Source organism: Suncus etruscus, chromosome 13 (assembly GCF_024139225.1).
Source record: "Suncus etruscus isolate mSunEtr1 chromosome 13, mSunEtr1.pri.cur, whole genome shotgun sequence".
NCBI classification, from domain to species: Eukaryota; Metazoa; Chordata; class Mammalia; order Eulipotyphla; family Soricidae; genus Suncus; species Suncus etruscus.
Window position 1 is genome coordinate 58,303,875 of NC_064860.1, and position 144,179 is coordinate 58,448,053.

The following is a 144,179-nucleotide window of genomic DNA, read 5'->3' on the forward strand; positions in this document are numbered from 1 at the left end:
TATTTTATTTATTCCTATTCATTTACCAAGCTAAGGTATCTCTATGATCAGAAATAGAGATACTCATGGTTTGGCATCTTATCAACTTAGAAAATAATTAAAAAAATCATAGAACTCAATTCAGGAAATTCAGCCTTTAAATTGCTACACATGTGAGCATACACACACACACACACACACACACACACACACACAGAATTGGATAACTGACTCTTGAAAATTTTCCTTGCATCTAAAATTATGAAACTGTAAGGAAAGTTAAACAAGTTAGAAGTTAGGCAGGACTTCTACTTAAAGTCTAGTAAAATTGATAAATAATAAAACTCACCACCACAATGTAGTTAATTTCAATACCAATAAGTATTTTCTTTCTTCTTTAATCAAATTTATAAGAAATTTAGAAAAGCCTTTCTTTGTTAATATTACTTACTTTTTTGGTTTTGGTTCACAATCAATTATGCTTAGGGCTAATTTATATTAGCTCAGAACTCAGAGTTCACTCCTACTTTTGCTTGGGGCCCCAAATGAAATGTTTTTATTCAAAGTAAGTGCATTACCCTCTGTACTATACTATTGTTCAGCCTGAAGATTTAAAAATTTTCACTAAAAATTAATTATTATTAATGAAATAAGTTTATTTGTTTTTTATTTTAAACACCATTACATATATTTGTTTCATTATCTCCTATTATACTACAAGCACATTTATAATATATATTTATTTTCTTATATTTTCCTCTTTCACTTCTTGATTTGCTAGAATTTATTAATATCATTTGACACCTAGACATTACAATGAATTAATAAACAATCTTATTTTACTTTTTGAGTATGTACAAACTCCCATTTTATGCTAGATGAGTGATTTCCATATTGCTAGAACATTTTCATTTTACAGTCTATCCTGTCCACTCAAATATTCCTTTTACTAGTTTTATTTTTTTAACTAAATGCCAAATAAATAAAATCGAGTGGAGGTAGTGGGCTGCCAGGTCTATGCCTACTGGTTCTGATGAGTGAATGTGGTACTACAAGTTCCTAGGGTCCAACACACACACACACACACACACACACACACACACACACACACTACATATGCCAGGGTATTTCACTCTTGAAATAGGTCTTACAATATTACACAACTTATTAATAAAGCATCAGTGACTCTAAGTAATTTTAATGGGATGGACAGTAGGTCATACTCAGTGGTATTGGGACAATGAAGTCACTGATTCTTCTCAGCAGACTACTCAGAGCACTGTCGTGTGGTATCTCACCAGTTCCAAATAATTATTTCTTTTCATGAAAAACTTCTAATGTTGTATTAAACTCAAACTCAAAATTTGTTTTTATTGAAGAATATTCCAAACGTCTTCAATGTGAAAAGATATGTAAATTTCCAAATATTAAAATTGTGGTATTTAGTAAAGTCACCAGAATTATTCTGAAAAATTAAAATCTGTCTACTCATCTACAACTTGCAATAAGATTACATTAAACCATTTTTATATTATTAACAACATATCAAAAATTTAATAATCAAGATATCAAATGCATTTTTATCCTGCCAGGCACAGGAACAAATATTGTGGAACAAACATGGAATTGAGAGAAGAGTTAATGTTTTATAAGGAGAGATTATGACACAGAACTAAAAACAAAATTAAAAGAGTATTTATTAGAAAAAATTAAACTACATATGTGATTTTTATTTTTCCCCTAAATTTATTGGACCTGCTTATGCACGTCACTAATTAGTTTTAGACCTTGTATTTAAATGAATAGCTTCATTACTCCTATATGTTAACAGTTGTCTCTTAAAATAATTATTATTTAGGTTTGTAAATTATTCATTAAATGTCTGCCAAATTACTTAAAAATCATAATAGACATTTAATGGGTGCTTTAAAACTGAAATAGAAATTACATTTGATTATAAGTAACTGTAGGTTTATAAAGCTATCATTATATGTCTATTAAGACCATTTAACTTAAGTGTTACGTAATTAGAGAAGAGCCAGGATTTTAATTGCACATTTGCAAACTGCTAGCTAGCTTTACTAAATATTCATTTTAGCCACTACTAAAAAGTGTGAGGTATGAAGATTTCATCTGTTTTCCTTAGGCATTTTTTTACTACACTCAGTGGGAATAAATTATCTAACAAATGTATGTCAAGTGCAATAAAGAGACCTTACACAAAAGGATTTATATCAAATATACATGTACAAAGATAGGATACATTTTACTTAACCATTCCCACAGCCCTTGATAAGCCAAGATACTCCCTTTTCCACCATTCTTGTTGCTGATTAGTATTGGTGCTGCAACCAAATAGTTGAGGTTGAAAATAATTAGGATCAAATTATGATTCAGCCCTTACTGTCTTGGTCCTAAAAGACATCCCAAGTTGCCAATAAAAAAGAACATAATTTCTCATTAATTACTTCACTAAGCAGTTGCTTGTTATCACAGAAGTTAAGTGGGGATTAAAAGAGAGTAAATTACACTTTTATGCTTTGAAGTGCCAACTCATCTCGAAGTCAAGTTTGGTACACAAAATGCAGAGACGCAAGATTGTAATTTGGTTGCAGGTTCAATTCAGTAGATAATAAAGTGCCTACGAAAGTAGGCTTTTAGAGGCACTAAAACTCCTTTAGAAAATGTATCCACTTTTAGTTCTTCAGTATATCTCCATTAGACACCTGAGGTTGCCTCTTGTAAACCTGAAGAAAGAAACATTTCGCTGAAAACATTTATATATCATTTCTTTTCTGAATGCTTTTCCCCCAGAAGCATTTGCATTTAAACAAGCTTTTGATTTCTTTGGAATCCATCTGCCTACACTTACCCTACTTTTTACCCCTGAATAAACATCTCTCGTGAAGTATGTTGCTGCTCCACTTTTTAATTTTGTCCAAATCCATTTAAAGACATCATCATATGAAGACAGTTTGACCCATTTAAATGACAATATGGCACTGAGAACTTTAGTTTCTTTACATATTCTTAGCTACCGAAGTTAATCTTCTGTGTGAGGAAGTAGAATTCATTACTTACTTCATATTTTCGAATTTATTTTAAGAAAACCAATCAAGGTGAAGAGATATTTGACCCAATAAAATAATAGTACTAAATTTTTATGACAATACATTGGATTTTCTTCATTTCGCCAGAATTCTCAAAATTCAATATAGGCTAGATTTAACAAGTCCCTTATTGCTATTTTTTAAATTTGTTTTGGGGGTTCTTTTCTAAATTGAATCAATCCAAGTAAAATAAGATTACATCCCATATCTTTTACTTCATCCAGACTCCCTTGTGTCATTTTTGTTGGATTCTCTTTGCCTTCATAAATGTCAGACTTAATGAAAGTAGAATGAACATTCTAGATCTTTTTGAATAAGATATTTTCTTAGGAAAATAATTGTATTTATTGTTGCTTATTATAGATAACTTAATAGTAAATATTTATATTTTTGCTTAAAATAGAAAAGTTAAACAGTCAACCTTACATAAGACTAGCTGATTGATTATTGGGGCCGGAGAGATACCACAGCAGTAGGGCATTTGCCTTGCAAGTGGCCGACCCAAGACATGTGTTGGTTCGAATCCTGGCATCCCATATAATCACCCAAGCCTGCCATAAGCACAGAGACAAGAGTAAGTAATCCCTGAGCTCCACAGGGTATGGCCCCAAAACCAAAACCAAAAAAAACAAAACAAAAAAACAAAGGCTAGCTGATTATGAAAAAAAACTTCTATCCACGGAAATATATTTACCGATTATCATTTTGATTACATTAGGGCTGCAAGTCACTTTTTGTAACCACACTATTAATCTTATTTATTTGCACATTGATACTTTTATTATTTTATTCTTTTTATACAACTATAGTCTCATTAACACCTGCCTTTAATGATCATTCCTGAATTCTGTGATATTCATAGAAGTAAATTAACAATGAAATAAGTTTCTTTGTACTTGTGTACCAATTCTCTGGAATGGAAAGAATTCTAGTAATATGTCCAGACATCTTTATGCTTTTATAAAACTGGTATTACTGAGACTTTTTGTTGTTATTGTTGTTGTTTTCACCTTTTTTTTTAAACTAAGGTACCAAGTGTGAATTAGGCTTTATTTCTCAGAAAACCTAGGGTTACCATTTGGCTATATGAAAATAAAATTCTAATTACACTCTCCAAGAGACTGGCATCAAAAAAATAGTCTAGTGCTAGATGCCAGGGCATACCTAAGCTTTTAGGGGGGCTCAGCCCACCAGATGTATCCTCAGATTTTCCTGGTGGGTGGAACTAATTTAACCCCCATGGGGTTCCTCAAAAAAGGCTCACTGTGGACACCTTTTTCCCCTGCATGGATGATTGATGAATTTCCAAAGAGACGCCTGGCATTACATTTTCAGCCAGTATTTGACTATCTCTCCTTTGTATATATCAGGCAAAATTATGGCCTCTATCAAATAATTTGGCTCAGAAATTCCAGCACCAAAGTTTATTTGAGAACCCCCTTTTCTGGATATAGCCAGCCCTAAAAGCAAAGATAATTTTTCTCTTTGCAACTGCAGTTTCTGGAAATCAGGGGCATAACCAGAATGCAGATCTTGACCCTCCTTTAGAAATAGGGAAGCTCATTCTTGGGGATTTGGTTCCTTCCTTCACTTAACCTCAAACTATAGAGTCCAGCCTAGATATATCAAGTTTCTAGATATTTCCTACTTCTTCCTAATCCTGATTTTGCATTTAAAGTAAGCTTGCACGGAGTTACCTTGAGTTGTGACCTTCTCTCTTGTAGCTTAAAATTTTTAGTCACACCCATAGTTTAGGTATTGTTATTGTTATGCTAGGCTTTGTGATTACAATTATTCTTCACCTGTAGCTAATTTTATCCCTATAAATATCCCTGCTCAAAAAATTAAACTTGTCGCACTCCTGCCAGAAATGTGTTGACCCCACATTCTCTGTGTGGTTTCATTAATTTCATATTTCATATTCGGCCGCTCATGTTACTCGTTTTCCTCTTGTGAAAGGATTATGACCCACAAGAATTGCTGAGACACAGCACATCTACAGCAGCTAGACATTTTTTAGTTTTCAGGAGACAGTCTCATAATTATGACAAATTAATACAATGTTTTTATAAAAAATTTTGAACAAAAATATGAGGACATCATTTACCTATAGATTGCTTCAGTTCTTGACGCATAGAAAAAATATATTAGCCCTGACCACTTTACCTCACAAGTCATGTATATTCTCTTCTAGAAATTCAGCATCTGTTTTACTATTGAAAGTAGGGTTTGACTGCATCTGAGATGGCTATATTTCACTTTCGCCTTTATCCAACTCATTAGAATTTGGTTTTGTGAATAAGTTTGACAGGCAATGTATTTTAAAGTTATAGGACATAATGAGTGAGAGGAGATATCTGTATAAAGTTAAATAGAATCTTTCTGCCCAGTGAGTTTTAGGAATGATTTCTTAGCTGTGAATGATATTTACTCCTATAATGATTCAAAGATATTCATTCTTTTTGAAGCAGTACATTGATATTCCTGGTGTTGAAAAACAAGCCAAAAAGGAAGGAATTAAAGATGAGATTAAATAGCTTAGAAACCTACTTTTTATTAAGTATTTTGAAACTTTTTCTTTATAGTAACACAGAGATAAGTAAATAAATAATTTTTAAAATGTGACTTATTATCTAGCAGGAGGTTAGCATATCACACAATTATATATGTATATACTTACATATATATATACAATATATTTTTCAAAATGAAGCATTACTACTTCTTAAGAGATTCTTTGGATTTTTACTGATTCCATAGAGCTTATTTTTAATTTTTTATCCATATACGCCATTATCCTGATTTAATGTCATGGAACTGTTTTTTTCCTGTTTGAACTTCATCGTAGTTTTTTAGAGAACTGAGCTGTTTTTGATGTTACTGTTGGGTGCTGAGGATAAGAGTGAAGCAATATTATTTCTCATATATACATTTTTAAATGCATGTACTTTTGGTCCAAATATGAATGACTTGCAAAACTATGGATTCTAAGGGCTAGAGTATTAGCATAGTGGATAGGAAATTTGTCTTGCAGGCAGCCATCCTGGAACAGACCTGTGTTCAATTCCCACATGTCCCTCTAAGCACCTGCTGCCAGTGTGGCCCCAAAATCTAAATAAAAAGTAATAAATTTAAAAAACTATGGACACTATATTACACTATATTGTGTACAGACCTGGGAGTTGATATGCTATTATATAATATTAAACTATGTTCAAAGCAGCTAACTAATCCTAGACAATTTTTAGTATTAATTTTTCTCTTCTAATAACTAAACAGATTGGAAAAGAGATTCAAATGACCCTTTTATCACTACCCTCCATTACTGGGTAATGTAATTTTTTAAGTTTTCATTGATTATTGTTGTCTTTAGTTTCAGCATTATTTTCATTGATAATTATTTTAATAGAACTGTATAATAATAAATTACATTTATAAAATAACTAGTAAAATTGAATACATTTTTATCCTCTTAGTCACTTGAATGTGATAGTTTTTGACAGGGCATTTAAGATTCCCTTTAAAGCACATTTGGGCTTGTCTTTAAAGTTTGAGATAGTAATATCAAATTTACAAAATTATTTCAAAGACAGTTCCCAAGAGTATTCTTTAATTCCTTTCTCTAAATTTTGCCCAGTTTTAGCATCTGATATAATAGATATTTATCAAACTAAGACATAAACACACAATAATATTGAAGAAGTCATAGATATTCAGATGTCACCATTTTCCCACTAACAAATACTAAGGCATTTATCAAAGACTCATGGATTAAGCAGTTTTCAGTGATTCCTGTTAAAAGATGCCACTTCCTGTCCTGCAGAAACCCTGTATACTGTTCAAAATATTTCTTTAAAGTTCTTACTCTCCCTCCCAAATACTAAATTTTGAAATACAAGAATGTGTAAATAACCCTTTATCAAATCATAGTATTGTTTTTTCCTGTCATCAGTATTTCTTTTTTCTCTTTATTAAACTAAACTTTTTTGTAGTAAACCCTATAAACTTTCTCCCTACTAGAGTTCCTCTTATTTCACCTGTATCCTAAACTCAAGAAAAATTCTCGATTATGTCATTTTTACCGTTACTTAGAAACTCAAAAGCCACAGTACAATATTCACAGAGTTTTAGTCACTTATTTCTCTCAGGATTATTGTGTTAATTTCATTGATGCAGAATGTCATAGAAACTTTTTACTTAAGTTTGTAATTGATTCAGGCAGGAATATAAATCTATTTCTTATTATCCTATCTTATCTACATGCAGAATACCATTACTTTTCAGTTGAGATTTATCTTATTACTTTAATATTCAATTGTATAAATATTTCAAAATATAAAAGTTAAAGTGCCTCTGAAAATCACAATGGAAGGTTCTTAGAGTTAGTATATAGAGTGAATTAAAGTTTCACAAAGATGTTTTTTAAGTTGAATACTGATTGTCACCACTTAAATATTTTAAGTAAGAATAACTATCAGATATAAAGAAGTATTTTTAATTATGATAACGATTATTCTAAAAGGATTTATTGAGGATTAAGTTATGTTAGCTCAATTTTGAGCAATACTTAATAGTAAACTAGAGAAATAAAATAAATCAATATATTAGAATGAGAACAGAGCCCTGGAGCAATAGTTCTGTGGGTAGAATAGACCCAGCTTCGATCTCCTAAACTCCATCTTGTCTGCCAAGTCCAACAAGGACTGATCCTTGAGCACACAGCTAAAAGTAAGTCCAGAGCACTGTCTGAGGTCCAAAAATAAACAACAAAACAAAACTCGTGTGACAAATAAGGTTCATATTACAATTATTGAATGTGACTCTCTGAAAGTAGTCTAATAAAATTACAATAAAATATCTAGAAAATTTTAGAAAAACAATGGTACATACATAAAAAATGAGTTCTTTAAAAATTAGTAGAGGATTTTGGAGCAACAGCACAGCTAGTAGGATATTGGCCTCACATGAGTCCTACCCAGCTCATATTCCTGGAATCCCATATGGTCTCCAGAGCCTGACAAGAGGAATTTTTGAGTTCAGAGCCAGAGAAACTCCTGATCACTGCCAGGTTTGTCCCCAAAACAACAACAAAAGCATAAAAAAGTCAATATAGAAGATAAATATAATATGGGACAAAAACATTTTTCTATTAATTTATTATTCCATTCCTTTCTTCTACATTGTGTTCAATATATTTGATTAAATTATGTTATACAAGAGTCCCTAAACTATAGTCAATCAAATGTCTTTCCATATTGTCTAATATACATATACTTTAAAAAGTTTCTTGGTTTTAGTTAAAGGTAGATGAAGTTTATTATTTACTATAATGAAAACATATATAAGTCCTACATTTTCATTAAATATGAGGAAAGGAGAATAAATATACATATATACTTTAATTTTTAAGGTATATGGGAATGTCCTATATTAAAGGATTCTGGAATTACCTACTTTAAATCCTAAAAAATGGTGAGATTCACAGCATAACATTTGGTACCCTGCGCACAACAAATTGATCCTTGAGCACATAGATAGGAGTAAATCCTGAGCATCATCAATATAGCACAATTGGACCCTAATGGGAAGAAAATTATTATATGGTATTGTTTTATATAACAAAAATGTAAATAAATAAACAAAATCATGGGATTGTCCCTAAGACAGAACTGCTGTAATTTACTAATTAAATCACAAAAATTTAATTATGAACTACTGTTTGAACATATGGACTACCACTTTAAGATTGCTTACAAATTAGCATTTATTTCTACTTAAAACTTATATTTTAGTGTTATTCAAGTGTTATTTATCATGATTTTAGTTTTTACAAATTGCTTGAAGGCTGTCTGTGATAAAACTAACTCGAAACAGTTTTATTTGAATTGACACAAGGGAGATTAGAATTGTACTTCTGTAATGAATTGTGAAATAATTCCTTTTAACATGTCAACTATTATTTTTAATACTACAATTTATCCATCAAACCAGATTATAAGTAGAAAAATAACTTTTGTAACTGTAAATTGGGGGTTGAATTTACATGATTTTGTTTTATTTATTTTCTTAGGGAACATTTTGATTTATTAAAATCACTGAAGCAAAACATGCAATTTTTTTTCATGCGCTTCATTCAAAGGCTCTCTGTTATGGATCACTTGAGTGTATGTGCACGCCTTATCCTCTTTTATTATGAGAAGAATGACAAGTATCTATAACAGTTTGTCCTCTTATACCATGTTATGGAATAGATGAATAGGAGGAATCTGGAATAGATAATTACAAATCTCTTTCATTGTTCAACTCTTCTGTCTTCCTCACTTTATTTTTAAATTCATTTTTATTTTTTTAGAATAGGAGCTATTTCTGGCTCTGCTCTCAGAAATCAATTCTGACAAGCACAGGGGACCATATGGGATGCCAGGGATTGAACCCGGATCCATCCTGGATGGATGCATCCATACTGCATGCAAGGCAAATGCCATAGAGCTATGATACCTTCAGGCCCCTACTTCCCTTTCTTTATGTGAATTTGAACTTTTAATTATTTTCTTCTATCCATTGTTGAATTTGTTGCTCTTTGTGTCCAAAACATTGTTTAGTACCTGAAGAGAAAATCAGTTGCTGTGTTAGAAGTTCTGTTTGAAATTTTTCCTTTACTATCTTTCTTTTTTTTTTTTTTGTGGTTTTTGGGTCACACCCGGCAGTGCTCAGGGGTTACTCCTGGCTCCATGCTCAGAAATTGCTCCTGGCAGGCACGGGGGACCATATGGGACGCTGGGATTCGAACCGATGACCTCTTGCATGAAAGGCAAACGCCTTACCTCCATGCTATCTCTCCAGCCCCACCTTTACTATCTTTCTAAATTGTAATCATTCTTGATGCTTTTGAATTCGAGTCATCAGACAACACTCCAGAGGCTCCTTTTAGAAGTCCCTTCTTCCCATATTTAGGTTTTTCTTGCTTAAGTGTTGAATTACATGAGGGGCTAAGCACATGTCTTGCATATTAGTTCTCTGGCACCACATATATTCCTTTAAGTATGGTCAATATGATTCCTGAGTATAGGCAAAAACTACTGGATGAAGCCCCAAAACAAGAAAAAAAAAAAGAATTGAAGTGTATGTTTTCCAAATGACTGTCATTCTCATCATACAAATAGATAATCCATTCATGCATTCCTTCTCTAATATTACTAAAGAAAGGTGCATTCTATTTATCCTGAGTTCTTTTACCTTGTCACATTTAAAAGTCTATTCTAGTAGAAAATACTGAAAATTTAGAAAGAACATAAATATGTAAATGTATACTTTGAAATTTTTTTTATGAATCTCACTTGCTTCAAGATTTCCCTTATATTGCACTTTAACTTGATTAAATCATTCAGAAATAGGGATAGGAGCAGTTGTGCAAGTGGTAAGGCCTAGGACAGACAATAGCTCGATCCCCCAGCATCCCATATGGTCCCCCAAGCCAGTTGCGATTTCTGAGCTCATAGCCAGGAGTAACCCATGAGCTTCACTGGGTGTGCCCCCAAACAAACAAACAAATAAACAAAAAAAACACACACAAAAAATAAATCATTCAGCAGTAATCTAATAAAAGGAATGATTAACTGAATCATAATGATAGTACTGTGGGTAGGAAAAATACCTGCTATGTGTTCAACATAGTTTCTATCATTGGAACCCCATATAATTCCCTAAAAACACCAGGAGAGATCCTTGAACATAAAAATGCAAGAGTAAGCATAAAGCACTGTGGGATACGACAAAAGTTCCCAATCTCAAAAAATGACAAACATTGTCAGCCTGGTTAAAATAATAACATTATTTTTGTGACCACATTGGTGAATAATAGTGTTAGTTCATTTTTAATGAGTTTGATTTTATTTTAGTCTAATAATGTCTTTTAAATTAGTAATTTCCACTGCACTTTCTTGAAAGTTTACATATAATTGTTAGTGACTCATTGACTTCAAAAGCTATTTCATTTCATTCTTAGCTTTCTTTGTGAGAATGTTTATAAATATTAACTCAATGTATTTAATAAATACGATGTTCATTATTTGTTTCAATTTGAGTGTCATTATCTTTTAATGGATATTTTCATTTTGTATAAATTGATAATGTATTGATATAAATTTTTGTTACATTTTGGACTTGTAATTAAATGCTTTCTTTTAATATTTACACTTGTTTTTGATCAACTTGAATACTTGAAAACTTATTTCAAGTATTCAATCTATTTTAATGGTGGGATGCCATAGTCAATGCTGCTGGCTCTGTGCTCAGGAATAACTTAACTTGTGGCAGCATTCAGGGAACCATACGGAATGCCAGGGATCAAACTGGAATTAGCATCAAGCAAAACAAATGACCTACAGTTTGCATCTGACCTCTTAAACTGTTGTTACATTTATCACACTTACTTTAAAAAAGACAAGTGTTTCTTTTATTTATTTTTATTAATTATCTGTTTTCTAATTAGATTTAGTGCTTACCATATTTTATTGTTTAGTTTAAACTTTATTGATTTCTTTAAATGTCTTAAGATTAAAAAAGTATTGATATTATATATACATGTTTTGGATTATAATACTACAATGCCATATATATGTAACCCAGAGCTATTTGAGATATAAAACATATTTATAATCATGTATACTTATTTAAAATATGTGATTACTTAATGCTTTATCATTTAAAGCATAGTATATTTAGAAGTCTTTTGTTTAATGCAATGTACTAACATGTATACTATTCTTTTTTCCTTATTAATTTCTTTGATTATTCATTTGTCAGGAAATATACTACATTTAATTATCTTCAATTTGTTGAGAATTATTTTATTTCCTGGGATGTTATCTAAATTTGTGTTTGTGTCATATGTGTTTCAAAGGGTTCTTATTTTATTTTTGCTAGACTAAGATGTTTTGTAAATATAAATTAGAAGATTTGACTAGAAAATACTTCCTAAGTTTTCTATATCAGTATATATGAGCTATTATTTATGGGAAAAAAATCATGTTCTTTCTTAATATCCTGTAAATACAGTTAAAAAAACTTTGAATTGTTTTTAGTAAATAACAAGTAAATACCAAATATTTAAGGCTATCTCTATTTTTTCCAAAATGTCACACATATATAAATATTTAGAAACAAAACCCATTTGGTATTGGGAGATGTTTTGTGCCTTTCAGATTCCCTTAAACAACAGGGCAAGAGGTTATTCTATCAAAAGTTAAATTGAGCAGGAAACAGAACATTCTATAGATATAAAATAATTTTTCTTAGCTCAATTTTTGCTGTGTCTCTGACCCTTAGTTATCTTCTATGCTTTCAATTTGACTTTGTTTTGGTACATTTTTTTCTCCCACCTTGCTCAAATTACTTCAGAAGTCTGACAGGAAAAATATACTATCAAAAGCAATGGTTGTTCAAAATGCTACTATATAAACTTAATCAGAGTTTGATAAATTATCTCAGATTCTGGTCATTTAAAGTAGATTCCAAGATTTTATTTCTATGACCAGTCACACCACATCATATTTCTACTTCTAAGTTGTTGGATGGGAAAATTGGAATAACTTCCAGCACTGATATTAGACAATGAGTAGGAAAGCAAATGACAAAAATAAAATATGAAAGTTATAGGGATCAACAAAAATCTAAATACAAAAGGTTGAAATCCTACTCTGTATATTATGGCTTTCTCTATAAAAAAAAAAGTTTCAGCAGGGGCCAGAGAGACAGCACAGCAGTAAAATGTTTGCCTTGCATGCAGCCAATCCAGGAAAGACTGTGGTCACCCATGCCTGCCAGGAGTGATCTCTGAGCACAGAACTAGGAATAACTCGAGTGCCGCCAGTGTGACCCAAAAGCAAACAAACAATAAGCTTCAACAGACCTCTTCCTTGTTCCAGGAACCAAAAACTGCAAACAACACTTAAATAATCTACTTTCTATTCAGAATTGTAACATATGACACTATTTCAACTTTTCTTATAATTAAGTAGTGCTTCATCATGTGTATCTAAAAAACCAATTTATTAATTTTTATTGTTTCTTTATGGGGAAGAAGGGAGTGAGAAGCCTCCGAAGCAGTGCCCCTAATTGTGTGTGTTATGGAGAATCATTCTTCTCTTATTCGTAAACCAGCCCTTGAGACTAAGTGGTAGTATGTGGCAAAGAAACTATACAAAGTGATTATCACATGATTTATACATTCTATTTTATCTTGCTGATCTTAGTGTAGCCGAATTAAGCTTTGAAATGGAAATGGAAAAACAGAAAGTGTGAGACCCACTAGTTGAAAAAACATGAATGAGTCAACATATCAGATCTGATTTTTGCTGACTCAGATAATGAAAAGCCAGAAGTAGGGATAGCCTTGCAATATGGCACCATATATTAGGAACATAAAGTTCAATTATGGTTGAGAATCTCAAATTTCTCATTCCAATCATCAGCCCTTTTTATAAGATTTTCCCATGTCTGTTCTTATTTACTCTATTCCTTAAATAAGGACAAACATGGGGAAAGTGTTTTTAAAGGAAGTTGAAGGACTTTCTATCGGTTTGTAAAAGATAAACTAGTCCAATGTTACTTATCATGCAACTTTTTTACTCTGGAATTGAGTCCTGCAAGGCAATTAGAGTTCTAATTTTCTGACTCAACAGAAGAGTGAATGTGGTTTCAGTGGAGATTAGAATTTTTCACAGGACCAAGTTGTGTTATCAGCATTGGTGTTCTGGCCTCGAAAAACAACTTATGGGGAAATATGTTATTTCTGTTCAGATCCATATGGATTCATTTCATTCTGTGGTTTCCTTCTTCTCAAGGAGAGGTAACAGGCCACAAGGAGCTGGCAGCAAGAGCACAGCTATGCAGATACCTTGACTACCCCCGTAGATTCCAGAGAGACTCAGTGGAGCCAAGCTGTTCCTAGACATCTGCCCTCAGAAAATAAAGATGATAAATAGATTCTGTTACAACCCATTTGCATTTGTGGTGATTTTTATAGCAAATATTATGTAACAAATCATATATAGAAGACTAACAAAGTCTGTACCTTAACCAACTTTTCTGCATGAGACAATGGTCACATGGGATATAAGAGTGAAGGAATCTTGTTTTTAAGCTATTCTCAATATTATTGAGCATCTGTATTTAGAAAACAATATCATTTCTGGAAGAGTTTGAGAAATTGAGATAATAAGAATATTTTTTACCAGTTTGATAAGATTCACTAGTGAAAATTACCTGGTTTCTGGGCTTTGTTTTAGAGTTACATTTCATTGTATTTTAGTTATTTAGTTAGTTTTTAGTTTTATGTTTTGTTTCTTTTGGGTCATGTCCAGCAGTGCTCAGAGGTTACCCTTGGCTTTGCACTCAGAAATTACTCCTGGCAGGTTTGGGGTACCATAGGATATGCTGGGGATCTAACCCAGGTTGACAGCCCTTCCTACTGTGCTATTGCTTAGCCCCAGTTCATTGGTATTTTAATGTCCTTGCTTATTATTGACTTACTCAGATTTTCTATTTTCTCCTCACTTAGTCTTGGGAGATTATTATATTTTATGAATGTGTCCATTGTTTCTAGGATTTGCATCATAAAGGCATGATCTTGTTAGTCCTCATTTCTTTTAATCGTTCTTGTCTATCAATTGCGATTTTTCTCCTTTTACTCCAGATAATAATTGTTAAATTGTTTTCTTTTCAACATATTTTTCTTTTATAAGTGAAACTGATACTGAATCTGAGTATAGTGGATAGAGTACTTGTCTTGAATGCAGCTGACCTGAGTTTGATCATGGAACCCAGCATGATCTCCAGAGCCCCACCAGGAGTGATTCCTGAAGGCAGAGTCATGACTCAGCCCATAGCACAACTGGGTTATTACTGTATTTTATCCCATAGCATCAGGTTTTATTTTTTTGTTCTCCTAGTTCTCTTAGGGGCACATTTAAATTGCTTATCTTGTATTTTGTTGTTGTTGTTGTTTAATGGTGGAGCTGGAGCAGAATAGTTAGTAATGTATTCACCATGGACATGGCTGACCTAGGTTCAATCTCTAGCACCCTCTATGGTCTTCAAAGCCCACCAGAAGTGATTCTTCAAAACAGAGTCAGGAGTATGCCCTAAGTATCACTGTGTATAGCAGCAAAACTTTCTACAAGTGTTTTCACAATATGTTTCTTATGTCCCCCATCTATTTTTTTTGTTTGTTTTTGGGTCACACCTTGCAATGCTCAGGGGTTATTCCTGGCTCTATGCTCAGAAATCACTCCTAGCAGGCTAGGGAGACCAAATGGGATGCCAGGATTCGAACCACCATCCTTCTGCATGCAAGGCAAATGCCCTATCTCCATGCTATCTTTTCTGCCCATGTCCCCCATCTTTTGATATTTCATGTCATCTTCATTTTCATTTGTTTTCAGGAAATTTTAATTCCCTCTTTTTTTTAATTCATTCAAAAGCTATTCAGCAACATTTGTTTAATCTCATATAGTTAAGATTTATCATCTTTCTTTTTTGTGTTGATTTGAAGTTTTGTAACAGTTACCCAAAAGAAAGATATAATTTCAAATTTTATGATTTTATTTAAATTTAATTTTATATTAACATAACCTATATTGGAGTATATTCAATATGCATTGGGGAAAAACATACTGGTAAGACTTTTGGGTAGAGGTGCAGATTAGAGCATAAATTTGTGTTAACTATCAAACAGTTCTGTTTCTTTAGACATCACTGAACAATATATTTGTAAAATGCTAAACAACAGAGATAGGTAAAGAAATAATCAAGATTGATCATCTTCTAATTCAATATTTAATTTCACAGTCTCATTACAATGAAGCTGGAGTTAACCCAAGAAGACTAAATTGATCTGGTACAGAAGAAACCATAGCTAAAATTGAATAAAGCACGTCTGTATTGCACAATCACCAAATTAATAAGTATGTAAATCAATTATGACAGAAAATATTTTACTTGAAAATTGACATAAAATTGTAGAACTCTGATTATTTAAAGCTCTGTACTATTTCTTTAACCCTAGATTTTATTAACATTTTATAGTTTATTTTATAAAGCTCAAGAATAATATCACCTGTTTGAGTCTTATCTGATATTATCTGTTTTACTTGCTCTTTATTATTCCCGAGTTTCTTCTTTCTATCTCCTTTCCTCCCTTTCTTTCCTTTGTTTTATCACCTTCCTTCATTTTTCATTTTTCTTCCTCTCTCTCCCTTTTCTTTTTCTTCCTTCTTTCCTTCTTTTCTTTCTTCTTCTCTTCCATTTCTCATTCCTTTTTTTCCCTCCTTCCCTTACTCAGAGGAAAGAAATAAGAACACCTCAAGTGAAATACTGCTTAAGTATATTTATATAAAAGCTCTACAATTTAATATCAATAAACAGTAATAATTTGCTAATTATATCCCATATTTGTGGGTGCACAGAATGACAATTGGCAGAAATGAAAAAAGTGCCAATAATTACATCACAAGGAAATTTGTAAAAGTGATAAGTGTTTGTGATATTATATATTCACTACCTTGATACTGTAAACTATTTCACATGAATAAATTCTAAATTCTGTAGACCATCTTTAAGTTAACATTTTAAATTTAAGTCACAGGAATAAGGTTTTATTTATTTTATTTATTTATTTTAACATTAAATTAACAGGAATAAGTTCTGTAGATCATCCTGAAATTAAAATTATTTATTTGCAATTTAGTTATGTCAGTTATTGCTGCAGTCCTTCTACAGCTAGTTCATGATGCCCAAAGATTGGTTCATGGAGTCAGCAAGGAAGACACATGGAGAGTCCAATTACAGAAATGACTCTCTTTTTTATTTCTCAAAGTGTCTATTTTTTGTATCATATATTTTGGCTTATAGTTTAGGTTTACATAATAAGGAGGAAGTAACACAGGAAACAATTGCCTTCGTTGGCCTGTCTCCCAGACTTAGCACAGACAGAATTGCTCAGTACATTTAAATTTAGTCAATAGGTTACAAGAACTTCTTGGAAAAAAGAGTAAGCATAGGTTTTACTTAATTCTAAGAAAATAATTTTCTGTTCTATACTTTGTGGTCTTCAATAGGTTCAGTCAGGGCTTTCATAATAATCCTTTGTTTCTTTCTCTTTAGTACTTCTTAAGCTAGCTTAGCTGGGTTTTATTTGCTTTGTGAAGCTGATCTTTTGTTCTTTATTCAATAAGCACCAGGAGGTCTTCCATATCTGATTCTCTATCATAATAACAAATCCTCAAATATTTCATGCCCATCGTTAATATTTATCCGTCATTGTCCACGTGGTCATAAGCTCCTGTGAACAGTATTGGATCATTGGATAACCTTTGCATGCTGTTCTCGTTTTTGGGTGGGTGCCAGACTTGACCTTTAATCACATGGGCAGGGCCATATTTGGTCATGACAGTTGGTGTAGTGGGCTTTCTTATCGGGGGATTTAGAAGGTTTTTTTTTTAAAGATCAGGTTTTCTCCTGGTAGTTAGGATTTCCAGAGTCTGATACTGCTGCTGGAATTTCCAAAGCCTGGTAAGGCTATTGAGTAAATTGCCTGTTCATATCTCTGTAGTTCATTCATAAACTTTCTAAGGGTCCATCTGGCTTAAAAACTTTTGTGAAAATCTTGGATGCAGAATTTCCCCTATTAGGTCCCTATTAGGATCTCCTAAGCCCAAACATACAAACCACATTCATAATGCAGGGTGTTATTATCCTAAATCTTAGAGATGGGGTGTGAGAGGCCATTGTCTTGTTCCGGGAAGGCACATTCTTTGAATGTCCTTCCACCCTGAGTGGACCTTATCACATAACAGGGCTGGAAGATGTGGCGAATTATCATTCAATGAAGTTAATATATAACTATATTAGTGAATTATGCTATCAGATATCAAAAGAAGAGTTCTTCTATGTCATTTTAAATGGGATATTAATAACAAATATATTTGCTTCCAGATGTCCTGACATCCATGCCATGAATGCAGAGGTGCCACCATGTTTGCCCCCAGGAACAGTTTTATACATTCATTTAACTGCAAAAAAAGAGGCAAACCAAGCTACAAAAATGTATCAGTTTCCTAGTTGATCACACTGAATTCCACTGGAAAAGAAGTAGGATTCAATTATATCATCTCTAAACCCTATAGGGTTCTATTTAGTTTAGAATTTACCAGTAATGTATTAAATTTGTTGTACCAAAGAGATATATGTAATTTGCCATTTTACATGGCAGTTCTAAAAGATTGAAAAGTCATTTGTTATGTTTTTAATTTCAGAAACAACTAAGGTAGACATATATACTGATGTATGTAGTTCAACCATTTTAAACTGCAAGAGAATTCCTGTTAAGTATTATATTTCTAAGGTTTGCATTTTATCAGTTTTGTAGATTTATCACTGAAAATTTTACCTTCTCTTCCACAAATTAATAGAAATATGTTCACTCCTTTATAGTGATGCTCTTCAGAGACTTGCCAAAGAATAAAATGATGACTCAAAATAGCATAAACAAGGCCTGGAGCAAGAGTAAAACAAGTAGGCAATTGACCTTATACCTTAATTCCCAGCACACATACTGTGTCCCCAAGTACTTTCAGGAGTAATCACAGATCACAGATCAACAGAAATCCCTAAGTATCTCCGGAAGTGGATCAAAACCAAAATTAATAAATAAAATTATTCTGTAAAATATCATAAATTATTGAGAAAAATTTACTCCAATGTTTAATGCATTATATTAAACTAAACAAATTTTGTTTTTCCTTTTTGGAGTTAGGGTTTAGGTCACACATAAATTTATTCAGGTCTTAGGTCTGTGCTATTGACCATGTGAGAACCATATGAGATGCCCATTATGAACTAAGGTTGGCCACATGAAAGCCAAGCAATTTACCCCATACTATATTTTTGATACATACTTTATTTTAAAAATAGAAAAGAGTATTTTTCATTTGTTATGAAGTAAAAGTGGATCGAACTTCCTGCTTTGCTAATTAAATATTTTAGCCACACCGAATATTCACCACACTGAAGATCTTATTGCCTAGTATAAGTTCTTGTCTTATACCCATATTATTTTATGAAGAAATTATATGAGGACTGCATAATTTCACATTGTTCCACCTAATTCTTTTTATGTGATCTCTGAGGTTTTATCAGTAGCAAATTATTACCACTAGAAAGAACTGGTATCACTAGCATACCCCAAATTCACATTATTAAACTCCAACATGGTTTAATGTTACTATTATTTATTCTACTATCTTTGTAAGATGCTGGAGTTTTTGAAATATATTCATCTTTTGATTGCTTATTGAATCCCTGTGGTGTTTTTGACTTCATGGCCTGTATACTCATGCAATTGCTTCCAGTGGTTTACACTGAATTTAAAATTACTTCAGAGAAAATCATATATTCTTGAATGGCTAAACAGTTATATCTAATTTCATAGCTTAACATAAAAATTAATAGAACATATACATGCTCACTCCTAATGTAGAGAGTATTAGCCAAAAATACAGCTTAAGTGTTGGTAGTCTTTTATGTTAATATCACATTGCAATTCACTTCATCTCACACAGGTAGGAAAGCCATTAAGGCTGTCGAATCTCTCACAAGATATCATTCCATTTATGTCAATCATTTCATAGGACTTTTTATCAAAGAGATGACCTCTATTAGCTATCCCACTTCTATGAGTTGAAAGTTCAATATAGGCTTAAAAACAGATAATGGAACTATTCGAGAGTTCTTAGGTGCTAAACTGTTTTTAATGGTTTTTATATTATGTTTTAAAACTTGACTTGATTTAAGTTTAGCACAGCACTGTGTGGAAGAAATAGAAAGATAGTAAACTTTCTAGAAAAATGAAGCAGGATCACTAGCAATGTTGAAGATTCAGAAAATGTTATAGTTCTCAGATATGCAATAACAAATATATTTATTATTATATAAATGCACATTTAGCTATTGGTAGTGAAAAGGAAAAAGATAAAATTTTTTATCATGGATATAGGAGAAAGGGGAAAGAATAAAGGGAATCCAGATCATAAAAGAAACACAACTTTGTGCATTTATCCATAGTACTTTCACAAGTACTATTCCTGTATTGTTATTTTCTAGTCAAACAGTATCTCCTCATAATTTTATATATAGAAAGAAAAATTATCATTCAACCTTTATCTACCTAAAAGATGATTAACCTTAAACACACAATTATTTTCTCTGCATAGAGTTTCTTCAAATATTCCAACATTGATTGAACTTTTATTGAAAAGACAATGCACATGTGTGTTGGTATCATAGTATAATTCAATGTTCAGGTACTTGCACACATCCATTAGTACTCTTTGACGCTACTTGTCATATGTGTACAAAATTTCCATGTATTAATTTAATTACTGGCTCCATGAAAACAATTCTTTCCTGGCAATTATATATGCCTGTGGATCAATATACAATAGAAAAAATAAGGAAATATTTTCAATTTTCTGGTATAAAAATCTTTGCAACTAATAGTTATTCAATTTAACATAAAAAGAGTCAAAAGAAATATATGACCAACAGTTCCAGTTAAAAATTATATATAGAAAACAAGCTTTGCATTTTAGATAATTTTTATATATTTTAAAATGATACTTTCTTGATTTTTCCCAATCATTTAAATATAGAAAAAATATAGTATTAGGGTTATAGATTCAATGGAACAATAATTCATCAATGCATCAAAGTCACTAATGTGCAAGGGTTTGAAAACTGCTAAGAAATAAATCTGTATATGCATCAGAGATTCACTTTATATTAAAACTAAAAAAATGGTTTGAAGATTTTTTAATCTTTGATTTATGAAGTAGGATCACCTATATGTCCTGGCTCATGAATTTTGAAGTATTCAGCATGAATTTTACCATTTAAGAACTCTCAGGTTGTATATAGCAAAGTTTCAAGTCTCAGTTTCTTCTGACATAAAAGGCAGCTTAATATTATAATATTAAATTATACTATAATTCAATTTCTCTGATAATCAGTAATGTATTAACAAAGCACTTGGATCTGGGTATCTGAAATTTAATTAAAAAATGAATAAACATTATTTTTTAAAACTTAACAGTAATTTATTTTCTATAAGACTCAAACAGGATCACAAGGAACTGATTATTTTATCTGTTGTGGTCAAAGTGATAGTAAAATTGAAAAAGGCACTTGCCTTGCACACTGCCACCCTGGGTTCTATCTCTGGAACCCCATGATTCCCAGAGCCTTGCCAATGTGATCCCTGAGCACAGAGTCAGAAAGAAACCTGAGCATCATTGACTGTGTATGGCTCAAAAACAAAACAAAGAAACAAAAAAGAGTAATGATAAGAAATTATTTTCTTAAATTTACACATCACATTAATCCACAGTGATCAATAAAAACTTTTGATCTTAGGTTTTCTTGAAATATTCAGCTGTCATCAAATCTAAGATATCCTTGGCTTAATTTAATTCCAGAAAATTACTTTGTTTTGTTTTATTTTATCTTGAGACATGTGGCTCTTCATTGGATAAAAGTTCATAGCTCTGTTAAATTTATTTTAGGTTGGAAAAAGTAGAAATACATTTGGTCTTGTTAAAGATGCTTAATTTTTTTATTTTAATTCTCATTATTAAATACAATAAAACAAGAACTTTTAAAGGATGCTTTTGTTTTCCATTAAAATGTAAATCATAATATAGAGAAAGTAATTAAATGATAAATTAAAACCTCTTTGAAGTTATTGTGATTAACTAATACTTTATTTAGAGAAATGTCACCTCAAAGTATTTTCTTTGTATGTTGTGTGAGGTAAGACTCTCGTAATAAGAGTATGAAGGAAAACTCTCCTAATAAATTTTAATTAAGGCGCAACACTTGGAAGTTAACAAAAGTATTTGGCAAAGTTAACTTTATAACTTGTAATGCTAATATATATTCCCTGGATCATACATATATGTCTGGAACCAGATATCAATTTATAAAATAAATAAAATATATCTGTTATAAGTAAAATAAAACAAACCCTTCAAGGGAAATATCATGCTGCATTTAAAGTTATATAGAGTCTCCTGACTATATATACTGTTGAATAATTAAATGTTAGAAATGAAGTCAACAGGGGCCGGGCGGTGGCGCTCGTGGTAAGGTGCCTGCCTTACCTGCGCTAGCCTAGGAGATGGACCGCGGTTCGATCCCCCGGCGTCCCATATGGTCCCCCAAGCCAGGAGCGACTTCTGAGCGCATAGCCAGGAGTAACCCCTGAGCGTCACCGGGTATGGCCCAAAAACCAAAAAAAAAAAAAAAAAAAAAAAAAAAAAAAAAAAAAAAAAAAAAAAAAAAAAGAAATGAAGTCAACAGACATGACATAAAATTTTTGATATTACTATTTAAGACATAACCATGTATGATATTTACTCAGTTGTGCCAAAATACAAAACGGGGATATCTGACACAGTAATCCTACTAAAGAGGTAGGAAAAATAAGTTTGTATCTATAGTTCATTCTGCATAACTATATCATATTTTATAAATAGAGCATAGACGAATCAACTTGTATAGAACACAATTTTTTAACATAATTTTTATTTTGATCATAGTGGCTTACATATTGTTGACAATAATATTTTAGGTACATATTTACATAAAATCAAAGGGGATTCCCATCACCGGTTTGTCTTCCCTACTCCTCCGTTTTTGTCCTACCACCCATATCCTCTTCCCTCACCCCTAGGGCTGCTAGGATATGTGGTCCCCTCTGTACCTATCCTATTACTTCGTAGTCTTACACCTGTTTGGTCCTGATGCCTCCTTTATTTCCCCCTCCAGTTGGGAGGCAGGAGTAGGTAGTTCAGGTTATGTGGTTTCGTTTGAAGAGGAGAAAAGTGATAAACTGGGGTAAAAGTCTAATACGCCGGAAATAAGCAAAATTCTTCTAGAGGCTCTCGTCATCGGTTTGAGAGACGAAGGAGAAAAAGAAGGTGAAACACTCCACCCCTACGAAATGAAGTGTCAATTATCTATTAAGAGTTCCTTTTTTTTTTTTTTTTTTTTTTTTTTTGGTTTTTGGGCCACACCCAGTAACGCTCAGGGGTTACTCCTGGCTATGTGCTCAGAAGTTGCTCCTGGCTTGGGGGACCATATGGGACACCGGGGGATCGAACCGCGGTCCGTCCAAGGTTAGCGCAGGCAAGGCAGGCACCTTACCTTTAGCGCCACCGCCTGGCCCCAACAAAAACGCTAAGCACCACCAAAACAGAACAAAACCAACAAATAAACAACCAAAAAAACGCCGTGGTCTTGAGATAGGCACCATGGCATAGCACATGAAGAGGGAAAAGAAGGGGCCAGAGAGATAACATGGAGGCAAGGCGTCTGCCTTTCATGCAGGAGGTCATCGGCCCGAATCTTGGTGCCCCACATGGTCCCTCGTGCCCGCCAGGAGCAATCTCTGAGCCCGGAGCCAGGCATAATCCCCGAGCACTGCCTGGTGCCTCCCAAAAATCTGAAAGAAAGAAAAAAAAAAAAAAGATAAATGGGGCAATAATTTCAATAACCACACTAAAACAAAGAAATCGACCAAAAATAGATAGGTAAATAAAATAATAAGAGTAGTACATGAAGATAAAAGGTAATATATGAAAAATAAACAAGATTTTTCCCCCTGCCCAGGCACAGTAAATATTGGGGTCATTCAAAAAGGGATTTACCTGGCCTAAGATGTATGGGGTTTCTCCGCCCTTGGAGTATATTGTCATGGGATCAACTATAGACTCTGTTCATGATCCTTTATTCTCCCGGTGGTCCATTTGTGATGTTTGGGAGGCTTCTGGTCCTTCCTGGGTGATATAGTGAGTCCTCTGTATCTAGCGATCTCAGTATTGGCACAGTTACAGGGGTGGGACTTATGATGAAGTCAGTCTTAGTGGTTGTAGAAGTTCTGTTCCGTCAGTATCATTTTAGTCCATCTTCTGTGGTTGGTGGTCTTGGTCTTGGCACTAAATCTGGGATGGCACCTAGGATAATGCCTTTTCTTGTGTTTCCAGAAGCCCCATTCCGTTACAATGGTCTCTGCCAGACCTTTGGAACTGGGATCATGGTTGTTGTGCAGGTCATAGCTCAAACCCTAGGTTAGGGCTTTCTTATTGGTCCCAAGATATATACAGTCTGGTCATGGTTCTAGCAGCCAGTCCTCTGCAAATCGCATTCTTGGTTTTTGGACCTACCAGCGGGTGACAAGTCTTCTGATTTCCCCAAATGTAAGGTAGTCTTTTGCACCTCTTTGGTCCTTTAAATACTCCGTTAATTTTCTGGTCCACATATACATATGTGAGCACATACATTTTTAATCCTATCTTTTTTTTTAATCTTTTTTGGGTATGTGACCTGTTTTTGTTTTCCTCTCTGTCCACCCCCAAATGCACCAACAATATAACGTAGCACCATTTCTCCCTGCAAAGGCACACTAAAAAAAGGGGGAAATCTCTCACATAAAAAAGAGCTCTTATCTACTAGAGATAGAAACTCATAGTTGTTTACAATACAGGGATAACTCCTACCTTGAAAATATGTCATGTGGAATCAACTTAGACTTCAGGAGATTAGATCCCATCCATCGAACCTTGAACCCTGGATCCCAGTCACAGAAATGGCACAGTCCTGCACAACAGCTGCAAGTAACAAACCCCATCCAGGACAAACTTATTACTGCTGGAACACCAACGAGTGCCAGCTCTAATACGATATCCTGACAACGAGGAAAAGGGGAACAACTTGACTTAAGAGCAGATTATCCTGCCCTTTCAGCCACCGAAAAGAACACAATTTTTTAAAAGACAGTATAATGGGTTCATATATTTTTTCAAAAACACTATTTTTGAATGATCTGTGCACCTAGTCTTTAACAATTTTTGTAATAATAGATAAATCTCTCTCTAAAGAAGTGTCTGAGATCTAGGACTCCCACAAATGAACAGAATTAGAATAAAACCTATGAGTACTGGGTATGTATAAGCCATTATTTCACTAAAAAGAAAATAGAAATACTGAGAAGAAAGTCAACAGTATTAAAGAAATAACATATGGTGAATGATAGAATTATGACTAAATGTTAGAACTCATGATTTTAACCCATATAAGTTTTCTTCTAAAAAATATTCTACTTAGGGAAAATAAATGTAATATGTGTTCCCAGTAGAAGTCACAATAATATCCACAGCATATTGTTAGGTTTAGAAAAATAATAAGTAATGAGGGAGTTGGGAAAGGTAATATTTGCCAGAGTTAGTCTCACTGCTACTGTAAATCACAGTCAGAAAACACAGATTTCTATAGCAAGATATTTTTAAAATTCATGAAAATGTATCACATATATATAGGTAATGAATTTGTTCTCTGGATTTTCCAGACGTGAAATGTTTTTATGATATTACATTGTATAAAAATGATGATACAAAATGGTTCATAAATTGGCCCAATTTATACATAGAGTTTTGTAATTTCCAAAATATAACCAATATTCTTGAGTTAATTACTCTGTTAATGCAGAAGTTTCTTAAGATCTATGCATTGGTATGGATAACAGGATTTGGTCAGATCAATAGCTACTGAAAACTAGTGACTTTTCTCTATCTTTAATTGTTTGTGCTTACTTGTTTGAGAATTGGGATTTGTTCTCAATAATTTACAGAGGGTCATCTTTTCCACAAAATCAATGCCAAGGAATAAGTTAAAAAGGCTTTCATCTGAGCTAGAGATTCAGGTCAAGCATCTCATAGGAATCATTAAAAACAGGAACTTGAATATGGTTTAAGTTCACATAAGTTCTCCAGAGAAAAGTACAGTGTTGTGATTACAAGCCAAGAGATAAAAAGAAGTTACATAAAGTAATATATATGTATATATATATATATATAGCTGCAATGTTTTTCATGCTAGCAGACTACATGGTAATGGATTTGTAAAGCATCATGTTAAATACAAGCTTCAATTCTTATTCAAGAAGGTTTTTTTTTTTCGGTTTGTTGTTTGTTTTTTGTTTATATATGAAAGACATTGATATTGAGGCTGGTTTTTTTTAATTCATGAGTATTCCAGTGGCTATGCTCTGCTTTTTAATTGTATTTTAACAATGTATATCTGGAAATGTGACAAACAAATTAGTAGAGTCTCTTGGTCACTTTTTTGATGATGAAGATATAATAACTGCATCAGAGCCATAAAAGTTAACACTTACGTTACCATGCTACATAAATGACTATGGCTATATATGCATAAATATAAAGATATATTATTCATTTTTAAAACATAAGAACAAGTTGAAATAGCATATACTAATATTAAATTAGGAAAATATATATCAAGAAATATAGCTTTTTCCATATTAGATTGGTCATGACAAATATATACTACAAATATATATACTCCTTCCTATAAATCAGCTTTTAAGTCCTAGTTTCTAAGTCCATACTCATACTTTCTTTTTTTCTTATCTTGCTGCATTTCTTTCCATCTTCTCTTTATTTAATTCTTTTTTTAATTTTTATTATGACCAATGTGAATTACAAGTCTTTCACAGTTAAATTTAATGTACATAGTAACAGTGAAATAGGGCCATTTCAACCACCAGTGTTGTCCTCCCTCCACCCCTGCTCCCAGCATGCACCCATTTCCCCTACCTTGCCCCCCAGACAGCTAGTATAAATGGTCCCCTTTTTGTACAGCTTGTTTTAGATTGGGTATTGATTCTGTTGTTGCTGACTACGGGTTTGGTTTTTAAGTCTGATATATTTTTTAATATTTTTTTTATTTTTACCACAATAGATTAAAAATCTTTCACAGTAATATTTTAGGTACATAGTGACATTGAATCAGGGGCATTCTCACCATCAATGTTGTCCTCTCTCCTCCCCTGTTCCCAGCATGCATCCCATGTCTCCCTACTTTGTCCCCGGGGCTGCTAATATAAGTGGTCTAGCTTGCTGTAGACTGGATATCGAATGTGTTAACATTGGCTTTGATTTGGTGTTTAAGTCTGCTTGTTTTTTATTTCTACTCGATGTTCATACGACTCTTTAGTCTTGGTACGCTCCATTTTTCTTTTCCAATTTGTGAGGTAGAACAAGATAGTTTAAGTTATGTGGTTCTTTTAAAAGGAAAGAAAAAAAGGTGGGGGCAACAATCGAATAAGTAAAAAATGGGAGGGGTCCTTCTAAAGGCTATAAATATCAATTTAAGAGAATAAAAGGAAAAAGGAAGAAAAACCAAACAAGAATACAAAAAAAAGATCAAACAAAAAAAAAACCTGAAAAGCACCACAGCAATAAAGACAAAACCAAGTTCAAGAAGTTTGAATCAATTTTGAGTCAAGTAGTAGAACAATAAATAAAGGGAGTCTTTGTTTTTTTTTAGAATTTGAGAAGTAAATAAAAAATTAAAAAATATTTTATTATAACATGATTAATCAAACTGTTCATTGGTTTTTAAATATAAAACTTACTTTATAGAATATAGTAAATTATACAGTGTTTGTTCAGCTACCCTTTTTAGAAGTAAGATGTAGTTTTCACTAGAGTGTAGGAAACTTTTGAAGACTCTAAAATACTTTAAAAAGTCAAGGGGCCAGGGTGGTAGCACAGTGGTAGGGTGTTTGCCTTGATGTGGTTGACCCAGGACAGATGCCGTTTGATCCTCAGCATCTCTTATGGTCCCCAGAACCAGGAGTTATTTCTAAGTACAAAGCCAGAAGTAACTCCTGAGCACTGCCAGGGGTAACTCAATGACTCAAAAACAAAAACAAAAAAAGTCAAGCAAAGAGCAGTTGTATAGAATTATAAAAGGCATAGTGTTTGCCTTGTATAGTTGATCCCTAGCAACCCATTTTTTCTCTCAAGTTTCACCGGGGTGTTCCCTCAACAACGGCTAGAAGGAAACACTAAACATCTCCATGAGTAGCCCTCAAAAAAAAGAAAGAAAAGGATAAAAAGGAAATAAAAAGGAAAGGAAAGAAAAAAAAACATAAATAAACATGCCACTAACTGAAGATAAACAGTTTCCTAATTTATGCAATCCCAGATAAGACCCTGGAAAGTACCATTTTTAATAAGTGAAGACTATAGCAGATTTTAAACAATGCTGTTAAAATAAGCAACAGAGCACTTTAATATATATCAAAGTAACAACAGAGTTTGAAGTTTCAGATAACAACTAATAAAACATATCAGAAATGGGACAGATGAAAGGGGAGGAATCTTTTCCCTTACACACAGTTTACCTGGTTTCATCCCCACCAGACTAATACTAATATACAGAGTTAGAAATAAGCCCAGAACAACTATTGGAGTGAGTCACCAAGTCAAAATAAATAAATTTCATAAAAATAAATAAGGAAATCAATATAATGCAGAGAAACCCCAACAGGTATTTCTTGCAAGAAACTTCAAAATTAATTGAAAAGAAGGAAATCTAAAAACCTCATAGTTAGCTATGGATATTCTTTAGTACCAAAATGATAGTATAGTTGAAATAGTGCTTGCCTTGTATGTAGCTGACCTGGGTCCCCAAAATTCCACAGAAGCAATCCCTGAACACTGAGCCAGGAACAAACTCTGAGCACAGTCATGTGTAGTCCAAAATAAAACAAACAAAAATACTATATTAAAAAAAGCTCTGCATTTCAATTCTGTTTGTGAAACTTGAAATATTTAATTAGTTCATAACAGTTCTAAATATGTCAATACTATAAACCCGGATATGTGTGAAGTGAGTGTATCTCTGTTTAATATGTAAAGTTGTGAGAAGATGAGTATGATATACTTAGTTTACTGGTTAACTTAAAAAACACATTCTATAGAGAGCAGTAAGTAGCAGCAAGCCATAGCTTGAATTTAATGCCTTTTACCAAAATGATCAAAATAGAAAATAATAGAAAAAGAGAACAAAACATCTATTTGGAAAATTAAAGCATCTATAGTACCAATTGTAGGTGTAGTGGGTTTAGTGCTGACCCCCACAAAAAGATAATCTATAGAGTTTGCAAGTGTAGCCTTATTTTGCACTCTCTTATAAAGATCTTGCAATGATGTTATACTGGATTAAGCACTAACTCTTAGTGCCCCTAGTAGAGACATACACAGAGATACACAAAGAGAGGATAATAGTAAGTGAAGAAAAAGTAGAAATAGGATATATGCACTCAAGTCTATATCAAACTCATTAAAAACATAATAAAATAAAATAAGAAAGTCTATAGCCCTGAAGTAGTGCAAAGATATGAGAAATTAATTCTTTTGAGATACAAATCATGATCTACTTGGAGATTTCAAAACAGAGACACCACCAGAGAAGAATGAAACCCTAATAAATGAAGAATCTACAAGAACTCTAAATATCCTGATAAGATGAGAAAAAGATAAAAAAGAACCCAAGACTTTTCCTGTGACAATGTCCACATTATCTTTTTGTTTGTTGTTTGTGGGTTTGTTGGTTTGTTTGGTTGGCTTTTGGACCACACATGCCTACACTTAGGGGCTTCTCCTGGCAGGCTCAGAGAACCATATGGGATGCTGGGACTCAAACTCAGGTCTATCCCAGGTCAGCTGCACGCAAGGCAAACACCCTACCACCGGGCCCCTCCACATTAACTTTTAAGTATGCAGAGAACTCCAGATCATGTTAATTGAGAGAAATTGTGTAGAACCTCCAAAACGCTCTGCTTTTTCTACTGTGGAGAAATTAATATTCCTTCTTGACTACATCTCTCTCTTTTTTCCCTCCTATTTATCAAAATAAATTTATAAAACTCACTTTATTTAAAAAAAAAGCTGTAAGGAAAAGAAAATGAATCTTTCTTGGACTTAAAGATGGGAGAGAATAAATTTCCTTCGCTCAGGCTAATGAGTCTGCTTTCATTTGTTGAGGCAACCACAGGAAACTAAAACAGTAACAAGAATAAAGAAATAGTACTTTAAAAGAAGCATTAAAACATAAATACTTTATCATGCAAGTACAGTTAACCAATGATATATCAAAACCATTAGGAGTCATAAGAGATGCAAAGATAATTAGCTTCTATGAATTTGTGATCATGGTTACTTGAAAGAAATGAGATATTTTTTCCCCAATTTATTTTTCTTTTTTTTGCCTTCTACAAACTAAAACATATTTAGTAATAGAGATACTCATTATTGAAATAAAACTGTGTAACTTCTAAAGATCCTTTTGGGAAAGAAAGTGGCTAGATACTTTGCCTGGCACAGTACAAATTGAACTAATAAAAAGCAAGCAAGAGATGGGGAGGCATATAATTTTTGTTAATATTTCTATGCATAAGTATTCATATAAAAATGAAACAAGAAGGTAGCAAGACATAAAGGCTTATGAACCATGTTAATAAAGGAAAAGTGATTTGGGTTTAAAGAGATAGTAAACTGGAATGAGATGGTTAGGGAATGTATCAAGAAAACTAAAGAATGATGTGAACCATTTTGCTAAGGTTTATTTATAAAAGATCATCTTAATTCTATTTGTCCTTAGTGATTAATTTTTTTCCTGGTGCAGAAGCAGTGGACATATTAAAAAAAATTTGTGCTGCTTTTATAAGGAAAAATGCCACTTTATTATTATTTTTTAGTCAGAAAAAGGAAGAATATAAAAAAAGAAAAAGAAAAAGGAAGAATAGAGAAGTCTTCCTATTACAGATATGTTGTTTTCAAAATAAAGTGGATTATCTTTTCTTGGCATACTGAAGATCATTCAATAATAAATAATTATCTTACACAAAGATTGTGGCTTATAACTAAAATAATAAAGCATAGAAACATGAAAAGACTTGCTATCGCAATTTATGAGATTGGTATTCTCATTTATCTAATAGTAAAACTAAAATTGCAACAATTTCCCAAAAGTGTAAGTTCACAATAGTGTTTAAAGGAAGAGAATACCCACAACCTCACACTTGTTTGAATCTTATCATCCTAGTTACTATTCTGTTGCCTTGTAGCTGATTTCACATTTACATAGCCCATTATGACACTAAAAGAAATAAATCTGGCAAAAGAAAGTCATTTACATTTTCATTGTGCTCTTATCATATTTAGTTCACATTTATTGCCTTATGCACTCAACTATAATTTTTGTTGTTACAAGGTTTAAACGCCAGCAACCAGATAAGTGATAAACAAGTTGGCATAAGATTATCATTTCCTCTAGAAAGATATTCCTTAAAAATAGTCCCTCGATCTTTAGGCAGCAGATGGTACCTAATAAGTTAAACTATATGGCAGTCATAATTGAGCGATGATTAAATTTTAAATCAAATCATGTTCTCAGAAGTATCTTGCTATCTCCTTTTATTTGCTAATTGCACATTGAATGGTTGAAGTCTTAGAAGTAATCAATGTAATTCCATGTGTCTACATTCAGTAAGAACTTTTCATTTAAGCTTTTGCACATAATCAGCCAGGCAGAATTAGAAAATTCTGTTTATTATTTAATTTACCATTTTAAAATACGTCAATGTTTAATAAAAAGTCAAGCACTGAATTAAATGAAAGGGATACATAATATATGATTCCTGCAAGGAGCACCTCACCCAGGGTTATGGTGCTTGCATTGCATATGATCAATTCTGTTTCAATAACTGTAACTGAAGATGGTCCCTTAGCACTTCTAGGAGTCATTTGTGAGTGCAGAGGCAGGAGAAACTCTGAGCAATACTATGTGTGGCCTAAATCCCTTCCCTCCTAAAAAGAAATACCTATTAACACTTTTGAACTAGAAAAATATCTCTGGTATAGGTACTTCAGAACAAAATAAACACCATAAAAAAAGGAGTCAACATATGTTTTGAAATAATTCAGAGATTACTCATAAGAGGTAAATAAGATATTTGAGATTGACCAAATAAGCACAGGTAATTAAGATAAAAGATAAAAGATAAATCTGTTAGTTTTCCTGCTTAGCAGTAATTCACCACATATTTCAAAATTACAATGAGGTGAGGATGTGGAGTTTGTTTTCACGTACTACTGAAGGGACTGTGAAGCAGTATGATTACATTGTGAAACGGTAATAAAGCCAGGGCCTGAGCAATAGCATGGAGGTAAGGCATTTGAAAAATGAGGTGGTTCCCTGCATCCCATATGGTCCCCTTAGCCTGCCCAGGGCGATTTCTGAGAGTCAGGAGTAGCCCTGAACACTGCCGGGTGTGACCAAAAACCAAAAAGAAAAATAAAAGTTAATAAAGTCATAAAATGTTAAGTGTCTACCTTTAATATTATCTAGCCACTGAACTTGATATTTTCCCCCTAAAGAAAGAAAACATGATAAAATAAAGGTTTATAAAGAAAAACTTATTTGTAAATCTTTAAAACTAGAAACCATTCATTTTAATTAACAAATAAATAGATAAAGTCTAGAATATCTGTATAGATAAAAATAAAAAAAGCTCAGTACTAAAACTAAAATGTATTCTCTAATAAAACTAAAGTCAAGATATAGTAGAACCCTAGTAGGATGTAAGTAGGACAAGTAGGATAGAAGATAAATTAATAAGAACCTTTATTTTTTTTTCATAAGCACAACCTGCATTTATACTGGCATAACAACCATTGAAGAAGACCCAAGAATTTTTGAGAATTAGCAACTTATAAACAGCAGAAACCAAGAAAGGAGTGAGTAATTCCTAAGATATGGTCTGTCTGAAATAGCATTGAGATATCAGGACCAAAGGTTTTAGAAAAATGTCAGTAGCATGGGAAAATTTTTTCCCCAATTAGGTGCTTCAGTCAAGGTGGAAACTTCCACCCAAGAGGAACTTGACCTGTCCATCTTTCCTAGTATCCTTAGAAGCAAATATTGAAGAATTGAAGCACACTTCATTGAAGAGCTTGATGTGTTGAAACGAAATTACCCATATTAGGCACTAGAAAGGTAGGTAAATTCTTCTAGCTGTCTTCTTTTTCTTTTTCTCTATATCATGGTACACACCTCTAAGCAGACTGAAATAATATAAGGAGGCAGAATTTAAGATCAACTAACATCTCTTATTGACCGTGAGGAGATATAAAAACTTCTAGACATAATCCCTACTTCAAAGTAAAACAACTCACAGTAAGCTGTTGGTACTTGGGTTTTGTGAAAAATAAAACAGTTTCGGGAAATTCTTGAGAGTTGCCAGATAGTGCATCTTTCTTTGAAGTTTTCCCCACATGGGATTATATGAACCTCTGTCCACAGGACTTGTTGGGCAGTCTGGATAGACACAGTCCTGAGCTGTCCAGGACTTATTCCTAAGTGCCAGTAAGGAGTGTGGGTAGCATTGCCCGCGTATGGTCACAAAACATAACTGAAGAGCAAGACAGTAGTGAAGGAATCACTTAAAATCTGAAGCACAAACCTGGAAAGAGCCTTTGGTTGATATTGACTGTAGATTCCTCTTTCTATAAGCTATAGATCTAGGAAAAATTTATGCTTTTTTATATTTATTTTTGGGGAGCAGGGGAGCACACCCGGCAGAGCTCAGAAATCACTCCTGGCAGGCTCAGGGGACTATATTGGATGCCAGGGATCAAATCCTGGTCTGTCCTGGATTGGCCGCATTAAAGGTAAACATCCTACCACTGTGCTATCACTCTGGTCCCCCTAGTGCTCTTTAAATATTAGTAAACAATTTCATGAATTTCTGGTACCCCGGACACTCCTAACCCACTATTGCCGTGGATGGGTTTATCATTCACAACTTAATGACACCAGTCATTTTCCAGGGTGATACATTTGTACAATAGAAAAAAAACAAACAAACAAACAAAAAAAAGAAACCAGTATCTAAGGCCCATACCATCGGCCTGGACTCTTTAATTTTTAATTGTAATTTAAGAATGATACATTAGGACTGGAAATGAAACTAAGATGAATCCATGCAAATAAAGATAATAAACCAGTGAAGCCCAATGAAGCAGCAATGGAATTGAATCCAATTAATGGATCAAGGCAAAAAAAAAATCCTAATGTAATGAAATAAAACAAATTACCTAGATTTCAAATAAAAATATTTACTTATTGATGCCTGTAAATAATAATGAAATAAATCACTACCATATTTGAAATTTAATTTAAATATTATAATTTTAGAGATTGGAAGTGAGATATTTCCAGGTGTACATTACAAATACTATATTTGAACTAAAATCATATACTAGAAGGGCACATCAGAAGACTGGCTGAAGCAAAGGACTTGATCAGTGAATTTAGAATGAATTTAAGACTACCAATAGTAAGACAAAATGTACTAAAAATAGGATACAAATAAGACTTCTAGGACATCAAGATCAGTTTTAGTCTGAAGCTAGAAAAGTAAGATTATATATAGAAATATATATATATTCAAAATTATATTTGAAGAAATAATAACTAACAAATTCCCCAATTAAGTGACAATATTTAGCATAACTTTATAATAAAGAACTAATAAAATCAGGATAAAAGGAGCATACTTCAATATATAAAAGTCACTTATTATAGGCACAGAGAAGATGTAATCATAGTAGCTAAAATCATTTCCTCTAAAATAAAATATGAGACAAAATTGCCTTCTCTTTAGGGGTGGAGAGAGCACAATAGGTAGAATACTGTCTTGCACACTACCAACTTTGTTTCAATACCCAACAACCTGTATATTCCACAAAAATAAAATACCTAGTGCAAAACCAAATGTGAAACTTAAATACTGATAAATGTGGCCCCAAAATATAAAAATGACCCAATAAAAATTAAATTGTCTTCTCTCATTATTACTATAAAAATAGTACTGAAAATTTTAATCTAAACTAAAAGCAAGAAAAATAACTCAAAAAAAAAAAAAAAAGGCAAGAGGGGCCAGAAAGATAGCATAGCAGTAGGCCATTTGCCTTACATGTGGAAGACCCAAGACAGACCCAAGTTCGATAAATAACTTCCCATATGGTCCCCCTTAGCCTGTCAGGGGAGATTTCTGAACACTGAGCCAGGAGTAACCCCTGAGCACAGTGGGGTGTGGTCCAAATAAAGAAACAAACACAAAAAGAAGCAAGAATATTAGGAATATTACTATTACTATATAATATTACTATCTACATGTATTGAAACCATATATATTGCACTTTAGTAACTATCATAAACAATATTTGGTGCACTAATTGCAAACTACAACATAAACATTCAAAATATCTTAAGCACTTATATGCAAATAATGGACTAGAAAAGAAAGAAATTATAAAAACAATATCATTTATAATTTCATCAAAAACAATAAACCTAAAGAGGTGAGAGGCCTTCATAATAAAAAATATGATGTTTTGTGAAAATAAATAGAAAAAAACGAAGAAATATATCTATGCATTCCTTGTTCACTATTAAAATGATCGTCTTACCCAAAGCCATATCATATATAAAGATAAATGTATATGAATATATACAATGCAAAATACTATATGTTGAATATGAATACAAAATATTTTAAAATACATTTCTTAAAACTCTAGCGATATTTTTCAGTGAAATTGTATAAGCACTACCTAAAATTTTTATGAAACCACCTGAATTTCCAGCAGACTACAGCAAAAAATCATAATAAAACAGTATATTATTAGAATAGAATAAATTAAATTAAAGAACAATGAAAAAATCAACACATAAACGTATTTAATCTTCTATAATAAACCAAGAACATAAAATGGAGAAAGGAAAGGCAACAATGAATGGTGTTTGGAAACAAACAAATGCAAAATAATGAAGCAACTGCTATCTTTCTCAATCCAAAATTTTATCGGAAATTTGATTAAATACTTAGTTTAAGTATAAAACAGTGAAACAGAAAGATAGTACAGTGTGTAGGGCACTTGCCTTAAATACAGGCTATCCAAATGATATCCTTAGAAAGAGTTATACTTTCTCAGAAATTATTCATAAACACAGACCAGGAATAATCTTTGAGTACAGCCTCAGTGATAGCTTTGGACACTAAATTCTAATTTAACAAAAATGTTATGTAGATAGAAATGTTTTTATAAAAGAAACAAAATAATCTATCTTCATAAAGAAAAAAATATATGAAAATTTTTTGTGGAAGCATATATCTGACAAGATACAGATATCCACAATATATTTTTGTTTATGATTTTAAGCCACACCTCGTGACTTTCAGGGATTACTCCTGACTATGCAATCAGAAATATATCATGTCAAAGAAATAGTACAGCAAGGAATGAACTTGCCTTGTACAAGCTTGATTAGGGTTCATAACAAGGCACTACAAGTAGCCCCCCAAGAACTATCAGAAGTAATCCCTTAGCACAGTTAGGTATACCTTACCCCCTCCCCAAAAGAAACTTTATAATACTCAACAATATCATAAAAAGCAGAGCTCACATTTAAAATTTTAAAGGGTACAAAAATCAATACAATTTTAATGTTAAAAGATGCACAAAATAGAAAAAATATAAAAATCATACTTAATTATTATCTCAAAAATACATATTAAAAGACAATAAAACATTTCATACCAGTGAAAATAGTTTATATCAAAGGATTAGTAACAATAGTATTGGGAAGCATTTGAAGGAAAAAGAATGTAGTCTCTTTGGAAAATAGTCTGGAGATTACTAAAATATTGAAAATTAAAATGATGTAAAATTCAACCATTCTACTTACAAGTATTTATTAAATATAGACACTGAATCAAAATTTTCTGTAAAAAATAAATAAAAATAAAAATAAAAATTTTCTGTGCATTCCTTTATTCATTGCAAAGCTATATACAAGAGTCAAGACCTAAAAACAACCCATATCCAACTACAGATAACTTAAAAAAGTTGTGTTATAAATAAATGTTTAGCTATACATATATATTAAATAATTATACATTGGAAGTATAATATTTCTTTAGTGGTGACAATATAATGGAACTAGAGAACATTGTGATAAAAGGAAGTGAGTCAAAAAGAGAAAAACAAATGCCAGATAGTTTCACTCTGTTCCAGAGCAAAGCAAAAAACACACAGAAGTAAGAATTCTTTGTTTCCTGACATAGAGTAATACTTTTAGTGCAGGAATTTATAAGAAGCAAATGATGGAAGTGGTCCAAAAGATTGCCAATGCTTTTTGTACTTTGTTGATCATCATGAAATGGTTACATAAATTTGAAAAGGAATGGACCTGCATGTATAAAACAGTCCTGTAAACCAGTGTTGTCCTTATACAAAAAAGAAAAAAATATTAAAACACATTTCAACTTGAATGAATCTCAAAATAAAGGTACTAAATCAAAGAAGTCAGAACAAATAGTACATTTTGTATGATTCCATTTATGCAGAATTATAAACACCTCAAGCTAATCTATTTGGACGGAAAGCAGATTAGTTTTTACCTCTCAATGATATGGGAACTGACAAAAAGGGGTTGACGAAATGGATTACAAAGAGGCACTAAAAGTCTTTCGGGAATAATGAATGTGTTTTCTATTTGATTATTATGATAAATTCATAGTCATACATATCTGTCAACTATAACCAAGATTTGCTCTTTAGATGTTTGCAGTTAATTGTATATAAAGTAGATCTCAATAAGTCTTCAAAACAGATAATTAAAATTTGACATAAGAGAAATGCCCATATCCATATCCTCAGTTGTATATTTACATTTTTATATTGTGGGGAGTTGGGTCATAACAAGTTGTGCGATGGACTTGGCTTAGCATCAGGGATCAGTCTGCACTCCTAGTTCTACACTCACTCCTAGAAGGCTGGGGAACCATGTGGGATGTCAGGAATGAAATCCAGGTTGGCTGAGTGCAGGACAAGTGTCATGCCAACTGTTCTTCATCAATATAATATTTATTATATTATAACATATATAATATAAAAAGTGCTAGTGCTGAAAATAATTAAGCAAAATCAACATAGAAACGAAGACTGATCATACAGAAAACAAAAGAAATTAAGAAAAATTCTAAAATACAGAAGAGGGGTCAAGAGTATGAATCAAGTGATAAAGCACATACATTAGAATTAGAGTCCCTGCATTTTTTTGTTTTTGTTTTTGAGCCACACCCAGTGATGTTCCTTACTATGCACTCAGAAATAGCTCCTGGCTTGAAGACCATATGGGATGCCAGGGAATCAAACCATGGTCTGTCTTAGGTTAGAACATGCAAGGCAAACTCCCTATGGCTTGCACCACTACTCAGGCCCCTAGGGTCCCTGCTTTTAATCCCTGACATTATATGTTACCCTGGGAACATTGGATGTGGCATTCCTACTGCAGTAGAAACAATAACAACAATGACAAAATATGCAAATTAAGATAAAATAAGAGAAATTGTTAAAAGCTTATTAGATGAAAATTTAAATATTCTAAACAAAGAATTAGCAAATATTCCATCCTTACACTGTTCACAAAATTAATCTCAAAAGAGTAGAAACTCTAAAATCTATCAAAAGGAAAAATGGCTTGTTTTTGGCCTGGACAATAATTTCTGAGACTTATTACTAAAGTTTTTAGGCTGAAAGTTGAAAAATACTTGTAAGAAAAGAATGTCTAACAAAGTTTCCTTCAAGCTGTCTGAGAAGATTACTTCAACTAGCAGAGGTGATATTCTTTATATGATCCACTTATTGAAGGAAAACTTTAAAGCACTTGTCATAAAGATGTTTGTATGAAAGAACTTGCAGACTGTATTCAGAAGTTTTAATTTCATTGAATAGAAGTGATATGTACTGTGTAATTAATGTAGCAAAATTCTGAAGAATACTTGAAAAAAGATATTTTAACAAAGCGTTTTGCAAAGTATGTTCATAATACTGCTATTTCAGGCAGTTCAAGTGATACAATTCTGTAATGCATGTATTTTAGTGTTTATGAATACTTGCAATAAAGAAATTTCTAACAAAGCTACTTGGAAACTACCTTTGAAATACTGTTATTTTATGAATAACTGTGATAAAATTGTATAATTCACACAGTGAACTGATGAAAAGTACCTGTAGTGAAGATATTTCTATATAAAAATTATTATGATTATCATATACATATGAAAATAATACTGTTCATGCTGGATTTTATACAGTTAGAATATTGAATAAATAAAAAATTATGAAAATTAACCGCTATGCCCAGGATAAATTCCATGGCATCAAACTTTGATCAAAAATCTAAATGAGTGTACAGTGTACCTTTAAAAATGTTTTATTTACAATAATATAAAAACTTTCTTATATTTAAACTGTCTTTTGATGTTGCTAGTAGCATATATAAGAGTGAAAATGTTAAGTGATGAAAAGAAATGGAATTCAATAATGCTAAGACAAGATTTTGATATATTTGTGATTAATACTTTCAGTTTTCACTCTCTTCTTAGTACTTATATTTTCAGTTCTCTTATATGTTCAGTTCCCTTACCATAATTATTGAACTAAGCCCATTTGATAATGTCAATCTCCATTTTAGGTTTGATTTGTTTTTCAAAACAAACTCATAAGAGAAAAACTATAATTGCAAAGTAAACTCAGCTTGACAGATGTTTCTGAGAAAATATAAAAACTTAGTAAGCAACAATCAGTTAGAGGACTGGAAGGATTGCTTAATAGGTTGAACATATGTTTTTCAGGCAGAAGGCCTTGCCATAATACATACAACATGGTCATTAACAGACTACCAGGAAAGACTCACAAATCAGGGAGTAGCTCTTACCCCCCAAAACAAACAAAATTTAAATATATTAGATATGAAAATGCTAAACTGATTAGGCTTTATGTATTCATTTATGCATGCATGCATGTGTGCCAGTACATTACTACATGTAATATGATATATGATTATAGGGACTAGATATCACTGGGGTTTCTGCCTGTAGGATATTACCTATAGAACACAGAAAAATAAAAGAAAAATATTAAAAAGAATCCAATAAATGACACACAACCAGAGCAGGCAGAACCAATCAGAAACATAGTCTTCACAAAAAATCCTCAACGGACTCTGGTAAATAGCTGGTGAAGAAAGGAAACAGACTATGTTCATTTCTTCACCCCATTTTTTTGATGCGGTTAGATGTGTTTTTCTAGTTAAGTTCGTTTAGTACTTTATATATCTTAGATATTAGCCCCTTATCTGATGGGTATTGGGTGAATAATTTCTTGCATTCAGTGGGTGACCTTTTACCCTAGTCACTACTTCCTTTGAATTGCAGATGTTGGATATAATCCCATTTGTTTATCTCTGCTTTCACTTGTTTGAACAATAATGTTTTCTCCTTGAGTCTCAATGTCTTTTAGTCTCAATCTCATGGTGTGTTTTGATAACTTTTTTTATCTATATACCTTATAGTTTCAGGTAAAGATCAAGTTTTTAATCCATTTTAATTTGATCTTTATGCATGGTGTTAGAGGTCTGAGTTTGCTTTTTTGCATGTGTCTAACCAGTTATCCCAGCACCACTTGCTCCATTTTGCATTTCTTGCCAAGATTTTTTGTTTATTGTATATCTGGAGATCATTCTCTGAATACTCAAATTTATTTAATTGATCTGAAGGTCTGTTTTTTTTCAATACCATGATGTTTTAATTATTATTTCTTTGTAGTACACTTAAAGTTGGGGAAAGTGATGCCTCCTATCTTAAATTCCCCAAGGACTGTTTTAGCTATTCGTGGGTGTTTATTGTTCCAACTGAATTTCAGAAGTGTTGCTCTACTTCTTTGAAGAATGTTATGGGTATAATTAGCGAGATTGCATTAAATATGTATAGTGCTTTGAGGAATATTATCATTTTAATTATGTTAATCTTCCCAATCCATGAACAGGGTATGTCTTCATTTTCTTATGTTCATTTTTATTTCTTCAAGCAATGTTTTATAGCTGTCTTTGTATAGGTCTTCCACTTTATTAGTTCAGTTCACTCCAATGTATTTGAATCATTTGAATTTCTTTGGTGCTATTGTGAGTGGTATTGTTTTTTAATGTCTATTTCTTCTCTATTATTATTTGTGTACAAAAAGGCTATTGATTTTTGTGTATTAATTTTGGAGCCTGCCACTTTGCTATATAAATCTATTGTTTCTAGGAGCATTTACAATAGCCAAAATCTGGAAACAACCCATTTACCCCACAAGAGATGAATGGCTAAAAAATCCTGGGCCCGGAGAGATAGCATAGAGGGCGTTTGCCTTGCAAGCAGCCAATCCAGGACCTAAGGCGGTTGGTTCGAATCCCAGTGTCCCATATGGTCCCCCGTGCCTGCCAGGAGCTGTTTCTGAGCAGACAGCCAGGAGTAACTCCTGAGAACAGCTGGGTGTGGCCCAAAAAACCAAAACAAAACAAAATAAAAAAATAAAAATAAAAAATAAAATGTAGAAAAAAAATAAATAAAAAATAAAAAAAACCGGTAAGTCTACACAATGGAATACTACACATCTGTTAGAAAAATGAAGTCATAATACATGCCTCTAAATAGATGGAAATGGAGACTAGTATGCTGAGTGAAGTAAGTCAGAGGGAGAGAGATAAACTCAAAATAGGACTCACTCATCTGTGGTATTTAATAAAAATAAAAGACAGTATAGTAATAATACCCAGAGAAAATAGAGATGAGGGCCAAAGGAACCAGCCCATGATTGAAGCTTACCACAAATAGTGGAAAATGCAGTTAGAGAAATAACTACACTAACAGCTACCATGACAATGATAGAGAGAGAGACAAATACAATGCCTGTCTCAAAGACAGGCAGAGGATGGGGGAGAAGAACATAGGGGACATGGTGGCAGGAAAGTTGCACTAGTGAAGGGGGGTATGTGTTCATTCTATGGCTGAAACCCAATTGAGAACATGTTTGTAACCATGGTAATTAAATAAATTATTTAAAAAAAGGAAACACACTCTTTGGGAAGGCCAATTGATTTGGACAAAAACTCCGTATATAACTTTTACCCAATCAAAAGAGTAAACTAATGTGCAATCTGAAAAAATTGTATCATAAATTCAAGAAAATGAGAAACTGTATTCAAGTTAATTAAAAATAGTACTCAGTATTTTTGCTTAAAACAATAATACAATAGTCAACTACTTGTAAAGGTTAATAAGCATAATTTTAACTTTATGTCAGATAGTTTAATATTTTGTATAATTTATATAATGCCTTAATTATATTCCATTACCTTTAAGATTAAATGGCTATGTTAAACAGAGAAGGCAAATATTGAATGATAATATCAGTTTAACACTTAATTGTCTTATTCAAATTAATTTGTAATATTATTTATATTATTAAAGAATTAATATTTTAATTTTAAAATCACCCAGTGATGCTCAGAGGTTACTCTTGGTTATGCACTCAGAAATTGCTTCTGGCTTGGGGGGACCATATAGGATGCTGGGAGATCGAACCACAGTCTGTCATAGGTTACTGTGTGCAAATCAAATGCCCTACTGCTTGTGCCACTGCTTTGGTCCCAATGTTTATTATTTTAAAATTATATCATTAAATTATATTACATTATAACAAATGTATAATTTATTAAATAATTAATTTGTTATAAGAAGTTCTGCTATAACTTGAGCATAATATTAAGCATAATTTTTATGTTACTAATCATATGCAAACTATCATAAAATGATTTCACAATTTCAGCATCTAGCTCCCTGTAAATTATTTTTAAGAGTAGGCATAATTCTTAAATATGTATCAAAATGCAAAGTTTACATCATAAAGTATGTAGCTTAGGTAAATAGTTTCTGGTAAGTAATATTAAAAATCTCTTCAGATAATACATTTTTTTTATATTTTAATTCTCTTGTATTCTAGGTGTCAGTGTACTAGCAAAACTTTTCTCTAAAAAAACCCTAAAGTCATTATTTCCAAGGATATATGCTGAAATTGGATTTTTGGAGAGCCAATCACATTAGTATTATTATAATAAGATAAGCATATGAAAGTTTTGTGCTAATAAAATTGCAGTTTTTTTTAATTTAATACCCTCCATATAACAAATACAAATAATTTTGTATATAATATTCACATGTTTATATTGCCAGTATATAAATTAAATTCATTTAACATAGTTATATGTTATCTTTAATTCACATATCATACAATTACAAAGTCATATTTATAAGCAAATTGAGAGCAGTTTTTTAATTCAATTTTTCTTTAATCAGTGAGTAAATCAGAATAACTAATCAGACTATATACAGATCAGTAAAATTCTTCCTATTCAACTTCATGACAAATATAGCCATGATCTCATCAACAAAATTCAATTTCTTGAATGTCATACCCACTATGACTTTGTTGTGAACAAGAGAATGTAGCACCAGTCATATTCAGCAACTTTTAAGCCTGAGTCAAAGTGATGCAGCTTCTGCATGTGGAACAGTAATCCCCAAATCCTGAAATGTTATTAGGAAAATTCCTGACCCCAGGCCGCCATGATAAAAAGCCAAGGTTGGAAAGAGAAGCCATTTGTAATTGATTACCCTAACTTTTTTGTTTGATAGTTTGAGGTGTACACACACTGTTTATTCCTGACCTTGTGCTTAGGGCTCATTCAGGGTAGAGCTTGGGGAATGATATGAGGTATTGACAATTGAACTCAACGCAGCAACTTGCTAGGCAAATTCCCTACCAAATGTACTCTTTCTGGTCCCTACCTTAACTTTCTAAAGGAGATTTAGGTTAAGAACCAGTAGTAACAGCTTGACATATGACTGAATAACCCCTCAGATACTTTCAGGCAAGTTCTCTAGGGCTCTAAAATTTCAGTGGAGTGAGATTAAAGCCACTATGGAATAGACAGATTATTTGTTTTTGTTATACCGTATTTTCCGGCGTATAAGAGACTTTTGAAACAAAAAAGGTCAACCGAAAATCGGGGGTTGTCTTATACGCCGAATATATCCCGAAAAATGTTTCAATATGCCACTAAACGAAAATTGTCTGAATATTGCCACAAAACGAATTTTCCAACTTGATCCTGCACCAATCACTGCAAGGCTGCTCGGATCGCCTCTCTAACTCAGCCAATCAAAGCAGGCTTTTGATGCATGCAAATTAGACAATGTTCTGGACCCGAATCTACACTGTAAAAAGCCTGCTCAGATTTGCCAGAGTCAGAGAGGAAGTCTATTTCAGTATAACCTTAACCTTTGCTTGTTGTGATTGGCTCACCGTGGTACATACAGTTGCAGCACAGGAACGTTTTGTCTGATACAGTGAATATAGGCCTAAACCTATGTTTTAACTGCAAAATTAGGGGGTCGTTTTATATGCCCAGTCGTTTTATACGCTGGCAAATACGGTACTATTTTCTGAAAAATTTAACTAGCAAGTGGGTCATGAAATAAATGCCATTGCTTTAAGCTATCAAGACATGTGTGTCATTCATGCACAATAAAAGTAATTAAAACAAAAACAAAATAATTGATTATGAAATAATTGTAAGATTCTGAGACTCAACTTGAAACAATTATCAGGGAATCTGATATAAGATATACAATATTTCAGTGTAATTTTTCAATTTATTTGTTCAATTTTATGATAATAAATCTCAAGGAAGTGTGTTAATTTCAATTTTCAAAAATGACATTTTGAATACAGTATCAAAAATTGAATAATAGACTATGGGTAAGGCCAAAGATATATAAGGATAGATATAAAAGACAAAAGTAATTTTATTTTAGCCTCATTCAATAAATGACATCATTAACTCCCAAGATATCAAAGTAAAAGATTTCATTTTTTATTTAAAGACATTTTAAAATCTTTTGGGTGATTGTGGTCCCAATTGGTAGTTCTCAGGGCTTACTCTGGTATCTGCATTAAGTAATCACTCCTGAAAGGCTGAAAGGACAATTTGGGGTTCTGGAGATTAAGATTATGTTGGCCCTGTGAAAGACAAGTATTGTACCCATTTAAGTATCTGGCATCTAGGCTTAATTTTTTTTTTTTTTTTTTTTTTTTGGTTTTTGGGCCACACCCTGTGACGCTCAGGGGTTACTCCTGGCTATGCGCTCAGAAGTTGCTCCTGGCTTCTTAGGGGACCATATGGGACACCGGGGGATCGAACCGCGGTCCGTCCTAGGTTAGCGCAGGCAAGGCAGGCACCTTACCTCCAGCGCCACCGCCCGGCCCCGGCTTAATTTTTTTAAAAATATTAATATAGTTTCTTTAAAAGAAAAATATTTCAGAACATGAACTAAGATCATAAAAGAAAATCTAAGTTTAGTATCAATGTATTCCTAGAAATTTTAAGTCTATAATATTTGTGCCAAATAGCAAATTATTTAGTCTTAGAAATAAAGAGCTTTTATTCATAAAATTTTTTTTTTAATTTTTTTTTTTATTTAAACACCTTGATTACATACATGATTGTGTTTGGGTTTCAGTCATAAAAGGAACACCACCCATCACCAGTGCAACATTCCCATCACCCAAGTCCCAAATCTCCCTCCTCCCCCCCCAACCCCCGCCTGTACCCTAAACAGGCTCTACATTTCCCTCATACATTCTCAATATTAGGACAGTTCAAAATGTAGTTATTTCTCTAACTAAACTCATCACTCTTTGTGGTGAGCTTCCTGAGGTGAGCTGGAACTTCCAGCTCTTTTCTCTTTTGTGTCTGAAAATTATTATTACAAGGGTGTCTTTCATTTTTCTTAAAACCCATAGATGAGTGAGACCATTCTGCGTTTTTCTCTCTCTCTCTGACTTATTTCACTCAGCATAATAGATTCCATGTACATCCATGTATAGGAAAATTTCATGACTTCATCTCTCCTGACAGCTGCATAATATTCCATTGTGTATATGTACCACAGTTTCTTTAGCCATTCGTCTGTTGAAGGGCATCTTGGTTGTTTCCAGAGTCTTGCTATGGTAAATAGAGCTGCAATGAATATAGGTGTAAGGAAGGGGTTTTTGTATTGTATTTTTGTGTTCCTAGGGTATATTCCTAGGAGTGGTATAGCTGGATCGTATGGGAGCTCGATTTCCAGTTTTTGGAGGAATCTCCATATCGCTTTCCATAAAGGTTGAACTAGACAGCATTCCCACCAGCAGTGGATAAGAGTTCCTTTCTCTCCACATCCCCGCCAACACTGTTTATTCTCATTCTTTGTGATGTGTGCCATTCTCTGGGGTGTGAGGTGGTATCTCATCGTTGTTTTGATTTGCATCTCCCTGATGATTAGTGATGTGGAACATTTTTTCATGTGTCTTTTGGCCATGCGTATTTCTTCTTTGTCAAAGTGTCTGTTCATTTCTTCTCCCCATTTTTTGATGGGGTTAGATGTTTTTTTCTTGTAAAGTTCTGTCAGTGCCTTGTATATTTTGGAGATTAGCCCCTTATCTGATGGGTATTGGGTGAATAGTTTCTCCCACTCAGTGGGTGGCTCTTGTATCCTGGGCACTATTTCCTTTGAGGTGCAGAAGCTTCTCAGCTTAATATATTCCCATCTGTTAATCTCTGCTTTCACTTGCTTGGAGAGTGCAGTTTCCTCCTTGAAGATGCCTGTAATGTCCTGTAGTGTTTTGCCTATGTGCTGTTCTATATATCTTATGGTTTTGGGGCTGATATCGAGGTCTTTAATCCATTTGGATTTTACCTTTGTACATGATGTTAGCTGGGGGTCTAAGTTTAATTTTTTGCAAGTGGCTATCCAATTGTGCCAACACCACTTGTTGAAGAGGCTTTCCCTGCTCCATTTAGGATTTCCTGCTCCTTTATCAAAAATTAGATGGTTGTATCTCTGGGGAACATTTTCTGAGTATTCAAGCCTATTCCACTGATCTGAGGACCTATCCTTATTCCAATACCATGCTGTTTTGATAACTGTTGCTTTGTAGTACAGTTTAAAGTTATACACAACATCAATAACAAGAAAAATAAAAACCACATGATCATATCAATAGATGCAGAGAAAGCATTTGATAAGGTCCAACACCCATTCTTGATCAAAACTCTCAGCAAGATGGGAATGGAGGGAACCTTTCTCAATATAGTGAAGGCCATCTACCACAAGCCAGTGGCAAATATTATCCTCAATGGAGAAAAACTGAAAGCCTTCCCTCTAAATTCTGGCACAAGACAAGGCTGTCCTCTCTCACCACTCCTATTCAACATAGCACTGGAAGTACTTGCTATAGCGATTAGGCAAGAAAAGGATATCAAGGGAATCCAGATAGGAAAGGAAGAAGTCAAGCTCTCACTGTTTGCAGATGACATGATACTCTACTTAGAAAACCCTAAAGACTCTATCAAAAAGCTTCTAGAAACAATAGACTCATATAGCAAGGTGGCAGGCTACAAAATTAACACACAAAAATCAATGGCCTTTCTATACACCAACAGTAATAAAGAAGAAATGGACATTAAGAAAACAACCCCATTCACAATAGTACCACACAAACTCAAATATCTTGGAATCAACTTGACTAAATATGTGAAGGACCTATACAAAGAAAACTATAAAACTCTGCTCCAAGAAATAAGAGAGGACACACGGAAATGGAAACACATACCCTGCTCATGGATTGGCAGGATTAACATCATCAAAATGTCAATACTCCCCAAGGCATTATACAGATTTAATGCCATCCCTCTAAAGATACCCATGACATTCTTCAAAGAAGTGGATCAGACACTTTTGAAATTCATTTGGAACAATAAACACCCTCGAATAGCTAAAGCAATCATTGGGAAAAAGAATATGGGAGGAATTACTTTTCCCAACTTTAAACTGTACTACAAAGCAACAGTTATTCATAAAATTTTTAAACTGGCTTCTTTATAACCTTTTCTCAATTTTATCCACAAATATTTAATGTAGAATACCATATAATAAATGCATTGCATTTATGTAGAAAGATTGCATTCCAAATTTCCATTAGTTGAGTCTATACACTCACACTTTCACAAATATATAATGACAACTATATTAGTAGTTATCTAAAATATTAACACATAGCTTAATGCATGAATTTTTGTCTTGTGAAATTATATATATAGTTATATATATAATTCAGTTTTTAAGTTCAAAAGAATTTCTAGCTAATATTTCCTTAAGAAAAAACCTTTCTGTCTTTATTTTACTTAATTAATTAATGAAAAATTCTAAAGCTTTGTATTATGGTTCCTTTGTAGTAAGATTAAACATGATCACTAAACACACAAGCAATACACTAATAAGAGGAAAAAAATTAAAGTCTTTGGAAGGAGAACACCTACTTTATTATTTCTATTTAGCTGTCAAAAGAAGCTATCTATAAGTGAAAAAGAAAAAGTGCTTTATTTCATCCCAGGACTAAAGTCTGGCACACATATAAAAATGCAAATGTGTATGAAAAATGACTTACTGGAAATCAATAATGGCAGAAAGGAAGTAGAGCACAGATGAACTGTTGATGTTGCCATACAAACTGAGAATGCCAAATAATGAGAAAGAAGAAGATGATCATCAAGTTTCTATTTAAGATTACTTACTGGAAAATAACGCCAAACACTCCTGGGCAGAAATATAATCCTTGTGCATATTGGATGTCAGGAATAATTCATACATCAGTTAGACATTTTTATCAAATTGGTTCCTTATCTAAGGCCATTTTATCTTCATACTTCTTTTGCCTGAATATGTACCTGGAATGAATTTGCAAAACTTATGGAAATATATATCACTGTGTTCAAAGAAAAAAAAATGGAGCTTTTTGGTAAAGAATCTAAAGAAAACTATCTTATACTACTGCATTTAAGAGGTTGTAAATAGGTATTTAAGAGCTTCTTATGTGTCATGAATGTCTAGTAGCTATTTACATCAAGACATGAAATATAAATCTATACTATGCAAGTTACTTTGGAAATTGGGTCATTCACAGAAAAAATATACAGTATGAAGGTAGAATTTAAATATATAAAAATATATGAAAACAATTTCAGTCAAAGGCCTAAAGTCAGTACATGGTGACCTAAGTTACTTTAGAATTGAGAGAAGTGTGTAAAATGAAAGTAATATAGATTATTACTAGCCACTAATTGATAAAGTTCCTTTACCCTTCCCCAGATTAAATCATTGCATACATATCTTGAAAATAAGAAATTAAGTCAATAGAGGACTTATGGGGTAAATTATATTTCTTAGTACTAATACTAATATTAATAGTTCTAATGTTAGTACTAGTACATATTAGTACTAACACTAACATGAAATTTTTTGTTTTCAATACTTGTTTTCCTCGCTTGGTTATTTAAATAGAGCTATTAGGAATTTAAGAGTGCAAACTTTCTTTTGGATTAGGCATCTTTGAGTTCTTCATAAACTTTTTAGAAAAGTATAATTGCTTTATCAGATGGTAAATATATTTTTATACTTTTTAGAAATGTCAGCACTGTTTTCCTGGCATCTAGGCAAGTTTATATTTTTACAATGTTTCTTTTAAATCTGGACCCTATTTGTACCAAAAGCAACAAAAGGGTTCACTGATTTTGGTGGCATATAATACCTCTCAAGTGTTCTAGGGTGATTTTAAACATTACATATGTTTAAAAACAAAAATATTTAACTTAAAATTACAAAATTCTATAAAGAAAATATAAGTTCAATACAAATCAAAATAAACTAGAATAAGAATTCAAAAAATTATAAATCCAAATATCTGGTTTTCTATTTTAAAGAAGCAAAAAGCATTTAGAAGCAAATAATTGAATAAAACCATTATCAAATTCAAAGGATAAAAATAGTAAAATATTACTTTTATATTTGTTTTGGTTTTTGGTCCATATCTTGCAATGCTCAAGGATTATGAATGGCTCTTCACTCAGGAATTATTCCTGGCATTATTTGGGGGACCATATAGAGTGCCAGAGATCAAACTCAGTTATTTATAATGGGAGTGCCTTACCCTTTATAACTATAATTCAACCCCTGAATAATGACATATTCTTAAAATTAAAAAAATATTGAGAATATTTTATAATCAGAACCTTGTAAAGATGTCTAAGAATAATGGTCACAAAAAATGTGAATCTAGTGGGATGCATTGAGTTTTTTTTAATGTCTTACTTTATTTTTTTATAAAGTCATTCAGACTGGGTTTTAGACATATAATATTTCAGGAACAGCCCCACCACCAGTGTTAATCTTATTCCATCAATGTTCTCAGAACCCATCCAATGCCACCAAGCTCCTTCCCAGTCTGCCAGCATAACAGGCCCATTTCTAAGTTTAGTTATTAAAATTCAGATTTCATGATTTCATTGTTGTTGACTCTGGTGTGAATATTTGGTTCTGGCCTTTTTTAATAGGATCAATACACCTGAGACCTCTGGCCCCTCAGCCTTTCATATTTGTCTTTTTCCTTCTCTATTCAATTTATTTCCTTCTTACTTTATTACTATATTCTGACTACATTACTATTGGTAATGTCTTACTATTTGTCTGACCACTAAAAAATAAAATTTATGTGAAGATTTTAGAGCAAAAATAAAATTTAGGTGAACTGCTCACAAGATTTAATATACTATAAATGTTATTTATAAATGCTATGTAAACCCAGAGATGTAGTACAGTGGATAGGAAGTTTTACTTCTTGAGGTATACCATGATTCAAAATTCTGTAACACATATCATTCTTTAAGACTCCACTGAGTGGTCTGAGCAGACTCTGAGTAAGCCCTGAATAACTTCTGGTGTGCTTACAAATAAATAAATAAATAAATAAATAAATAAATAAATAAATAAACCCAAACAAGTGGACAAAAATACCTGAAATGTTATGAAAGAATATAATGGTAACATGTTTATTGACAAACATTATTCATAACAAAAATTTGAATAGGATTTAATATTGAAAACCACTATAAATTACTACTATAACATACCTCTAAGTTAAATAAAAATACCACATTTTTTAATTGCCTCAAATAAATTTAATATTTCAAAAAAATGTCTTGCGTAACAAAAATAACACAAGAAAAATAGAGATTTTTCTCATTAGATATCAAGTACCATGAATCAAAATGTTAACATGTCCTTAAATGTAAAATATTAAGTTATTTATTTAAAATAATGTAGAGTAGGTAAGGAAATAAACAAGCAAATCAATAAATCTTAATACATTTCAATGTAAAGTCAAATGTTTGGCACTTATCAATAATTCATCATTCATATTTAACTTCCTCATCATCTTATACAGAAATAAATTCAATTTATTTATTTCACATACAAAATAATATAAATGAATAAAAATTCAATCATCTCTTTTCATTAATGGCTATGCCAGAGTAGTAGTGAGGATTAGCTATAATTTTTCTCTGTAGTAGTGAAATATTGAAAATAACTGTTCTTGACATCCCTCAGCAGCAACACAGAACTGGAATTCCAGAGAGAACAAAAAACTAATGAGATGATCCTAGTTGTTTTTTTTTTACCTGGGAAAAAACTTTTTTCTACTCTGGGGAATAACTGGTCTGCAGAAACAGAGACTCCACAAAGCTGGCAAGTAATGAAAATGTTTTAATCCTTACAGTTTTGAGAGATTTTATAAAAAAGAAAACTGTTTCAGACTAGAAGATATAGAGTGGAGAGTGAGCATGTAATAGTGCTTTTTCTCCAAATAAAATAATCTCTATTTTCATGTTTTTTGCTTTTTTAAAAATATTTTTTGATATATTTATTTTGACTCAGTTCATACAATTTGAATTTGTCTTCATGGCCTAGAGACTCTGATAATTTATCTTGTTGTCATCACCAAAGCACACTGATTGAAAAGAGAAATAAATCCCCAACTCTTTCTGTTGAAACATTTTGTTAAATAAAACATTTGTCTCTCTTATGATGTGCATTAGAGTAGTCTCTTTGTGATATAAGTCCATGTATCTGGACTTAGTCTTGGGGATATATTCATAATAAAGAAGAACAAAGGTCAGTTTGTGGGCGAATGTGTGTGTGAGTGTGTTTATTCTTAGTTTGAGCACTAGAACTAGCTACCATGGCAGTGAGTTCATAACAATTTTTTTAATCATTGTGGGATTTTAGAGAATTTCTATGTCTTTATTTAAATAAACTGTGGTAAAGATAAAAAGATGAATATTAACTTTTAAATGTTCTCAATATTAGGGGCACAGTGATAGGGCATTTGCCTTGCACACAGATGGATACTGGTTTGAATCCTGGCATCCCATATGGTCCCCCAAGCCTGCCTGGGGATATTTCTGAGCACAGAGCCTGGAATAACCCCTGAGCGTTGCCAGGTGTGACCCCAAAAAACCCAAAAACAAAAACAAAAAGTTCTCAACATTTATGGTGAAAAATTCAGTTGAAATATTGCATGTTTAACATGAAACAAGGTAAAGGAAATATTTTTATACTTATGCCTCAAATGTTAAACAATGAATACATTTTTCACATAAACAGTTGAACTAGAAGCATAATTCATTTTATTGGACCTAGGAGGTAACATATTCATGCTAATACATTTATGAGAGAAATTTTATAAGTGGAATTATACAATAAAACAAACTTGACTCAATAATTAACATATAAATGTAAGTAATAGATATTTATCTAATATTAAAACTTAAGTGGAAAATTACCCACAATAGTACATAACAAGACACTTTTTACTTGACCTAACTTTAGTTTGATTCAAGCCACTGCATATGATCTACCAAAAGCCATCAGGAGTTATTCCTGAGTTTATATCTAAGAGTAAAACATGAACACTCATAAGTATGGTTCTGGGGAAAAAATATTGAATATATATTGTATCAAGATTTTGCAAACTAATTGTAATAGAATGCATATAATATTTTCCCAAAAATATTAGTAATGTCAGATCTTTTTGTTTTAGTATCTCTGTGCATGTGAACATACTTAAATATATGGATAAGCAAAACATGATTGTGAAAGATTTACTTTCTACCACAAAAAGAGACTATGATATAAAAAGTACATATATTCTGCATAGGCTATTTTCCAAGTGAGATTTCCTTATTATTTCCTATTATTTTCCTGTTACTTCTGGGGCAGAAGTTGAAAATCCAAAAGATCTAAGAATAGAGCAACTGCTAAGGCGTAACTAATCCATCAGAAAACTTTCAATCTCTTGGGCTCTCAAAGAAAGTAATGCAGTTCAAAACTGTAAAGGCAGTCAAGGTTTGGAGGATGAAGCTTGTAGATATACTTACAGCATTCTGGTAAACTTGACGAGTTACATGGACTAAAAGAGATAACAGTGCACTAAATTCATGAAGGTCGTTTAACAAATAATGGCTATGCTGGATGGCTACCATCTCTGTCACATCCTGACAGAGATGGGAGGGATTATGGAGACTTGAATCAAGAAAAGTTAACTGAATTAAACTTGAATAAATACCAGAAAAATAATAAAATATAAGGTGCTCCTTGCCTTGAATGAAGCCTATGGCTTTTTGATACATAAAGCCAGAAGTAGTAAGCATGTAGCACTGGAAGCGACTCTGAACCCCTAAGTAATAAAATAAATCTCAACAAAATAATACTGCAATCATGAATATGTTAAAGAAATTCGTTCTTACTTAAAATGACCTAATATGGAAAATAGCAGAGCACCAAAAACTCTAGCAAAAGAAAATAATGACTAAACTATGTAACAAACTCCACAATAGACACAAAGTCTAATTGTTTCAGCCATTAATATTTTAACATAAAACAAAGGTGATTTTTTTCTAAATAGATATGAAATTTGTGTTAACATTGGCAAAATTAAGAAAGTTCTTAACTTCATTTACTATGAAAGAATTACTATTAATGTGTTGTATTGCTGAGTTTAGTAAGATTTTCTGGAAAAGAATTCAGAAGACCTATAATAAATCTATCCTCTTCTATATAGTAATATATTTTATTCTGTTATACTAAGCAAATAAAGCCTTTGGAAACACCTACATTTGTGCTATTATGATTTTTTATTCTCTTCTAAGTGTCTTAGTAGTATTGCAAAAACCTATAATTATCTCAAAAATGCATTACTCCCTTTGTTGAATTTATTAAACCTTGTCAAATTGAAACTTATTAAAACATCATACCTAAATAAAGAGGCTGGGATAAACAAATAATTTCTAATAGAAGTAATATTATGCAAAATATATTAGTTTTCTAGGACTATTGTAGCAAATTTCCACAACAGTTTGGTGGCTTAAAACAACATTTATTTTTTGTCAAAGTTCATGAGCACAAAAATCTGAAATGATATCATTTGGTTCTACAGTTAAAACTTTATACAAGTATTGTGGCTGAAGCGATAGCACAGTGGTAGGGTGTTTGCCTTGCATGAAGCAAGCGGGAAGGACCTGGTTTTGATCCCCTGAGCCTGCCAGGAACAATTTCTACATTTGATCTTAGCCAAAAAGCTGAGAAGCAATGCCAAGAACAATTTCTAAGCACAGAGCCAGGAGTAACTGATGAGTGCTGCCAGGTGTGGAACCAAAACAAAACATTTTTAAACAATATACACACACACACACACATATATATATATATATATATATATATATATATATATATATATATATATATATATATATAATTCCTTTCATTCCTAAACTTAAATGAACTTTAGTATTCAGGGAGCAAAAAAAATCTGGTCATATAGATATACTGACTTTGACTGGATCAAGACAATAACTTTACAAATGCATTTCTACTGGAAAGAACCATAGGAACTGATATAAGTATAAATGATAAGTGAAAATGATGCTCTTGACCTGTTACTCAATAACATGCCCATATAGATATTTCTTTGCCATTTCTGTATATGCAGTAACTGATTGTGCATGTTCATTAAATATTCCTAAAATGTACATGTCCACTATTATACAACAAAAATATGGATCATTTTTTTCTGAAAAACTCTTCCTGGATAACTTGGTATGGGCACTAAGATGACCTCCTTCTTTATTTTTTGGAAGCACCCTAATCTGTTTTGTTGACTGATTTTAAGTTATATGTTGTCTCTTGCCCAAAAAAGTCTCTTTTTAAGTCATTCCTGTGGGTTTTAGATGGCATTTTCACCTGTAGTCAATGAGGAGGAAATTGTACCATGCTGAAAGATCTTTGTTTTCTGGGTCATACCAGCAGTGCTCAAGGGTTACTCCTGGTTCTGTGCTCAGAAATCGCTCTTGGCAGGCTGAGGGACCAGATGGGATTCTGGGAATAGAACCACTGTCTGTAATGGGTTGGCCATGTGCAAGGCAAAAGCCCAACCACTTTGCTATTTCTCCAGCGCCTTTAATACTTTCTGAGTGTTACTTTAGTAGATAAATCTTTATAGACTAATTTTCTGTCTTTATGTTTAGAATTCTTAAACTTGAGGTTTTTATTCTGCTAAATTTTAGTGGGTTTTGATAGATTACAAAGACCTTGACGTCACTTTAGGACATTGTAATCCTTGTTTAATATTTCTCTTCTAGGTTTTCTTTATAGTTGTAGAAAATCTTTGGTTTTCTTTTTTCTTACAGTAATCCCATTATAACTTCCACTTCTACCTTTCCATAACATACAGTTGCTACCAAACCCAAAATTTTAATGCTTAATGTAAAACAGGTGGATTGATGAAAATAATCTCAAAACACAAAATGTTTTATTAGGGTACTAACAAAATGAGAAGATGCCAGTCTTTGTGTTTCAACAAAATTCATATGACATTCAGGTTATGTATCCTATGTATGTATGTCTCTATGTATGTATGTATATATGTATGTATCCTATGGGATTAGGTGGCGAGATCTGGATGAGTTTGCTACCTAAATGAGAAGTGACCTCTCAGGTGAGGCGGGAAGGCAGAGCACAAATACACAAGCCACAGATCAAACACTCCAAGAGCAACTTTGAGGAGACTGCAGGTGGGGATGATGTACTTATACAGAAGGCGTGATTGCTCATGCACTGAAGGGTAGAGAAAACTGAAAGAACATTAATTGTTGCCTACCAGACAGGTGATGTTTGTCAGATGTGCAGTGATTCATATGGGCTACTATGTTTTAGGGGAAGGCAGGATGTGGGCCCTACTACAGCATGCCAGATGTTGCATTCTGATAAAGGCTAATATCCCCCCTCTGGGGTACGCCACAGTTTACACGGTTCCTCTTTTGGGGTACCTTTTGGCCTGCAAACAACAGTCATCTTTATCAGAGTGGTAATATAAAGCAAGGCCTTTCCTGTCTTTCTCTGTGGCCACAAGGGAAGGAATAGATATTTATATAGGATTTGTGGGGAAATTAAATGAGAGAAAAAAATGGGAATTTTGCATCATCTCATCAGGGGAGACAAAACTGTATAGAGTCAGTGCTGATTTGCATTATTGGTTTAATAAATTTTACATAATGATGGTGCATCTCTTATAAAACCTTGAGATAGTAGAGTGTGTAGGGCACTTGCCTCTAGTTCTGACCTGGGGTGGATTCATAGCACCATTTATGGCCCCCCAAGCTTCTCCAGAAATGGATAATGAGTAATATCAGAACTAGCTTCTGGGGCCGTAGCAATGAAACAAGTAATAGGGTGTTTGCTTTGCATGCACTAACCTATGACGAACCGTGGTTTGATCCCCTGACGTCCCATATGATCGCCCGAGCCAGGAGCGATTTCTGAGTGCCACAGCCAAGTGTAACCCCTGAGAATCACTGGGTGTGGCCCCCCAAAAAAGCAAAAAAGATAAGCACTAGGAGCAATCCTGAGTACTGCCAAGTGTGACCCCAAAACAAAGCAAACAAAACTCTGAGCAAACTTAACACTCATTTTTTCTGGGTTCTACATGAAAATATTTTTGACTTTTCTCCAGAGGGTGAGTTGTGCCTTCCCCTCAATTCATAAATAGGTCTTATTTTAAAATTAACCATATAATAAAAGTGATCATATATTAAAGATGATGAGTGTTTTGAATAAATACATATGCAAGAACAAGATGGAATTTTAATTCTTACTTTTTTATACTATTTATAAATTTTCAGATGTTTCTATAAAAATACCAGCCAGTAGATGGATTTAAAACATGTTCTAGAGGCCAGAGAGATAGTAATGTGTGTAGGACACTTGCCTTGCATGCAGCAAACCCAAATTTAATCTCCCATTAAGATATATAGTCCCCTAAACCCCATCATCTTTTGGGGTATCTATTTTATGTGTTCATGATACTTGTAATAAACTCCATTTATTATTGTGTAATTCTTTATTGTCTATTACCTTATTTCAGCCTGTGCTTTAAAAAAAGGAATACACAAAAAAGATGATCTTACTTTATTTTACTTGAAACTTAATTTCTGGCATAAAGTTTAGGACATAAAAATATGTCCTTTATTAGACTTAATATAAGACATTTAACTCAATAAAATGGGCACTTAATACATATTTATTATATATGACATTTCAATAGCTCAAGTCATTCAACAACGATAGTAGTAAATTATATGCTTCTAGCAAGTAAAAAGACAGACTTAAGTATTCATAATATGAATACTTTCTAACAAATTGATGTTACAGATACCATTTAAATTTTGTAATTTATCAATTAGAGCTATAAAGAAGAGAGAGATGAAGCAATATTGATCTATATTACAGAGCATAATGACGACATAAATGGAAATGTTAATGAAATATATTAAAATAATTCAATGAAAGAGGACATATTATATTAATATCACTATATCACAGGCTCTTTAAGGAGCACTCTATATAGATTCTCTAATTGAATTTAATACTTACTACATAAAACTTAACGAATGTCTCTAGATTTATATTTGATAAATAATATATCTAGTAACAGGTTAAATATATTATTTCAAAATTTAGAACATTACTATCATAAATCTAAATACATATCTAATTATCTAAATATCGAATTGTCAAACTGTTGTTAAAATGATGAGCTATTTAGAAGCTGAAGTGATATCACAGTGGTAGGGTATTTGTTTTGCATGTGTCTGACCTGGGACAGACCTGGGTTCAATCCTTGGCATCCCATATGGTCCCCTGAGCCTGCCAAGAATAATTTCTGAGAGCAGAGCCAGGAGTAACTTGAGTGCCGCCAGGTGTGGTCCAAAAATTAAAACTAAAAACAAAACAAAATAAAAAAAGAGTTATTTTAACGTCACCTATCTTTTTTTTTATTTTGCTAAATAAAACCATACAATACATAGAAATATATTGGTTATAAACTAAATAAGACCAGATCTAGACAGATACTACAGTGTACAGGACCTTTATTTGCATTTGACTGATCTGGATTCCATCTTCAGCAACTTGCATGGTCCCAGAGACTTTCCAGAGGTGTTTTTTATATATATACATATATATATATACATACACATATGTATGTATATATGTATATATATGTATATATGTTATGTTGTATATTTTTCTTTTTTTCTTCTTTTACATAAAAATATATAATGTTGCACTGGTGAAGGGTTTTTTTTAACCTTGGTTTTCTTATACTATTTCACTTTTATTTTGCAGCAGGGACATCTTTAGTTTTGTTCTCATTCTTTTAGATTTGCTTCCCAAGTCCTTCTGATTACCATCATTTATAGCCACCTGAACCTAGTGACTCATACCAGAAAATAAGTTAGATTATAAAAAGCAAAACCAATATTAACAAAGACACTATTTGACCTCAGTCATTAACCAGTTCACTTTTGAGTCTCTGTACACCAGATACCCTATATTGCTAGTTGATGATACAAGGTCACTCAGCTCAGAATAGGAGTAAATCATGAGTACTTCTGAGCATTGCCCTAAACAAACCAGAACACTTCACATGTATGAGTTTTCAACACATATCTCAAACTGGATATTAATATTTCACAATTTTTATTTATATTTTTAAATATATTCAGTTTATTTTTTATTTTTATAATTAATTTTATCAAAGTAGTCACATAAGTAACCTCATATTTCCTAACTGGCTATTATGCTGAAAGTAAAGAATGTGCAAAATTTCATTAAAGAGAAATGTCCATATAGTAAAATTTTAGAAAATAAATATTTAAAAATTACTTGCATATTTCTATCGAGGGAGAAAATTATGTTAGACAAAAAGGAGTAGATTTACAAGGCAGCTTCACTTTCTAATATTTAGTTAATCAGTAAAAGAAATATACATGTTATTTATTTATTTAGGATGTTAAATCATTTATTGTTTGCAAATAATAATGAATGGTGCACAAATTTCATTCCAATCTATAATCTTATCTGGTGCCATAATTCAATTTAGATATATTGCATAGGTTGTGCCAACAACCATTAATAACCCAATAAAAACTCCATCAACTCTGTTTGGGTGACCCTTTTAATGTTGAACTCCAGGGTCACAACACAGTAATAACTGTCAGTTCAGCTATTCTAAGATTTCTGAAGATCATGCCTCTCAGCTCAAAGAACATATACATAAATTTCAAATGGAACCTGGTATCCCCCTAAAGAATTCTAACTTCATAAGGTTGCGGTAAGCTATTAAGATGGCTTCAGAGTACAGCACACACACACACACACACACACACAACACATTTACACATTTATTCAGCATCTTGATCAGACTATTACATTTATCAATCAACAGCCTATTTTACAAAATTATGTAATTTAGAACACTTGCTTGGAATGTTTTACACTTTGCACAGAACAGAAACCAAATAGAGTTTGTTATAAATACAATCCCTGAGGTTTTTAATTTGTTTGTTTTTCCATATACATGAGAAATGTCTAAAACATGTCTTCCTTTGTAGCTGTTAGGCTCTGCCACCACTATATTTGATTGAGTTCACAAATCTGTTCTAACCTGTAGTGTTTCTATTACTTCTTTGGCTTCCTTTTTTGCCAAGATTTGTTTCCTGGCAATTAAGAAATTCTGCAACTGCCATAGCTACTGCTACTGCTGGAACCACCATAGTCACCTTGGTTTTACTGTTTGAAAAAGTATTGGCTCCCACCGCTTTAGGGGCTTGAGCTTCAACCTCCTAACTTTCCCTCCTACATGGGTCCTAAATTTGAAGATTGTTTATGGTAGTTGCCCAAATCATTGTAACTTCCCAACTGTCATGATATCCTCCACTATCTTAGCTTCCACTAAAGTTAACTTGCCCCTTGAACTTTCCTCCATCTAATAGTCTTTCATGACCATCAACAAAGTTTCTGGAGCAACTTCGACCTCTGACTGGATAAAGCACTGACCATCTCTTGCTTAGATGAGACTTTCTTACTTCATAGTTGTGGCCTTTAACAGAGTTATTTCTGAACAAAAATATTACCCAAGTAATTATGATAATAAAATATCATAAAAGCAGGGCCTCTTTTCTTTTTTTTTTCTTTTTGGCTTTTTTGGGTCACACCCAGTGGCGCTCAGGGGTTACTCCTGGCTATGTGCTCAGAAATAACTCCTGGCTTGGGGGACCATATGGGACGCCAGGGGATCGAACAGTGGTCAGTCCTAGGCTAGCACCAGCAAGGCAGATACCTTACCACTAGGCACCACCGCTCCAGCCCCAAGGACCTCTTTTCTTACCAATACCTTGGTCATTCATTATTTCAATCGCCTCAATTTTCCCACATTATTCAAAATAATCTGTTAGGTGATGTTTTTCTACATGTTCTTTAATAATGTTGCACTGGTGAGGGGGGTATTCTGTTTATAACTGAAACCCAACTATGAACATGCTTATAATCATGGTGCTTAAATAAATATTTATATAAAAATTAAAAAAATAATGTCACCAACCAAAATTTTTATCAAATTAAGTAGGCACCAGGTCTTTGAGAATCTTCTCTTGAGACAGCACTTTTTGGTTCCACAACTATTCTATCCACCTTATGCAGCCTTGTATAATGGGTGCATTCACTTTCTCCATTGTAATAGACCTAGTCTTGGGAGCATTTGGTGTTGGGATCTCTTATTACTCTACAATCTATGAACCTGACCCATTGATCAAAATAGATTCTCAGATATTCATCAGTCATTTCAAAGTTCAACCTTCTAATGAAATGTACCATACTCTTTAGGCTCTTTGAATATTCAGGCTCTTTGGGGGCCTCTGACTTAAACAAGACAGCTTTTAAAATGAAAACCTTGCCAATGCTTACTTGATAGCAACTGGGAAAAGAAACAAGTGACCAATTTATCTCTTTTTTATACTTTTATTGATCTATTTATTTTTCAGAAGACCATATGTGGATGTAGGATTAAAAATGAATCATCTGCTTTCAAGGCAATAAACTTAACCCTTGTCCTCTCACTCTGGATCCCATATTTTATTTTTTTGACTGTTGAACAGTAAAGTAATTTGTTATTTAGCATGTATATATAAGTTTCTGGCTCTAGCACAATGTACTAAGATAGAATAAAGTTACTAACCCTGTTCACAGTATTATATAGGATTTTTCTAAGCTGTTACTTTTGAACTTCCTAAAATGTGGTTAAAGTTTTGATAGTATTATAGAATTTTTCTGATAATTAACATGGATTGTCAAGATAAGAAAAATATTTTAAAAGAAAAATTGGTGGTTAAATTATTTACAATTTCCCATAATTTCATGTTGTCCATGATGATGAGATAGAGATAAGTAATACCTCTTTGTCATTTTTAATACTATATATATATCCATATACACAATTTATTGTATGTCGGGGGTTAGTCTCTGAATACTCAGGTCTATTTGATTTTATCAAGTGTCAATAAATGCAAAGTGGAGCAAAAAAAAGCCTCTTTACCAAGTGACATTGAGATAACTAGTCAACTATATACACAAAGTAAACTCAGACCTCTGCTTAATACCATGCACAAAGGTCAAGTCAAAATGAATTAAAAATCTTGATATCAGAACTTAAACTATAAGTTACATAGAGGGAAACCTAGGCAAAACACTCAGTAACATTGTAACCAAAGGCATCTTCAAGGAGAAAACATCACTGTCCAAACAAGTGAAAGCAAGAGTAACAAAAGGGACTACCTTGACTTGAGAAACTTCTGCACTTCAAAGGATACAGTGACTAGGGTACAAAGGCTGCCCATGAAATGAAAGAAACTATTCTCCCAATACCCACCTGATAAAGGCTTTATATCTAAGACATAAAAGGTATTGAAAGAGCTTAACAATAAAAAAACCATCTAACCTCATCCAAAAATGAGGTGAAGAAATTAACAAACATTTCTCAAAGAAGACATATAAATTGTCAAACAGCACAATAAAAAACCCTCCACTCATCAGGGAGATGCATGTCAAAATATTGAAGTATCATCTCACAGCATAAATATTGGCACACATTACTAAGAACAAGAACAATTAGTGTTGGCATGGATACAAAGAGATAGGGACTCTTATAAACTGCTGGTGGGAAGGCTATATCGTCCAGTCTTTTTGGAAAACAATATTCCTAAAAAACTGGTCATTGAGCTTCTATATGATCCAGTAAATATATACTTATATATAAATATATAGGTATATATGATCATATATATTTCCAGTAGATATACCTAGGAACACCAAAACACCATGCAAAACACTCTCTCATTTCTATATTCATTGTAGCACCATTTACAATAGCCAGAATCTGGAAACATCATAGGTGCCTAACAACATTTATGTGGCTAAAGAAAAAAATGTAATACTCTTCAGTCATTAGAAAAATAAAATCATGAAATTTGCTTATTCATGAATGGACATGGAGATTATTATGCTATTTAAATGAGTCAGAGGTAGAGAGTTAGAATAATCCCATTTATCTATAGAATATAAAAAATAAAAATATAACATGTAATAATATACATAGACGATAAAGATGAGAATCAGGAGAACCAGTTCATGTTATGGAGCTTGCCACAAAGAGCCTTGAGTGCAGTTAGAGTAGGGAAGCATCTACTATGATAATGGTTGTTGGAACTGATTACTCTTGACAAGAACCGAGTTGAAAAGTTATAAAGTGACATGTATAACTCCCTTTTATCAATAATAGTGCAAACCATAATGTCAGAAAGAAAAGAGAGAGAGGCAAAATGCCTGGCCCAGAGCGAGGACAAGGTGGAGGGTAGGAAGTTAACAGGAAACATTGGTGGTGGGAAAGATGCACTGGTGAAAGGTGGCATATATTATATGACTAAAACCCAACTATGAGCAAGTCTATTTTAAATAAAATATATTCCCAAATTAAAAAAATAAAGTCAAATTAAGGAACTTCTACAGAGAGTATATAATTAGATACAAGAATCAGAACTCTTGTCACTGTAGTGAAAGGATCATTGTAGTGACAGGATGATACAGATCTAATATCTGAGCTTTCACTTTCCTATTATAAAATGTTTATCATGAGGACTGGCTAGCATATTTGTAAAAAACTTGTATTTACTAAGGTGCATTATAATTGTTTTTCATAACTGTTTTATTTACTTTTATAGTAATAGATATTGCACACTCTGGATTGCTTTTCATATGGAATATCCCATGAAGGGTTTACATGGATGAGCTGGGGAAAAAAGCTAAGATATTTTGTTTACAAATTCTATAATTAATTATAAATTGATAAGAAAATAAAAAACTTTTTAAAAATTAAAAAAAATCTTGTAAGTATAATTACTTTGTTCTCCATTATATAGGAAGCCCTGTATTAAGAAAATAGCATAAGCATTTAAAAGTAACCAGACAAATTTACTGAAGGTAATGGAAAAAATCTACTAAGGATTCAATGGGCTTTGATTTTAATAACCATCTAATCATTGATCTGGAATTATATCCTAAATGTTCTTAAATAATTTAAATAAGACTAAGAAAAACCTTAGTTTTCTCTATGTTATTATTATTACTATTATTTTGCAGGGTAAAACATACAATATTTAAGTATTAGTAGGAATAAGAACCTAAGGTACAAACATACTAAAAATAGTGTTCATATATTTATTCCAGGGAGAGAGAAAATATTTTTAGTTTGATAAATCTGGACAATTCAAATAAATTGAATTGTTTTAAAACAATGTGACTTAAAATTTAAGAAACATATAGACTCAAAATTCAAAATAATGTTTGCTCTTTAAATTGCAAACTATATAATTTCATCAATTTATGTTTTAATATGCCTAATAAATTCCTACCCATTTATATAGAATTTAAATATGTTCCACATATAACCATATTGGTATTTAAAATATTTGTTGTTAGTTTGAGACTAGAGCATCATCTTAGAAGAAACGATAATTATAGCTGAAAAATTCTTAGTAGGATGATCTTATTGAAGAATAAATTGAACAAATTAAATATAGAATGTGTGATCCATGGATCCTTGAAAATGTCTCTACAACAGCCCCTAAGCTTATAAATAAGAGCCTTTGATAATTTATACCTATCTGTTTGTGTCAAATACCCTAAGGACTTTATTTGATATTTTACAAACTTTTTGCCAGAAGTTATGTTCAACATAGGAAGTCAAGTTTGGGAGTTTCTATCAATGTCCAAATTTTCCTCTTATTGTCTCTAGATTTGTTATTCTTTAAATTATTTAATGAAGCTTGAATCATACTGAACAAGTTATCTTATTTGCATGAATCACAGAGAACTATGTGATTCTTCCTGTGAGTTAGTTTAGGTTAACTTTTCTAAAGTGCAGAATTTGCAATGGTGATTTTGTCTAGAAAATGGAGTCCTGAAGAAGCATGACAATAATTACAATTTTCAAGTAAAGAGATGGTACAATAAGTAGGATACATGACTAGAATTTGACAAACCTTGTTAGATTCTTATAACCACATGGTCCCACACACATCATCAGAAGCAGATTTGAAGACTTCAGCAATTCTGGGTGTGATTCTGGAGGCTTCCAGAACCCCCAAGGTGCCCAGCATTGAGCTTTATCATATCCTAATACCCTTGCATTGAAAAAAAGAATTGAAATTCTGGGACTGGAGAGATAGCTGAATTTCTGAGAATTACTGGTGAGACTCTCCAGCATTCATTCTGAGTACCATTTGGGAGAAGTTACTCGCACCCAATAACAAACTAAAAAAAAATACACTTTATGCTTTTCATTTAAGTAGCAAAAATTGCTTTTTTATTATTAAGTTCTACTTAGCAATTTCCTACAAGTTACTCCTCCTAATCTGGAGGGCATAATGTAAAAATTAGGGGTTGTTATTACTTTTTTTTTATTAGTTTAAGGATCATACTGTAACTTGGAGTCCCTAAGAATTCTATAATCTATAAAACTTTTACTTAAATTATCTTTGATACACAAGTAAGAAAGTTTGTTTCCAGAGACAACCTACCTATAAACTAGTTTTAAAAAGATAAAACAAGAAACATTTCTTAAAATGTGTGATCTAGAAATTACCATAGCTCTAAGGAACTCTTTTTTTTTGTTTGTTTGTTTTTGTTTTTGTTTTTGAGGCCACACCCGTTTGATACTCAGGGGTTACTTCTGGCTAAGCGCTCATAAATTTCCCCTGGCTTAGGGGGACCATATGGGACGCCGGGGGATCGAACGGCGGTCAGTTCCTTGGCTAGCGTTTGCAAGGCAGACACCTTACCTCTAGCGCCACCTCACCGGCTTTAAAAAACTCTTAAAAGAACAAAAACTTTTTTAATCAGAGATGCCAGAAAAATAGTACAAGTTTTGCATACTTGTCAGCACTGCACACGTTCCCTGGAGAACCACCAGATCCTGACCACAAAGTAAGAGATACATAATGGGGGCCGGCGAGGTGGTGCTAGAGGTAAGGTGTCTGCCTTACAAGCACTAGCCAAGGAAGGACCGTGGTCCCATATGGTCCCCCCAATCCAGGAGCGATTTCTGAGTGCTTAGCCAGGAGTAACCCCTGAGCATCAAACGGGTGTGGCCCAAAAATACCAAAAAAAAAAAAAGAGAGAGAGATAAATAATGGAAAGCACTAGATGCATCTCAAACTATCTTCCCCTCCAAACTAAGAAAGCATGCCAACTAGAAATGACCATACATTTGAGAACAACTAAATCCAAATTAAAACAAAATGGAAAACCTTAAAATAGAGATGCCAAAGAAGTATCTTACTAGTCATTTAATTCTTAATTTCAGATAATTGGCTTGACAACAGTTCAAGTTCTACTACTCAAATATATAGCAAGATAATAGACTTGTGGACAGTCCAAAATAAACCTTAAGCACATGCTCACCTTTGCAAAGGTGAGAGATAAGATCCTTTTGAGAAGATTTTAGTTCATCTCTGCATAGTAAATCTTTTACATTAAATATTGATTTTGACATTCTAAAATTGTATGGCTGAGGGTATCACAAACATTTGCCAATATTTTAAGATCACTCCTTTTTATATTCTGGTTTTAATATTTAGACACCACATGCTTTGAATAATAAATAATATGAATACATTTTTATCTTATTAGTGTTTTATACTAGATATCATAAAATTAAAATTGAACACAAAGCTAAAAATAATTCCACAGCAATTCTACTACTTTGCAATATAAATATCCTACCTACAGAATATTGCTTTGTCCCCATGATTTACTTTTGAAGTAAATCAGTATTTTATGCAGCATGCTGCTGACCCAAATTCAGTCTCCTGAGTCCCACTAGGAGCAAAGATTCAGGAGTAAACACTCAGCACCACTGAGTAAGGCAAGGAAAAGTAGTCAATTTTTAATTGTTTTACCATTGGTTAGCTATTGATGGTAAACTGGAGAAAAAGGTGTTATGAACCTGCTATCTGATATTGACTCAGATATTTTAGTGGAAAATTACTTCCCTGCAAATATCTATGAAATATTAATTTCTCTTATATTTTTGTCTATCATATCTTTTTACTTTATTGAAATGATTGTCATGAAATTAAAACACAAAGTATTCAACAAATATCAAAAAGCCATCACCCCAAAGGAAAAATCTTTGTGCCAAAGCTTATTCAATTTGAAGTGAATCTTGTGGTGATTAGGTTTTCTTATGTATGAAATCAAATGAAATTAATTAATAATTATAAGCAATAAATATATATGAAATTGCATCAAGTCTCATGAATTGCTTATACTAAAACATGAGAGATTTACTGTGATCATGCCCTGTTGCTCTAAATGGAATATAACAGAAATTATTCTGAAGAAAGATTAATGTTCACTGACAGTTATTTCACCATGGATGGGAGGTTTTACAGAAGCACCATCAAAATTCAAGGAAACCAAGTGGCCCTTGAACAAATAAAAAGTTTTTTAAGAGGAAGTTCAGAGGGACATACGATTTGGAAAAGCTAGATTGTAAAGGGGAATCAGATGTGTCTGTGGTACTAGGAAGAATTAAAAAAAAAAAGAGTCTCATTATTAAGGCCATGGGGTATACCCTTTGGGATTTGGAAACATAAGAAGATCAACTTTAAGGAGAATGGAGTAATAAATAGCACAGAGGGTAATTTACTTGCCCCTAAGTGCTCTGGAACATAAGTGGTTCCAAGCAATGCCAAGAATAATCCTGGAACACAAGCCCAGAAATAAATACTGAATAAATGGGTAGGGCCTCACCCCTCCTCACCCTCACCTCTCTCAACCTCCTCCAGGCCAAAAAATCATTGGAGATGCATCAAGTATATTAATATGTATTAAATAGAAGTGTAGCAAGATCAAAGTAGCACAATAATATCCACACACAAAAAATTAATTTGTTTCTACTTTATGTAGAACCAGGATTTTTGTTTTAGTGCAACATCCTACTGTCCTCAAGACTTACTTTTGGCTCTCTGTTCAGGAAATCACACAGGGGGTGATTGAACAGGGCTCACGGGATCATGTATGGGTCAGCAACACACAAGGCAGAAGTCACACCCATTGTAAAAATGTTCTAATCTCAGAAATAATAATCTTAAAGAGAGTAAATGGGACCATTGTAATTGAACCAGACAGAAATAAAATTAAGTTATATTAGATGCCAGCTAAGCCTTTGCTAAGAAATTGAGAGGAATTTCTAGATATCTTATCACACATCTAGAGTTTGGTTTCTTCTTAAGCATGAAACTGATAAAGGAAGGCTAAGTTAAGATTGTTTTGTTTTTATTTTGGGTTCACACCCTGAAGCTCTCAGGGTTTCTCCTAGCTCTAAGAAATTTCTCCTGGCAGGCTTGGGGCACTATATGGGTTGCCGGGATTCAAACCACCGTCCATCTGCATGCAAGGCAAACACCCAACCTCCATGCTATCTCGCTGGCCTCCTAAATTAAGATTGTGATGCAAAAAAACCCAAAGCTATATTTTTGTTACCAGGAAAAAAAGATCCTGCAGAACTCAGTGTTTTATCAACTGTGCTCACTTCGTCATTGTTATTTCTTCCTCCAGAATACTGCTGCTTAAAACCTCTGTTCATGATCAGTGAGACCCTTTATGGTGCATGTTCTGTCCCAGCGTTGGATTGTTTAATGCATTACTTGTGCAAAACTGAGAGCAGTTCATACCTTCTGAGCAGAAATTTTAGCATAGTACTGTACACTGCTCCTTCATGTTCAAAATCTTCCTTAGATCAGGTTGTCCTTAACTTTGGCTAGTTTTTACTGTTCAAGTTTTGGGTTAGTAGTTCTATTTCTTTTTTATTTTTAAATTTAAATCATGTGATTTACAAAGTCGTTTGTAGTTGGGTGTCAGATGTACAATGAATCTGGTGGTGGACCAATCCCACCACCAGTGTTCTACCTCCCTCAACCAGTATCTACCTCTAAAAAAAAAAAGGCCAAGTGAGGAAAACTTGCACCAAGTTATTAAATATAGAAAGTGAAAACCTGGGCACCTCTGGTACCAGGTGTGATGCTTGTGTCTTTATAAACACCAAGCTATGAGGCGCTGGATTATGTGCTGGGATGCACACTGTAGGGCCTGATCTGCTGAATAAACACCCCTAGGAATGGGAAAAATGCTCAATGAAATTATTTAGTTATGAAAATGATCATAAGAAGTGCAAGAGAAGATACAGAAATGGTTGATTTAATTGTATGTGAAAAGAGGTTGTCTAATTATTTTTTCATATTGTAGTAGTTATTAGGAAGAATGAAATAATTTCATGTATGCTGATGAGAAGACTTTAAATATTTCAGAATAAATTAAATGTAAGTCTATAAAGCATACCTAGTAACTTAGAACAGGAGACTTTAATCTTTTTCTATTCACAAACCCTTTTCATTTGAGAAATTCTACACTGGTTGATATTGCCAGAAACACCTCAACTTCATTATGTCCTTGGGTTTGAATTCATCTTTGGTTATTGATCATTAAGAAAACTTTTACTTGTGATAAATATTTTATGACATCTACATTTACTTACATGATCAAACTTAAGTTGTGACACACTATAGGTTAAGGAGGTTAAGACCTAAATATTTGATTTTCATTTCTTTATTTTTTTAAGTTTTTCAATATAAAATTTATCTAAATCAGCAAAATGCTAAATTATAAAAATGGTGAATCAAATTTATCAAATCAAAATATTCAAAATGATGAATTATTAATTCATCAAATAATATAATTGAATGTTATCTTAAATTAATCATATTGCAATATAATTAAAAATTAACTTTTACCAATTTTATGCAAACGACATAATTTTGAACGTTTAATAATAAAATTTGCTATTTTTAATACATCACAGTTGTTTTTCCTCTGTACAATACATGGAAATATAAATGCAGGGGCCGGAGAGATAGCATGGGGGTAAGGTGTTTGCCTTGCATGCAAAAGGACGGTGGTTCGAATTTCAGCACCCCATATGGTCCCCTGAGCCTGCCAGGAGTGATTTCTGAGTGTAGAGCCAGGAGGAACCCCTGAGTGCTGCTGGTGTGACCCAAAAAACAAAAACCAAAAAAAAAAAAAGGGAAATATAAATGCATACAATATAAATGTAAATATATAGAAATACCCATTATACACCTCTTGCCTTGAGCTACTCTGATATATTCAACCAGCCACACCTTAATTGGTACTCTAATCTGCTTTACAAAGAAGTTTTGATTATATATTCTCTCAATTGCACTGTAATTACAGCATTAATACTTAGTTAAAACATATTTTATGTACTGTATTTAATGATAAGTAGCCTTTTAATAAAAAGTAATTTTTAAATATATATGTAAATACTAATCAGAATCTTGAAAATAAAAACATTTAAGTAATTAACTGTTTCATCAAATACATTGATTTTTTTGTATATTTGGAGAAATAATATATAATTCCATTTTTCTCACTTTGTATTTGAAGTAGTAAGTGTTTCTATTTTTATATTTATGATTAGCGGGCTTTGAGTATCTTAAATATTTACAGCCCACTCAACTCTTTAGAGATTTTTCTTAAGAAAGGAACTGATATATTTTACAACATTACTTAAACCCTTTAACATAACTAAATATTGTGACTTGATTATAATTTCAAAATAGATATTCCCAAATGTACTTAGTAACATGCAGAAATATATTTCCCTGAACTTCAGGTGGTAGAGAAAAATAAAACATATTTTATGATTATTTTCTTATCTGATTCTTAGGTGGATTCATTCTCTTTTAAAGGTCAGATGCCAGTGAGCACCTTCCTTTCTGGTCAGCATGTTTTTCTCTTAAAAGTATAAAGGGCAAAGGGCTCCCTGAAATGAGTACTCCCCATCTGATTCCTAGCTAGGATGTGAATTTGTGCTCTGATTGAAAAAAAAAAAAAAAAAAAGCTGCAGAAGCTGAGCCTTTTTTTTTTAATTCAAAACTTTCTAAAGGGACAGCATCTGGCTTTATAGTAACATTTTGGACAGAAATTTCTATTAGATTGAAATGCTAAGATACAAATGCTAGGATGAAGATAAAGCAAAAATATTAACTAATAACATGTCATGCTTGTACTTTGAGGTAAAGAAGATTAAAAAACTTTCTCTTGTTTGTTTAGATGCAAGTTTTAAGTGTCAAAGAAATTTTACCACTGATATCAAATAAAATGTAATGGAATTATTTTCTACTTTATTCAAAAAAGTTAGACTTAATAAAAATCCACATAAGAGTATTTTGAACCTCAGCTAAGTATTTAAGATAAAATCAGGAATCTTAAAAAGTGAAAAGCATTAAAGTCATATTCTGTACATGCACATTTCTTAAGCATTGCATTCACTACTGTGGAAGGAAAGTATGATAAAATGTCATATTTCATGCAAGTCATAGAGATTATGCTTCAACAATTTTGGCTGTAAGTAATCTTAGATTTACAATTGTTTAAGCATCTCTATTTGTTTCCTTTTTGATTACTGTAATTATAATCTCAACCAAGAAAAGGTCATTAAACTTCTGATGTATTTATTTATCTGGTAATACTTATTATAATTTCACAATAAAGCAAGAGAAAAAATCCAGCTTTTTTAATACTTCCTTTTGTGATAGGATTGGAAGATAAGAAAATGGGCAGCTCTAGAAATATACTTGTTTTTCAGAAATAAGAAAGTTGTGCAAAATTGAATTTATCTGTTAATCTCTCTTTTTCCATTTTATTCCTGACTCTCTGTATTTTTTCACCTGTACAGGTGAGACTAATCTCTTTACTAACATATTAAAGGGCTTTTGAATGAAATGTAAATTTCTCTTCTTTCCAACTAGCAGCCTCCATTTCTGACTTTCACCCTATCAACAGGCCCAGTTCCACATTTTCTAAAACTAAACCTTCTTCTAAGCCCAGCTACATATCTTATGAACCAAGTGGCCATATATGCCGTGCATGCTAATAAAAAACTCTGATCATTAAATTTCCCAGTACTCACAGTTATACTTCCTGTCACTAGGTGAATATGAGCAGAGGAGGGAAAAGCAACTCCCTATTTGATCTCACAAAGCCTTCCAAAAGGGTTAATTCACAAAGATTCAACCTCAGCGTAGAAAGAACATATAAACCTAATGGGGAAGATAGTTAGAAGCTCAGGTAATTTAGTAATCAATAATAATAACAACAACAACACATTGATTCAGTGCCAATCAGTTCTAAATTTTCAGAGAATAACATTAGTGACACTATAGTGAAGACTTTTAATAGGCTCCAAGAAGTAATGATACAGACATCATAGCACAAGAAAATATGAGAGCCAATAGCCAGTGAAACAGTATAGAGTATAGACAGAGCACTTGCGCACAGTTTTACAGCTGACTGGGGTTAAATCATCAGCACCCCATATAGTTGTTTGATTACTGCAGAACAGATGCCCCTCTCAAGCAATAAAACAAGAAAAATCCCTAACTATTGTCAGCTGTGTGCCCCTCAAGGTAAATAAATATGCAAACCAAAATGAAAAAGTACAATCAGAAATTACAGGAAAAAAAAAAGAGTATCATAGTTTCTATTTAGGAGAAAGTCAATATGATGTCAAAACAGCAAAGTAAAAGCATCTGAGAAAAGATGAAGTAGCTCACAGATAAAGTAAATTTCTAAGAACAACAAAATTCAAAAACAGTGACAAAGTATTAAAAACAGCATGGAATAAGCTGATTTTGCAGTCTAAAGAAATAGTATAGCCGATAGGGCGCTTGCCTCTCACACAGTCACCCAACTTTCAAGCCCCAGCACCCCATATGTTCTCTTGAGCACTGCCAGGAGTGGTCCCTAAGGTCAGAGCTAGAAGCAATTCCTAAGCAACAGAGCAACCAAAAAACCAAAATGGAAAAAACATACATGAAACTCACAGAAAATCTATAAAATGAAATTGTATGAAACAGAAGAAATTGTTGTTACATAGTAAAAAGAATATTTTTCAATGAAAATGCCAGAGCAAAATTACAACCAGTAGGACATTTGTCTCAAATATCGTCAATGTGGGTTTAATCCTGGTGTGCCCTATGATCTCCTGAGCACTACCAGGAGTGGTCCCTGAGATCAGAAGCAGGAACAAGCCCTAATCACTGTCAGGTGTGTCCCCAAAGCAAAAACAAGTAAAAAATTGTCAATGAAATGAACAACTCATCAGAAATACCCTATCCAGCTAGATTATCATTCAAATTGGAAACAACAGTTTAGAGAATTTATTTCCTTGAAGAAACACTAAAGGAATACTGTCAAAGACAAGAACTTCTCAATCCTTGTGATTGGGTATGGCATTTGCTTATGGTGTTTATGGTCACCATGTTATATTAAGAACAGTATATTTACACCTAGCTTACTACTAGATTTTACACATTTTAAATAATAAATAAGCATTTTATTTATAATGAATGTTCATGCCTGAGCAGTCTTCTTACATCCATAAAGATTTTATTAAAATCTTTGACTTATTAATGAGGATAGTTGAGCACTGTCTATAATATAATATTTTCTAGCATAAAGCCAATGTTCCCCCAATGGATCAAATATACTTTTATAGAACTGTTTATATTTTTCCCTTAAAATTTAATTACTTGTCCTCACTATTACTAAATTTTACATTTTTCATATTTATTTATTTTATGTAAATTCTAAAATGTATTAGCATGTACTTATTCACAATGCTCATTTAAAATATTTGCCTGTTTAAAAATAGATATACAGGTTTTGAAATGATATATTCTTTTAATTAAATAATTTTTATTTTGACCAAAGTTGATTACAAATCTTTCACAGCAATATTTTAGTTGCATAATGACGTTGAATCATGGGCATTCCCATCATCAATGTTGTCCTCCCTCTACCTTTGTTCCCAGCATGCATCCCATATCCTCTCCTTGAACCCCGGACTGCTAGTTTAAGTGGTCCCCTCTGTATCTAGCTTGTTGTAAATTGGGTTTTGATTCTGTTGTTGTTGGCTTTGGATTTGGTGTTTAAGTATGATAATTTTTTATTTCCACTCAATGTTCATACACCTGTTTGGTCTTGGTACCCTCCATTATTTCCCCCTCAATTTGTGACGCAGAATAAGATGGTTAAAGTTATGTGGTTCTGTTTGGAGGGAAGAAAAAAGAAAATGAAAAAAAGGGAGGATGTAAAAATCAAACAAGAAAGAAATGGGAAAAGTCCTTCTAGAGGCTATAAAAATTAATTTAAGAGAAGAAAGGGGAAAAGGAAGAAAAACATAAAAAACATACCAAAAAATAAATAAAACAAAAAAGAACCCAAAAACCACCATAGCAATAAAGACAACCAAAACCAAACAATAACCATGGTCCTGAAATAAAAACAAAACAAAGCACACACAAAAAAGAGAAAACAACAACAATAACAACAACAACAACAATAACAAAAATTAATTCTGCTTTCTTTCATAGGCACAGTAAATATTAAGGAGATTAGAAAGAAAATTCCCTTGGCCTAAGAGATAAAGGGTTTCTCTGCACTTGAAGAATACTGTCATGGGAATAACTATAGGCTCTGTACATGCTCTATTTCTCTTCCCTAGGTCCTTTTGTGCTGTCTGGAAATTTTTTGCTCATTTGTGGATGATAAAATCAGGCCTCTGTAACTAAAGATCTTGGTATTTACACAGGTCATAGGAAGGATACTAGAGTGAAGTCTTTCTTACATTTCTAGAAGTTCTGTTCCAACACTGTAATTTTAATCAGTCTTGTTTTTTGCACCTATCCTAGTAATAAGCCTAGGATAGTCTTTCATTATGTTTCCAGAAGTTCTGTTCAGTTCCAGTTGTCTCATCTGGACCTCTGGGATTTGATATCTTGGTTGTTGTACAGGTCGTAAGCCAAAACTAGACTAGGGTCTTTTTTATTGGTCCCAGGATAAGTTCTTCTCACTCACGGTTATCACAGTCAGTCTTCTGTAGTTAGCAATCTTGGCTTTTGCACAGATCAAAGGATGACATGTCTTCTGATTCCATCTTATTGTTAGGTAGTGAGGTAAGACAACCTGTTCTTAGACCTAGTTGTTGACATGAAATAATATATTTATCAAATTATAACTTATTTGAAATTTTGTAGAATTTCAGGAGTCAGTCTTTTATCTATAAGTTTGTGTGTACCACTACTTCTGCAATAAAATAAACTTTATCATATATGAAATATAAAAGAAGTATAGTAAAGGAAAAATGGACAAAGTCATAGAAATTAGATATTTTTGTCTATAGAACTAAGCTTACATATAAGGGGAGGAGGCTGGAAAAGTCCTTGGGACATTGATTATAGGAAGAATGTTCTCATTGGTGTTTGTTGTATTAGAATATGAATGAATATAAAGTATTATTAGTAGTACTTTAAATCCCAGTGCCACTGTTAATTATTTCCTTAACATTGAAACATTTTATTATATCACATTATTTTGATACTCAGAAAAGCACAAATTTAGTAAAAATAAATCACTTTATTGTTTCTCAAATATATATATTTAGGCTGACATTTTGCAGAGATTTATTGCTTTTTAACTTGATAACTCATAATGGAACTGTATTTAAACTTGATTAGGAATTTGCATATAGAATGAATCTTAACTTACTTATTAAAATATCTCTTTAGGACCTATAAAGAGATATAATGTTTTAATCAGCTTAATAAATTAAAAACATATGGAAATCCTTGTTTGTTATAACTTCAAATATATTTCCAATAATAACTATTTTTAATACAGCTTCATTCCTACAGTAAGCTTTTTTATCATTTATGCTAAATCATTTCATGCCATCAGAGAAATCTTTAAACAGAATATGACCTATTAGTGGTTTAATAATTCTATAACAAGTGTAGCAAAGCTTAGAAAATTTCCATAAATTATAAGAATATAGTTTGAAATTGTCTATTCTTAAACCTTTAGTTTTATGTAGTGATAGTATAGTAGTCAGTGAGGTTTATCCAAGGCTCAATTATTGTTAATTGAAAACTTTTACATGAATTCTTTTACAAATAAGTTCTGTATGTGAGGCCTAGGAATCTTACAGGATACTTTTCACTAGAGATAAAACATAGGTCAGGTATTCTAAAAGGACAATACAATAGATAAAATCTGTCAGGTATTTTGAAATGGCCATTACTAACAAGTTTTTTGTTACTGGTGACATTAAAAAGTGAAGTTGAATTTAGAATTGAAATTAACATAATAATGCTATTATGTATATACTGTGGGTTGAAAAGGACAGTGCTGACGAGATGCATTTTTATCATGCCTAAATGTCTTTTTTTCTCTTTTGAAATGATATTTTTATGCTACAATAATAATCTGCCTCTCACAAAACTTCAGTCATATGAGAAAACTTAAAAGACTTCTACATATTTCTGACAAGGTAGCAATTTAATATCACAGTAGATCTGCAGAGACAGAGGATTGAATAGAGAAAGAAATGAAGAGGTGTAAGAGTCATAATCTAGGAGAATCTGACGCACCATGAAGTCAATTCACTGCACTGAAAGGAAGAAGACTAAGAAAATCCTTCCCAAAGTATGCTAACATGATGACATGCCTTATTTCATGCTCCATTGAGAGAGAATGCACAAGTTCAGCTTTAATGTTCATTGTCACTTTCCTCTCTCCTGTTGATATTAGCACCTTCATTACTGTGTGTAAATTCACTGCAGCATGCAAAGCAATATTCTGTGGGTCATATTCCCCTTTGCCATTTTGTGGCCTCTAAAATGGGTGCAGTTTTGCTACATGAGCTCGTTTCTGTATTCCATATTTCAAATAATAGATGCAAATATGTAGTAAAAATGTTCAAAATGACCGATAAATAAAAATGCTATAAAGATAAAGTACCATCAGTTGAAATGAAAATGTTTTTGTGATGGGAAGCTAAAGAAAATGGTCAATAGCAAGAGTTCAGATGTAAATATACATCAGCTATGTTATATCTGGAGAACAATGAGACAGTTTGCAGGTTTATCAACTCTAAGTTATAAATTATTTTCTCTTTTTTGAAAAATTATTATTTACATAAAAATGATTAATATATCATATTTTATAACATCATATTATTAAACATCATAGTTAAAACGAGAGAGGGTTAGGTTTATCTACTTGGGTTCATTTAGAAAGAATAGACTAATATTGATATTGAAGATATAATATAATTTACATAGAACTTAATAACTGCAAAAGCAAATAAAATATATTAAATTTTAATAGGAACATACATTTTGGAGAAATAGAAAAATATAGGTGGATAGGCAAAAACAAAATAGATCAAAATGACTACATGATTCAACACTAAAATTCACAAACTATGTCAACTTTTACCTCAGCTGTTACCATGTAAAAAGCTGTGATACAGGAAATCTAAAAAAGAACATTGTACTATAACCATGAAACTGTATACACATGAACTAGAACATTAAAAAGACAAAATAAAATATTATTTAGTCCAGTTGATAGAGTAATGCAAGATGATAAACTGACAAATTAGCAATGGTGCAGAGTGCCTGATCTATCAATGTTGCTGGCTGTTGCTATATTTTTGTGTGCCAAATCTCATGAAAATTTCTTTTATGTGTAGTTCTAATTCAGAAAGATGTAGATAATTCATACTGTAAAAAAGGTTCTGGTATAGTTTTATTATCACAAAACACAGGATAAATTTTTTTTTATCCAATTATAAATTTCTTCAATACCTACAAAGCTTGAATTCACAGATTTGGAGCAAAGTTTGGTATGTTGTTTTTGTGGGTTTTTTTAAGTGAAAGTTACATGCTTATGTGACTCTAGGATAGCTCTTCTCCCGAGAATCAATCTGCTAAAAGAGTCTCTAATTAGATATTGGCATTCAGTATTACCATAGAAAATAAATCATGTCAAAGAACACATTTACTTACACCAATTTTGTGCACAGATTTGTTCCTGCTCAGTAATTATAGTCCAGATAAGTCACAAGGTCTAGTTGATGTCAGCAGGACCAGAAAATTATAATTCTCCAGAAAGGTATCTTCATTGATAATAAAGTCTTCCAGAGTTAACTACTGGAAAAATTATATGGTATACTCTTTATTAGGTATGTAAATATCATCACTTATTATTCAGGAAAAATTGAACAAAGTATAATATAGTTTAGACATCAAGACTCAAATCAATGATTTTCATAGCCCTAGAATTATATTACTAAAAATTATTAAGTACCCAGGAACAAATTAATTGTTTTGCTTAAACACTCTATATATTATAGTAAATGTAGATGAGAGTAAAAAAAAATGAGGTTAAGAATAGTCAAAAGAAAATAGTCAGAATAAAGAGCAATACATCCACTGACTGAGAGTTCTGAAAGAGGCAATGTAGAAGACCAGTGATTTTTTAAGTAGATGCCACTTTTCTCTCTGGGAGAAATTACTAGTCTATTGGTAGACTAGTAATGTCTGTTAACTTCTAGGCTTGTACTTGAAGGGTTTGGGGGAGGGAGAAAGGAAGGGAAAGGAAGGAAGGAAAGAAGAAAGAAAAGAGGGAAGGAAGGAAAGGGAGGAAGGGAAGGAAGGAAGGGAAGGAAGGAAGGAAGGGACAGAGGGAAGGAAGGAAGGAAGGAAGGAAGGAAGAGAGGAGGGGGAGGGAGGGAGGGGAGGGAGGGGAGGGAGGAAGGAAGGGAGGGAGGGGAGGGGAGGAAGGAAGGGAGTGAGGGAGGGGAGGGAGGAAGGGTGGAAGGAGGGAAGAAGGGATGGAGGGAGAGAAGGAGGAGGGAGGGAAGAAAGGACGGAAGAAAGGAGGGAGGAAGGAAGGGAGAAAGAAAGCGGGAGAAGAGGAAGGAAGGGAAGGAAGGAAGGAGGAATGGAAGGAGGAAGGAAGGAAGGAAGAAGGAAGGAAGGGAAGGGAAGGAAAAGGAAGGAAAGAAGGAAGGTAGGAAGGAAGGAAGGAAGGTAGGAAGGATGGGAGGGAGGGAGGAAGGGAGGGAGGGAGGGAGGTAGGAAGGGAGGGAAGAAGGGATGGAGGTAGGGAAGGAGGGAAGGAGAAAAGGAAGGAGGAAAGGAGGAAGGAGGAAGAACGGGAGGAAGAAAGGAAGGAAGGAAGGAAGAAGGAAGGAAGAATGAAGGAAGGAAGAAGGAGGAAGGAAGGAAGGAAGGGAAGGAAGGTAAGGAAGGAAGAAGAAAGAAGGGCTGGGAAGGAGGGGGAATGGTAAGAGGAGGGGACAAAATAATAGAGAAAGAAAGAATTTTTTAGGCTTGACTTTAAATTACTTGCCAATTAAAAATTAGTTGATCTTTCATTGAGGGTTGAGATTTATTTGGACACTCAAATCAATTATTTTTTTTCTCATAGTATTTTTATACTTTAATATTTTAACTGATTAGAAATAGACCAAAAATTTATTCATTCCTGAATCCTATTTTAATTGCAATATGCTTTTCCTTGAGTCTATCCTTTTGTATAACTATCTCCTTTATCAGACACTGATTACACTTTATTCCTTTCTATTTTCTCAAGGATGCTTACATAATTAATAGCCTTGGAAAACATTGAGTGTTCTCCCTCCAGAGCTAAGTACAATCTTGCCAGTGAAACCATAACGAAGATCTTGGATGACAGTTGCCCTTTGATGTAGTGCCAACAACCTCTAAGTCCAATTTTCTTTGGATGTCATGATCAATCTTATTTCCACCCACACCATAAGCGCATGGCCAGTATTTCTGTCTCATAAATTTGTGCTAGAAGCTGCACTTTTGAATTTTAAGCCGGTAGACTTCGCTGTTAAGGAAACACCTGCAGATTTCTCATTGACCCTCAGTAGTAGCCTTCTCCAGGTGGGTCCTTCTGTAACATGAGATTGAAGGAAACATTTGCTTGTTCTTTTTACTTCAATTGACTCACATTTATTTTCATTACAAGTTAATTGCTCAAGTGTCTTGAAATTTTCAAACAACTCTTGAAGTTGTTACTGCTACAAAGAAAAGTAACTTTCTAAATGCTGATTCAAATATCAAAGAGAGGAAAATCTTAATCAGATATTTGCAGCATTATTCAACTCCAGAATTTCATTGTTCCCTTACAAACATTCTGTATGCTTACAATCAAACTTCAACTTTTAAGAATATAAATAATAGATCAACTTTCCTTTGTTAAATCTTCAAATGAAAGCAGAACTAAGATAACAACTTGACAATTAAACTCATTTCTATACTCCAAATTTGTCACCAACCAAACTCATGCTGGGTCTGAACATAGTATGATTGATTACTGCAGCATAAAGGATGCCATAGGAACAACATACAGAGAGTAAGCACCTCTCATCTTACATCCACCCTGAGAATTGTTTTTATAAATAAGATTAGTAGTGTCCTGCCATGGATTTTATTGTGGTTGCACTTGGAGGCTCTCTTCCTAAAAGCAAGATATGAGTTAAAGTGTTATTTTGTTTGTTGGCCGGCTTTATTTCTTCCTCAAAACATGGTGAATTATGTTTTGGCTAATGGTTCCTATAAGGTCAGCTTTCAGGGAAAATCAAAATCTAAAAGTCGTGGCACAGAGAATCAAGTGTGGCCCTATCTAACTATTCTTGTTCAGGAGATCCCTCTAATTATAACCTTTAAACAATTTTCCTTCCCCAGTATATTTTTATCTCTACAAGGAAGGAGTAATTTACACTTTATATTTCTTCCTCCATTCCTCCCATCTTCCTTCTCTTCCTCCTCTTTTACCACCTCCTCCTTCTCTGACTTCTCTTCTACTTTTCCTCTTCCTCCTCCTCCTCCTCTGTATTCTTCTTCTCCTCTTTCTCCTCTTCACTCTGCATTCAGATATTAGTCCTGGAAAGGCTCAGGTTCAGAAGTTCTAATATAGATCAGGTTGTTTGAACTCAAGGCAATTTGCCTACCCCCTCCCTGTGCTTTCTCTACCTCCCCTACACAGTTATGCTTAAGCTAGAAAATTTCTTTGATTTCTATAAAGTGAACTTGACACTTTCTCTTGCTGATAAGGAATTATAAAGATTTTAAAAAACGGAAAATGAAGGTCCAAATTTGATTCTTGGCTATTACTGGTACAATTACCTCTTTTCTGTGGTATATTCATTAAAAAGATAAATATTTTTCCTTATCTCTCAGTATTGGAGTGAGAAATGAGTGACATGTGCAGTCTGTGCATAGTTTACCTATCCATACACACATAACACTTATATACATAGGTAAACTTTGCGACTCAACATAAGTAGTATAGTAAATTGCATCTTAACTTCTAAAATACAGTGCCACCATTAAAGCATGCTAATGGTCCATCTGAATGACAGAAATCAAATAAGACATAGGTTTATTCAGTTTGAAAATACCTTGACCAAAATGAAAGAGAATATTTGTTATTAGTCATGATAAAAATGTAAGTGTAAGAGTTAAAAGTAGATAGTAAAAACTAAGAAAATTATAGAGTCAGAGTTAAAAGCATTTAATCATCTAAATAGGTTATTTTTCAAAAGGAGGGAGTTTTGTTTTATTTTTGCTTCCACGTCAATACATCTTTACATTGTGTTTTCTATGAGCTTCAGACTCATAATCCAAATGGTCTCTTTTAGCTCTCTTATTTTATTTAAAAAATTTTTTTTAATTTGTTTTTTTGGGCCACACCTGGTGGCACTCAGGATTAGCACTGGCTCTGTGCTGAGAAGTCACTCCTGGCATACTAGGGGGACCAGGTGGGATGATGGAAATCTAACCTGGGTCTGTCCCAGGTTGGCCATGTGTAAGGTAAATGTTATAATGCTATGCTTTTTCTCAGGCTCATAGCTCTTTTATTTTACCATAACCAGTTAAAATAAAAGTCAACACTTACTCCTAGATCTTAGACACTATGTGCTCATCTTCATGTAAATGGGGTTGACCTCTTACCTCCATCTTTTTTGAGGTAAAGTACACACCCATGGGGTGCTCAAGGTTAATTTCTAGCAGTGATCAAATGACCATATAGAATGCTGGTGGTTGGCCTTGGGTAAGGTAAATATCCTATCTATTGTACTGTCTCTCTTGTCCCAGCTTACCTTTATCTTTAAGCCTTCAATCTTACTAATTGATAGCCAATGATATTTTCTAGACAAGAGCTAGTGTATTTACTCCTACAAGTTCACATGAACATTGAGTATAAAATTCTTTGAGGGGGCCAGAGCAATAGCACCAGTGGGTAAGTTATTTGCCTTGCACATGACTAAACTGGGTCAATCCTACACATCCCAGATGGTCCCCCAAAGTGATTCCTGGATGCAGAGCCTAGAGTAACTTCTGAACACCTGCTTATGTAGCCCCAAAACTACTCCTACCCACATGTGGAATGCTATATGGAATGAGTTTACCCTCCCTTTTATGAAGTAGTTTCTTACTATCAAAATTACAACTATGTTCCTTTCCTTCATAAAAATCTGCCTTTTCTGTAAAGGAAAATGTAGATTATAGCCATTAAGCATAGACTATTAATCAGTGATCACCATTACCAATTTTCATTAAAAGTTACTCAAACCTCTGCAGGTAGTTCAAATTCCACTTGATGTGAGTCTATGTTTGCAAATATAAAGTAATTTTTTTTAGAGAGAGGGGAGAGGGGAGGGAGAGGGAAAAGGAGAGGAAGGGAGAGGAGGGAGAAAGAAAGAAGAGGGAGGGAGAGAGAGGGGGAGAGGGAAAGGCGGGAAAGGAAAGAGAAAGGAGTAAGGTAAGAGGGAGGAGAGAGAGGGAGAAGGGGAGAAAAATCAGAAAGGAGTGGAGAGGGGAGGGGTTAAATATAAAGTAATTTTTAAGTGATCTTGATGTTTTTAAATTTTCATTGTAAACTTACGTATAATTTGATATTTTTATCATTCAGTAGTTACTAATTCTGATCAGATATTTTGCAAGTATATAGTATGATATATACCCAATATAAATATAGTAAAATCATTTAAAATACGTGAAAAACATTTACAATAGGAAAATATTTATTTATTAGATAGAAATCAGATTTGTCAAAACACATTTATAAACTTGCAACTATATCAAAAGTGCACTGTTAATTATTTGCTTGATACGTTTAAATTCCTTTAGAATGAATTAAAAATGGTTATCACTCACTAAATAATTATAATAATGTATTATAGCAGTAAGTGGAAATAAGTAACATAAAAGAAATTATTCTTAAGCATTTACATTATAAATTATATACATAGTAATGTTTTATAAGTAGATTATTTTTAAAATGCTATTTTATTCTTAAGGGATCCTCTAACTACTTGAGTGATAAAATCAGATAACCTTATAGTAATTTAATATAATTGAAATATAATTAAATATATGTTTTATGTGAATAGAAAAGTTTCAATGATCATTAAAATAAAATCTTAAATTTAATCAATCCTATGTTATAGATAGTTACTTTACACTTAATAATAGCCAATGATTAATTTATTTTTTATAAATTTTGGGAAAGATATCTTTTCTTTTTTCTGATAAGCAATACAAAGTAAATAAAAATATTTTAGGAAGTTACTCTTTATGATAGGATCTATAATCTAAAAATACATATGATAGACTGCAAATATTTCCATAACTTCACAGTTATATATATATATACATGCACACAAATTATTACACTGATAATTATCTCCTTGGTAAAGTCATAAATTATATAAAAAAATATCTAAGCCAATTTAAATTACATAGTTATAAAAATGCATTTAGTATGTGTATTTCTGAAATAACCTGGTTATTAAAATAACAAAAGGTTTTTTTCAAGAAGCAAATTTGATTAACATATTGAGGTAAACTAACATAACATAATATAGTAACATAACATAACATATAATTAATATAATATAATAATACATGTAAGTCAAAGAACATTTCTGATTAAAACAATTTTTTGATCATAATGGCATACATATCTTTCACAGTAGTATTTTAGGTACATATTAACATTGAATCAGGGGAATACCCATCACCAAATATGTCCTCCCCCCATCCCAATTTCCTTTCTGCAACCCATATACCCCACCATCACCCCTGGGCTGCAAGAGTAGGTGGTCCCCTCTTGGTCTAGCTTACTATTAGTGATCTTTTTTTCTTTTTGGTCCTGGTACCCTCCCTTGTTTCCCCCTCTATTTAAGAGGCGGAGCTAGATAAATGGAGTTATGTGGTTTTGTCTGAAGGAAAGAAAAGCAATAGATTGGGGTACAAAATAAGAAAGAAAAAAAAAGGAAGTCAAGGGTCCGGAGAGATAGCACAGCGGCATTTGCCTTGCAAGCAGCAGATCCAGGACCAAAGGTGGTTGTTTCGAATCCCGGTGTCCCATATGGTCCCCTGAGCCTGTCAGGAGCTATTTCTGAGCAGACAGCCAGGAGTAACCCCTGAGCACCGCCGGGTATGCTCCACCCCCCAAAAAAAAGGAAGTCAAATACGCTGAAAATGGGCAGAGTCCTTCTAGAGGCTTTTAACCTCAGTTTGAGAGAGGATGTGAAAAAGGTAATTGAAACAGCACAACAATACAGAAAGAAATATCAAATTAAATATCCAGTGAGCACTACAGTAATAAAGACAAGCACACACATAGTCAGGGTTCTGAAATCAAATCATGCTCGAGTGCAAAAAGAAAGAGAAAGATAAGATAAAATAAAATAAAAATAAAATAATATTGGAACATCAACTTCAATCTCTACACCAAAATAAAGACATCAAAAAATTGTCAATCGATAAATAAATATGTGGAAATATTATTGTTTTCTGCTTTTTTTTTTCTTTTTCCTTCTCTCCCCCCAGCATAGGCACAGTAACTATTGGGGAAATTGTAGAGGGAATTCCCTTGGCCTAAAAAGTTACAGGGTTTCTCCACGTCTGATGTATACTGTCATGGGATTAACTATAGACTCTTTGCATGATCATTTTTACTCTCCCCCTTGGTGCTTTCATGGTGTAGGAAGACTTCTGCTTCTTTGGATGGTAAAATTAGACCTCTGTATCTAGAGATCTTAGTGACTGTGCAGCTCAAGGAATGGAGCTTATGAATGAAGTCTTTCTTTGTGGTTCTAGGAGTTTTGCTTCTTCAGTGTCGTTTTAATCCATCTTCTGTAATTGGTGGTCTTGTCATTATGTTGCTCCTAGGATGGAGGCCTAGGACAAGGACTTCCGTTATGTTTCTGGAAGGACCCGTTCAGTTTTGCGGTTTTTTCAGTTCAGACCTTTGGAACTGGAGATCTTGGTTTGTTGAACAGATCAGACCCAAAAGCTAGGTTAGAGCTTTTTGTTGCTGTTGTTGTTGATTGTTGTTGGTCCCTGGATGCGTACTGTTCCAGTCCTGGTTGTAACAACCAGTCATCTGTATGTAACAATCTTGGTTTTTGCACAGATCAAAGGGTGATATGTTTTCTGATTATTGGTCTTATCTTTAGCTGATGAGGAAAGACAACTTGTTCTTAGATCAAGTTTTGTTCCCATTTCCTCATTGTCAGATTAGGATATCAATTTAGAACTGGCACGTGTTGGCGTCAGGAGCAGCATTGTGAATGGCCACTGAGGGGGATTTGGGCTCCTGGATCTGTTGTGGAGAATCTCTGTCCATTTCTATGTCTTGGGATCCAGGAGTCAAGGCTGGACGGTCAGTGTCTAGTTCCCTGGAACCTACGTTGGTTTTCCACATGACATACGTTCAGGGTGGGAGATGTCCCTGTGTTGTAAACAAGTATTGAGTTTCTTATCCCTAGTAGATAAGAGCTTGTTTTTACACGTACAATTTCCCCTTTGTTAATATGTCTTTGCAGGAGGAAGTGGTGCTACATTATATTGCTGTTTGATTTGGGGGTGGAGAGAAAAGAAAACAGACACCCTGACAAAAACTGAGAATATATATGCTCACACATATCTAAAGGAAAAAGTTTCTTAAAAATTTTTTTTAAATAAAAGACGTAATTAAAGGAACAAAGTGGGGCCGGGAAGAGATAGCAATTGGAGACAAGGCGTCTGTTCCTTCCTGTAGAGGATGGTGGCTCAGATCCCGGCATCCCTCCATTGGTCCCCCTAAAATAATTTTAATCATATTTACAGGAGATAAAAGTATTTTTGGGTACGGTCCATTATTTGAATACTTGTATGCAAGACTTTATACTGCTGTGACAAGCACTGAGCAAACAGATGGCTAAACCTCTGAATGACATTATTCTTGTTAAACAGAATGACTTTCTGACAATCATAATGTAGCACCTGCTCCGGTGTGGTTCTTCTCAAGGTGGAGGAAATGTGGGATTGGTAAGTCTGTCAACTTCCTATCAGGCTTATGTTCGCTGATGGCCTAATAAGAAAGTGACTTGTTAATCAATTAGCAACAGCTTCTCATCTTATAACACTCATCACAATAGGGGGAATAAAATTTAATTTGTCAAATTATGCAGAGATATATCTGTTTCTACCACAGAACAGAAGGATGCTACTCACATATTGGTAAAATAAAAAGAAATATTTTAACTTGCAAAATGCAATTAAAAGCTCTTTCTCAATTGGGTCTAATAATAAAATATTAATAAAATGACATAACATACAATTTTTAGTTTTATCTTGTATACCTTGCTAATAATGTTCTGATCTTTCCTCAAGTATATGAATTATAATGTAACCCCTTTGTTGAGATGATTATCCTCTGAGTCAAATTTTTCATTATGAAAAAAAATCTTCAGATTATATTATTTTTTCCTTTGGCTTTTTATAACCACATTGCTGGTGACTCCCTTAACATTTATGAGAGACTTTCTCAATAAAATGTAAATCTATTTACTCAGAGATTCCTTAGCAGTAATCTTGAAACAAATTTAGTCTCCTAAAAGTTTTTTCCTCTATATTAATTTATGCTTATTCTGTTAGTACTTTATTAAGTTAACTTTCTTGTAATTTAACTTATTTTTGTATATTTTTAATTCATAAATCTTAATGAGGCAATACTGCACTATTATAATAATATGCAATTCATATGGATATCATTGAAAATCAATATTACCATGTTGGGCCTGTTCCTAAGTTAACAAGGAAAATAATCTTTTTTATTAATTGTATGTATGTTTATGGTCACCATGTTAAATCTTACTGTTCGTCAGGTATAAAGCTGCAAATAATAGCTGTATAATCATAAACAATAATGAATTTAAAGAAAGAACTAGTCCTCAAATATATTTAACTTGTCCACTGCCTACCAGTGCTGTGTTTTCTCTAAATTTGGTGCATTTGACAACTATAGACCTGTAATAAAACAAGATCTTGACTAATTAGCATTAATAAATTGTATTTTTGCATACTTATTAATAACGTAAAATCTATTTCATGATGTCCATTTCGGATGAAGAAAACAATCATTGCATTTAGGAAGCCTATTTTATTATGTATATAAAAATGGGGTTTCTTATTTTGTTTTGTTTTTTTGAATGTTTTTTGTTGGTTTTAATTTGGAAGCCACACATAATGCCTGTTCATACTTTTGGTTCTGTGCTCAGACATCCATATGCAGTGCCAGGGATCTAGCTGGGTTTAGCTGTTGTAGTAAGATAAAGTTTACTATACATCATTTTAGATTCAGACTCATAATAATTTAAGTTGGGGAAAAATGGAACGTGGCCTCATCTGATCATGCTCAGAAATTACTCCTGGCTCTGTGCTCATGTATCACTCCTTACACTACTTAGGAACCATGCTGTGCTGAGGATCAAATTTGCGTCTCCTATGTTTGAAAGCAAGTGCCTTACTCTTCTGGCCAATATTAGTCAAAATAATTTGTTCTGTTGCATACATATATAAAATGTTAAAATGAAAATATTTCAACAAATAAATTGTAAAATTTAATTTTAATTTGATTTGTACATAGTTCAAAACTTAATATCTAAAATAACATAACCAAATTATTTAATACATTTCTATATCTACATTGAAAGAAGCAAAATTACATTCATTTTACATTCTCAAATATAAGAAATAGAGAATGAGTGATTAAACAGTACAGCAAAGGAAGAAGTTTGAGTACAAAATGGGGAAATATTGAATTATTACTGAATGACCTACTTATTTAATTATTTTATCACCTATCTTTTAAAATGGATTTTTATTATAATTTACCTAAAGTATAAAAAATACATTTCAATGTAGTATAAAATTCCTTAAAATGATTTTTGGGCCTGGAGAGATAGCACAGCGGTGTTTGCCTTGCAAGCAGCCGATACAGGACCAAAGGTGGTTGGTTCGAATCCCGGTGTCCCATATGGTCCCCCCGTGCCTGCCAGGAGCTATTTCTGAGCAGAGAGCCAGGAGTAACCCTGAGCACCAGCCGGGTGTGGCCCAAAAAAACAAACAAAAAAAAATTCTTAAATGATATTAATCTTAAATACTATGAAATCCTTTCCTTTTAAGCCATTTTTTTCCATTTAGAAAACACATTTCGTGTAGATGCATTTGTTTATTTGTTATGTTGTTGCTTTTTCAAGTAGTATCAGGTCATTGAAGACACCTTTGAGGTTCAAATGTAGAGCCAGAACTTTCTGCTTATATTTTACTCAATGTACTTTGTAGTTTCAGGTAGGTTCTCAAGGTCTTTGATCCACTTAAAACTAAAATAAAGATCACTAAACAAAAAATACATATATACTTGTGCTTAACAAGTCAGATAGAAGAGTTATTTCTAGAATATATAAAGAACTCACAAAGATCAATAAAAATACAAAAGGAAATGAACATTTACATCTCAAAGAAAGACATTCTGATGGTTAGACACATAAAAAATGCTCAGCATCACTTATCATTAGGTAAATCCAAATCAGGTAAATAATGAGATATCATCTAACACAATTGAGAACAGAAAATATCAAAAGTAGTGGAAAGAGTGTGTTAGTTCTGATATTTTGAAAAGGAACACTCCTTCATTGCATTTTGGAAGTGTTTTCTGTTCAACTCCTAAAGATAACATTATGGATAGTTCTCGGTGAACTTGGAATTGAGCTGCCAGGGGGCTGGAGAGATAGGCATGGAGGTAAGGCGTTTGCCTTTCATGCAGAAGGACGGTGGTTCAAATCCCAGCATCCCATATGGTCCCCTGTGCCTACCACGGGTGACTTCTGAGCATAGAGCTGCCATATGACTAACAAATATACTTGTGGGCATTTAACCCAATACCCCCAAAATAATTTTGAAAGACCATATGCATACCATTTTTATTGCAGCACTTAGTACAGTAGCTAAAATCGAGAATCAACCTAGGTGTCTAATAACAGATGAATGAATTATGAAGATATTATTTATATACCAAAAATAAAAACTATGCAGCTGCAAGGAAGATATAATTATGCAATTTTCTGCAACCTATTTGGAATTGTCAAATACCTAGTTGAGTGAAGTAAGAAAGAAAAACTGGCAGATACATGATGATTAATACGTATCTGTGTTATATAGTATAGCTGGAAATGTAATGAGTCAATGGGTTGTCTAAATTATCTTTGACTCTATAGTTTAGGGATGAGGACAAAGAAGAAAAGAAATGGGTGATGGAGTCAGAGCTAGTTACTGTGAGTTATCTTGAGGCAGATGTTAACCTTGCACATGGCCTCCCCAAGTTCAATCCTATCTTGTATGTTGAAGGTAGCGAAGTTTCACATCCTGATAAAAATGAGAGGGGCTAACAGATTAAATACAAATATGTTTAAGTTTTTAATTGATTGTCTCTGCCTTAACATCAATTTGAAACTGTACTCTAAGGAATGATATACTTATGAAAATTTTCATAATAGATTTCTCTTTATTAGAGCAGTATTTTCTCATAAATATGCCAACCATTTTTGGGTATCTATATATCAATGATTATGTTGTGACATTTTATTTTACCATGCCCTGTTTAGAGATTTAAATTTCACTGAGAATTGCATAACCAACTTTCTCCTAGATTTAATCTCAAACCACATAGATTTACCTTTAATTTACAACACTTAGATAAAATAATCTAAATTTTCTCCAGAATTTAAGCATTGCTTTAATTTTTTTAATCTTAAAAATATAGGCCTCGGAGTTTTAAAAGTATGATGAGGTATGCTAATTTTAATTTTTGTTTGATTTTTAATATACTTTTTGTCAATGTCACTTTAACACTATAGTAATAACATATGTATAAGCATATTATTTAGTACTCAAATTGTCTCTGATGTACTTCTTGTTTTGCAGTGTTTCATATTTATGTAGTCAGTTGGGTCCTGTATTTTTATTAACATCTACAATGCAAGTGTATTTTTGTTTGTTTTCTGGAGAGTTGGTATCAGTTTTCTACAATTAGTTTTAACTTTCTTAGAAAGTTCTTAGGAAGAGCAGGCTTTTTGATCTATTGGATTTATTGATTTTTGTTTGTTTGTTTTGAGTCACACCAGAAGCTCTCATTGCATACTTCTGGCTCTAGCACTCAGGGATTATTCCTAGTAGGAGTGAACATGACCTGGGATGCCCCAGATAGATCTCGGTGAGGCTGAACATAGACAAGGCAAAACCCTAATCCCTGTACTCTCTCTCCAACCTCATCATTGACAACTTTAAACTGAAGGTTATTATGTATTTTCTTTTTTATTGTTTATCATGTTTTAATATAAGTATCTTAGATATAGTAGTTATAAAATATATTCCTTAATATTTCTGCTAATATATTTTCTAACATTTTCTTGAAATGTTTTAATTTTCAGATAATGATAAACTGCAGCTACTTACAATTGTGCCAGCTATCATATGTAACAAAAGTATTAATCTTTTTGTTTAAAACCCAGAGTATGTATTGTTTCTAAATTATTAAAATTTTATTTTACTCTCTTGGTACCTATTAGACTGTAACTTGTCATGCCAGAAATTTGGCATTAGTCTTTATGCAATTGTTTCCCATTAATCTTCTATATATATTTTATGTGTATTCCTATGTAGATATTTTAACAAATGCTTCTTTTCTCAGTTGTTTGCTAACGTTTTGCTGCTAGCATCTAATACAGCTCATCCGCATTTTCCTCTCAAAATATAAAAATGGCTGCAATTTTTGTATCTTTTTTTCTTGCTGCTTCATTCTAATTTTCTTTGTACTATTCAAATGATTGAGCAAGCCACAGCAAAGAAAAACAAACAAGCATAAGTTCATTCAACCCAATAAACTGACTGGAGTGTTTTCATAAGTAATCTTGTTCTTTAAAGCCTCCACCCAGTTAGAACAGTGGTAGGGCATTTGCCTTGCATGCAGGAAGGACGATGGATCAAATCCCAGCATCCCATATGGTACCCTGTGCCTGCCAGGAGCGATTTCTGAGTTTAGAGCCATGAGTAACCCCTGAGCACAGCTGAGTGTGAGCCCCAAAGCATGCAAACATACAAACAAAAAAGCCTCCACCCAGAGTATAAAGTACTCCATCCACACCATAGTCATTTCATCTCAACTTTGGTCAAATGTAATTTTCTGTCATTTTTAGTACACTGTCTTGATTTTTATTTTCTTCCACTTCACAAATTTTTCTGCCATTTTGGGTCTCAATATTTTAAGTCTCTCAGTAAAACCTTTGTTTATATGTACATACTGTGCCAGTTACTACCAGCTTCACGTTGCGCTACTCTTATCTTGGTAGATCATTCCATATATGCATTAAATTATTCTTATAAAGTGGTCTAATGATATTGCTTATTTCCATGATTTGTCCTTTAAAAGCAATAATTAATGTATATAAAGCACTTATAATAGAATATATGACATATTCAAATACATTTGCATGTGCATGTGTTCATGAACATATATATGTGTATATGTATACATAACAGTATATATGTGTGTGTATTTTGTGGGATTGTCATGGAAGGAAGGTGCTACCCACCAATTCTTGACCAATCTGTTCAGAAGTTCAATGCAAAGTCTGAAAATGAAGTGTTGTTCAGCCCTTGTAGTGCTAGCTAGGGATGAACAGGGTCACTTTGGTAGTGCTAGGGGTCTCCATGACAACATCTAGAGATATTTAGGGGAACTTGTGGTGGTGCCAGAGATCAAACCCCCATCATCTAGGCATGTCTCTTAACTGCTTTATTCTGTCTTAGTCTTGAGTCTATTACATGCACTTAATAAAGGGCAACCCATACAGTTTTATTATAGTGCTTATAATATACTTTATTATAATTTCTAAAATTTCAAATTCTTATAATAATTACAAAATATGAGAAAGGCAGATCCTTGTCTATGAAGGCAGGTGGGAGGAATCTGCCCATGCTGTGAGATTACCAACTAGGAAAAACTGAGGGGCCCTGTCGCCTGTGTGTGTTTCTCTACTCTTCTGTATCCTGAACCTTTCCTGAAAGGGCTGAGAAAAGCCCTGCAAAAACTCTCTCCTAGAGGCTCCAGAGAGCACGTCTGCTCCACTTTACTTCATGGCTGCACACTCTTTTTAACTAATGAACCCTACCATAACATGCAGAAAAAAATCACACTACAAGCATGACAACGGGCAAATCTTGAGGCAAATACCATGCACAGAGAATGAAGATGATAGCTCTGAGGACCCAAAAAATACCAACCATTTGATCAATCTCTCAGATAAGGTTTTAGAATAGAAATATGGAGGATCCTGGTGGGGCCCGAATGTGAAAAAATGTGAGTAGTGCCTCTGTGTATCTGTCTACTGTCCTCTTGCATGAGCCTCTTGGGAGTGAGCCAAAAAGAGGCTCCAGAAAACTCACTCTCCCAGAGGCCATTTTCAGGGCGGGCCTCCAGAACATAAAAACTGGCTAAGCTTTGCAGAAGCCAGGTCCCCTGTTTGTGACATCAGGCTGGAAAAATCCACGAAACAACGCCTGCCCAGTGGGGCCCGACTGTGAAAAACTGTGACTGCTGCTCTGTGTATCTGTCTACTGTCCTCTTGCGTGAACCTCTTGGGAGTGGGCCAAAAAGAGGCTCCAGCAGAGCATGGCCGCTTCGCTTCGCTACTCAGCCATGTGCACTTTCTAAGAAAAGAACACTGTTGCAACAAGAAGAAAAAATTACACCAAGAACTGTACTGGATCACAGAAGCAAGCATTTCTCTCTGGACTGTTTTCTCTGTTGCATGCTCCGGCCTAATATTTGATCCAGTGTGAGGCTTCATCCACGGAGGACTCCCCTCCCTTAGAGGCAAGTCAGCCCATCCAGAAAGGGCGGAGTCAGAGGAGTGTGCTGCCTGCATCATATAGCCAATTAATACCACCTCAACATGTAGAAAAACCCACAATGCAAGTGTGACAATGGGGAAACAACGCAGGCCAGCATCAAACATAGAGAATGAAGATAACAATTCTGATGAACAGATAATGACCAACCAACTAATTAACCTCACAGATAAGGACTTTAGACTAGCAATATGGAAGATCCTCAATGAACTCAAAGAAACCATGGATCGAGTTGAACAGAACACTAATAAAAACCAAGAAAATATGAAGACAGAAATCACAAAACTCCAAACTGAAATAAAATGTCAACTAACAGGTCTGAAAAAGTTAGTAAATGAAGTGAATGAGAAAATGGATAAGATCTGGGACAGGGTATCAGAAGCTGAGAATACACTTGGTGCTGTGAAAGATGAGATACATAACAATTCCATATAGCAGGAGAGATTGAAAAAAAACTTAAAGCAAATGAACAGACAATGGAAAAATTAGTCAAAGAATGGGAACAGATGAAAATAGAAGTCTATGATAAGATCAACAGAAACAACTTAAGAATCATTGGAGTCCCAGAAACCCAGGAAGAAAATTTTCAGGAAGAATCAATGGTCAAGAACATCATTAAAGAGAAACTTCCAGAGCTAAAGAATATATGTGATCAAATCCTGCATGCCCGAAGAGTAGCAACCAAAAGAGACCCCAGAAAAACCACCCCAAGACACATCCTAGTCACAATGACAAATCCCACAGATAGAGACAGAATTCTGAAAACAGCAAGATTAAAAGGGGAAATTATGTTCAAGCAAGCATCCTTGAGATTTATAGCAGACCTGTCACCAGAAACACTCAATGCCAAAAAGCAGTGCTGGGATATTGTGACAAGATTGAATGAAATGAATGCTTAACCTAGAATACTGTACCCAGCAAAACTCACTTTCCAGTTTGACAGAAGAATATATGGTTTCACAAACAGAAAACAGCTCAGAAACTTTACAGAATCAAAACCAGTCTTAAGAGAAAAACTGAAATTCCTAATATAAGACAAGACTAACCAAAAGACACACCAAACTTTGATATAAAGATGGCATTAAATCCCAGGACAATTCTTTCTCTCAATGTAAATGGACTAAATGCACCAGTCAAGAGACACAGAGTGGCTAAATGGATCAAAAAACTCAATCCAACCTTCTGCTGCCTACAAGAAACACACCTGAATAGTCAGAACAAACATAGACTCAAAATAAAAGGCTGGAGAAAAATTATCCAAGCAAACAACACCCATAAAAAAGCTGCAGTGGCCATACTAATAACAGATAATGCAAACTTTATACTCAGAAAGGTTGTAAGGGACAAAGATGGACATTTTATATTAATCAAGGGGTATGTAGAGCAGGAAGAAATAACTCTCCTAAACATATATGTTCCGAATGAGGGGCCAGCAAAATATTTAATACAACTCTTGACAAATCTGAAAAATAATATCAATAACAACACAATAATTGTGCTGGATCTCAACATGGCTTTGTCAACACTGGATAGGTCAAACAGACTGAAACCCAACAAGAATATACTAGACCTGAGGAGAGAAATGGAAGAAAGAGGCCTAGTGGATATATATAGGACACTCCATCCCCAGAAACCTGGATACACATTCTTCTCCAATGTACATGGGACATTCTCCAGGATAAACTACATGCTGGCACATAAAACATACCTCCATAATATCAAGAGGAAAAAATTTTGCATACTACCTTCGCTGACCACAAGGCTCTAAAATTATTTCTGAATTCCAAAGGGATTCAGAAGAATAACTTTAACACCTGGAAGTTAAACAGCCTCATACTCAATAACCAGTGGGTCCGAGATAAAATTAAGGAGGAAATCAACAGGTTCCTGGAAACAAATGACAATAAAGACACAAACTATCAGAACTTATGGGACACAGCAAAAGCAGTACTGAGAGGAAAATTTATAGCTTTGCAATCACACATCAGGAAGGAAGAAAGAGCTTACCTGAGTAGCTTAATGACACAGCTAATAGAACTAGAAAGGGCTCAACAAAAGGACCCAAAAATAGGAAGACAGAAGGAAATAAAAAAGCTGAGAGCAGAAATCAATGAAGTGGAAACCCAAAAAACAATCTGAAAGATCAATGAAAGCAGAAGTTGGTTCTTTGTAAAAATAAACAAGACTGATAGACCACTGGCAAACCTAACAAAGAAAGAGAGAGAGAGAAACTTGATAACTCGTATTAGGAATGAAAAAGGAGAGATCACTACTGATATGACAAAGATTCAAAGGGTAATCAGAAACTACTTTGAGAAACTCTACGCCACTATAAATAAGAACCTGGAAGAAATGGATAAATTCTTGGACTCTTATAATCTTCCACGGTTGAAGGAAGAGGATGTAGCATATCTAAACACACCCATCACCATTGATGAATTTAATGCCGAAAAACAAAAGCCCAGGCCCAGATGGATTCACTAATTAATTAATTAGTGAATTAATTAATTAATTCTTTCAAACTTTCCAAGAGAAAGTACTACCAATCCCGGAAAGACTCTTTCATGAAATGGAACAAACAGAAACACTTCCAAATAGCTTTTATGAAGTCAACATCACCTTGATACCTAAACCAGACAGAGATGCTACAAAAAAAGAAAATTACAGACCAATGTTGCTGATGAATGCAGATGCAAAGATCCTCAACAAAAAACTGGCAAATAGGATTCAATGCCTCATTAAGAAGATCATCCACTACGATCAATTAGGTTTCATCTCAGTAATGCAAGGGTGGTTTAACATCTGTAAATCTATCAACATAATACACATCATCAATAACAAGAAAAATAAAAACCACATGATCATATCAATAGATGCAGAGAAAGCATTTGATAAGGTCCAACACCCATTCTTGATCAAAACTCTCAGCAAGATGGGAATTGAAGGAACCTTGTTCAATATAGTGAAGGCCATCTACCACAAGCCAGTGGCAAATTTTATCCTCAGAAAAACTTATTTTCAGAAAAACTGAAAGCCTTCCCTCTAAATTCTGGCACAAGACAAGTCTGTCCTCTCTCACCACTCCTATTCAACATAGCACTGGAAGTACTTGCTATACCGATTAGGCAAGAAAAGGATATCAAGGGAATCCAGATAGGAAAGGAAGAAGTCAAGCTCTCACTATTTGCAGATGACATGATACTCTACTTAGAAAACCCTAATGACTCTACCAAAAAACTTCTAGAAACAATAGACTCATATAGCAAGGTGTCAGGCTACAAAATTAACACACAAAAATCAATGGCCTTTCTATACACCAATAGCAATAAGGATGAAATGGACATTAAGAAAACAACCCCATTCACAATAGTGTCACACAAACTCAAATATCTTGGAATCAACTTGACTAAAAATGTGAAGGACCTCTACAAAGAAAACTATAAAACTCTGCTCCAAGAAATAAGAGAGGACACACGGAAATGGAAACGCATACCCTGCTCATGGATTGGCAGGATTAACATCATCAAAATGTCAATACTCCCCAAGGCATTATACAGATTTAATGCTATCCCTCTAAAGATACCCATGACATTCTTCAAAAAAGTGGATCAGGCAGTTTTGAAATTAGTTTGGAACAATAAACACCCTAGAATAGCTAAAGCAATCATTGGGAAAAAGAATATGGGAGGAATTACTTTCCCAAACTTTAAACTGTACTACAAAGCAATAGTTATCAAAACAGCATGGTATTAGAATAAGGACAGGCCCTCAGATCAGTTGAATAGGCTTGAATACTCAGGAAATGTTCCCCAGATATAAAATCACCTAATTTTTGATAAAGGAGCAGGAAACCCTAAATGGAGCAGGGAAAGCCTCTTCAACAAGTGGTGTTGGCACAACTGGATAGCCACTTGCAAAGAATTGAACTTAGACCCCCAGCTAACTTTATGTACGAAGGCAAAATCCAATTGGATTTAAGACCTCGATATCAGACCCAAAACCATAAGATATATAGAACTACACATAGGCAAAACACTCCAGGACATTACAGGCATATTCAAGAAGGAAACTGCACTCTCCAAGCAAGTGAAAGCAGAGATTAACAGATGGGAATATATTAAGCTGAGAAGCTTCTGCACCTCAAAGGAAATAGTACCCAGGATACAAGAGAAACCCACTGAGTGGGAGAAACTATTCACCCAATACCCATCAGATAAGGGGCTAATCTCCAAAATATACAAGGCACTGATAGAACTTTACAAGAAATAACATCTAATCCCATCAAAAAATGGGGAGAAGAAATGAACATACACTTTGACAAAGAAGAAATACAAATGGCCAAAAGACACATGAAAAAATGCTCCACATCACTAATCATCAGGGAGATGCAAATCAAAACAACGATGAGATACCTCACACCACAGAGAATGGCACACATCACAAAGAATGAGAATAAACAGTGTTGGCGGGGATGTGGAGAGAAATGAACTCTTATCCACTGCTGGTGGGAATGCCATCTAGTTCAACCTTTATGGAAAGCGATATGAAGATTCCTCCAAAAACTGGAAATCGAGCTCCCATACGATCTAGCTATACCACTCCTAGGATTATATTCTAGGAATACAAAAACCCCTTCCTTCCACCTATATTCATTGCAGCACTATTTACCATAGCAAGACTCTGGAAACAACCAAGATGCCCTTCAACAGACGAATGGCTAAAGAAAATGTGGTACATATACACAATGGAATATTATGTGGCCGTCAGGAGAGATGAAGTCATGAAATTTTCCTATACATGGATGTACATGGAATCTATTATGCTGAGTGATATAAGTCAGGTAGAAAGAGAAAAACGCAGAATGGTCTCACTCATCTATGGGTTTTAAGAAAAATGAAAGACATTCTTGCAATAACAATTTTAAGACACAAAAGAGAAAAGAGCTAGAAGTTCCAGCTCACCTCAGGAAAGTCACCACAAAGTGTGATGAGTTTAGTTAGAGAAATAACTACATTTTGAACAGTCCTAATAATGAGAATGTATGAAGGAAATGGAGAGCCTGTTTAGAGTACAGGCGGGGGTCGGGTGGGTAGGAGGGAGTCTTGGGACATTGGTGATGGGAATGTTGCACTGGTGATGGGGGGTGTTCTTTACATGACTGAAACCCAAACACAATCATGTATGTAATCAAGGTGTTTAAATAAAAAAAAACAATAATAACAATAAAGTACTAATGTAATGGTGACTTTGAGGATTAAATCACTTTATCCTCATGAACACATCATGAAGTTCATTCAACAACAACAACAAAAAAGAAATATGCAAGATCCTCATGGAAATCAAAGAAAACATAGCTCTAGCTGAACAGAACACAAAGACAGAAATCAGAAAACTCAAAACTGAAACAATAGATCTGAAAAACATGGTAGCTGAACTGAAAAGTGCAAAGAAAAGCCTCTCCAACAGGGTAACAACAGATAAGGATAAAATCAGTGAACTGAAAGATGAAATGCAGAACAACTCCATACAGGAGAAGAGATTGGAAAAGAACCTTAAAGAAAATGATCAGATAATGGAAAAAGTACTCAAAAAATATGAACAGATGATAATAGAAGTTTATGATCAACTTATAAAATAACATAGAATCATTGGAGTCCAAGAGGCCCAGGAAGAGGATCCCCAGTAAGAATCAACAGTTAAAGACATCATCACAGAGAAACTCTCAGAGCTAAACTGTATGAAAACAATAGCAAGATATATAATTATTGCTGTCTTCATTAATTCTTGATAAATTTCGAAGACTGTCCAAACTAAATCTTCTCTGTCTATCTCTATCACAAAACCTCCATTATTTATTTTTAATTACATTAACATCTCAATTACATAAGCATTTATCTAAGGGTATATAAGCCATGCAATCAACTAAACTTCAAATGCTAAGTGAGTATTATGCTTGTCTTGAGTAACTAGCACCTATCAATGCTAAAAGTAGAGTCCAGTAAGTATAAGCTGAATATTACTTGTAGAATTGAGTTTCCTTAAATATCTAAGAGGGAAAAGCTCATGAGAGTAGAGAACTTTCCAACAGGACTAGAAAGTCAATTCATAAACCCAATAGGAGAAGCTAAAGGAGTGTGGGAAGACTTTGGCAGGAAACTGTGATAAAATGCAAACTATGATTAAAAAAAGGCATCTGTAAAATTGATATCAAATATTGACCTGTGCCAGAATGGATCAAGAAAATTACCCAGAACAGGAATGAATGTGCCCAGTGGAAATTTTGTCATAAAAGGTGAAGTTAGAACAAAAATATATTATGATAATAGCCAAGTGCTGAACAACAGAATCAAAGAAATATGTTTCCTTAAATAGTTTTCCAAAATTTTGTGGATTTTTGCTGTAATTCTCTTATCCCCTCATTGAAGGGAATTTATTTAGGGAAACTATTTTTTTAGTATAAACTAAAGTAGGCACACTGAAAAGCAAATTAGACCTACTTTGATTTTGAAATGAATAATGTTATATTGAATGTGTATTTTGCATGATGATTTCATTGTGCTTCACTTTGTCTTTGATTTTCTCACTTCACTTAAATCATTGTGGCAATTTTTCTTAGCTGTGCCTCCTCTGCCAAACAGCTGATCTTATTTGAATTAAAAATGCAGCTGTCTTCATCAATCTTTCATAGTATATATGGATTTAAAAAATAAATCTCTAAGTACAAAAAACTCATGACATTATTCTGTGCATGAGCTAATTCAAGATCTGTTTGTCATGATGTAGCTGTTTCCATTCCTATGCAAATTCTACATTGTTCTTAGTATTGACATTTTTCTCCATTTCACAGTCGAGAGAATTAAAACATAGACAAAAGCATTACAAGTAAACTCCTATTATATTAATGCAAATGCTCAATTTGTCCAAATTAAAATTATTAATATAATTAATAAACAACGTGAAAAATCACTGATAGCTTGTGTAACATGTCATTAAATTTGGTTCATATATCTTTCTTTTGATAATCCCTTTTCACATGTCTAAATACAAAAGTATAGACATCTCCAATCTATGTACATTAACATAACCCAATAACGATAAAGTTTTAAATACTAGTTAATAGCTGATACATATGAATTTTAAAATTATTTTTGGAATATAGATACTTATTTTAGAGACCTAGAATATCATCCAGGCTCCATACCACCTGTGGAAGTCTCATTTTGAAAACTAAATAAAAAGGCCTACATTGAATGTATATTATTCTGTTTATGTTGTACCTACATGTGATTAGGGATGAATAAAAGGATTTCCTAGAGCCAAGTAATTGTATATGAGATAAAAAAATTTGTTGTCAAAAGAATGCATGTCTAGTGAAAAATAATTGCAATTACCCAATTTCAACTTGCAACAGCACTAGATTTATGAAGAAATCCATATTTTGAGCATGATCTTATTTGTTGTTTTTTTAAATAACTTATAACTATGCCATTTTACTTATAACTCAATGTTCATTCTGAATGTACTCAATCATATACTTAACTAAAATTAAATTAGTATTAACCTTGTCTTCACCACACACAGTTTTATAAAGAATAATATTTATATATGTCAACTAATTACACCAATAAGCTATTATAGTAACATAATTAATAGACTAAAGCACTTAAGAAGGTTACATTTTTTGGTAAATATCTTTATTCAAACATTACAAGCATGTTTGCAGTTGGGTTCTATGTATATATATATGTATATATATACATATATTTATATATACATATAAAAACACATTTCTCATTTTTAAGTCTCATCTTAAAATTTAAATAAAAAAATAAGTTATTGATACCAAGATTTTAATCTAGTATAGTACCTAGTTAGCAGTTAACCTAAATAGCTATTGTTCCCTTAATGGCAATAAAATAGAAAGGACTAATTACCTCTTTTTATAGGTGCAATTGGAATCTAAACCTCTAGAGACAGTGTAAATAGTAAACCACTATTATTGTCTATTTCATCATCTGTACTTTAAAATTCTAGCTACCATATCAACAAACAAGATTCAATATTGCTAAATATATTATTTCAAATTTTATGATTGTTCATTAATATTCTTCAATGACTATCAGAAACTAAAACCAATATTCACTTTTATGATATTTTAAACTAAAAATATTTTAGATAATTAAAATTCTCAAAATAAACATTAAGCAAGTCATATCCACTACACTGCAGTTGAAATTTTAAAAATCATTTTGTTTCTTTGTGTTGAGTACAAACATCAGTTTGGAGCAAATTGGCTCTCTGCCTAAAACTAAATTTATTTTTTTCTTCATTTTAAATAACTGGTTAATTTTATCATTTATAATAACAAAACATTCCAATAGATGTTTAAAATATCACTGTCTACAGTCCAGTTATGAGGAAATTATGACTTTTTTTTTTTGTTCTGGACTCTAATTAGAAGAAGAGTCCAAGGCTCTGCTCTCAGGAATCAGTCTTTCCTGGCTTAGAGAACTATCTGGGGTGAAACCCAGGTGGGTCACATGCAAGTGCCCTACCTGCCATGTTATCATGTTAGCTCTTTGCTTTATCATTTTAAGAATGTCTTATGCCTTCCATCTCAAAGCCATCACTTTACTGGCTGTGATGGTTATTTTTGTCTTACATTTTGGCAGTATTTGGGGGTGAGATTAAAAGTTAATTCTATAAACTTTGAATAAAATAGATTACTTTCCACAAACTTAGTCGGTTCATTTGAAAACCTGGCTAGAAAGAATAGCTGTGCAAATGGAAGCTAATTCTCCAGAACATTGCCTTCAGACTTCATCTACACCATCAGCGTTCTGGAGTCTCTAGTCTGTTGACCTATATCTGTGCCATCTGTTCTTCTGACACTCACTACTTCTTGATCCTCTTTGTAGAATTGACTGCAGCCTGTTTGATCAAGAGTCAACTCCTTATTAAAGCATTTCTATATGAATCCATATCCTACTCATTATGTTTCTTTAGAGAATCCTAATATGCACAGTAACCTGGTGGTTCAAGTAAAAGAGACACTCAAGGATTTAGATTGTATAGGAGGTGTGTTCTATCTTAATAACCTTTCTTAGACCTTTAAGAGTTTAAAGGCTCCTGGGGACTGAAGGAAAATAGGGCAGAGCCTAAGTCACTTGCCTTGCATGCCACATCCTGGCATTTTATCCCCAGCACTTCCTACGGTCCTTTAAGCACTACCAGAAGTGATCCCTGAGTGTAGAGGTAGGAATAATAACGGAATATAACCAAAAGATGTTAACTGCTTTTCTTGTTAGTTTTCTTGACTTCCAAACTATACTGTGTTATGTTACTGATTTGTTCTAATTTTTCAGTTTAACTTGTTAGAGTAATACTTTTGTGGGGGAGGGAGTCACACCCAGTGCACTCAGGGGTTAATCCTGTCTCTACACTCAGAAATCACTCCTTCCAGACTCCGGGAACCATATTAGATGCTGGGGATCAAATCCGAGTCTGTCCCAGGTTGACTGCAAGCAAAGCAAATGCCCTACCCCTGTGCTATAGCTCCAACCCTGATAGCTATTTTAAATGTATTATAATAATTATAGTAAGGCTTAAGGAAGGAGTTAGCAAACTTTCAACCATCATTTTGCTTTGTTTCTTTCTGGGGCTACACTAACTACTGAGGGTGGTTTCTCAATGCTCTGATTCAGAAATTATTCCTGGTGGAGAGGATACAGAATGTTGGGGATAGTTGGGTTACACCTTATTTACTTAAAATAAAATTAATCCCTGGTTCCATTGTATGTTTGTTTATAACTCGGATTTAACAAAAAACAGACATTATTTTACTTGTAAATCTGGGTGGGGACTGTCTCAGGATAGCCTGAGCTATTTTATCTTACTGTCCCACCCAGTGGTAGTCTCTGTGCTCAATAAAAAACAGGCAGTTCTGGCAGGCAGCTTGCTCTCCATACAAGATAGAATACTGCCAGTCTACACGTGTTTCACCTTTAGCCTGGTTTGGATTATTTCATGCATGATCTTGATTCAGACTTGTTAGGGATACAGCGGGGAGGGTGATTTTACAGGGTATCAAACACAAATTTTTATTTAGAATGTAATAGTCTACCTATTGTATTATGCTCAGGTCAGGCCCCATTTTTATCATCTTTTTTATTAAATATAATTTTTATTTTAATCATAGTAAAGATTTTGTTTGTGATTTCTCTCTACCTATGCTGTAAAGAGTAATTTTTTCTCTACTGATATTATTTCTTAGAATTGAATTGATCTTTGTTCTAAAATCAGCAAAACACTATGTATTAAGAACTATATTTGTACATATATACTGAGCAAATGGAAATAGTTAGCTTCGTTAAAATTTGCAACTTATAGAACAGTTAGTAGGGACACAGAGAGAGTATAGCTGGTATGGTATGGTATGGTATGCTTTGCATGGGCCCTACCCAGGATTGATACTTGTCACACAGCACAAAGACAGAAATAAGCCCTAGGAAGGAAGAAAGGATGGAAGGAAAGACGGAAGAAAGGAAGGAAGGGAGGGAAGGAGGAAAGGAGGGAAAGAGGGAGAAGGAAGAAAAGGAGGAAAGGAGGAAGAGGAAGGAAGGAAGGAAGGAAGGAAGGAAGGAAGGAAGGAAGGAAGGAAGGAAGGAAGGAAGGAAGGAAGGAAGGAAGGAAGGAAGGAAGGTAAGGAGTGAAAATGGAAGGGAGGGAGGGAGGAAGGGAAAGAGCAAAGAAGGGAGGAAGGAAGAAAGGAAGGAAGGAAGGAGGAAGGAAGGAAAGAAGAAAGGAAGAAGGAAAAGAGAGAGGAACGAAGGAGGAAGAAAGGAAGGAAGGAAAGAAGGGAGGGAGGGATGAAGGGATAGAGCAAAAAAGGGAGGAAGGAAAAAACAAAGGAGGAAGAAAGGAGGGAGGGGAGAAGGAAAGGAGGGAGGGAGGAGAGTGGGTGGACCGGAGGGAGGAGGAAAGGAGTGGAGGGATGAGGGAGGGTGAGGGAGGGAGGAAGGAAAAGAGGAGGGAGGGAGGTTGAGCTCCCATATGATCCAGCTATACCACTCCTAGGAACACAAAAATACAATACAGAAACCCGTTCCTTACACCTATATTTTTGCAGCACTATTTACCATAGAAAGACTCTGGAAACAACCAAGATGCCCTTCAACAGATGAATGGTTAAAGAAACTGTGGTACATATACACAATGGAATATTATGCAGCTGTCAGGAGAGATGAAGTCATAAAATTTTCCTATGCATGGATGTACATGGAATCTATTATGCTGAGTGAAATAAGTCAGAGAGAAAGAAAAAGAAGGAGAATAGTCTCACTCATCTATGGGTTTTAAGAAAAATGAAAGACATGTCTCAACAATTTTCAGAGACAAAAGAGGAGAGGGCTAGACATTATAGCTGACCTCATGAACCTCACCACAAAGAGTAATGATTTTAGTTAGAGAAATAACTACATTGGGAACTATCCTAACAATGAGAATATATTATGGAAATAGAAAGCCTGTCTAGTGTACAGGTGGGGGCGGGAAGGGAAGAAGGGATATTTGGGTAATTGGTGATGGGAATGTTACACTGATGATGCGGGGTGTCATCTTATACGACTGAAACCCAACCACAATCATGTTTGTAACCAAGGTGTTTAAATAAAAACTATTATAAAAAAAGAAAGTGAGGAAGGATGGATGGGAGGGAAGAAGAGGAAGGATGGATGGGAAGAAGGGAGGAAGGAGGAAGAAAATTATTTTATCTTTATATTTTAGTTAATCTAAAAAAGAAATTAATATTTACCTGTCGTTCAGATTACTCAATCTCTATTGTTATTGATTACCTTAGAAGCAAAATAAACAATTCTAAACTTTTAATAATTCATACCATTTTGTCATATATAAATACTTTTTCTTCTATTAAATCTAATTGTTTTCTAAAAGCATATAATATAAATATATTTGTAATATACTTAATAGAATAATAAGAACAATTTTCCTTTAGAATTAAATTTTACATATCAAAATGGGACCCTTAAGTTAATTTTTTTCTTTTTTTTTTAGTTTTTGGGCCACACCCGGCGGTGCTCAGGGGTTACTCCTGGCTGTCTGCTCAGAAATAGCTCCTGGCAGGCACGGAGGACCATCTGGGACACCGGGATTCGAACCAACCACCTTTGGTCCTGGATCGGCTGCTTTCAAGGCAAACGCCGCTGTGCTATCTCTCCGGGCCCTAAGTTAATTATTTTTACTCTAATTTTTATCCTAATAATTTACATTAACTAGTTATTTCTACAATTCTGAATATCATATTATTATTCTCTTTTCATGTAATTATTTGTTACAATTATATTTGATTCATTCAACTATACATTTTTCCATTTTTCTTTAACTATGGCTTTTTTCTTGACTTCTATTAATACTACTAACTACTTAATTAGTATTATTTATAGAGCTATATTATTAAACTGAGTGAATTTTATACTATATAAAATACTTAATATTTTGGATCATTTTTATTTGGGGGGCTTTTTATTCAGCTATTAAGTTTAAGTACCTACTTTTTACTTGAATTTTTGAAATTGAAGAGAAGGGTATAGATTCAAGGTTTATAATAAGTCTTAATATTTAATAAATATACAATAAGTCTCAATCTTAAATTTACAATATATTGTAATAAATTAAATATTGATTTTTTTAGTATGCCATTTCCCCCTAAGTTTCTAATTGTGCCCATTTATCTTTTTCTACATCTCCCAAATTGATGTTATTTTTGATTTTAATAAATATGCTACCAATATCCTCCTGTCATTATTAATTAAAAAAGTGTTGATAGAAACAAAGTTGAAGGTGAAACCTCATGAGACTGAAAACTATTAAAAAGCATCATTTACAGGTCCTGCTTTCTTATTAATACAAACCACAAGTAAGGCACATTTCTCTGATTAAAAATGGGGCTTAATTTTCTTTTAAATTAAGGATATTTTATACATTATGTATATTTTTATCATATCATTCTATAAAATATACATATTTTGATGCCATGCTGTGTTTCTCAATTTAATTAGTAATAATGGGTATACTATAAGTTTGTTGTGTATGTAAATATTTTGGGGGATTACTATGTTGCTCACCCTAATCTGTGCCCTACCCTAGGGTGTGACCTGGCATTATGCCCCCACCCTAGGGTAGGACCTGATTCTGCTTCCACCATTGGTTGGTATCTGATCCCACCATTGGGTGGGACCTGACTCTGGAGTATAAGAGCAAGGGTCTGTGGAAGGCGAGGAGCTTTTTGCTGGCTGGAACTGAATCTGAGTCTTTGGACTTCAGTTTGGTCCATCCGAATAAAGCAAATATTTCCACGAGCCTGATTGTCTGCGAGCTGTTTACCCGCCGTTTCACCTCAGAACCGTGGGCTAGACAGGGTGGCAGACGCGTGCTCCGAGCTGGAAGAAAAGGGCCTCATTCTCCATCCCTCCATCAGTCAACCTCTTCAGGGGCTGACCTGCTACAAAGTTGACCCACAAATAGGTGTATTTTTAGTTGAAATAAGAGAAGACTTACTAAAACTTGAGCAAATGTATATGAATAAAATGTATTAAAATTCAGTGAACACTTAATTAACTTCTAACCAGAATCAGAAAATAAAATAGGAGGTTTGTCAACTCATCTCTTTGGTTTCTTCACCTTCTTTACATCTTTCTCATCTACCATTTTTTGAAAATGGGTGTCCCAGAACATACAAGATGGACATATTTCAGTGTAGTCTCATAATGACTTCTCACTAATGTCAAAATTTGAATTTCCAGGAAAAGATATTTAATTAATTTTGGAACAGAGCCATGGAAATATCATCATAAACCAAAAGAATAGTCTTTTCAGAAGGAATAATGATCAGCTCATATTTGTTCAGTTCCTTCTTTGTTCCAATAAGTACTAACCTGAACAATTGTCACCTCTTGCAGAAATATTGTGGGGAAAGGAATGTTGGGCCACATCTGGTTGTGCTCAGTGATTCTCCGGATGCTGTGCTCAAGTATCACATACATATACAGCACTGTACATGTGTTACTGCCTGGAGATTTTTTATCAGTTTGTCAAACAATATTTTATGTCAAACAATGCCTGCTGAGAGTTGTACTCTTGTATTTCTGTGAAAATACTCACAGAAGTCTCCTTTTTAGTTGTGTTTGTTCATGCTTATTCTGCCTCAAAAACTCACTAAATATAACTTAAACAGGGACTTGCCAGAATATGCATTTCCTGGCCCTGGCACTCACACAACAGTTTTAATATCACAACCGGGAATCTCACCTGTCTGGAAAAAAACAACGCAACTGCCATAACTGTGCTTGAACATGGCACTCTAGGTGGTACTAATGCTTGAGCTTATGACCTTACCCTTACATGATAAGCATTTTAAGCCACTAATGTAGCCCAGGGGCCCCAAGATTCCAAGTTTTTACTGAGAATTTTTTATCTTCACTTATGTTAAAAATGGTTCTAGTTGCATATCTCACCAGCTAAAACTGATATGTCTAAATTTGTTTTATCCAGAATAAGTCATATATTTTCTTGGAATTACCTTTACAGTCAATGCAATCTAAAATTAACTAACCTTGAGGTTAAAATCATTAACCTTGAGGTACCATCAAAGGGAATAGTTGCATCATGTACTTAAAGAAAGATGGTAGATAACATAGAAGACACACCTACTTGGTCTGCAACTACAGTGCAGATACATATCTACATATGCATGTATACATATGTATCTAAATATATAAGTACAATTTTTGAAATAAACATTTCTATATCCTGTTACATTGATAAATGACATTGAATGTAAAAATATTGTTTTTACTAAATACCAATATGCTGTGAAATAAAGATCTTTATCAACAAATGCAAGCAGAATTGCATTGGCTATCTTTGTCTAACAAAACTTAAATAGATTAGCTATTTAGCAGTACATTTGATAATTAATTTTGATTATTTTCTTTTTATGTAAATCATCTGTGCATGCTATGATTTGCTTCTTCTGGGTCAAATAATAAAAAATTATCATGATGGCAAAAAATTCTCTTTCTTTTAGACTGAGCACTTAGTGACCCAAATAACCATTTGAAAATTTCTTAAATAATTTACTGTCCCAAAAAATAGATAAATAATGTTTTGTACATTAGTCTTGCAGAGAGGTTATATTAGAGATGAAGCAAATTAGAATTGAAGAAATACAGAATATAATAGCTTCTGTATGATGGTAAATGGAGGGCAGTTCCTACCTGTCTAGCAAGCTGAACCAATCAATCTGAGAGTCTCTGAAATTACAAATGTTCCTCGGCTCAATATGAACCTCAGCACTTTTTTCAGATTTTAGCACTGACATTTCTGACTCAGAGTTATTTAGCTATAATTCTTGTTTTTGGTAATAAATAAATCCATGAATAAAATTACTCCCTGTATATCCAAATTAATTCATAGTTACTCCGAGTCATTGTATAAAGGAACCTCTGTTCAACATTTCTTTTACAATATTTTTTTTCAGTACAATCCAACAGGAGATCAATTCAATAATTGCATGCTAAGTGCAGTTTTGTTCAAGCTATTTGATACAGCAGAGTAGCAAAAAAAAAAAAAAGTCTATGAAAAAACATTTATTCTATACAGGAGCTGAAAACCCCTGCCAAATGACAGAAAATATTTGAATATAATTTTTCTTACAGAAGTTCTCTGCTATATACTTCAGTGTGTTTTAATAATTTTCTGGCCTCTACCATAAAATACACTTCTCTTTCAATCTTTTGAACATAGAGGCAATTTTTGTTTCTTTGTTTCTTCAACTAAATTTAGAATTGTCTTGCATATGAAGTTATGAAGAGTTGCCTTATAAAAAGTTTGATATTACTTATGTGACTTTTTCATCATTTATCTCATTAATGAGTGATAATGACATTAGGATTCTTACAACAAGCACATTATGAAATAAATGGTAATGATTAGATAATTCATTTAGATAAGCACCCAGGGTAAAAAAAAAAAAAAGAAAGAACACACTTGGATTACTCAGGGTTTGAGTTGGGAAAGTTTTTCCATGGAAAATCTCAGTGATGAGTAAGACAGCTAATGATGTATCCAGAGAACATTATTTAAAGTTGGCTGCTTTTGGAGAAATGAGGCCTGCTGTTTAAATCAATTTGTTAGCTTGGGGCCTGAGCAGTGGCACAAGTGGTAGGACACCTACCTTGCACGTGATAACCTAGGACGGATGGCAGTTTGATCCCCCTGCGTCCCATATGATCCCCCCAAGCCAGAAGAGATTTCTGAGAGCATAGTCAGGAGTAAATGCTGACCATAAATGGAGGTGGCCCAAACCCCCCCCCCCCAAAAAAAAAATGCTAGCTTGACGTTAACGGAAGCTGCAAAGAACAATAGGTACTATTGGCTAAAGACTTGCTCTTCAGGGAAAAAGAAGTCAAGGAAGTTGAATAATGCTGAGGTTTGTCAGAGTTCCTTAGTTCAGTAGTCAAAACAATTTTTTCTCTATGAAGCTGGTTTCAATAGTCATTGCTGTTATAATACTTATGACAAATGAATAAAATATATTATAGATTAATCATACTTTTAGCATGCTACCTGATTACAAAGTATTAACAAAGTATTATTAAAGGCAAGTGTCCTACTCACTCTTGTATTTCTCTTACCTTTGATTTTTTTGTTTGTTTGTTTCCTTCGAGGCCATATCCAGCAGTGCTTATGGCTTACTCCTAGCTTTGCACTAGAGATCACTCCTGGTGGTGGTTTGGATCAATTATAACCAATTGAAAAAAAATTGCTATATGAATGTAAGAAACCTCACTTTAATTAAAACATATGCAGGATACAGCAGATACATGCATCAGTGAGAATATTCAGTGTTTTAGTTTTGGCTTTGGTTTTGGGGCCACACCCAGTGACACTCAGGGATTACTTCTGGCTAGGCGCTCAGAAATTACTCCTGGATTTGGGGACATATGGGATGCCAGGGGACCAAACCGTGGCTCATCCTAGGCTACTGTGCACAAGGCAGACACACTCCAGCTCCATTTGGATATTTTTGGTTTGGATATTTTTAATTTCTCTTCCTCTCTTTTAGCAGTATGAAAGACAAAACTCATGGTCTTACATACTTAAAATGAGTATTCCACTACTCAGTTACACCCTCCAGTTCAAGAAAAAATATTTTTATTAAACAGTATCATAAGCAATGATGCAAATATGAAAATGAAGAGGAATAATGAAGAAAATAAAATGTTTACTTGACTTTATATAAAGGCTATTTTAAGAGAGTGAATTGGTAAGTACAAATAGGCACTATATATCAAAATAACTGCAGTTCAGCTGAACTCATATTTCTTTTATTTTATATTTTAATTGCAGTCATAGTACATATCTATCTATATATATAGCCACATTTAGCAATGCTCAGAGGTACTCTTGGTTCTGTACTTACTCCTACTTGAAGTTTGCTCCTAGGGTACTATTCAGTGTCAGAAATCAAATTCAGACTACCCAACTTATAAAGCATGAGGCTCATTCTACTAAACTGTCTCTGCAGACAGATCTTATTTACAGTGATTTCAGATCAATATACCAGAGATAATACTTTAATAATTTAATGTGTTGAGAATGATAATGGCAAAGTAAATAGTCATATACAAGAGATGTAAATGAAATGAAATACATCTTGGTAATTATATATATGAAAGCAAAAGGATATTTGACCAAGTTTCTAGTTTTGCTGTTATAGAATATCAATGCCATTTCAGGATAGCAGCATCAGAACCCAGGAGGTCTCAGGTTTAATTTCCAGAGGTCACACTTTCACCTGATGATGCAATTGCTTTTGATTCTAATAAGAGTTCCTGGAGTCTTTGGGTCCACTGGGACCAAAGCTAAAGCAGAACTTCATTAGTAGCACTCACTGTCGTCCAAGTAGGTCCATGCCAAGTCTGGCTCTGTTAAGAGTTTGACCCTTAGACCTTAGTGTTTAAAAATTACTAAGCCTCAGTTTCCTGGGCTGTTTCTTATGTTGGGTCTCTGCCCATGATTTAAAGATCTGAATCTTTTTCTCAACTCTTATTCCTATTCTGAACTGAAAAGTTCGTACAGACTTTTCACCCTTTTCTGATTTCTTCGACTGTTACTCTGTATTGTCTGAAATCTGTACAACTCAGTAATATCTTTTCAGCTGAAATGGTCCCTGACCATAATGTCCAAAATAGCTTTTTGGCTAATAGAAACAGGCAGGTGGGAAGATTCAAAAGACCCACGGAGCTTTCAGCTAAGTTGGTTCCTTTGAAAGAGATTCACCATATATTATTAATGTGATTTCTTCACCATTTTCAAAATGTACCTTTCTTTGTCTCCTCTCTGCCTTCTCATGAGCTACTTTTTTAGCTAAAAGCTTTTCACTTTTTCATGTTTTCTTCCTCTCTCTCTTTATTAATCTCCGCTTTTCTTTTAATCCAACTTTGGGGGAACTTCTGTAGCTTATTTATTTTTATATTTTAGAGTAAAGTTCCCATTTTTATTTTTTAGGGTTGAGAATACTATTTACTAATTAAAGTATTTTTTTCTGAGCTAGTTTTGACTTATTGTCTTTGAAGAAACTTAAAATTAAACAACTTCAAAATAAGTACATTTCCTGGGAAACATAAATATAACACCTAGATGTCTTTACATTAGTATATACATCTGCACTATAAATATTTTGTCTGAAATAAATTTGCTTTTTAATTGCTTTCTGAATTATGAGCAATTCAGACATTAGTTAACTCAAAACTCCTCTGATAGAAGGAACCTTAGATATTCATGGCCATAGGCTGCTCTCTGTAAATGAACCCAAGACTGCATTGTACTTAAGTACTGGGTTTTATGGTTAATTTGATTTCTCTACGTTTGCATCAGAAACTTTCATGAAAATAACCAATTTGTGTGTAAGAGTAGACATAACCAGAGACATTTATAGATAACAAGGAGGCCCTGGATGCAGCATTGGGGCATTTTGTAACAGGTGAGGTTATCTCTACTGTTTTAATGTTTTGGAGCAGATTGCCAATGAAAGAAAAAGATACCCCAGAAAAAAATGCTGAGTCCCTGTTTAAGAATAAAGTCTTAAATTTCTTTCCAAGATAGAATTTGTTTTATAATTATTATTTTTATTATCATTATCATTATTATTATTATTATTTACCAGGTGTACCTTAGAATGTTTGCCTTGGTCAAATTAAACTTCTCTTTTTATTTATGTATTTATTTATTTATTTATTTATTTATTTATTTATTTATTTTGGTTTTTGGGTCGCACCGTCAGCACTCAGGAGTTACTCATGGCTCTATACTCAAAAATTGCTCCTGACAGGCTCGGGAGACTATATGGGATGTTGGGATTCGAACCACTATCCTTCTGCATGCAAGGCAAATGCCCTACCTCCATGCTATCTCTTCGGCCCTTAATTAAAGTTCTTTATATCTGAGAACAGTTCTAAGTGTCCTTTTGGGGATTTTAGTTCCCATAGATAAATTTTGTCTATACAAAGTTGGGGACAGAGATGCTAGTAGCAGTACAGAATCTAAGGAACACTCTTTTAAAATGTGTGGAGAGGGATGGAGAATGAGATCTTCTGATTAAAACCTAAACTTTCAAGTGATAATAGTTTTCAAGTCCCCCATTCATTGAGGGTGCCTCAGGTTCTTTGGGCAGAGAGAAGTATTGTATCAGAGTATCATCTTGAAAGTGTTGTCACCCTGATCACTGTGAAAGATCACATCATGCTCCCTAGATTGCTTTTATTCATTTCACAGCTAGTCCATCAGAAATGCTTTTTTGAGTAAAAGTACATGGCCTTTTATTGTACTTTGGAACATAGACTATTAAGGGTGAACCTAGAAGAGACAGGGTTCAACCCAATGCCACATGACGAACAACCATTTCAGCTTGGTGGTAATAGCATTTTTGATACAGGTCACACAGGAGAGGTAAAAGACACAGAATATTTCCCCCTTCTATGTCAGGGCACAGTGTGTCACCGGAAAAGAATGATCTGAAACTCATTCCTTGCCAGTAACATCAAAAGATTTGATGAGATTATGTGACTGCATCTGTCTTCCTAGTTTTCTTTTACTTTGGTTAAAATAAAAAATGAGGATGGAGAATTAGTATAGTAGCAGATAAGGGTCTTGCCTTACAAACAAATCACTTATAATTGATCCCAACCACCACCAGGAGTGATATCTAGTGCAAAGCTAGGAGTAAGCCATAAGCATTGCTGGATATGGCCTCAAAGGAAACAAAAAAAAAAATCAAAGGTAAGAGAAATACAAGAGTGAGTAGGACACTTGCCTTGTGTGCAGCTAAGACTAGTGTAATACACAGCATCCCATATTATTCTGTGAGCCCCGCCAGGATTGATTTCTGAATGCAGAACCAGAAATTAATCCCTGAGCAGTGCTGAGTGTTGTGGCCCAAAAGCAAAGAAACCAAAAATTAAAAGGACACTATAATATATAAATGTATACGTGAAAGTATTTGTGTGTATCTTCTTATCTTGATTTTTGTGCCTTTTTTAAAACTTGAAAGTGATAGTCAAATGTTAAACAGGCACAAAAATGCATACTGGGAACAAGGGTGGAGGGAGGACATCACTGGTGGTGGAAATGCCCTTGATTTTTGTCACTATGAACCTTGAATATTACTGTGAAATATTTGTAATTCACTTTGGCCACAATAAAAATTAATTTAAAAAATCAAGATAAGAAGATACACATTTGAAAAGCTAGTAACCATAGCAGTATCTAAGAATGAGAAGGGTAAAGAAAGCTCTGAGACTGGAGGTGGGGGTGGGGGGAGCGATAGCTCAGTGGTAGGGCAATTGCTTTGCACGTGGCCAACCCAGGACAGACCACAGTTTGATTCCTGGTATCCCATGTGGTTTCCCAACCTGCCAGGAGTGATTTGTCAGAGAGAGCCAGGAGTAACCTAACACTGCAGAGTGTGACACCAAAACAAAACAAAACAGACAACAACAACAACAGAAAAGAAAGCTTTGAGTCGATCTCAGTACTTGTTAGCTATTACTATTGGGAACAGCTTCAGCACTGTAGTGGTGTAGGTCAAAGCAGAGAGGTAAGATGAAGTTTTTCTGAAATGAAAGATTTTGCAATTAGATTGACCCTATACAATTGATTGAAGTTTTCTAAATTTGTCCAGACTAGCAAGATATTTGATACTGAAATGTGAAAAGCTGAGTGTGTTGTCAAGGGTCAGAAAACAAAAACATGACTCAATGGTAAAATGAAGGTATGAAGGCAAAAGAACTAAGTTTATGTCCATGGTCTCCCTGGAAACACTTTTACTTTCTATTCAAAACTAAGAGACTTTACCTTCAATTCTGAGAGCCATCTTGATATATCATGGAAATGTGAAAAATCAATTAAAAATGTAGTTCAATACTATGCCTTCAATGTTTAAGGAGTCAGGTAAATTTCATGGCTTTAGATTGCTTTGTGTACTGCTAAGAAATGTTATAATGTACTACAATCTGGGGACTTGTGGACAAAGTAATTGTACATGGGTTTTGTTTTATTTTTCTTAATGTTCTTTGACTGTAAGTTCAAAATTAAGGCGTCAGCAAGAGGATTTCTTCCGAGAACTCTGTTTATGGGTGATTGTCCTTCCACTGTAACTTTACCTTGTCCTCTTTCTTTGCATCATTGTTCTCATAATTAAAAATAAAAAATTAATAAATATAAATAAATAAATAAATTGTAGTTCAAAGAATATGTCCTCTTGAGAGAGAGTAGTTATTGGATTTTGAATTCCTAACAAAACCCTTTAAACTATTTTCTAGTAAATTGTTATTTTTTTAATTTTTAATTTTATTTTTTGGTTTTTTTTGGGCCACACCCTGTGACACTCAGGGTTTACTATTGGCTATGCACTCAGAAATCGCTTCTGGCTTGGGGGGCCATATGGGACACCAGGGGATTGAACCTTGGTCCATCGTAGGTTACCATTTGCAAGGCAGATGCCTTACCACTCTGAACCATCGCTCTGGCTCCTAAATTATTACTTTTAATCCAGCAAGAATACTCATTTGGGGGACTAAAACTATAGTAAAGCATGAAAGATATTTTCTTATAAGTAACTGGCCCAGATTGGGCCTCAAGCACTCCACGTGGTCCGTTAGTCCACCAGGAGTGATTCCTGAGTGCAGAAACAGCCCTGACAATGGATTTGGTATCCCAAACTAGAAAATGTAGTTCATTTTCATTCTCAAAATTTATGTGTGCATGCATTTTACCATTGAGTCATGTTCTCGGAACATAACAGTTATTTTTGGGGGGGAGGGGCACATCTGGTGGCACTCAGGAGTACTCCTGGCTCTGCTCTCAGAAATTGCTCCTGGCTTGGGGGACCATATGTGATGCCAGGAATTCAACCCGAATTTGTCCTGTGTCATCCACATGCAAGGCAAACCCCCTACTGCTGTGTTAACACGTCGGGCCTAACAGTTTTGGATGCATATATTCTTTAACATGGAATACATTAGTTTATATACTACATAGATAAAATATTAACATTAGTATCAACACATCTTTTAAGAAGAAGCTCAACATTTCAAAAGAACTAACAATTATTTCCAATTACTGTTTAGTTAACTTTTAAACAATTTTCTGGAATATAGAATAATATTTTATGTATACTCTTAAAATCCTGTGATATTAAAATTAAGATATTTGTTTGCTCAAATATATTTTTAATATTTAAATGCTAAAATATTTAGTCCATTAATTTTATTACATAGTGTTTATGGACATTTTTTGTCTTTTTCCAAAATTGTTGGCAAAATTTGTAGTGCTTAAAATGTTCCAATTAAAATTAAACAATGCATAAAATTGAAATTACTAATATATTAAAATGTTCACATCTTTCAGTTCAATCAAGTTCAAATAGTAGAAATTAAGTACTTTTTTCTAATTACCTAATGATCTGAAATATAAAATTAGAGAAAGGCATAAAAATTAGAGTATGAGAAAACTGAACTCAAATATTAATTGTTCCATTTTTGAGTCCTGTCATTTTGATATACTAATAAAGTGAGTAGAAGCTCCTGAAATATATATTTAATTTATTTATCTTTTCTTAGATATTTGGATTGTTCCATATCTTGGCCATTCTCAGTGAATAGTGCTGCAGTGGACATAGGTAAATAAAACACATTTCAAAATACTGGTATTGTACCCTTGAGAAATTTCCAAGAATGAGGAATTTTTGGTCATATGGAAGAACAATTCTTTTTTTGTTTGTTTGTTTTGGGGTCACACTTGGCAGTGCTCAGGGGTTACTCCTGGCTCTACACTCAGAAATCGCTCCTGGCAATTACAAGGGGCCATATGGGATTTCGGGATTCTAACTACCGTCCTTCTGATGTAAGGCAAACACTTTTTTACCTCCATGCGATCTCGCCAGCCCCTGGAAGAACAATTCTTACTTTTTGAGGTCTTATATTGTTTTCCAAAGGGTATGAAATACCAAATATCCTTATATTCACACCAGCAATATTTCTAGACTCTTCAATGTGTGATAGATAACATGCATTGTTGCTTTGATTTGCATTTCTATTGTGGTAATTGATAAGGAGCCCACACATACATAAATATGAAAACACATGAAAAATGTGTTTTATTCTTTTTTGGTTTGGCCCACATACAATGATGTTCATGGCTTATTCCTAGTTCTGGTTTCAGAGATCACTCCTGGCAGGCTTGGGGGACCATATCCCAGAATTGAACATGCTTCTCTCTTGTTCAAGGCAAGCATCCTACCTGCATCCCATATGGTCCCCCCAGCTTGCCATGTATCCTAGCCCTCAAAATTGTTTATTATTGAAAGAATTTAGAGTTATATTAAAGGAAATAAAATGAGAGATTTGTGTTCAAGAGTGAATATGGGCTTCTTCAAAGAGGCAAAAAGCCTCTTTTATGTACTTATTAGTCATCAGAATATTTTCTTCAAAGAAATATTCGTTAAATACTTTCCCTGATTTTTGATGTTTTTATTTTATTTTTCTGTTATTCAGCATAACTGCTTTACATATTTTATATATTAACCATTTAATATATAAGTGGTAAGAAAATAATTTATTCTAGTCTATATGGTTTCATTTTATCCTAGACATTACTTACTCTATAGTGTAGAGTCTTCTTTTTTTATTTTTTTTACTTAAACACCTTGATTACATACATGATTGTGTTTGGGTTTCAGTCATGTAAAGAACACCACCCATCACCAGTGCAACATTCCCATCACCAATGTCCCAAGTTTCCCTCCTCCCCACCCGACCCCCGCCTGTACTCTAAAAAGGCTCTCCATTTCCCTCACATTCTCATTATTAGGACAGTTACAAATGTAGTTATTTCTCTAACTAAACTCATCACTCTTTGTGGTGAGCTTCCTGAGGTAAGCTGGAACTTCCAGCTCTTTTCTCTTTTCTGTCTGAAAATTATTATTGCAAGAATGTCTTTCATTTTTCTTAAAACCCATAGATGAGTGAGACCATTCTGTGTTTTTCTCTCTCTCTCTGACTTATTTCACTCAACATAATAGATTCCGTGTACATCCATGTATAAGAAAATTTCATGACTTCATCTCTCCTGACAGCTGCATAATATTCCATTGTGTATATGTACCACAGTTTCTTTAGCCATTCGTCTGTTGAAGGGCATCTTGGTTGTTTCCATAGTCTTGCTATGGTAAATAGTGCTGCAATAAATATAGGTGTAAGGAAGGGATTTTTGTCATGTACGAAGGTAAAATCCAAATGGATTAAAGACCATGATATCAGACCCAAAACCATAAGATATATTGAACAACACATAGGCAAAACACTCCAGGACATTGAGACTATAGGCATCTTCAAAGAGGAAACTGCACTCTCCAAGCAAGTGAAAGCAGAGATTAACAGATGGGAATATATTAAACTGAGAAGCTTCTGCACCTCAAAGGAAATAGTGCCCAGGATACAAGAGCCACCCACTGAGTGGGAGAAACTATTCACCCAATACCCATTAGATAAGGGGCTAATCTCCAAAATATACAAGGCACTGACAGAACTTTACAAGAAAAAAAAACATCTAATCCCATCAAAATTGGGGAGAAGAAATGAACAGACACTTTGACAAAGAAGAAATACAAATGGCCAAAAGACACATGAAAAAGTGCTCCACATCACTAATCATCAGGGAGATGCAAATCAAAACAATGATGAGATACCACCTCACACCCCAGAGAATGGCACACATCACAAAGAATGAGAATAAACAGTGTTGGCGGGGATGTGGAGAGAAAGGAACTCTTATCCACTGCTGGTGGGAATGCCGTCTAGTTCAACCTTTATGGAAAGCAATATGGAGATTCCTCCAAAAACTGGAAATCGAGCTCCCATACAATCCAGCTATACCACTCCTAGGAATATACCCTAGGAACATAAAAATACAATAGATTCTTCTTAAATTGGTTGAATCCCATTAGTTAAATTTAACCTTTTTCTTTTCTGTGGCCTTTGGCATTAATTTCATTGATAGTGCCTCTAGATTCAATATCACTAAGAGTACTGTCAATGTTTTCCTTGATGTAATGTATGACAATAATTAAAATCGGGGTAAAAATAAACAGAGATGAAAAATATGTTCCCACTTTGACACAATAAGATGGCATGAATGGGGGCCGGGCGGTGGCGCTGGAGGTAAGGTGCCTGCCTTACCTGCGCTAGCCTTGGAAGGACCACGGTTCGATCCCCCGGCATCCCATATGGTCCCCCAAGCCAGGAGCAACTTCTGAGCGCATAGCCAGGAGTAACCCCTGAGCGTCACCGGGTGTGGCCCAAAAACAAAAAAAAAACAAACAAACAAACAAAAAAGATGGCATGAATGAAAAACTATATATATATGTATACAAATTATGTACATATATGCATACATATTTTGTCTTTTTTATTACATAAAATATGGTACCCTATTGTGTATTAGCATGATTTTTAAGTCTGTGAGATTGATTTTTAGAACAAAAAGGAAAAATAAGGAAAAAATAAAAGGAAGAACAATTATGCAAAGGGACCAGAAATAAATGATGAAAATAATGACTTGATGGGAAGAAAATAATTAAGGAGAAAGCCAGAGAGAAAACTCAGAGTAAGGCATTTTTCTTGCATGAGTCTAATCTGAGTTTGTTCCTAGCATCTCATATGGTCCGTAGAATAAAGCCAGAAGTGATTCCTGAGCACAGAGTCTGGAGTAAACCCTGAGCATCACTGGGCATGGAACCCCCAAAACAAACAAACCAGCCTTTATTTAGGACTGAAAAGATAGTACAGGATGCTTGTGTTGCATGTAGTTTATCTGGGTTCAATTCTCTGTATTCCATATGTGTCCTAAATCACTACCAGAAGTAATTTTAAATAGAGATCCAGGAAAATCCCCTTAGTATTGTTAGGTGTGGTCCCAAACAATTAAAGGATAAAAAACTACAGAAAAGTTGTAATCCTTTGATATTATACTAGTCATAATAGATTATGTTATGTGAACTAGCATTGCTATTTTGGATAATAGGAGTATGACATGAAATTGAGACAAAAGTAACTGTGAAAAATAGCCATTTATTTTACAAAAATATTATAAAATATTCGATGCTAAAAATTCTAATAAAAATGTTGCTAAAGAAACACAGAAAATAAAAAAATACAACTAGTTGTGTGAAGGGATGTCACCTTAATTTAAATTAATAGGTCTTTTAAGAATAAGTAGAGATGAATAAGACTATGTTAAGTACCTACTGGATGGTACCTTCATAAAAAAGCTTCAAGTCCCTTTTGAGAGTCCTGAGAAATTATATTAAAGAAGTTACTCTACTAGTCCCAAACAAGGAACAATCCTGATCCAAGCACTTCTTTCAGTATTCTAGGCATTACCTGAATGTTATGTAATATTGTCCCCTTTCACTTTTAGGTGAACTGTTTGCTTGCATTCTCACAAGCAAAGTCTTTCCAAAATAAAAACCAATTTATCCCAGAAACTAAACACAGTTTTTTATTTTCAAAGCATTTAGAAACCAACATCACTGTTCATAAACAGCATATCCATAAAAACCAATGGTCATACTATGACTCACCCCTTGGAGGTCTATTGTAAATTTCCTACTTTTTTTTTTTTGTTCTACAAGTTACAGAATCAGTAATACTTACTGTAATAGTTGTCTCTGTGATACCTTACAATTATCTCTTTTTGACTGACCCTTTTGGTACCAGGTTAATAATTTTTCACACAGTTAACAAGTACATATATTAAATCATATGTAATTATATCATTTAACTGGTATAATTTTGAGGGCCTTTTGACTTTGACAAGGCAAGAAGGGAGAGCAAAAATAATATTTACTTAGTGTGTTATGCAGTTCAAGTACATTGCTAACTACTTCAGATATATGTTTTAATTTAAATCATATATATTATGCAAAAATAATACATGTGAAATCTCACCATTTACAATAATATGTGGATAGAACTAGAGGGATTTATACCAAGTAAAATAGAAGGAAAAATATTGAATAATATTATATGGTGACATACAAAATAAAGCAAATGAACTAAAAATGCCTTTGAATTTTGACTGCTAAATTAAAGTTATAAATGGAGGAAGATCAATGGATAGAATTGGCCTGTGGATTGTGGTAGCAGGATATTAATACTATACTGGTGTATGCGGCAACAAAACTCTGAAGAGTTATGAAAGTGTACTTTATAAATACATACCTGACATATTTGACAAATACATAATACATAATATCTGACATATATATTATGTAAAAATATGTAATGTTATACACAATATACATATATCAAATACCTAATATGCATATCAAGTACATAATATTATATTCCTATAATATTAATACATAATATACATATCAAGTACATAATATTATATTATATAAAATACATAATATCTGACAAATAAATACATTCCTAAAAATACATATCTGGCATTATGTCAATAGAAAAATTAACATCTAAGATTTAGAACCACTGAATAAATCACCCAATTAAAAGCTTGTGAAAAATCATAAACTCCCAATATCTTTAAATTAATGTCATTTTTGTTCAATATTAATTTGTCTTAATATCATCTGTAACATTATAAATAATTCTTAGTAAGAACTGATTAGTAAAACATAAGTTGATTATTATCAGAAATTCTCTTTGTAACTATAGGCACACATGTAAATTTATTCCACACAATAACTCTTAGGCTGGATTTTTATTTTATTTTTAAACATTTTGTTTGTTTATGGCCCATACTGATGATATCATTGATCATTTCTGGCAGGCCTAGGGTACCTAATGGGATGCCGGTGATTGAACTTCGGTCAGTTGTGGGCAAGGTAAATGCCTTACCTACTATACTATTTCTCTGGATAAGAGAGGACTTTTTAATAAATACGTATTTATATTTTAATAATATCATTAATTCTCTAGCATAAAGGAACACTGAAAAAATGGAGATTCAACTGTATTCTTGCATTTGAAGAGCTTTGTATAAAAATGATCTGAATATAAAATAAGTGAGAAGCTGATAAAATGACTTCACTCATTTATTATCTCATCTAAACACCTAATCATATATATGTCAGGTTTATTCATACTAGATTTACACTGAGTATTCTACTCATACAGGCTTATAAGAAAGGCATCATTAGTCAATATTTTCAAAGGAAAAATTGTGAAATGTGGAAAGTTAAGTGACTTTCCCAAACAACAATTTATAGAGACTGAGGTTATTTGATTACAAAATTAAAATTCATTATCTGGCTATAATGCCTCTATTACTAAATTTTTATGTGTCCTGTCTTTATTCCTGCATATGACATAGCATCGAATTTCTTCTTTATGGTAAAGTAGGTTGAACAGTCTTCTATGCAAGTATTGTGAAAAGAATGACACTTGTACAGTCATTTTTAAATGGAGTCTAGAGTCATTATAAAGAAATTGCGTTGTCCAAATTTATCAACTAGGCCAAATACTGAATTGGGTCCAAAGGCCTTGAACTCGGTCAAACGCTATTGCTTTAAAAACAATTAAGCAAACAATTATTTAAGAATTCACGGGTATGTAATTTTTTTTTTTTTTTTTTTTTTTTTTTTTCAGGGTTCAATATTTCATGTATTCCTAATACAAATACTAAAAAGTTTTCTTCCCCCAACAAGTTGACAATAAAGTTACAAAAGCACAACATTATAAAGTTTCAAAGGAAGATTAAAAATACATACAAAATACATACAAAAAACATAGTTTAATAGATAGTACAGCAGATAAGGTGCTTGTCTTATATGCAGCTGACCCTTGTATGCAGAATGCTCAATATCCCGTTTGGTCCCTATTTCATTGCCAGCAGTAATTCCTGAGAACCAGGAGTACTCCGAGTATAAAATAAAATCACAAACAAAAATGAATATTAATAAAATGCACTAACTAGACTGACCTTAGGCACAAAATAAAAACAGAATCAATTTCACATCACAAACAAAAGTAAATTCCAAGTGAATTAAAGATTCTTTTTTTTTTTTTTTTTTTTTTTTTTAAATTTTTATTTTTAATTATGAGAACAAGGGTGCAAAGTAAGAGGACAAGGTAAAGTTACAGTGGAAGGACAATCACCCATAACATAATTCTCAGAAGTCCCCTTGCTGATATATTAACTTTGAAATTTCAGCCAAAGAACATTAAGATAAATAAGACAGAATCCATGTACAATTACTTTGTCCCTCAAGTCCCCAGATTGTAACACATTATAATATTTCTTAACAGTACACAAGGCAATCTAAAGCCATAAAACTTACGTAACTCCTTAAACATTACAGGCATAGTATTTTCTTACATTTCCATATACATGCATATTAGCTTAAGTTAACCTCAAATTTTAAGTGAGTTCTTTTTAAGGATTAGAGTCAAAGGAGCACAGTAAGAATGGTGTTAGAGTGGCAATTGTTGTTTGCATAGGCCCATCAAAATATGAGGAACATGGAAAGAAATAACCTTGGCCTAAGTACAAAGAGACCAGACCCCTGAAGTTTCCTGGCACAAGACCAAGTCTAGGCTCCAAGCAAGCTAGATCGTCCAATCCAATACATTGTCTGTAGTGCCAACACACTTTTATTTTTCACACAGTCTCTGTTGTTGGTATCATGTTTCTGTATTAAAGATCCTGGAATCTGCATATCTTACATTGAAGTCAGGACGTGGAGCATCCTCTCCTTTCACCTCACAATCAAAGGGCAATGCAGGGAGCCCTGTCCTGTAAGCCGGTCGTTGTTGTTGTTAAGTCTTCTCAGTGTTAAGGGAAGTCTCTTTTGAGCAGGTCGAAGTCTGAGCAGTGTAGGTCTTCCATGTTAGAGGATTGCTTCCAGGTGATGTTATAGACCAGCCTGGATGTTTCGTGGATGGCTTTCCTGGTTCAGGGGAGAATGGAATATGCCCTTTCTTCTGAGGTCTGTGCCAGGTCGTTATGTCAATGTTCAGGGTGTAAGGTCCCTCTGCACTACAAGGTTTGTGTGTTCTAATCTCTATTAGATAGGATCTTATTTGTATTTATACTATTTTCCCATTTTAATGTGCCTATGCAAATAAGAAGCAATGCCACATGGTGTTATTGGCGCATATGGGAGCCATAAGAACAATTACAATGATTCCATTGACATGACTCAATCATAAGCATTAAACTGGGGGACTCTTCCACCAAAATTACTTGTTAAACAGCTTAAAAAGAGAAGATAAAAAGTGGTTAGAATCATCACTGTATAAGACAACATTTAGTAAGAATTATAGCTGTCAGAGAAGAAACACAAAATATTCTAAAGAAATACGTGTCCATTTTATGTATCTTGAAACAGTTTGGGGTTGTCATACACAATGCACAGCTTTGGACTGTGATTACGATTCTACACTACTGAAGTTAAAAAGAGAAAACTAGATTAGTGATGTTTGAGAAGGGGTTAGAGAGTTAAGGAGTGAAAAAGAGCTTTGTAGGGGTGTGGGAAAGGGGAGAATACAAAATAAACATTCTGTATACGGAAAACATAACATAAGAATAAGGGATATTCTGAATACATGAAATACATGAAGTACGCGCGGGGGCGTAAGCCCCCGCGCGGTTCTGTAGTTTTTGGATGCCTAGGGAGGAATCTCTCACCCCCTCCCCCCAAGGCCCGATTAACCAGGCGTGGCCCTGAAGACCCGCCTGGTGTGGGGGGAATCATGCTCTCCTGGACAAAGTGGTCAGCCCAGGGTCCTATGGCTAGCTGTCCTGCCCAGAGCCCCCATCATACCAGTCAAAAGCCCACGAAATCCTGGCATGTGGAGTGTTCTGGTCCCAGCCGAGCCTCTGTGGTTTTTGGATGCCTAGGAAGGATTTCTCACCCCCTCCCCCCAGGGCCCGATTAACCAGGCGTGGCCCTGAAGACCCGCCTGGTGTGGGGGAATCTTGTTCCCCTGGACTAAGTGGTCAGCCCAGGGGTCCTATGGCCAGCTGTCCTGCCCAGAGCCCCCAACATACCAGGCAAACACACCAAGAAATCCTGGCATTCGGAGTGTTCTGGGCCCAGCCAAGCCCCTGCAGTTTTTGGATGCCTAGGGAGGAATCTCTCACCCCCTCCCCCCAAGGCCCGATTAACCAGGCGTGGCCCTGAAGACCCGCCTGGTGTGGGGGGAATCATGCTCTCCTGGACAAAGTGGTCAGCCCAGGGTCCTATGGCTAGCTGTCCTGCCCAGAGCCCCCATCATACCAGTCAAAAGCCCACGAAATCCTGGCATGTGGAGTGTTCTGGTCCCAGCCGAGCCTCTGTGGTTTTTGGATGCCTAGGAAGGATTTCTCACCCCCTCCCCCCAGGGCCCGATTAACCAGGCGTGGCCCTGAAGACCCGCCTGGTGTGGGGGAATCTTGTTCCCCTGGACTAAGTGGTCAGCCCAGGGGTCCTATGGCCAGCTGTCCTGCCCAGAGCCCCCAACATACCAGGCAAACACACCAAGAAATCCTGGCATTCGGAGTGTTCTGGGCCCAGCCAAGCCCCTGCAGTTTTTGGATGCCTAGGGAGGAATCTCTCACCCCCTCCCCCCAAGGCCCGATTAACCAGGCGTGGCCCTGAAGACCCGCCTGGTGTGGGGGGAATCATGCTCTCCTGGACAAAGTGGTCAGCCCAGGGTCCTATGGCTAGCTGTCCTGCCCAGAGCCCCCATCATACCAGTCAAAAGCCCACGAAATCCTGGCATGTGGAGTGTTCTGGTCCCAGCCGAGCCTCTGTGGTTTTTGGATGCCTAGGAAGGATTTCTCACCCCCTCCCCCCAGGGCCCGATTAACCAGGCGTGGCCCTGAAGACCCGCCTGGTGTGGGGGAATCTTGTTCCCCTGGACTAAGTGGTCAGCCCAGGGGTCCTATGGCCAGCTGTCCTGCCCAGAGCCCCCAACATACCAGGCAAACACACCAAGAAATCCTGGCATTCGGAGTGTTCTGGGCCCAGCCAAGCCCCTGCAGTTTTTGGATGCCTAGGGAGGAATCTCTCACCCCCGCCCCCCAAGGCCCGATTAACCAGGCGTGGCCCTGAAGACCCGCCTGGTGTGGGGGGAATCATGCTCTCCTGGACAAAGTGGTCAGCCCAGGGTCCTATGGCTAGCTGTCCTGCCCAGAGCCCCCATCATACCAGTCAAAAGCCCACGAAATCCTGGCATGTGGAGTGTTCTGGTCCCAGCCGAGCCTCTGTGGTTTTTGGATGCCTAGGAAGGATTTCTCACCCCCTCCCCCCAGGGCCCGATTAACCAGGCGTGGCCCTGAAGACCCGCCTGGTGTGGGGGAATCTTGTTCCCCTGGACTAAGTGGTCAGCCCAGGGGTCCTATGGCCAGCTGTCCTGCCCAGAGCCCCCAACATACCAGGCAAACACACCAAGAAATCCTGGCATTCGGAGTGTTCTGGGCCCAGCCAAGCCCCTGCAGTTTTTGGATGCCTAGGGAGGAATCTCTCACCCCCTCCCCCCAAGGCCCGATTAACCAGGCGTGGCCCTGAAGACCCGCCTGGTGTGGGGGGAATCATGCTCTCCTGGACAAAGTGGTCAGCCCAGGGTCCTATGGCTAGCTGTCCTGCCCAGAGCCCCCATCATACCAGTCAAAAGCCCACGAAATCCTGGCATGTGGAGTGTTCTGGTCCCAGCCGAGCCTCTGTGGTTTTTGGATGCCTAGGAAGGATTTCTCACCCCCTCCCCCCAGGGCCCGATTAACCAGGCGTGGCCCTGAAGACCCGCCTGGTGTGGGGGAATCTTGTTCCCCTGGACTAAGTGGTCAGCCCAGGGGTCCTATGGCCAGCTGTCCTGCCCAGAGCCCCCAACATACCAGGCAAACACACCAAGAAATCCTGGCATTCGGAGTGTTCTGGGCCCAGCCAAGCCCCTGCTGTTTTTGGATGCCTAGGGAGGAATCTCTCACCCCCTCCCCCCAAGGCCCGATTAACCAGGCGTGGCCCTGAAGACCCGCCTGGTGTGGGGGGAATCATGCTCTCCTGGACAAAGTGGTCAGCCCAGGGTCCTATGGCTAGCTGTCCTGCCCAGAGCCCCCATCATACCAGTCAAAAGCCCACGAAATCCTGGCATGTGGAGTGTTCTGGTCCCAGCCGAGCCTCTGTGGTTTTTGGATGCCTAGGAAGGATTTCTCACCCCCTCCCCCCAGGGCCCGATTAACCAGGCGTGGCCCTGAAGACCCGCCTGGTGTGGGGGAATCTTGTTCCCCTGGACTAAGTGGTCAGCCCAGGGGTCCTATGGCCAGCTGTCCTGCCCAGAGCCCCCAACATACCAGGCAAACACACCAAGAAATCCTGGCATTCGGAGTGTTCTGGGCCCAGCCAAGCCCCTGCAGTTTTTGGATGCCTAGGGAGGAATCTCTCACCCCCTCCCCCCAAGGCCCGATTAACCAGGCGTGGCCCTGAAGACCCGCCTGGTGTGGGGGGAATCATGCTCTCCTGGACAAAGTGGTCAGCCCAGGGTCCTATGGCTAGCTGTCCTGCCCAGAGCCCCCATCATACCAGTCAAAAGCCCACGAAATCCTGGCATGTGGAGTGTTCTGGTCCCAGCCGAGCCTCTGTGGTTTTTGGATGCCTAGGAAGGATTTCTCACCCCCTCCCCCCAGGGCCCGATTAACCAGGCGTGGCCCTGAAGACCCGCCTGGTGTGGGGGAATCTTGTTCCCCTGGACTAAGTGGTCAGCCCAGGGGTCCTATGGCCAGCTGTCCTGCCCAGAGCCCCCAACATACCAGGCAAACACACCAAGAAATCCTGGCATTCGGAGTGTTCTGGGCCCAGCCAAGCCCCTGCAGTTTTTGGATGCCTAGGGAGGAATCTCTCACCCCCTCCCCCCAAGGCCCGATTAACCAGGCGTGGCCCTGAAGACCCGCCTGGTGTGGGGGGAATCATGCTCTCCTGGACAAAGTGGTCAGCCCAGGGTCCTATGGCTAGCTGTCCTGCCCAGAGCCCCCATCATACCAGTCAAAAGCCCACGAAATCCTGGCATGTGGAGTGTTCTGGTCCCAGCCGAGCCTCTGTGGTTTTTGGATGCCTAGGAAGGATTTCTCACCCCCTCCCCCCAGGGCCCGATTAACCAGGCGTGGCCCTGAAGACCCGCCTGGTGTGGGGGAATCTTGTTCCCCTGGACTAAGTGGTCAGCCCAGGGGTCCTATGGCCAGCTGTCCTGCCCAGAGCCCCCAACATACCAGTCAAACACACCAAGAAATCCTGGCATTCGGAGTGTTCTGGGCCCAGCCAAGCCCCTGCAGTTTTTGGATGCCTAGGGAGGAATCTCTCACCCCCTCCCCCCAAGGCCCGATTAACCAGGCGTGGCCCTGAAGACCCGCCTGGTGTGGGGGGAATCATGCTCTCCTGGACAAAGTGGTCAGCCCAGGGTCCTATGGCTAGCTGTCCTGCCCAGAGCCCCCATCATACCAGTCAAAAGCCCACGAAATCCTGGCATGTGGAGTGTTCTGGTCCCAGCCGAGCCTCTGTGGTTTTTGGATGCCTAGGAAGGATTTCTCACCCCCTCCCCCCAGGGCCCGATTAACCAGGCGTGGCCCTGAAGACCCGCCTGGTGTGGGGGAATCTTGTTCCCCTGGACTAAGTGGTCAGCCCAGGGGTCCTATGGCCAGCTGTCCTGCCCAGAGCCCCCAACATACCAGGCAAACACACCAAGAAATCCTGGCATTCGGAGTGTTCTGGGCCCAGCCAAGCCCCTGCAGTTTTTGGATGCCTAGGGAGGAATCTCTCACCCCCTCCCCCCAAGGCCCGATTAACCAGGCGTGGCCCTGAAGACCCGCCTGGTGTGGGGGGAATCATGCTCTCCTGGACAAAGTGGTCAGCCCAGGGTCCTATGGCTAGCTGTCCTGCCCAGAGCCCCCATCATACGGGTATGTAATTTTAGTCTGAAGAGAAGCAGTCAATTTCTTTTTCATCCTTTCAGGAAACTTAAAAACTAATTCGATAAATCTAACAAAACCTTAAACTTATTAAAACTAATCAACTTTTAACTACTTACTTAATCTTCTTCTATTTCTTCCTAAAAAAGTGACTTTGTACTTTCTAAAGAAACATTTTTTTTGTTTTTCTTTAACTGTGCATACTCTAAATTCAAATTCACTGATCCCAAATTATCACAATTTGTTCTTTAACTTGCCTTCTCAATTTTTGGGTTACCAGTAATCATAGTATTTGACCGAATGGACCTAGAAGGATATTCAAATATTTCCTGTGTCACTCTCCTTACTGAAGCTTAAATCAAGTTAATATAGACAAATATTTTCCTTTATGTGAGTTCTATATGACCCCCTCATATATTTTAAAACATACCTTCCAAGCATCCAACAGCATAAAGTCAAATCCTGGGGTTGTTAGATTCATAGGTGTATATCACCTATGTATATCTGTGTATATCAGAAGGGGAAATTTTTTTTCACAGATTTATATCTTTATCTTCAGTTACTCCATGGGGTGACTTTCTGAGCATCCTGTTATCTCTGTCCACAAAATATATGTGAGGATTTCATCTTTGGTTTTGAGGAAATTAGTGCTAGAAAAAAAAGATATAGAGCTAATCTCCAAAACACAATTCCTCTCTCAGACACAGTAAAACAACCTGACATTTTCTTCTTAACTTTTACTGCAAATTTCCATGTAATTTCCTAATCAACAGCTTTTATCCAATCCTGGAATATATTTAAGTAAATTTATCCTTTTTCAGGCCTCCTACTTAAATATGAAAGGTTTGGACTGTAATTTTCTTTGGAACAAATTTTGTTTTGCAGTTACATAATTAACAGCTTTTAGCATAAAATAAATAAAATAATACAGCTGAAAATAAAGGATTCTAACTTTGTCTAATAAAAAATGTTATTATTATGCTTCAGAGACTCTTTGAAAAAAGTATGGAAAGAACTTTCATGAAACAAAGCTTTAAATTTATTCCTGGGCTGGGGATGTGGTTCCATGGTAAAGTACATGCCTTTTTGTCTGTGGCTCTGGTGTGAGTCCCAGGTATAATTTCCATAACATACAGAATAAATTTTATTGCTTTCATGGGTGGTTAATTTTACAGTTAAACCATAATGGCTAGAGACTAAAAAAAAGGTTATTTCTGAGTGGATACATTAGATAATTAGAGCTGTTTTATTAATTTTAATGAATCAAGTAAGTTGTTAATCTAATGTAGGCAGGAATCATCTAATCTGTTAAATGATGACAAAATTAAAAAGCAGGAGGAGAAATTTTAATGGGGCAACCCACTTCATATTCTCCAGTACCTGGGTCTAGGATTAGTACTGGCTATAACACACTTGCAGTCTGCCTATTAATAGCATTCCTACACCATAACTGAATCATGTCACCAGCTCTCATGTGACTCCAATTTATAATTTACAAATGTAATTTTTTTCTAATTATATTTTCATATTAAATATTAAATAATAAATATTTCTTTAGATTTTGGGAGGCAAAAATCTGGCACCCTAATTTATAGGGTAAAATTAAATAAAGAGTTCTAAAAGGTTAGGTTGAAATAGATTTTATAAAAGGTATATAAATGTAAACTTCTTTTTTTGGTGTGCTTTCTTGAAAAAATAAATGTCTTTAAATTTTTAATGAAGTGGGCAAAATTTAAATTGTATTCATTTGTCTTATCTTTCTTTCCTTGAGAACTTCCTAGTTGATTTTCCCTCTTCTAGAGTTCTGACCACTGAATTCTAAATGTAGCTGAAATCTGTAAGAAAGTACCTGCCTGAATTATTATTTTTCTGTAGCTTTCACATAGATATAAAAACTGATCAAGTTATGTTATATCAGATATTGGTCTGCTCTGGGTTCTTGTGGACTATGTGTGAGATTAGAACATGGGTCAACACATTTCCTCTATTTTATGACTTTTTTATTTAACAGCTTAAGCTGATAAAGGCAAGGCAGGCAAGGAGGTCAGAAAAACATGAGAAAAAGAAGATCATTCTGTACAGTGATCTGGTTTCATTTACATTATAAAGATCCACACATTATTTTTAAGCTATCTGATTGGCTGTGACAGATTAAGTCACCAGCTTGGAGCAACCAATCCATTTGTATATACAAATAAGGTTGTGTGATAGTGGGAAAATTTATCAGATTGCATATGGCCTTATATGGTAGTTTAAAGTGAGCTCATTTACATTATGCAAGGCAGATTTCTTGAATAACTGATTGAGTCACAAGTACAAATTAGGGTATATAATATTATTGCTTAGTGGTGTTGACAATTCCCTTTCTTTCCAGTCCCTTCTAGCTCTTTTTCTCATAATATTATCAATAAATAATTTACTTCTAACAACTAATATTTTATTTTCATCTAGACTCTGAATAATCTATAGGGTACAGGTATGCTCCTGGCTGATAATTTTTCATTTCAGTTTATTTCAATAATGTGACAACTTAGGGTTGTATAAAGCCAAAGACTTCTGTGTAGTTTATTACTCATTCAGTATCCCAGCTCTTCCCCTTCTTATATAAAGATATGACGAATTGATCAGGAATGTCAAGCTGAAGGAGAATGCTCGTATCATTTGATGTGGACAAATAACAGATCATTGAAAATAAATTGCTAATAATTTATCAATGAATTGGAAATATAAGAACTATATTATACTTCTAGTAAGATGTTTTTATAAATACTACTTAATTTAAATGGTACCATTTTTAACCTTCTCCCATTCCTTTGAATTATTGCATACCTGATAACCCAGTATTCATCTTGGAAGAAGAATTGAGTCAATAGCATATAATTATTGATAATAATGGAGTAGGAACAGGAATCAAACTCCCCCTAGTGAAGGCCCTAATACTGCTCTGACATTAAATTGCTCCAGAATAGGTTCATATGATACCCTAACATGAGGAAACAGCAAAAACTTGATCTAAGGGTGGGTTACCCTATCTCACCATCTAACAAAGAAATGAAATCAGAACTTGCTATGTCCGAGGATCAGTGCAAAATCCAAAATCACTAAGTACAGAAGATCGACTATGACAACCACGACTGAGCAGACCTTTTCCTGGAACTATAAAGAAAGACTTTATGCAGTTGACAAAGTCAACTGCAACTGTGTAGAACTTTTTTTTTGGATCATAAAGAAAGACCTTAGGGTTGGACAACCAAGATTTCCAAAGTAATTTTCCTGTAGCAAGTTGTATAACAGAATGCTTCAGGGGAGGTGACACCCTGTATTTATTAGCCAAGGGACTATTCCTTTCTAATTTTCCCAATGTTTATTGATCCTATGCAAAATCAAACAATTAAAGAAACTTGCCATATCTGCCCCTGCTTTTTTTGTTTTGTTTTGTTTTCTTCTTTAATTTTTATTTGTATCCTCTAAATAGGGGCTTTTACCTTTTATATATAACCTTAGAACTGGAATCAAATATAAATAAACATATAAGATTCTCTTGAAAGGGTACAATTCAATAGCTGTGATGTTTTCAAAATCGCTTGCAGGGGAGGCCACACTGCTTTCATAATGATATTGCATACATTTTGTTTGTAGTACTTGATGGGTGCCAAAAACTCTTACACAAGTACTCACCAGGAATTTCACTCCCTGGTTATTGAGTGCACACATATATTTAGTTATAGTTATTTACAAGTTATACCCTTAGTAGCAATTCTTACATATAATTGGTTATAATGTAATTGGAAATATCTTGTGAAATTGAGAATGACAGACAACTGACCTGTGAGACACAAATACAGGATTTTAGGTTTTGTGCTTTGTACATATAGTGGTACCTAAATTTATGATTTACAAATGAGGCATGCAAAATCACTGAATATTCACCAATCCCTGAATGTAGTTTCCTTGCTTTATTGAATGATCAGCTACCTATGAGTGTGATTCAAAACAAGAGAAGCCTCTACCACAGACCCACAGCGCTATATAACCTGTTCAAATACTTAGGCCATATTTTATCCAAGAGATTAAAATTCTAGTGGCAGATAAGGATGCTATTTAGAGTCTTTACCATGCTCCTATTATAGAATGGCAGCATAAACCTTAAATCCTGGGGAAAAGATCCATACCAACTTCTTTATATAACAAGTCTCCTTTCAGAAACAACTGGAGTTCTGCTAGGAATGATTAAAAGGGATTGAACACTTAACTCTGAGCACCAAGCTGTCATACAAGCTGAGCTGCCAGTTGACAATTGGCTATAATCTCTCTCACAAATATGAACAGTTCAGGTTTCACAGCAGCACACCAGCATCAAATGAGAATGATATATACAGTGCTATGTTCAAACTGCCCTTGAAGAAACAAGTCATTATATGAAGAAGTGATTCATATCACTTTGACCATTGTGTTCACTACTTCTGCTAGACTATTTTGTCCCTTCTAGTCTGCACATTAGTCATCATCCAAAATTCCTTATATATTCCACATATATACATATATGGAATATATATGGAATATATTCTAATATGTGGGCACTGTTTTAATATTGGACAACTTTAGCACAATAGCATTTTCCAGTAGTAGTAAAGGGAAATACTTTTTTTTTTATTTTTAATTATGAGAACAAGGATGCAAAGAAAGAGGACAAGGTAAAGTTACAGTGGAAGGACAATACATAACATAATTCTCAGAAGTCCCCTTGCTGATATCCCAACTTTGAAATTTCATCCAAAGAACATTAAGATTGTAACACACTATAATATTTCTTAACAGCACACAAGGCAATCTAAAGCCATAAAACTTACATAACTCCTTAAACATTACAGGCATAGCATTTTTTTTTACATTTCCATATTCATGCATATTAGCTTAAGTTGACCTCAAATCTTAACTGGGTTCTTTTTAAGGATTAGAGTCAAAGGAGCACAGCAAAAATGGTGTTAGAGTGGCAATTGTTGTTTGCATAGGCCCACCAAAATATGAGGGACATGGAAAGAAATAACCTTGGCCTAAATACAAAAAGACCCGATCCCTGAAGGTTCCTGGCACAAGACCAACTCTAGGCTCCAGGCAAGCTAGATCGTCCAATCCAAGACATTGTCTGTAGTGCCAACACACTTATATTTTTCACACAGTCTCTGTTGTTGGTATCAAGCTTCTGTATTTAAGATCCTGGAATCTGTATATCCAACATTGAAGTCAGGATGTGGAGCGTCCTCTGGTTTCACCTTACAATCAAAGGGCAATGCAGGGAGCCCTGTCCTGTAAGCAAATCGTTGTTGTTGTTAAGTCTTCTCAGTGTTAATGGAAGTCTCTTTTGAGCAGGACAATGTCTGAGCAGTGTAGAGTCTTCCTTGGTAGAGGATTGCTTCCAGGTGATGCTATAGACCAGCCTGGATGTTTTGTGGATGGCTTCCCTGGTTCAGGGAAATGGCCTTTCTTCTGAGGTCTGTGCCAGGTCGTTATGTCAATGTTCAGGGTGTAAGGTCCCTTTGCACTATAAGATTTGTCTGTACCAATCTCTATTAGATAGGATCTTATTTATATGTATAGTATTTTCCCATTTTAATGTGCCTATGCAAAAAAGGAGCAATGCCACGTGGTGTTCTTGGCCCATAAGGGGGTGATAAGAACAATTATGGTTCAATCATAAGCATTAATCTGGGGGACTCTTTCTCTAAGATTCCTTGTTAAACAGCTCAAAAAGAGAAGGAGAAAAGCTGTTAGAATCATCACTATATAAGACAACATTTAGTAAGAATTATAGCTGTCAGAGAAAAAAAACAAAATATTCTAAAGAAATACGTGTCCATTTTATGTATCTTGAAACAGTTTGGGGTTGTTACACACAATGCACGGCTTTGGTCTGTGATAACGCTTGTACACTACTGATTAAAAAGAGTAATGTAGATTAGAGATGTTTGGGGGGGATAGAGAGTAAAGGAATAAAAAAGAGCTTTGTAGGGATGTGGGAAAGGGCACGATACAAAATAAAGATTCTGGATACGTAAAACGTAACATAACAATAGGAATACTCTTAATATATGAAGTACGCGCGGGGGCAATACTTTTCAATGGGAAAAACTTTGAGTAGTTATCTAGTTGTCCACTTTTATAGAAAGACAATAGTTTCATAGAATGCAACCAATAGATTATTTAGTGAGACTTTGAAGATTCAAGATTGAAAATCTGGTGCTAAGATAATGCTGGATAGATACTTTTTCAGATAAGCACAAAAGGAAGATATATATTTCCCATAAAATTTTTAATTAGAAATCATTTAATACCTTGCAAGCAGCCGATTCAGGACCAAAGGTGGTTGGTTCAAATCCCGGTGTCCCATATGGTCCCCGGTGCCTGCCAGGAGCTATTTCTGAGCAGACAGCCAGGAGTAAGTCCTGAGCATCGCCGGGTGTGGTCCAAAAACCAAAAAAAAAAAAAAAAGAAATCATTTGATAAAATATAATAACCCATTATATGATTGCTATCTTATTCTAACACTATTCAGTCTGATCTTCTCCCAATGATATAATTTTCTTCTAGATGTTTTTGGATAAGATTAGCATTTAATTTGCTATACTAAGTAAATAAGTGGCACTTCAAAAGAAGGACCTACTCCACACTAAGTCTTTAATAGAATTAAAAAGACAAACTTAGATGGTCAAGAAAATGTCTCCTCCCATCTTTGAGAAAGGACAGTAATTTTCTTTCCTTCTGACTTTGGACTCACTTTGAAACATGAAATATTTTAAATAATCTATTTGGAGGTAGTATTGGTATTGTATTGGTATTTGGTGGTACTATTTGGTATTGTACAGGACTACTCCTCAGAGAACATATGGGGTGCTAGGAATGGAACTCAGGTCTACTGTATGCAAGGCAAATGTCCTGCCTACTGTACTATCAATCAAACACCTGGAATCCTTTTATATATTAAAGTTCCAAATTTTAAACTTAGAAAATATTGTATTGGCTTTCCTGTTGGCAGGTAATATACTTAATGTAATTGATCCTTTGAAAGAGGCATTCAGACAGCATAGATAATGAAGATTTCTGGTGGAATAATGACTTCATAAAATAAAAGGCTAAAATATAGTATAGTTAGTGTTGTGCATGAAATCCTATTGGCAACAGTAATATAAAGAACAGTGTCAATTTTTAAGTGCCTCTCATAGAGGCAGATGGGTGAAGAAAATGGGCCTAGGAGAAGGGAAATGTACACTGTCGATAGACTGGTATTGAAATACTGTCTTCCTGAAACTCAATCAGAACAAATTCACAATGAATGAACAACAACAACAAAAAGAATTAAAAAGATAAATGAGCAACAGACATCAGACAAACTTTTCTCTGGCCCCACACTCATACCTAGGAGAATGAGTTTCTTTTGGTTTTCTGTGCCCAGACAGTTTGGACAAAACAATGAAAAACCAAATGGTTAAAGAGCTCCTAGGTTTGAGTCTTTGGAGAAATCCTATGAAGCTCAGTGACTGATAACAGAACATCAAAAACCAACAAAGATCACAGGTGGTTTCTGGTTTCAGCTGCAGATCTCTAGGGTGGAGCAGAATCTATTTATAATTCACTGGAGTGGACAGTACAGAGGACAGGTCTGTGCATGATAATGAGAAAGAGGGACAGAGAGAGAGAGAGACAGAGAGAGAGAGAGAGAAAGAGAGAGACTCTTGAGTATCCATGAAGGACCTAGAACCATCTACTTAAACTGGTCAATAAACTATAATTTCTTTAACATCAGGAGTTTTGTATTAAATTTTTCATATGTGACTCAAAAATTTGCTAAGGAACTAGGTCCATTTTCATGATGATGTAAATGTAAATGTTATAACAGTAGCTAATCATTTTCTTAAAACCATTACATTTTCTGGTCAATCTTTATAAGCTTTTCTTTTTCTAATGAGAACTAGACAGGCATAACCGAGATAAATCACAATGCAGAGATATTGTTATGGAATCAGTGTTCCCTCATGTAAATGAAAGGACTGACTGAATCATATTATTGTGTCACAATCCAATATGTGATATACCTATAGATATTGCATATACTTCTTTGTTAACAAGTGAAGTTAATTTTGCAAGTGCACTGAATTATTCTTTTTAACCAAAGTACAAATTTTGGTAATAATTCCCACCATCACAATAAATCTCTTAAAACCTCTTGGATATAATAAGTCTTAAAAATGTATAGGGATAGATTTAGCAAAAACTGGAGCCAAAGTCAAATCTATAAGTATAAATGCAATGTCAAGGTAACCTGGTAGCAAGTCTGTCTCAGATGCACCAATCACTTTGCCCAACTCTCAGTACCTTCTGTCCTTTCTTTTGAACAATGCACAGTAACACTCAGTCTCTTTATTGTCCTGGTTTATATTTTAAGTAACTCCCAGAAAGAACTCATTTGGTCTTTTGTTAAGACTAAATGCTACTGTGATTGGTATTATATAACTACTTATGGGAATGGAACATTATCTCTTGCATTGTGAAGCTAAACCATCCCTCATTCTATTAGATGTTGTAAAGGACTGATGAAATCTGGAGGTTATTATCATACATATACACAAAAGTTTCTTCACTTTTAAACTTTTTCTTATATATTTGCCTGAGAAGATATAGGTTTAAATGAGTCAATTTCTTACTTATCATGTTTTAAGCACTAAAATTCTAACCCACTTGTCTGAGAATGGAAACATTAGGGAACAATTTTAAAAGAGAACATTTTTTTCCTTCTGAATTAAAATATGTGATTATACCACAGGGCTTTAAAAAGAAAGTAAGGAATAGAAGAAAAGGTGATCAGAAACAAAGTATGGGTAGAAAATAAACTCTCAATAAAGAATCTCTATAAATAAAAATTAAAAAAGTATTGCTTTCTTCCACAATCAGTTTTGTCTGAAATTTAGAAGAAGAGAAATTGCATATGGTTATGAATTTTTAAGTAGGCATTTTTATTGATCATTCTCTGAGTAAAACTATTGTTAAACACTTATTATGAGAGCTGGAATATTGTTATCACAGTGGTAGGGCATTTGCCTTGCACGTGGCTGAACCAGAAGGACTCGGGTTCAAACTTCACTATCCCATATGGTCCCACAAGCCAGGAGCAATTTCTGAGCACAGAGCTAGGAGTAACCCCTGAGTGCCACACTGTGTGGCAAATAAAGTTTATTTTGCTATATTTTATAAACTCAATTACTGGTATATTCAAGTTCTACATAAAAGTGATAAATAAGTAATTGTACATATCATATATTTTATCCCAATTGTTTTTTTCTTTCCAATTGGTATAAGATTTTACAATGACCTTGAAATGTATTAAGATAATTGTTGTATTTGTTTTAGACATAGTTCTCACTTAACCTTTGTATATTTTGAAGCTAGAAACCATGTCATCTTGTATGAAATACACCATTAGATTCAATACTCTGCAGTGTTGGGTTCTTAAAATGTCACTTGATGGTAGTATTTCAAATTATAACAATGAAAATTGCCATGCAAAAAAAATTGAAGGAGAAGTTGATGATGTGCTGTCAGCATTTAATCGTAACATATATTTTTAACTATATTAATAGAACTTGGAAAGTCTTTCTAGGATTGACCTCTGGCAGTAATAGTGACTGCTGTTTTCTGTCTTTTGATTAGTGTGTATTCTCTGCACTCAGACACAGTGGCACAAATAGTTGTGGATCAAAATGGCTGAAGGGAATAGTCTAATGCTTTAAATTAGTTTGACCTTTCAAACATATTTTTAATGCCTAGCTCACAGAGGATTTGACCTTTGTCTTCAGACAAGGACTTGCATTATTTTAAAACTGGACTTATTAATAAAATTAATGGTAGGTTATTCAGTGAGGGAAATGAATAATATTATGTGGTTTTACTAGGTGGATTAGAAAAACCTGTAAATTCTTTGTATATCGTTGGACACAGATGTTTTATAAAATGAATTGAAACTGCATACATAATTTCTAGGCAATAAACTTGCACATCTTTTAGATGAAGCAATATTAATGTAGTAACTTCTGCCATGGCTAAGGAGCCAAAAAAGAAAATAAGAGAGCAATCATTTCTAAAAAGGTAATCAATATTTTCCACATTTACCCAATTGTTATCTAAAACAAGACGAGTCCAAGATCTATTAGTTGCTGGAGTCATTGCCTATCATTCTTCCTTTCTCCTTAACTAGTAAAGCATTCACAAAATATTCATCTGGATTGCTGAGTAACTGCACATAAATAGTATCTGAAGGTTGAAACAGACTGATCTGAGGAATCACTCTTTTTGCAAGAGAATATTAGGTATAATAAAATTATAGTTTTGATTTTTCTCAGACTCCAGTTTGCTCTTTAAAACTCTCATGTTGTCTTTTTTCCCCTAATACTGAGTGTGGGGGGGGCTTCAGAATAAATGAGCTTATCAGCAAAGCATTTTCAGTTTGAGTCCAAGAGAAAAACTGTGCACTAATGAAAATTACAGATGTATTGACTGATTTGTTTTAGTCGTAAACAAATTGTTTAGTTACTGAAAGGTTAATAGGAAAGACACTGCCTTAAGATGGTGCTTATTCACCATCATATCAAAAGATTACAAATGATTGTTCTATGAAAGCAGACAGCAGTCAGTAGAAAATTATGGTACTATTGTGAATGGTTCTCAATTGTACATTTCAGCTTAAGGGCTCAGCTAATGAAAATGTTTCCTGGGATTAACAAGCCTTATTTAAGTGAAATTTACAAAGTAGAAAGTAAGAGAATAATACATGAATTTTCCCCTGAAGACAAAGCCTCACTAAAGGTTAAAGGTTCTATTAGCTTAAAGTAATATGAGGTGATATTTTACTATTTTGTTGTTTCAACTCTCCATTATACATTTGAAATATGTAAATGCGTATATATAACATTTGTTCATGTATTTGAATTTTTTTATTCTCCAAAGTATGAAAGTTTCCTAAAACTCCCAATATTACACATCAGTATATTGAATCTACATGTAAGTGAAATCTGGGACTTTAAATGAACATTTTTAATCCTAATTGTTTATAATGAGACCTAAGCCATCTCAGATTGAAAGGTAATTAGCCTATAACTTAGTATTTCTATATCTTTTATTGTGACCATGATAAATCTAATTTGACAGAGAGAGTTCTGAAAGAATTTCAATTTGCTTGTATTTCTAATCTCTCAATGACTTACTATTATAATTTTTATTAATATCTGGACACCAAAAGTTACTTCATTTGAGGGAAATGTGTTTGCCTTATTTCTAGGTGTTTTTATTGGTTATATTTTATATCTCCATGATATAGCTTAGAGGTTTAATTTTCATTGTTAAACAAAATTAAATAGCAAAATTATTTTAAATGAGTGATATATCTTCAATAGCTTCAGATGAGAATAAATAATAGTATGGACTAATAATGTCCAAAATTAGAAAGTAAAATGCCATTATTTTAAAATTACAATTAAACTATTGGAAAACTGCAAATTTTTAACAGAGCAAATAGAGAATACACTCTAATATCTAACTCCACAGAATGATGCTAGAAATTCTAATACCAGCCACTTTTGAAATAACTTATTTGGCTGAATAATTTGCCTTTTAAACAAAATAGAGGCAAATTTTACATTTTAAATAATTTTGTTAGTAAATATTAAATTAATTTTAATACCAGTGCTAATCCATTTGTTGAAGATGTTAACATAACTTAAAAATAGTTATCAATATTTCATAGAAATATCTTCTTAAACTTGTAAGAAAATAATTCACTTGGATCAACTCTTACTATTATTTTGAGTAAAACATATTTTGAAATTTATATTAAAGATAACTTACTTTTAAATTTGTATTTAATTATGTATTTTTGAGTTTTTCCCAGAAATGTTTGAAGCCATTCAATGTTTTAACTCAAATGAGGGTTATATGTGAGGCATGTATGTGCCTTAGCACTTCACCTGTATTACCTGGCCAACATTAATCATTCTTATAAATATTTTTGGAATAAATATAATGCATGTTTCCTATCACATATATCATGTATGTGTGATATCTCCAAAGAAATATTTACACCTATTTTGTTGACATTAGAACTAATAGACGAGCTTCTTGAAGGATCTCTCTCCTTCCTGGGAGCTGGGAGTCTAGCAGTATGAGGTTCGGCAGGCCCCTGACATGCCGGAGGCCTTCTTAACCAGCCTGGGGAGGGGTGTGGGACTTGGGTAACCCCAGAACCCCTCTACCACCTTGCTCCACATCTCCAGGGCTTCCCTGGGCCACATGTCTGGGCAAGCCGGTGAGTTGGGCCCCTTGGTGGAGCTTGAAGGTACCCTAGGCTTTCCCCCATTATCCATTCAGCTCCTTAGAGAGGGTCTGGGTGGGACTCTGAACTTCTGTCCTCCCAGCTTCTCGAAGTCACTCGTAATCTCTTTCCAGTCTATATTTTCAAAATCGCATGGGGGCTACCGCCCCCGCGTGCACAAGAAACATTAATAATACTCACTATCATTGAATTATATTTTTATGTATGCAGAATGTCCATTTTGTACTCTGCCCTTTTGCATACCCCTTCAAAAGATCATATTTCTCTTTAACTTCCTTAACCCCTCTCATCATTACTTGTCATTTACCCTTTCTAACTTAAGTACTGTAGAGTCCTAAGTCACAGACCAAAGTGGTGCCCTGTAGTTAACACCCACTCAACTATTTTAAAAGGCATAAAAAGGACACTTATGTTTTTTCAATAATTTATGGGTGTTTTCTTTGACGGCTATAACTTTTGCTGAATATTTTCTTATACAGTGACGACCCCCCCATTTTTTTTTTATCTTCTCTTTGTGAACTGCTCAATATGGAATTTGTTCTGAAAGAATTCCTCAGTTTAATGCTTATGTTTGAACCAAGTCATGGGTATTCTTGGAAATGTTCTTATGCCCCCATATACTTTGATAGCGCCACGTGGCTTTATTTCTTGTTTGCTTAGGCACACTAAAACTTGAAAATACTATACATACCAATAAGTTCTTATCTAATAGAGAAGGAACACACAAATCTTGTAGTGCAATGGGACCTTACACCCTGAACATTGACATAAAGACCTGGCACAGGCCTCAGAAGAATGGGCATTCTCCATTCACCCCTGATCTAGAGAAGACATCTACAAAATATCCAAGGTTGTATATAACAACACCTAGAGACATTCCTCTACCAGTTGCTCTGACATCGATCTACTCAAAAGAGAATTCCCTTAACACTGAAAAGACTTAACAAGAACAATGACCTGCTTACTGTACAGGGCTTGCTATATTGCCCCTTAATGGTGAGGTTTGTCTATAACATCACCTGGAAGCAATCCTCTACCACGGAAGACACTACCACTGCTCAGACATCGACCTGCTCAAAAGAGACTTCCTTTAACACTGAGAAGACTTAACAAGTACAATGACCTGCTTATAGGACAGGGCTTCGTGCATTGCATTTTAATGGTGAGGTGAAACGAGAAGATGCTTCATCATCATGACTTCAATGTAGGATATGCAGATTCCAGGATCTTTAATACAGAAACATGATACCAACAACAGAGACTGTGTGAAAAGTGTGTTGGCACTACGGACAATGTCTTGGATTGTACGATAACTTGCCTGGAGCCTAGAGTTGGTCTTATGCCAGGAAACTTCAGGGGTAGAATTTTTTTGCATTTAGGCCAAGGTTATTCCTTTCCATGCCTCTCATATTTTGGTGGGCCTATGCAAACAACAATTGCCACTCTAACACCGTTTTTACTGTGCTCCTTTGACTCTAATCCTTAAAAAAAAAACACTTAAAATTTGAGGTTAACTTAAGCTAATATGCATGTACATGGAAATGTAAAAAATACTATGCCTCTAATGTTTAAGAAGTTATGTAAGTTTTATGGCTTTAGATTGCCTTGTCTGCTGTTAAGAAACATTATAATGTGTTACAATCTGGGGACTTGAGGGACAAAGTAATCGTACATGGATTCTGTTTTATTTATCTTAACATTCTTTGGCTGAAAGTTCAAAGTTAAGATATTAGCAAGGGGACTTCTTCTGAGAATTATGTTATGGGTGATTGTCCTTCCACTGTAACTTTACCTTGTCCTCTTTCTTTGCATCTTTTGTTCTCATAATTCAAAATAAAAAATTAAAAAAAAAGAACTAATAGACGATCAGTAACATGTTCAATAGCCATCAGTAATAAAATATTTATCAAACAGACTGGAAATGGCCATTAGGAAAAAAGGAATTGTTTCTTACAACAAATTCTTTGGTGGATGCCTAGGGATCAGAAGTCATAAATCAAATATCATAGATTATGTACTCTTTTTTTCTCTAAGATATAGAAGAGGGAGAGGGAAAGGGAAGAGAGAAAGAAAGAATAAGGTGAAAAAATGAGGGGAAAAAAGAACCTAGGCGAGAGATCTGTGATGTAGTTAAAAAACACTAAACACTATATCCTTGAAAGTTAGACAACTCATGATACACATAATTATGTAAAATATTATAAGAATGTGAAGAGTCTGGATCTCTCTTTAAAATTGTAGCTGAGTATAATTATTTTTGTTTGTTGTTTGCTTTTTGGGCCACACCCATTGATGCTCAGAGGTTACTCCTGGCTATGTGCTCAGAAATCGCTCCTGGATTGGGGGAACCATATGGGATGCAGGGGGACCAAGCCACGGTCCAGGCTAGGCTGGCATTGCAAGGCAGACACCTTACCTCTAGCGCCATAATTCTTGTAAACTCAAAGTAGTTTTACAAGTACCCTTTAATAATGATTGGCCTAGAATATACCGATTATCTGAAAAGCCTTAATTGTTGAGGCAATATCGTAGTATCCCTATATTCTAACAGATTCATACCAAGACCAAAGATAAAGGGTATGCTGTTCAAAATCATGTAAACTAAACAAAGAGAAATTCACTAACAGTTTTTCAACTATTAGATACTGAACTAACTGTGGTATTAAATAACATTGATTTAGAGGAAGGTGACTTGACAAGCATAGAAATCAGATTTAAAATTTGAATTTAGAATCTCCCAATAAATACAGTGATATCTAAACAACTAACACAGCTATTAGTGCAATAATATATAAGACAAGAATGCCTAGTATTTATGTAAATCAATGTAGCTACTGTTGCTTTTTTTTCTCCATTATAAAAGTCTTCATCTAGACTAGCATATTAATGAGGCTTTTTAAATTTCTAGTCTTCTCAGAGACAGATAGATGATAGATAGATAGATAGATAGATAGATAGATAGATAGATAGATAGATAGATAGATAGATAGATAGATAGATGATAGATAGATAGATAGAAAGATAGATAGATAGATGATAGATAGATAGAAAAAAATAGATGATAGATAGATAGATAGATAGATAGATAGATAGATAGATAGATAGATAGATAGATAGATAGATAGATAGATAGATAGATAAAGAGA

General features: G+C 34.3%; 1 pseudogene; it reads left to right on the top strand.

Moving 5' to 3' along the window:
* Nucleotides 1-75,856: 75,856 nt before the first annotated feature.
* LOC126026555 (uncharacterized) lies at nucleotides 75,857-75,979 on the top strand (annotated as a pseudogene).
* The last annotated feature ends 68,200 nt before the right edge of the window (nucleotides 75,980-144,179 follow it).